Source organism: Thunnus maccoyii, chromosome 19 (genome assembly GCF_910596095.1).
Source record: "Thunnus maccoyii chromosome 19, fThuMac1.1, whole genome shotgun sequence".
NCBI lineage: Eukaryota > Metazoa > Chordata > Actinopteri > Scombriformes > Scombridae > Thunnus > Thunnus maccoyii.
Genome location: NC_056551.1, coordinates 20862739 through 21006917, shown reverse-complemented (window position 1 = coordinate 21006917; position 144179 = coordinate 20862739). Strand labels below are relative to the sequence as shown.

Here is a 144179-nt window from a genome sequence, read left to right as displayed (position 1 = left end):
CTTAAAATTTCCTCTGACTGAAAAATGACAACAGCAACAATATTCAGCAAGAGTGACAGTTCATCTGGCCTCCAACCTGGGTGTTACTACTGACAGCAATTTGAAATTATGCTGTACTGTGGTACTTGAAGTTATTAAAGGTCCTCATTTGCTTTTATGACGTATGCAGCAATGTTCACTGTGAATGTTTATTTTTGTTGGATCCTGTTGTAAACAGCAACACAGACTGCTCTCTGATTGGATGCAACAATAACTAAAATGGTTGAGATAAGGCCAAAATAAGGATGTGGGTGTTTTTTTAGTTGGTAGGAGGCAGAGAGATGACATGAGATAACTGGACTCTTGGAGGGAATAACAAATTAATGGATACATTTTAGAGACAAACTGAGAGAGACAACCCATGCCAACAGAAACAGTTAAGTATGGAAATAAACACATGGGCTGCCATTCTTGTGTCATAAGAAAAAAAAAGAGTGGATATGGATCAAGATCTGGCAACAGATGTAAATATGGGATGCACAATACAAGAGCAAAGAAAACATACAGTTTTAGGGAGGTAGGCTCCATAAAAGAGTTTTATATTTCAATAACTAGTAAGTCATTAATTAATCTGTCTAAGAATATCGTCACCCTGTAAAATACTTTTTACATGATCATCTGATCCTCTTGCTACTTTTGGGAAATGGGTCCCTAGTCTGTGTCTCTAAGGGGAAAAAAAAGACATTCAGTAGAATGGTACTAAAGGTCATACAGAACAAAAAAACCCAGATTCAACACATTGACATTTTATAGATTAAGAAATGGTTCTGTAAATCTTTAAATCTTTTGATCATTTGTATTATGCTGGTGACTTTCTAGCACTGCACCACAGAGAGCATCCTAACATACTGCATCTCAGTGTGGTATCTCAGCTGCACAGCAGCTGATAGGAAAGCTCTTCAGCAGATCGTCTCTAGCGCACAGAAGATCATTGGGATACGGCTCCCAGCCCTGGAGGACATCTACAGCTCACGCTGCCTCAGAAAAGCCACAAGCATCTGTAAGGACTCCACACACCCATGCCATCGTCTGTTTGAACTTCTTCCATCTGGCAGACGTTATAAGGCCTTCTACACCCGCACCTCCAGACTGAAAAACTGCTTTTTCCCCAGAGCTATAACTGCTCTGAATCAGTCCGCTAAATACCCCCCATAATCTGTCTCAATGCCCCCATAATAGTCTGGCATAACTGACTTCACATACACACATACTGCACTGACACTGTTTATACTGTTTATACTGTGCATATTGTTAAGACTGTTTGTTCATTAAGTGCTATTTACATTGCACATTTAAGTTGTTGTAGTACTTACTACTGCCGCTCACTGGTCATACTATTCACTACACTTTATTGCCACTTTATTGCTATTTTGTTGTCGATACCAAAGTCACAAACTTAATCTCATTGTACTTAATCTCATTGTACTTGTACAGTGACAATAGAGATATTCTATTCTATTCTATTCTATTATATTCTATTATACAGGAGCATAATAAGTAAGTACAAACTATGTGTCATCAAGCAGATTTATCAGGCACTTGTGTTAGACACTTTTAAGACGGTGGTAGAAGAAAATGACTAAAACATATTAGCCTCATACATCTTTTTATGAATGGCATTAAGCCTATTTTTATGATCTTTTAATGTTGCTCCTTCCTGGAAATCAATAGTCCTTTTATGATTCATGTCAGGTCATATCAAAGAGCTGTATGGTCTGCACAGAAAGTCAATGTGTCTTGCATGGCTGGCTTTGTAGCAACGCTCCTGAATGTGAATATACTTAAATCAAAGGTTATAAACATGCATCACCACATGGCTCCTTATCTCTCAACAGGGAATAGCTTAAGCCTCAGATGAAACATTGCTCTTATGCATCGGGATCTGGGAGCAGCATGATGTAAGTCCACAGTCACAGTCCTTTCGGACTCTATGTCACTCATCTTGTTTTTATAGCAGAATTTGGTAGTTTAAAGAACTTGGTGCTATTTCTTATTCAGCTGTCTCAGAAATATGCCACTGGCAATGTTTTCAAAAAGTAATAAAGTTCCTTATCATACTCTTGTACCAATCTGTGTACCACTCATATTTAGTTGATGCAACCACCTCGTCTGACCTGCATATTTTTTACTTTAAGTGTTTTGAATTCTGTAACTACAACATTAAATCATACTGTTGCTTCAGTCCTAGAGTCCCAAGGCATATCATAATCAAGAGACTGAAAGACACAGAGGAGAGAGAGAGGGAGCACAGGATTCTACTGTTAAACTATAATATTCAATGACCCAATAATACTTCATGGCATAGGGGTGGGTGCCCTTTCCAGGTAGAATCGTCCTGAAGAAGGACGCAGAACGATTGGTCCTGGGATATTGTGTATATTGGTGATGTCATATGAGAATTAACAGTTACTTAATTAGACCTTTTTTCACCAGTATTCTCAGTCACGCAAACACCTGAGGGAGATAAACTGAGGAAGATTAAAAAAAAACAAACTTGTCCAACTGCTTTTGCAACATTCTGACCTGCACAGCAATTTATGTCATAAGTTCCTTGTTAGTCTGCTTTAAACTGGCTATAATGCATAACATTAGATACAAGCTATATTGGAGAGTGTGAGGTTGTCAGTCTTGTCCTGACTGTTGGCATATAGCACCACTCCCTCTGCTATGACATTTTACTGTAGAATACATGAGTATGTTGTAAAAGCATTAAAGCCATTGGCCAGGAGAGTTCATAATTTTCTTTATAATATTCTATACCGCCGTTTTAAAGGGGCACTCCACTGATTTTACACATAAAAGTCAGTTTACTCATCATGGTTAGTCCTATTATGAAATTCGTTGAGGTTGCCCTCATTTACAATGACATCAAGTCAACAATAGCACAATAAATAATAATGAGATAGTAAAACATACTCACACAATACATAAATAGTTGGTAAAACACAGGCTATTAAAGCAATTAAAACAATTACAATTTGAAATACAGTGATTCCGGATCATGGTTTTAAATTGCCCAGTAGAGACAAGTGTATCGAGCCTCAGGGTGTGCTGAATGTGTTTGATAAGGACCAAGGTTCCAGTTCAGTAACGATGTAATGTAGGGTGGTAGTTTCCCTAGAGGAGCCTTGATAATTATCACCTGTAATAAATATAAGGGCTGAGTGGTATACAGAGTCTAGGGGCTTAAGTGTGGAGGCAGAGGCATGCCTGTAGATCGAGAAAAGAAGCTGACTTTTAACCGCAGTTTACCAACAAGGTTGTGCTTGTAGCCAAATGCCAAGGTATTTATATTCTCTATCAATATTATATCCATTTATAGTGGATATATGCAAGTGATTATGAACAATATCTCTGTCTCTAGAAAACACCATGAATTTTGTTTTACTTGCATTAAGAACTAGTGGCTTCTCAGTGGCTAATTTTACAGAGTCAGCAATACAATACAATATGGTATTACCTATGTAAATGAACATGACAACCATGAAGGGAAGACGCAATACTGTTGATATAAATCAAAAACAGAGGGCCTAAAACTGATCCCTGAGGAACACCTTTTACATTCATACATTTGTATCAAAGCCAGTACTGTATAGTCTTTGCAGAAGGAGAGAATGATTAACTATGTCACAAGCTTTTGACATATCAACAAAAAGAGCAGCACAATGTTTCTTTATATCCAGGGTAGATACTATAGCATTTATAAGTAGTGTGGTGGCTGTAATAGTGCTATGCTTTGCTCTGAAGCCAGATTGGTGTGGGCTTAATACATATGTATTGAGAGGAACGCTTTAAGTTGACTATTTACCAATGATTCCAGGATCTTTGCCATGCAGGATAGCTTAGAGATTGGTCGATAATTATTGAGGTTGCTTCTGTCTCCACCCTTATGTAAGGGAATGATATGCTGATTTCCAGGCACTAGGAACTCTGGCTGTTGAAATAGAAAGATTAAAAATATTTTATTATTATTTGATCAGTAATGATTGGAGAAGCTAGTCTCAGGAAGAAAGCTTCCTATTTATCCTCTCCTGTTGATCTGTGGAAGAGAAAGGCTGAATGGTGAACTTTGAAAGTGTGACTCATATCAAGCAAAAAATCATTTTCTACAAGGGACCCTAAATGTGCACTGTCAGACAGATGACCGGTGTTGACAAAGTGTCGGTTAAAAGGAAAGGAAAACAGTTTTTGTTTTCTTTGAATTTACTGCTTTCAAATTTACCAAGGTTAGAATATGAATTAGTAATCGGGTCCAGATAATATCTGGCTTTTGCCAAAATTTCTCACAGATGTGGTACACCTGTTTCTGATTCTTCTGAAAGCAGGCCAATGGGATGCTCACCTGTTCGTCTAGTAAGGGTCCAAGCTGCATTTCTTTCTAAAAACAAGGCAGATAATTCTGCTGAGAATCATGGACTAGATCTGTCCTTTGTCCTCAATAATTTAAAAGGTGAATGCTTGTCAACAATACAGTGGAAAGTTTTGATGAAGAAGTTTAGAACTGGTTCTATATCAGGCATTTCATTTGTATAATGAATATCACTGTATTAAGATCATCTAATAAAGCATGTTCATCCAGGTGTTTTAAGTTGCTTTTGACAACCATGCGAGGGCTGGTTCCGTTTTTCAGATGAATGTCTCGTGTACACATTATTGGACAGTGATCGCTAATCCCAAGGTCAAATACACCACTACTTGCAATTTTATCACTCCTGTTCATTAAAATTTGGTCAATTAAAATGGACTATTCAGGAAAGTTAAGATTAGGTCTAGTGGGCTCAGCAATAAGCTGAGAGAGCCCAAGATCCCCACATATAACTTTAAAGTATTCTGAGGCAGGAGATTGCCAAGAAATATATTAAAATTACCTAAGATAATCAGCTCAGAATTAACATATTGGAAAATGATAGCAGCTAGTTCATCAAAGAAGCTGCAATCAGCAGAGGGGGGCCTATAAACACCAACAAGAATGAGAGAATTATTAGAAGCAATGTTGATTTTCAAATCAATACATTCAAAACTTTTAGGCAAACTGACAGAGTGCAAGATGGAGACTGAAAAAATAGATTTGATGAGGACAGCCACACCACCTCCTCTACCCACCCTGTCAATTCTAAATAACTTATAGTTATTAAACGCTACCTCTGCATCATTAATACTTTTCTTTAGCAAGGATTCAGTAAGAACAAGGATATCTGGCTCAGTCTGAGATATTAAAATGCTTATGTGGTCCATCCACTGTGGAGGAGGCCGGGACTCCGCAGCCAAGTTGTGGAGATCCAGGATGTCATATTTGTTCTCCAGCTGGATGTTGTACTGAGGGGGTGCATGAGAGGAGCGCTTCCCTCTCTTACTGCAGGCACCGACCAGTGACCAGGGCTCCTGATTGGATGGAGTGGAGCTGACCAGGGCTTTATGTCTAGCCCTGAGCTGTGTCCAGGAGTCATCTGAGATGGTGACCGGAGGAGCAGCAGCACACAGGCTCTGGAGAGGCAGCTCCATCGACTTCAGTAGCAGGACAATGAGTAGTGACATCAGGCATTCAGTTTGTGCTGGACCGAATGTGTTGGTGTCTATGAACTTCTCAGCTTCATGGACCTGGTAGAGTGTGGAGATTCTTCCTTCCAGCTCTACAATCTTCTCAGCCAGACAAGCACAGCTGACTCAGCCAGATGGGGAGTTAAGTGGTACCATGCATAGTAGATGGGGTGGCTGAGGAGCAGAAATAAAAAGGAGGCCAGTACAGTGCTAAAAGTGTAAAAAAAAAGTTTAAGAGACAATCGACTAGCATCTGCTGACAGGAAGGCATTTACACACAGGGGCCCCAATTTAGAGCCCATAGTGTTGATATGGTTTTAGCAATGGTGACAGGTGAACCATAGAGAGAACAGTAAGCACTGAAACTTACCGACACAGGTCCAAAAAATGGACCCTGCTGCAGTGATTAGGCTTCAGTTCACCGTCTATAGCTCGTCTTGACACCTGGTGACTGCAGTCTCTGTTGCTGAGTTAGCTCCCAGTGCAAAAAAGAAAATAACCTTCTGAGAAAATAACCTGGGTGATTTCATCAGAGTTGGACTTGAGACTTCAAAATTTTTCAGTATTTTCAGTATTTTTGGAGCTTGACTCATACTAGGGACTAAGAATAAAGATATCTTGGCCTCTTCTGCTTTGTTGATCTTGACCATTCTTTTTTTAATCTCTCGCCCAAAAGTATTCAAACATTATAAAAGTGTAATGCAAAATCACTGGACTAACCCTTTAAATATCTTTCTTCCAAGATAGGGGCCACAGAAGTGATTTTATTTCTGATGAATGACATTGAGAAATAACTTAGAAATGTTTATTGAGATTTCTCAAATTCATCAAGGAGTCACAATTATACCGTAGTTAAAATCACTGTCAGCATGTACTGATTTCCATCAGTACATGCTTGTAAAACCCTTTCAATGCTGCAACAAAATAAAGCACCAGGGGACAACATTTCCAATCCTGCTGTCCTTCTCCTTTTTGTACATCCACCAATGATATAAAGGAAGCACCGTTGCAGGAAGCAAATACAATGGAGGCAGTTGACTGCAGGTTTTTAATTAGATTCCATTAGTTAAGTAATTGCATCAGGAATGCTCATAATGAACTCTAATTACTTGTGGAGGTCTAAATGAGAAAATCAGTGGCGGGCAGTGGTGGGTAAGGGAGAGTTCAGGCATGCCACAGGTGACTCTCCTTGGGGAAATTCACGTGACAAATGACTCAATGTTCATGTTCACTTATCCGTACTCAAAAAGAAAGAAGGTTCTGCACAACCACTGTCTGATGCCACACAGTATTGTTCTATTATTTTCCACATTTTATTGTTTTTTTTGTATTAGGTAATGGTAGCTCATTGCATTCTACTGTTTGCTCCCTCCATATATTGTCAATCATTTTATTCCTACACTCTGCTTCTATGTCTTTCTGTCTCTCTGCCTATAACCTGAGGCTAAATTCCCTGCAGTGTTCCCAGGTTGGCCAGCTCTTTCCATCTCCTCAGGCTCTGTGTCTTTGTGTACTTTCAGCCTTGTTATGCTGTCAGAACAGGAGATTAGTCATTCAATCAGGCTGAAGAGGAGTCGTTCTGCAGATAAGGCCCGTGCTGAAGGAGCTCCTTCTCCACGCTTCTCCATATGTCGCCCAAGATTGCCTCCCTGCTTATCGACGAGGGACATTTGCATCTTTCCCACTATTTCTTTCCCTTTCTCTCTATCTCTTTGCACCCTCCCTCAAACTCACCATATCTCTTGGTTCCTCTCTGAACTATCAGAATTACATACTTATTTTCCTCCTCTCTCCAACTGCTTCTCATTCTGCTCTCATACAGCTATCTCCAACAAATGCCCTGTCAAATTTTGCTTTTATCTAGCATTAGGGTTTGAAGATATAAATGAATGTTCTCTTCTCTTTATTTGCTCCCAGTACAGTCAATTCTATCTGTTTTATATTCAGACATTCAAAAGACACAAGACTGAAAGTGTTGAGCCTACAGCCATGCTTGCCCCCCCTCTGTGTATTATGGGCAGCCATTTTTCCCTAAATGACTGCTCAGCATGCCTCGGTTATGCATTAGAGAGAAGACTGACAGATGCAAGTGACAGAAAATATATCTGCACCTTGCATGGAAACAAACATTTTAAACAGCAGAAAATAGGAGGACATTTAAAGGTATTGCTGCAAAGGCATTCTTATCTTTTATGTAAGTAATGGCTCTGTGTGCATATGTAGTGTCTGCATGCATGTATGTCCAGTCAGCTTATCCTTTGCAACAGAAAAGGTGGACTAACTCTGCATTAACTAATGTAAGTTTAAAGTAACATCTACTGACAAGCCAATATCAAACCACCGTGACTGATGTAGAAGCATTCAAACAATCGCATCCAATTTTTTTAGATTTTTGTTATCATCCATCTACAGCATGACGGCATGATCATTTTCACCAGCCTGGGTGAAGCAACTAGCTCATTTTGTTTGCTAATGAAAATAAAATCGGTGGCTCCAGTCACAGGAACATAAATTAGATTTTTTTTATTGGTGATCATAAATACTGGTTGATAGCAGACGTGTCTCTATCAACCCACACCGAATGAAGCCATCTTGCAAATGAAAGGCAGCGGAAGCCACAGCCAACAGTTCTGTCTGTTCTGTTCATCTAATGCTCACCCACTCAGGGATATTCATTAAGCTTACGTTTTGGAAAAGCAAACCTAACCTATAAATATAAAACAGTGACATGAAATATATGCTTTTTAGGGGCTATATTTATTCTTAAACCCATTCACAGTGGCCTGTGCATATATGTATCATGTGCGGTGCACATCACAACAGGCTGGACTTGGATTAGTATGGATGTCAGGGCAAGCAAATGACCCCTAAAATAGCCCTAAAATTCACACTCCAGGGACTGATCAACATCACATATGTGAACCTAATCCCTCTCCCTTCTTCTGTTCCACCTCCTCTTTCTTCTCCTCCTCCTATTCCTCTTAGACCTACTCCCTACCTTCTAGCCCTCTCTCTCTCCCTCCTGGGCTATGTGGCATGAAATATGATGCAGTGTGCAGAGAAAGGCCCAAACAGTGCAATTTATCAGAGTTAGAGACATACAGGAGTAAAGCATGGGGAGTACAGCCCAAACAGCCTCCTGAAAGGGCTTGACTACTGTAGGTAATCAGTGGTGGCACCATGCATATAATTTTTGTTCGTTATACTGCATCTCAAAATGACTCCTCCATTAGAGAAATGTGCAGGGGTGCACAGGTACAATAAAGAACTACGGACACATGCCTACATAAATCTAAGCTCTACCTTTTTCTTTTGTATTTACAATTCACTCTCTTTGCCTGCCTTTCTCTCTCAAACTCACTTCCCCTTTCTCTCTTCCTCTCCCTGTATTTGTTTGTTTACTTTCCTTGGCCTGGCCTCTCTGTCTCCAGAACCCTCTCTGTTTTCCCTTCTGAGTCGCTCTGTCCCTCTAATCTTTATTTCCCTAACATCCTTTGTCTGTGCTGCCGGTCCAGACACTAGTCTGCCTGACCAAAACGCAAATAGCCAAAGGACCAACTGGCTTACTGAAGCCCCAGTGTGCTATATTGCTCACATATCAAATGTGTCCACATACTCCCCACTCTCACCTACATAAGCACCTAGCAAGTGTGACAGCTAGACCATTGGGCTGTTTGCTCTTTTTCAGCCTCTTAGTACAACCTCTCTGTGCCTTGTATAAAATATACTATATGGAGTATTTGGCTGCATTTGCCCAGTGTGCAAGGAAGCTGAGAGCATTTGAATAGCTAAGTCATAAAGGGGTGAAGATTGGTGAAATAGAAAAATGCCACAATGAAGTATAACAGGACTAAGCTAGTGGTTCTGTGAGTCTGTACAGGCACAGTGGTGCTTTGAGCTAAGTGCCAACATCAGCATGCTAACAAGCTCACAGTGACAATGCTAACACGTTGCTGTTTAGCTGGTAATGTTTGCCATGGTTACCATCTTAGTTTAGCGTGTTAGTGATTTGCTAATTAACACTAAACACTGAGTACAGCAGAGGCTGATGGGGGTGTCATTAGTTTTGCAGGTATTTAGTCATAAAACAACGCAGGCCTATTGGACAAATTTAGGACTGAAGTTTCTCAAAATTCATTCAGAGGGGGACATGAATGTCTGTTCCAAATTTCATAGCAATCCATCCAATACTTGCCTCAACATTTCACTAAATACAAAAATTTCAACCTCATGGTGGCACTGGAGGTAAAGTCAGGTGATCACTAAAGTCGTTGTTTAAAGTGTATATATATATTTTACATTCATTAATGTGATGTGACTCATTATATCATATGCACAATATGCACAGGTTTTACTTGGATACTCAAGTAAAATGGCTTTGAACATAAAATCTATTTAGGTATGTCATGTCTGTTGTTCATTCTGGAAGCCACATGAGTGTAATTTCATGTGAATGTGATGCATCTACTCTCTCACTGATGTTGTCTGGTGCAATGGAAAAATTCCACTGCATGACCAGATCTTTCTACAGCTTGAAGTAAAAGGACATTCCATTCTTCTTCTAGCCTGCAACATGCTGTTTTCATTGTCAGGTACTCCATACATACACACACATGTGCCTATGCTGTTACCACAGCAACAATTGCAGATGATGCCTGGACACACAATTCAGCTTGATTGCTTGGAAATTACACTGTGGACAGTCAGTCCTAAAGGTCAAATTTGAGAAACAAATTGGATTTGCCAGGAGCAAATAGACATAGTAATTTGTCTAATATTCATGTACAAAGAAATGGGGTGCCAAGTCAGTTACTGTAAACAGTTTATGTCAAATAGAGCAATTACATCTCCTAGATCTCAAAATTACATTTGAGATCTAATTGTTCTATGGTGTCAGCTTTAGCATGCTATATATAATGTAACTGTTAGCATGTGGGTTTTTGTAAACAATACAGGAAGATCTCATAGTCTTCACCCTACAACATCAACTTCCACATATACATATAATACTAGTCAAAACATTGGACACACAGTGTGTCCAAACATTTGACTGGTACTGTACTTCCATACCTAATCACACGTTTGACACTATTAATAGTTTAGAACTGTATCTGCACCAAATGCTAATCCACATCAGGAAACAAGGACATGCAGCCTGGTTGTAATAAAGACACATTAGTAGGCAAAAGGAGCTGGTCACCCATTTAGTTTAATCGTATCTCCATGTTAATTGTGTTGTATTTACCACAATGTCTCACTTATGTCTAACAGGTCCTACGGGCGCCCTTGTTGCAATCATTGCTGACAGTATTATGTTCAAGAAAGTGTCAATTGTCCACGCATTTTGTGCAAGAGGACAGTGGGAAACAGTGCATGTGTGAACTCTATTCAAACATATTCATCCATCAAAGTCATTTGGGGAGGAAAGGCACAAACACCTAAAGGGCACTTCTGTATGGATTTTGTGCTGTTGTGGAAGGAAACTGGCTAATGAATCTCAATGACTTGCAATTACAGCTGCTGTAGTTACATGCCAGGATCTGCTGAGCATGTCGAGGAGAGAGGCAAGCTGCTGTTACGGCAGTGGGACTCCTTCCCCAGGTGCTGTGCTGCGCTGTGTGGAGAGGCTGTTATTGATTCAGCTGGAACCAGATTCTTTATTAAAATCTGCATCTCAAATCTCTGGTTTAAGGATCCTAGAGGTGTCTGTAGAAAACGATGTGAAAATTTAAACAGCTGTGTCTGTCCAAAGTGTCTGCCCTTACACTCTGACTACAACATGTATTATTTATTCATGCATACTCCACCACAGCCGTCCTGTTGACCTTTAAACTATCCCCTTGATCATTTCATGTGTATATACTCAACTGACATTGAAAATATGATTCAGCCTCACACAATATAGTTGACCTCATATAGCACTTACCTTAGTCATATACCGCAAACAGAAACAAATGTGGCATGTTGCATTTATTCACTTCATACCTCATTTTGTTGTGCTGTAAGAGCACACACATGTTCCTATGTGTAATGGTGCAACTGCAACGTGATTTAAACATCTTTGAACATTCACACATTTGTGCATACACATGCAGAGGACTCAAACACATACTGTCAATCGGACAAAGTTTAAATAAGGTTTTGAATTTATGTCATACTGTAACTGCAGTGAACAGCACATGAGCTAACTACTTGGTATGTCAACGCTACAGCTAACACATGGTCATACATCAAAGATAGTCATCCTACTCCAACATAATATTTTTTGCTCATTAATGTCCATCATGTATAAAGAAGCCAAACCCAGACTGTATCAGTAATGAGGCCAAAAACTGTCATTTGACAAAGAATGTGAGTGAACTGACATTCTCTTGCAAAAATCATTTTATTAATATACAGTATATGTACCTATGATATGGCAGACACAGTAAACTGGTCTGCTACAAGTTGAATGTGAGAGAAGCCAATTTGTCTTTGATAATAAAACAGATGCAAATCTGGAAAAAAAAACCCTGTGAGCTAAACTGAGGGCCAAAACAGAATGCTTCAACAATATTACAGTATAAGTGAAATGAGGTTTTGAATGCTTTTTCATGCTTTTAATGGACTTGATTGATCGCATAATGAGCTCCATTGATTTATTTTAATTTCAGCTGCCTTTGTTTAATTTTTCTTTGTCCTGTTGTTTGGTCTTGTGGGTTTTGTTGACTACATCATTTGTGTCCACACAATAAATCTGTTTGATTATATTAAACAGTCTCTCCTGGAGATTTCACATTCAATAACACGATTTATGAAAGCTACTGAAATTAAATCCCTGAATACGGGTGGAAAAAAGGCACATGCATGCATCTGATACATCTACATTTTTCTAAATAACAGAAGATGTCGCTTTATCATAAAACTAAAGTCACCGTAATATCATTCCAATTAATTCTGAATAGGCTGTTTCGTCGTGGAGGATACTGCACTATTTCTTACTTGCCATGAAAGGCATTATGAATATTTATTATCATAGTGTGACACTTGTTCAAATGGCTGTATTCTTTTAAAATCCCAACATATCAACAAAGGGCGTTAAAATTATGTTACTGATAGCCTATTGGTCAAGATACATGCCACATAACCACAACATCCATGGTTTGATTCTGGCTACAGACTTTGTTGCATGTCATACCCCTCTCCCTACCCATCATTTTTGCCTCTCTGTACTTTCATCTATCAACTAAAGGCAAAACAAATCTTTAAAATGGTGTGAAAGGTGAAAACTATATTGTATGTATAAAGCTACAGTAGTAGTGTGTGTTTATTTTCCAGAGGAAATGCACTTGGCTGTCAGTGAGTCAATACAGACTAAGGCAGCCAAGGATAATGTGGGCACCTGAAATATCTACATGGTTAATCATGATTCTGAACACACACAGAGTGACTTGGCTGTGACAAATGGTTTAGCTTCTATGTTGGAGGTTGGGGGGGACCTGTTTTTGATGCATACTATGTGTTATTTATCATATATTCCTTGTTGATAAGCTGTATTCCTGCAATCAGGGAGCATCCACGACACACTGCCAAATCAAATTTTGCTATCTGTATCATATATCATCAGGGTTGCTGACAGTCACAGTGAATTAGTTCTGATAGGACATTCTGGGCACAGCACATGCCATTATCCTCTAAATGCTTCCTCCTTTTCTATCATATGTCTTTCTTTCCTTTGTGACACTGAAACCGAATCTAATGTCTCCATCTTTTCAGCCATCATACAATTCTAACTTTGAGATATCCTTCAAGGAAGACAGGTATCAATGTAGTGCACTCTCAGGTGTTTTCAGAATGCAAACAAACCCACACTGAGCTTGTCAACTGTGAGTTAGTTGAAGTTGCTTGTATTGAAGTGTAGTTGTTGCTGAATTGTAACATTTGTGTTTCAGACAGACATGGGCTTCCTTGCTTTCCAGTGTTTTGCATTCACATGTGGAATATACGATTATCAACAGTATGTTTCAAAATGGGTCTAAGGCATCTTTAGTCTCAACGCAGAACAAACCAGTACAGACAGAAGAAAACAATGAAATGGCACTTCGTCTTGCCTCTATTTACTCCTTAAATAGTGACCTTTTTAAACACAATCAGGATGCACAACATAAAAAATTTAATAGCAAATGTTGGTGGAAAAATGACATTTCTGTCAGAGCTAGTTTGAGTTAGCCAGGCTTAGAGGCTGGAGAGATTGGAGCATAGAAATAGAAATAGACATAGTGTAGAGCTAGAAAGGGTTTAGTTCTATGGAAAAACAGAGAAAGTCAGTGAAATGACTGAAAAAGGTCAGAAGGAGAAGCAGGGGGAACAAGAACAAGCATGAATAAGAGAGAGAAAAAAAACAAGAAAGAAAAAAGATTCACCAGAATCTGCACTGGCCCAGCAGCAGCTGTCACTAGACTTGAGCCACTCCCCACAGCGCCACAACTGAGCCCAATGAGGAATAATGAGCTTTAGAAATCCACAAAGGTCACTCACTGCAAAGATCTCCCCCCTCACTCCAGCCCAATCAGAAATGCCACCACCAGAGCTCAAAAAGAAATTTCTATAGTTAGGAGATGAGTGTTAAAAAAAAGAGAAGAAAAAGCCCTAAAGAAGGAGAAAAGCAGAGCCAAGCACTCTAAAGAAGATCTTCACCTTTATCTGACAACGTGAGAGCAGAGGAGCAGTAGGGGGCTACAGCAGGAGATGAGAGGAGAGAATTGAAGTGGGAAGGAAGAAAGGAAGGAAAGGAAAACATTAAATGATGACACAAGGAGATTGTGTACTAAAAGGAAGGCAGAGATCGTTGAACGGAGACAGTAGACTTGCTGGTAGGGCAGAGATAGAGATGATAGGATTGGAATCACTTGAGGAAAAGGAGGACAAGAGTGAAAATATGCTATAAAGCCTTAGTGTGCGAAAGAGAGCAATATCAGTGAGGATGCACAGATTTTATTTAATCCTGGGTAAGTGTCCTGTCCTTCCACCGCTTTACCCCCTAATACTCAGGGATATAGAAACGAAAAAAGAGGGAGGAATGAATATAATATTTTTATCCTGCAATATATCTTCCGGGAACATATGGCAGTTAATTGTCTCACTTGAACTTTACAACGGTTGAACTATTCAACACTATGATGACGCACTACATTTTACAGCGCCAATACACAATTAATGTACAGCACTGTTTCTGCCCAACTGTGAGCATCTGAGTGAACCACATTCCAATTGCAGCTAATGCAGTGGCTATTCTGTATTTAAATGCGGACCATGTGGAAAACTGCACACATTCTCACGTTGTGCATACTTAGGCAAACTTAAAGGGGGCATATCATGCTTTCTGGGATTTCCTGTTATTTTTATATTATGTTGGATATCTTTGTTAAACATGGTCAAAGTTCCAAAACTTGGGGTAAAATGCAAAAATGCTCCCTGCAAGTCAAAAGCCAGAGCTTCTGGCTGTCCTGAACACTTGGTTTGCAATGTTACCCCTCCTTCCTCCTAATGATGATGTCAGATTGTTAGCACGTGCCCACAAATGGCTGTCCGTTGATAGCCTTTGTTGCTAGGGTTGCTGCTAAAAATGTTCCATAGGTTGTTTGAGTTGTCCACTCTCATATTTCAGATTCAAGTCTTATTAACGGAGCAATAATTTCCAAAATGACCACCAACACACTTATTAGATGGCCCAAAATCATTGAAAAGAGTTATTGACTTAGTATTTTCAGAGAGAAGTTGAGGCTTTTTGAATGGAGTCAACTGGAGCCAGGGATTATTTAGAGCCAGCACTAGCAGCTGTCGGTGGCATTGTACTTTAAGGTACTTCTGCATTGACTTTAGCCTTAAAAGTATAATATAACTTTAGTATAGTATAGTATATATAACTTTTCTGCATTAAAATGTCTAAAAGCGATATATTATTGTTATATATTTTGTTGAGTTGTGTATTTACCTTATCACAATTGTTTCTAATAATGTTCAAACTCAGAGAAATCTGTCATTTTAATCAAGGTAACGGTCCGTTTCATTTGATCGCCTGTCAACGGCATCATTTCCCCTTTGCACATGCGTCAGTGTTGTGGTTGTCCGCCAGAGGCAGAAAAACATTTTGTCCAGTTTGAGCCACATTTTTACAATACACTTTTTAGATCTTGGTCATTTGAAACTATTTCTTTTAACTGGATGAAGGATTTTAGTAATCAGACATCTGGATCTTAAGTTATCAGAGAAAAAAGCTGAGCAAATGTTAGCAGCAGCTTGGCTCACAGCCCCTCCAGACATGCTGTGTCCACTGAACAATGTGGGAGAAACACTGATTTTTAACGTGAAACTGCTTTATTCAGTGTTTTTACTGGTTTTAATCACCGTGTTTGCATGTTCTGGAGAGGAGGAGACCTCTGCGGATAATTCGGCTCCCAGTAAAAACCTTTGAACAATGAAAACTGAGAGAATCCTAACCAGGAGAAGCTGACTGCAATGATGGAAATCGTGGTTGCTTAACAATGAAGACAACTCTCATGATCCCACGCTACTTCATGACATCATCAAACTCTTACTTCTATTATTGTTTTGACTGAGAGATCCCTAGTGGCAGAAAATTACATATTGTGCGTTTAAGCTGTGGTAGTTGCTGTGTGGTAGAGCACCTCCCATTACAGTGGCTAAACAGTAAAATGTCACCTGGTGCATGACTGTGCAAATTCTCACCTGACATTTATTCAGACACAGATTTTGGGAGAAATCTGACATTTCCAGTACAGCCGCCATGTTTATTTAGATAGAAACTGGAAGCAAAAACCAGTGACAGTCCAGTGAAAGGTGCATTTGTCCAATCAAGTGTAGGAAGGGTTCGTGTTGATGACTAAGTGAAGGAGAGAAATGTTATCTCTCGTATTATACTGCCTCCTTGAGATGTTTGTCTCAAACCAAACCCTGTGAGAGAAGCAAAAACTGTGGATTGTTTTTACAGATTACCGCTATGTTCGAACTCAACTGGCCTCTTCATATTACCAACTATTTTGCACCACAAAATGCAAATACTGTGGAAACTGTTTATAGTGATCATGTCCGTCTGGGTCAAATTGATCACTATAAGTGAATGATTATTATAACTGTTTTCTTTTTTTTTTTCGTAATTTCTCATGTAGGTTACCATCTAATTGACATTTGTATATTTATTACATAAATATAAAGTAATGAAATGGGCAAATTTGCTATTTACTGAATTTTATTGACTGTTTCAAAATACAGAACAGATGTTTAAATACTTGTTTCGCTGCTGCATCTCGTTAGCTTGTTTTTCGCAGTTTGGCAAGTTTCAAGGACACTACATTTTTCATTGAGAGAAAATGACCTTCTTTTTCCCGTCATGATTTCAATGTGCACACAGCACCAGCCTCCCAGCCCGAAGCAGATGGGTTGTGCATTTAGGCTGTGGGGATGGGGGCCGCAGGTGTGCCGCAGCGAGAAATTTGAACCAGAATCAACTTTTGGAGAAATGCAACCTGTAACGCTGTACAACCTTGCCATGAGGGAAGACAAAAACATTGCTAGGAAGAGGGGAGGACATTCCTCTTAGATTGATAACATTAAAAGTAAACTTAAGCTTTGCTGTCGGCTTCCCGACTCAGTTTAAAAAAGACGAGACATAGAGAGCGAGAGAGAAGCAGTGGGCGAGTGAGCTAGGGAGTGGATGAGGAGAGCGAGCAGTGGTAGCGAGAAAGCCATCGAATGAGAGGAATAAAACGTTATTTTCTGATTGTTTCACGGCGGTTACAAATAAACATGTCCACAACCGCACCCTGCACCTCCACACAACCCTGCAGAGGTGCGCCGCAATGCCTGATAATGGTGCCGCAGCCACTAAATACACATCATATGCTTATTATGGAAGTAAGGTAAAAAAGAAAATGGAATTAACATAGTTTAAAAAAAACTTCCATATATTTTCATGTATGAAAAGAATATTTATTTGAACAGCATTTGTATAGGAAGCTTTTTGATCCATATAAGTGGTTGATCACTGTAACCCTGATCACCATTTGCGGTTTCCACTGTAGTTTATACTGTGATCATAAGCGTTGTTTGAGCAAAATAGATAGATGGTAAAGTTAAAATTTTAGAGAGAAAGTAACACTTCATACAGTATTTTACACTGAATACAAAGCAATTTGCCTGAATTTACCATGATTCTTTGATTAAAGGCAAGGCATATGTAATCTAATGTATGCATCTTGTTCTGCTCTTATAAAGAAACAGTCAATAAACAGGCAACAATTCCAAGTGCCAAGGGACAAAACATGTTTCTACTGAACACACTGCTGGATATTACTATGTACAATAGAAGTAGGATGAAGGAAAGACGTGCGCTGTTCATACTTGACGTCAGGTATGACATGAGTATTGGGTAAGTGTAAGTCACTCATCCTGTTTGCTTTGGCCATTTAACTGGCTGTACTGAATAAATGCTTTACTCTTGAACTCTGATTCAAATTGCTCCGAGTGCCTTTGTTCCTCTGCCTCCTTCTGAGGGTGTTGAACCTGGTTGTCAGTTGACTCATCGTGTACATAGAGTGAGTAGTGGTTAGTCTGACGATTTCAATCCCACTTCTGTGTTGGCAGGCTTAAAGGTGAGGGCTGTCTAAGCAGATATTTCAATGCCAAAGCAAACAATTCAGAGAATGTTTTGACAAACACCCTGTGCAGACTCCCGATCGTATATCACATCATCAACATTATGTTATAACCGGTGGCAACAGGCCAAAAGTCAGCCGGTCAGAGGATATTTGTCACCATGGATGACAAGAGGTTCATCTTGGAAGTGGAAAGTCACAATATTTTATGACACCATTGCTGCCATGACTGCCCCGGTCCCTGGCTTCCAGGTCCCAGGTCTCTTCTCCCTGGTGTTGCTAGAGCAAAACACTCCGCTTCTGAAATGCTCCTGGTGGCATATGATACTGTGCGGAGGATGGAACAAAACTGTAATACAGCCAGAACGCAACGCAGCTGTGCATGATGGAATCAAGACTTAAGCAGTATGCTATTTTGATGTTCGCGGTTACTGGTATCACAATACCGTTTCCTAACGGTTAGTATTACCATTTCAAATTTTAATTATCATTAAAACCATGTTTGATTACCACGCTGTAAAAAACTCACAATAAACACTATCCAGCATCAACCAAAGTTAGCAACAGTCTCCCAGATGCAAGTGTGCAGACGCAGCATGCAGTGTGGGTTTGTTTTGCATCAATGAAAACATGGCGGAAAGTAGTGACAGCGTTCCGAAGATGTTTCGAGCCTTCTCAGAAATGTCAATTCATGCTTTCCGCTTTCCATATCCGCGGACAGCTGTGGTCTTGTGGACATACATACTTTTTTCAGAGGTCCATGTACACAGACACATTCCACACGTGCGCACTAGTAAACAGGGTTGCAGTGTGATAACCCTCCAGAGTTGCAAAATCCACTCTGTGTATTACAAACTGCTGTGCGGTGTTTTTCTGATCAGCCTTTAAATGCAATAATCTGTTACTCCAACCAGATTTACTGGATCGTATTTCATTTAAACAACTCGCCCACACCAACCCTCCCTTGTACTGTTTTACACAGGGCTGTTTTCAGTCTGAATGCAGCTGAGGAGTTCCTGGTTGTTGCTGAACAACAACAAAAAGTTGAAAAAAGAATAGCGACAGCTTAATTATAACAGGAATACTGTACATACATACAGTAGATGAGACAGGCATTTCTGTTTGCTGCAGTGCAAAGTGCAATTACCTCTCTTGGACGCATGGTGCCATCTTTAATGTTAATGCACATTTGATATGGTTTTCATATGTTTACATAAGGTATTGACTCTGTTATTATTTTAATGTTTATGCAAACAAAAAGTGCTGCTAATTTTATTTTTGGTTTCAATATAAAACTTGAAATTATTTCAATGTGCGTATCAGCACACATTTTAACAATACTGCAATAACACTGATAACTGCAATAATTTTGGTCACTATAATCATGATATGAGTGTTTCATACTGTTTCATCTCCATTCACTACAGAATTATGTTTACATATAGGAGCATTATGAATAATATTATGCAGTATAATATCTCCTGAAAAAAGCAGTCTTTGTGTATTTAAGATAATATTCAAGCAGATTCAGTCAAAGTAGATAGTCTGAGTCTAGTCTGCTTCTATTTTGCCAGGTTCATGCTCAGCTACTGAAGGACTAAGGAGCCGGGACTGTCTGGTATAGGTAAAAATGGCGACCATGGTGGAGCTGAGTGGTGCTGAATAACAATTGACGATTGATGACTCATCCCTCTCAGATGGCCGACTGTGAGCTCCTCCCAAAGATAAGTAAAACGGTTGCTCTACTGCAGTGGGGCCAGTGAAAATTGCTCTTTTCATCATACAAATGCCATGGCTGCTGCCTCTAACTCCAAAGGTATACTCTTATGAGGAGATGATGGGGTCAGTGAAATATAGGCACTCCTCTTGCTTCTCCTAAGTAAAGACAACAGATAGGTGGGCGGGAGGTAGCTTCCACATGGAGAAAACAAAAGGTAGTAGAACAGGAGGCATTACTATCTGGAGGAGGGTGTTTCTGATGTAATTCATGTCCATGTCTTGTAACAGCAGATATTTGCACTGTAGAGTGTAGAAGTGTCTCACAAGTAAGCTGAGTGAGAAGGTAAGACAACTGGCACACCCACCATTCATGTACAATACCAGGGTCCCCCCATGGTGTAGGGTCTTAAGTTTTTTAGACCATGGAACTCCTTCATAAGAAATATTTTGTTACGAAACCCATCCTTACTGTTGAGCACCTAAAAAAAAACACATGCAAGCCACAAAGCGTGTTGTATGTATGACAACTGGAAACTGTGAGTTGTCATAAGCTGAGGTGTTACTGTATATTTTTTTTAATATAGTTATTTTAATATTTTGACATGTTCTGTTTTAATATGTTTGAAAACATAAAACATTTATGTAACAATTTATATGACTGTAACCTCAATTTAACATGGTGAAATAATATCAAAAATGCACAATAAATGTAGAAGGGCATGAAATTTGTGTCAACCTTGGCCTGTCATCAAGGCACCTTAGGGTGCCATGGCACCCATTTTAGGAACCACTGCTCTAAGGCACAGAGCCGCAGTGTACCCAGCGCAAGTCCTGTCAGGATTTCTGTTACATGTCATTCCCTATCTCTCTCCCACAATTTTCTAGAAAAACATCAGAGTTCCCACAAACAATATGGTATAACGCCACCTGATAAGGCGTTGAGTGAATTGTCTGTCTGCTGAAATTAAAGACTCTTAATTGCATATAATTCATGACCACACCAACACCAACCCCAACATGTGTGGTTTAAATTTTTTTACCACATTGATTGACACTTACTTGAATACCCTGTGCAAGACCCTTGTGTAAAAAACAATCAGAAAATCAGTCTTAGTTTTGTCAAGGAAACATTGGGAATGTGCTTATCAGGGTCAGGGTTCTCAGTTTGTAATTTTCTGATGGGTATAATACACACGCAAAATACATAATTTACATAAGAGGTTAAGTCCTGAATAAAAGAAAAGGTGAAGGTATACAACCTGATTAGTTAGAATGAGACTGATGAAGTGAAGGAATAGAGAGTATAGAGGGGTGGAATAATAATGAGTTAGATGGCCAAGTATGAGGATGCACACTGATATATGCTGAGGCATGTACTGTCCTCCGGTTGGGTTCAAGATGACTTTTTCAAATGGTACACTGCAGCATCCCTAATGATTCAAACTACAGAAGTGCTTAGATCATCACAAGTGTGCCTTTACACAACACACTCATCCAAAGTTTGCACCAGCTAAAAACCCACAACACCCACAGACACCCACAGACTACATGACTCGACACAATAGTGACATACAGGTTTAAAAAAGATCCCCACTTTTGAGCTTGTCTTTGAAATGTCAGTATATGAGATGAATGATCTCACAACAAAAATTTAAAATATTAGTTTTATTTTTAACAAGTGCATCTTAAACTATTTTATATGTGCTAGACCTCAGGTCTCTCTAGACACACAGGCAGAAACAAGACAGTAGTGAGTCTAGCGTGTGTAGTTGCACCCATTTTTTTTGTACCAGACACTATTTCTTACTAGTTAAACCAAAGAAATTATTGGGTTAGAGATAAATTATCAACTCTTCCTATTAATTATGGAATTCAAATATGTAAGTAAGAGCATACTTACAGATTGGTGAAAAAATAAAGAAAGAACAACCAGAAAGCATCTTAGTAAGAACGAGCCACAAGAGCAACTTTAATATAAAAGTCTGGAACTCTGATGGTATGTTCAGACAGAATGTGAAGCAAATTTTAGAGGTGGTGCAATTGAATATTAAGTCAATGAAGTGAGTAGACACAAGCCTGCATGGGGTGGTGCAAATTGACGTGAAGGAGCGAGTTAAAAATGTTTCAACTTGAGTGAAAAATTCATGTGGATCACTGGGCTTTATGAATCTGCTTCATAAACGTACAGAGATGAGAGGGAAGAGAGGCGAGAGACTGGAGGGAAATAACAGAGAGAAACTGAATAAAACGGTTCAGCGGTCAAACTCACGCAATTGACACGAGACGAAAATTCTCTTCACGTTCTGTCTGAACACACGGTAAAAGGTGGGATGAACATTATCCTAAATCATATTCCTTAATTTGGTGTATGTATGACTGTGATGGAAAGTGCTGTTTAACGTGTTTTGCCAAAATCTCCCACTGAAGCTGTTAAACCAGCTAATTTGTTCTGGTTGGTTTGGAAATCAGCTGAGATAGATTCATTTATTTCGAAACTGTGCTCCTTAAGCTTGTCTGGGATGCTGGATAAAGTTAAGGTCACCTCTGATAAGCAGCTCAGAGATGCATACGTTGGCCATAAAGTTCTAATCTCCTCAAGAGAATCGCTAATTGCAGAGTTGGACAGGTTAATACCAATAGCTGTGATGTAAGCATTCCCCATAGCACATATGCCCAGAGCATATAGTCACATTCATTAGGCTCTGAAAAAGAGTTAAGTGGATATGCGGTACAGCAGTTCTTTACATAAATCGATACACCACTCCTTTACCTTTCCTAGCACATATAAACAAGGTCCAGCGATAGTTTTGTCTTCAATGCAAACATGGACATTGAGCCAGGTTTCAGTGAGTATAAAAATACCTTGAGCAGTTTCACTTTAACACACGTACAAAGTCATTTTTAAATAAAAAAAAAACTACATACATTTCAAGATTCATGTTCAAACCCTTGGAGTCCCTTACTGGTAATATTTCTTTTCTTTCAGTATTGTCAACATCACCACAGAGTGCACAGAAAAGTCATGTCACCAAAGAGATGACTGACTATAAAAGAACTGGAATAACATTTCTGCCAATGATTTCTGAGTTCCCAGGGCCAAACAAAAACACATAGCGAGCACCGCATAAATCAATTTTCACTGTAATTGTGCCATTATTCTACGGTGCCATCAAAATTACTTTGGGGATGATGTAATGACTTTTATATTTTACATGTAGAGGCTTCAGCTATTACAATCCTTATTTCTGTCTGTTGGCAAGGGATGATGGTTCTTTTTGAGCAAGACTTTTCAATTTATGAAAAGGTAGAAATATATATTCAGATATATTGAAGTTAATGTTAGGAGCTGTGCTGTTATTATAATGTAAATCTAGTTTGATTAAATGGAAAGTGAGCAAACATCACAAACATATGCAAACACACAATCACACATCAAGTACCTGTACATTCCCATAAATACACGTTAGTTCAACTGCAGAACGATAGATCAGAGCAGACACGTGTAGTGTGATTACATCAGCATACAGGAACACCTGCAGTGCATGCATTATCACCTTGGAGCCACCACAACACTTCCAAAATACACTGTATTTATAACACAACACAGACCCAATGCATACACACCCACATTCTCTCACTAAGCAGGGAGGGAACGAAGAGAGGCTGGAGATGCGCCCAGACCAAACCCTGTCACATCAACCATGCAGAACAAAATTTCAGAAGTAAGGAGCGAGAAAAATAGGATAAAAAGGGGACAAAAAGGAGGAAAATTAGTGGGTGGACGGCACAGCTCTTGGCCTCTGGAGTGATCACAGCCACCACACCGAGATAAGCCTCGGAGAGGTCAATAAGGAAAACCATTAGCTGACAAAATAGCCACCACTATAATGTCATTACAAACTACGCCTATACAGTAGGAATCAGAGTGTGCATATCAACACTTAAAAAGGAATAACAACACCCTGCATGTTAAATCGAATGCTTCCCAGTGATAATCCCTTACTTCTTGCTTTGAAATGATCATTAAATTGCACCACTCAGATGTAAATGAGACATTTCGGTCATTCCAGTGCTTTAATTTATGCTTCTAAGCTCTAATCCTCTATACAGGCTCAGAGCTAGGGCACTGTCACTTACAGGAAGGTTAGCCATTTGGATAAGGCCAGAATCTGGCAAAATTATCCCTCCTCTCTCTCAATTTCTGTGTCTTTTAATCTCTGACTTGCCATAATAAAAGACGCTGAGATGCCCATAACACTGAAAAACAACGCTGGGCTGGATATAAGCCTCGTGAGATCTTCACATTAGTCAGAGTTCCTCCATGTCCTTGTTTACACATACACATTCCTCACTTCAGTGATAACCCTGATTTAGGATTAATGTTATAATTTGCACCTATTGTTCACACTCCCCCCGCTTCTTCTGTTCCATCCATATGTCCTGTCCCCTTGTGTTGCAGTTTTCTCTCTAGCCTCTAGCCTCTCAGCATCCCCACCTCCTCCCTCCTTTTCTCCCTCCACTGACTTTTAAATGAGCAGAGCACCCAATGGATATATCACTAACTCCATTAAGCAGACACTGTTAGCCTTAAGGTGCAGCCTGGTGTGTGAGTATGCCTTGTGTGTTTGTGTGCACACATGTGCGTCCATGCATGCTTGCGTATCCTGTGTGGATGTACTGTATGTGCGTGTGGTGAGAGCAGGGGAGAGATGGAGAAAAAACAAAAAGGATGGAGGTAAAGACTGCATGTGTGGGCGGGCTACAGTCACGTACAACTGAGGTCAAATTTGCAAAGATTGAACATAAGCACCCACATTCCCCTTTCTCATTCATCTAAGGTGGAATAGCCATTAAATTAATGACCTGCTCTTCCCACCTACATGTGTGTATGAGCGTGTGTGTAAATAATGCATCTGGGTAGGAGCACAAACAAAGCTCAAAAAAATCATGTAAATTATCACATGACAGATGAGCAGGGATAAAAGAACAACATACAGAGGTTAACCCACTTGAAAAAAAATAGCCATAATGTGCAACATATGATTAATAGAACAGCTCAAAACAGCCCTAGGTCTAGCTTTTAAGCACGAATGAATCATGTTTATCCGTCACAATAGACATTACCCATTAGTTATGGGTGCAGGACTGGACAATAATCAGTTTCATGTGTTTTTGCTCTGTCTCCCGAGAATTCCTAGTATATATTGCCTTTATCTGAGGAAGCTTTGACAATATGAAAGTGCAGCTGCAAGGTGAAAAGTCCCACTATTCCCTCCTCCATGTGTCACAAATCAATATTAGTGCTGCCACTTTTCATATCAATGGTGGAGTTTGATTTGACTCTGGATAGGAAGGGTGTGTTGTGGAAGTGCTATATTATTTAGATGTATAGAAATCATTTGGTTCACCCACAACCTTGTTGACTTTGCTGTGTCTAGGATGTGGAGCAGAGGGATGGGGTGATAGACTTTGGGTAGTATTCATCATTATTATTATTATTATTTGATTATTATTATAATCATTGTCAGGGATTGGTAGGAGGTGTGCTTTGTTTATGGTATTGTGTACATTTCAACCAATTTGGGAAAAAGGGACTAACTGTTAACTTTATTAACGTTGTTTGTTCTAGTTCCAGAGTTTGTAGTGGATGCGCTTCTTTAAGAGGGAAGGTGTGATGACCCTCTCTGGACAAACTCCTTGGCCTCTCCCTGCAGGAGCCTGGTGGGCGGACTTGGGTCGTCAGGGAGATTCAGCTCACCTGGGCTGACTGGCTTCTACTGTATATAAGCTGGTGGCTGTTAGTCAGTTGCCTCTCTCTCACAGGCTTCCACCCTGCTTGGTTTTGTTGTGTTTAGTTGGTTTAGTTTAATTTATCTTTAACTTATGTACAATAAATCTGTTTTTCAGTTGCAACTCATGTGTGGTCTCCTCTCCTGTGTCCACACTTGAGCCTACGTCCTCTCTTTTTGTCTCTCCTCCATTGTGGGCCACTTCCAGGTTGACAAGAAGTAAAGTGGTAGTGAAGGAGGGGAGGGAATGAAGAATAAATGATTACTTATAAAAGTTGTTTGTCTCCATCTTCTTTTCCAAAGCTGTAGGGCCCCACAGTCAGTCACGCAAGTGGGAGGGCAGAACATTGGTTCCACTTACAAACCAACTCAAGCACAAAGCAGCTATGTCCAATTATGGGAGGCGCAAATTAAAAGTGCAAATTGCAGTGTAAAAATCTCAGAGTCAAATTTAAATGTAAAACTTGAAGCCAGGCTGCGTGGAGCATTCTAATGAAGCCATTGAGGGGGATTAATATGCTGGGTAATTGCTGGATCTCTTCTTTCTCTCTAAAGCCATGTTTTAATCATCAGTCAACTAATTACTAAACCCAGGGATGTTCCAAATAAAAAAAAAAACTGTTGGTTTCAAGAAGATGTGTGGACAGAGAGATAAGAAAATACAGCTTTCCCTGCTGTCCATTTAAAAATGTGTGTTTTGATATTACAATAACAGAAGGAATCTCTGAAGGATGCAGGAGCAGGGGCGAAGCTGCAAATTCTGGACCCCTGACAACAGCTTAACAACAACTCAGACACAATAAATATCTACAATCCCTGGTTTGTTACAGGACCTCTGTCCAGCTCTGGGCCCCCTAAATCATTGAAAAGATTTCTCCCCTCTGGCACCCCTGTGCAAGAGTGTCATATCGTACCATGTTTGCAGGTCTCATGAAACTTTGAAACAGTTTTGGAGAACAGATTCTAAATCGATCTGTTTATTCTGTTCAGTGTTCCCAATGCTGCAATGGTAAATTCATTTCATATCAGCCTCAGTGGAAGACAAATCACCCTGAAAGGACAATGCTATGTGAAATAACACTATATAGTGCAACAAAGTGGGGTGAGTTGCTTTGGGCAGTGAGAGATTCAAGAAGTAAATCTTTTCTTCTGTTTTGACAATACATTTCCAATATTTGGAAGGCCACAAAAACCCTCCTGTTAAATCATATTTGCAGTGTTGAGAAAAGATACAAAACTGTGTGCATCAAAACTTTGATAAATTAGTTAAATATGAGTCCCAATAAGCACTATGGTAACATCAAGTGCCAACAACCAAGCTTAAAATTCTGTCTGCTGCTCCACTAATGGAGGGTTTAGAGTTAGAGGTTTAGCTTTATAAAGCTCATTAAATGCATTCAGTCATAAGCAAGCATGCTTAGGTCAAAAAAGACAGGCTTTGAAATTTGCAGACTTAATAAATATATAGGACCTGTGTATTTAGAATGAAAGATAATTGTGGATATTTCGTATTGAGTGTCATGGTTTCGTGTAAGGATGCAATGATAATAGATTTTGATGGTATGATTATAGCCTGAGGAAAAATTATAGTTTCACAAATATTATGCATTAATTTATTTTACAATAATACAGATGGATAAAATCACATGAGCATGTTTTGTGTAGCATAAGACAAGGATTCTGCAATAGTGGGTTGAACTGCAGCAGTACCAGAGGTTGTCTTAGGCTAAAAATGAATAAGAAAAATGAGTCTAAATAATCCATGCCAAGATGAACTTCAACTGGACATTGCAGTAATGACTTCAGTTGATTTCTAAAATATAGTATTTCTAATTATTATTATAAATATACGATTAGGATGAATTTAATTGATCCCCCAGAGGAAAATATTACTGATGTAGGTAATAAACTGAAGTGTTTTTATCATCAACTGTCATCCATGCCTATTTTTTAAATTCATCTTTAATAATCTATTTTAATAATTAATCTAATCTTACATGTAGCCTTAGAAAGTTCTGTCTCTTATTGTTTTGTTGCACTTTTAGTAAAAATGAAAGAAAGAACATCTGAGAACATCTCGTATGCAGGTGTTATTAATCAGTGAAATGCAATTAATTAGATCCCATGGTATAGTGGTGGAAATCTACAAGATCCTCATGTTAAGTTTGTCTTTTGCACCTGGCATATTTACCTACCATACCAGTGTTTACTAAACACAGATGGGAGGAAGAACAGGATGTAAATGGTCGCATTGAAGCCCTTGAGACGATGACATGCTGTTTTGGTGAGCCTGAATTTATAAACAACACAATGCTCCTTTTCCGGCTTTGTTGCCATCGATTTACGTTGCACCGAAAGCTCAGCTCTTACAGCTACTCTGTTAATTGTAAGTGACAGTTTTATATTTAATTCCCTACCAACTCAATGTTTCATTAAGTAACTTGCCACTAAAGTAATGTTTTTTTTTAACTTAGTAATCACTTAGTGTATTATCTTCACTTCAGTATGTATTGGTGGTGATCTCAAAGATGTTGTATTAAGTACGAGGTGTTGGATCCTTTAGCAGTGACTTTTCTTGGGTAAGTTTTACAAATTGGAGATCTGTCTTTTTGAACAACCCCCTGGCCATTCTTCATGTATCCAAAATACTCCCACACTGACAATTTAAGGCATTGAATACTTCTTGTCTCCTTTAGCTCTCGTAACAGCATGTGCACCGGGTATATTTTGATTCCGCCTGCAGTTTTTTTTAACACAGTTCTCTGTTTTTGTTTAATTTTCCTCACAGTACAGCTGTTTTTCATAGAAAAATAATGTACCAATGTCCCTTTTTTGAGAGTGAGAACAGAAACACTTGGTGTTAGTAAAATCTGTTAATCGCTGCATCCCCTAGTTTCATCTATTATCCTTTAACACTACTCTCAAGCATAACCTCTGGTGTCAGCTCAGAACCTGCTACTCCTCACCTTCCCACCAACTGTGTCCTCACCTCCGCCCATTAGCTGTGTTGAGCAAGTTACTTTAAAAATGTAATCAATTACACATTACATGCCTTTTAACAACTCCAAATCCACATCACATATTCTGTATTATTTAGAAAAATAAATAAATAAATAAATATATAAAAAAAGAAAACAAGACATTGTGGTTTAACAAGCAGTCAGCCTAAATTTGGGAGGTATTTACATGTCCATCAACAAGTAGCTTAACATTAGCCCAGAAGTGCAGTCCTGAGTGAAGCTTCAGGGTTCACACACCCTCCAACTCTGAACAAAACAAGATGATTACTGGATGTAGGCTAAAGCTGAATTTACACGTAAACGTCACTGTGAACCTACACAGAGAAGGGTGTTATGGATATCCATAGGTCGCAGAGGAACGGACGTGCACACCTTCCAAATCTCAACAACATGTAGTGTTGATCTGTGCGTCCAGCAACTTGATTGTTGAATTCAGTTGCACTAAGGTGGGTCTGAAACAGAAACTAAAACAAATGTAAATGTCCTACATTTAAGTATAAAAGACAAAAAATGGCCACATGAACATCTCTGAGAGACACCAATGGTCATTTGCCTATGTGCAGCCTGAAGAACCATATTTCAACCTTTATCAGGGGCTAACATTAGAAAGCTAGCAAAGAAGACAATATGTAACAGCTTTGGTTACAAAGAGGCACATCTCTCGTTACCAGGACAACGTGATTCTCAAATCGTCAAAGTAATGGACATTACTGGGATTTGTAACTGTAATGTAATGACTGAATTTCAAAGTGTGATCCATTCCAGAAAAGAAATAAATAATCACATTAATATAACCCATTCCTTAGTTATGCATTTCTGCCCAACATTGACCATTAGTCATCAGCATACAGACTGTACACTCCCCAGCCACAATTCACTACCTTGCTTCAGTGCTCAAGCTGTCCTTGGTCCTCTTTTGCCTACATTTGCTTATGACTCATCATCTGTTTTTTGGTACCTGCGTGCATGTCCCGGTGTATGGTTTTGTGTGCCTGATCCCTCTGCCTGCTAGTTCGATCTTTGACCTCATGAGCCGGCATGCGGGTCAAACTTAAGCAATTTTCTTTAACCTTGACCCTTTGTCTCTTTCTGGTTTGTGCTATAATAGCTGTGTGAAATATTGTCATGTAAATCACTACTGAGCTTTAAGCACCACCACTCCATAAGCTGATCCAAGGGCTGATCATCTCTGCACACCCAGAGGATCATCACCATCTTCACCAGTCAAATCCAAATAGCAAATAAAACATAATTTCAATACTATAACACTTACACTCCAGTTACATTTCTTTAAATAGCGATGACTGAACTGTTATCAAGTTATAGTTTTAATGGTCCATTTTTAGCATTTCTTATCATTGCCCACACTTGTTTACTTGGCTTGCAGCTGGTCGTCTTTCACAGTCACATAAAATTGGAAGAAGCAGAGCTTCTCTTTGTGATGGCTTGAAAGCATTCCTGTGTTTAACCCACTGGAACACCCACATAGAAAAATCTGTTTTATGTATGAAATCAAATGTAAGTGAACTAGATATTTTTTGATTATTTGGCTGAAAGTGAATATGACAGATGATTACTTTGCATGGACTGCCAGCATTTTTATTCTCTGTACTCTTGGTAACAGACATCCATTATTTGCAATTCCAAAACAACATCAGTCTCATAATTAATGTCCATTCATCCATTAGTTATAGCTTTAGTGGTTAACTTAACGGTGCCTCACTAACTTCTACATAACTGGTTGGTTTGGGTAAATGGTAAATGGACTGCACTTATATAGCACCTTTCTAATCTTCCGACCACTCAAAGTGCTTTACAATACATGCCAACATTCACTCATTCACACACACATTCATACACTGATGGCAGAGGCTGCCATGCAAGGTGCCAACCTGCTCATCAGGATTTAATCTAATGTTCATTCAGACACACACTCACACACCGCTGTTGCAGCCATCAGGAGTAATTCGGGGTTTAGTATCTTGCCCAAGGACACTCGGACATGCAGGCTGGAGGAGCCGGGGATTGAACCGCTAATCTTCCGATTAGTGGACGACCACCTCTACCTCCTGAGCCACAGCCGCCCAATATAGGTTTCTTTTCTGCTAATGATGTAACGCTTTGATGAATGATCTTAAGTTATTAGGTTAAGGTTATTGGTCATTTTCAAATCTTTGAAACAAAACTTGATTGGCTCATACACGAGGTAATTTATACATCAGTAATACATCATACTCCATGTTTAGGAGTAGTCACCTCCTGTCAGGCCTGTCAGACAGCCGATAGTGCAGTACTGTATATTAATTATATATAAGGCTGTGACAATGGATAATCAAGTCCTAATCTGGCTGTGACACCAGTAATATTAACTGGCAAGCCCCTCCCTTTGCAATGGATTCAATCAAAGACACATTCTCTTGTATGCCATCATATCTTTATAATTCAACACCATTAGCGGCAGCATTAACTAAACAATCAGCATTTTTTGATAGCCTACTGCTCAATACCTAATCTAAAGCAATTTATTTGCATGCTTTTTTTGCTAAATATTTAACTCTATTTTTGGTATTTTTAAAGTATATGTTAGCATTAAAAACTAAGACTTGTAATACCCTCTCTTGCACATGTGGAAATATCAGCTTTATCTGTGTGCGTATTATTCAAGGTTTCTTCAGTAGAGGCACAAAACTTAAGTTTTCCTCCTCACATCTCCTGTGGTAGTAATTTCTTATGAAAAATATTCCATTAGCTCATGTTGACTATTTTTACTTTATATATCCTGCTTTATTAAGCTTAAGAGAAAGCTAAACACCTCTAAATTTACTCTAGTGCATACAATGCTGGCTAAAGTTGAGTTTGGAGGGCTGCAGAAAGATGTTGAAGATCCACAGAGTGATGAATTCACCAGATTATTGACAGCAATTCTAATTTTTTTTTTCATGTAAAACAATCATTTCACTAAACGTTGGATGCTAGATAATTTTATTATTTTCATGATAAATAAAAAAGCGTGTTGTCAAACAAAAATAACATTGTCCGTGCACTGTTTAGTGTATTTTCACTGTCATGTATTGTATGTAATTTATGTGTATAACCATATTTACAGTGTCAACATGGAAGCACACATATGCATACAAATGACACCGTTAGGAGTCAATTTCTAACACTGCAGACAAGTGTTAAGAAAAGCTAACACTTATTGTCAAGGAGCATTAAATTCCCTTTACATAGAGTGACTCCATTAAAGTTTTAAAATACCAACACCTCAAAAGAGTTATATTAACACTCCCTGGTGGGAGACACTTTTCAACTTAACACTACTGTTAATTTGTGCCAGAAGGCTGAATGGTTCTCCCAATGACAAGCAAATTGATGTTGGTGTGTAAAAGTTTCCCTTGAGCAATGAATTTGTGAACATAGTAAATCATTAAGGCCCAAACTTAAAATATCCAGAATTATCCTTTAATATCTATGTTTTACCTTCCATAATCCACACATAAACCAAAAGACTTTCACCTGTATTTTACCTGTATGTGTGTAACAATGTTTTGACCAAAACATCATACAGTATAAACAGAGTTGTTATACATAAATGGAATACGGTTTTGTCAAGGTAGAGAGGACTTTCATAAAGGTGTGTGATGCTGGAAGATTTTTGTGACGACGTAGCGGTTGTGCAGCGCTCATTAGTTTGTCAGATAACGTGTTCCCTGCGGGGATATGGCAGCCGCCTCCTGCATTGCTAAGTGAAGCGCTGACAGCTGTGACATCAAATCACTGTTTGAAAGCGTAACTCATCGCTACGACATTGTGTCATCATAAAAAGGAGGCCATACCTGCTACTCTCAGTGCAACATGCTTCACATCATGACAGCCAGCTGCACCATTCTGCAGTATGAAAGGGGTAGGTGGCAGGTGGAGGCTAAAGGATTCATGGCATTGAGAAAGGTATGAAGCGCAGGGAATTGGAGTAGAGAATGTGGGAGGGCAGAGTGGAGCTTGAAGCGGTACATGAAGCTGGGGAATGGAAAGGAAAACAAAGGGCATGAAATAACACAGGCACAAAGGGGAGGACAAAAACAGAAGGGGTTAAAGCAGAGAAAACAGATGGATGAGAAGAAATCTGTGTGAAGTTTTAACAGACTGACAATAACCTCTTTTAAAACAAACTGCATTTGAAATTAATATTCTGTCCATATTCGCTTTCAGTTGCAAAAAGACCGATCACTGGCTTAGGCAGGGATTCAACAGGAACTGGCTGTGCTCTGGTCAGATCACCAAACCAGCCAGATGGCTGCAAAAACATTATGTTTCCTCAAAAGATAGGTTCACAGTTTTTTGAGTCTGTCTTAAAATAACAGCAGGTGCTCATATGAACATTGAAAGAGGTTTTACTCTCTGCAATCAAAGTTTATCTAAAGCTAATATAAAGCTTATGTCATTTATATTAGTCACATCAAGTGGTTATCTTCCAAAGTTACAGTCTCTTTAGTTAAAAATTCCCTCTTTGTGTTTCCTCTGTGTTCCCCATTTGAGCTTTGGTGAAACCATAGTAACAAAAAAGGGAATTTTGCACTATAAAGATAGATATTGAGATATTGAATTGATCTGACTAATTTGGACTACTGAAGCTTAATATAAGCTTCAGATAAACTTGTAAATACATTTTTGCACAGAAGGAGGATTTTGTCCCCCATTACTTATATTGAAAATGCATTATAAAGGAATCTCTTTAGGACCAGTATAAACAGGAGGAATGATACAGCAAGAAAAACCTGTTTCAATGTGCATGTGGGCACCTGAATATTGTTTTAAGACAGACTTGAAAAAATTGTGAACTTAAAATACCCTTAACAGTGGTGTAGCAGTGTTGTGACTGTAAAGTTAGTTGATGCTGTGATGTTTACCTTCTCTCAAACCTTCTGTGTGAGTCAAACTATGTGTTTGCGAGATGTTCGTGTATGTGCATTTATGTGCTACAGCTTGTATTTGACATACAGCTATAAAAGAGAACCAGTCTGAATGAAGTCAGCAGAGTGATTTTGACAAGCTGAGTGTGTGGTCTATCTTCTTTCCTGCGTCACAGGAAAGTGTGCAGCTGACTTGTCTGAATAGTTACAAAACAGTTGGGGGTCTCAGGCAATAGTATACTCTTGGGTGCTTTGCAGACATTCCTCTTAGTTTCAGAAGACCCCATGCTGAGCTCATTCAGTCAACTCAAATACTGGCCACAATTTTAAAGTCAAGGATACGAGTCCTTCTATTGACTGAATTTTTTTTTGACAGACTTTGATCCTGCAGCTTGCTGGACATGTCACAGACAAAGTCCAAAACATTTTTCTCCGCAGATTAATTTGCAGCATCATTCGGATTCATCTGCTGCCCTCAAGAAAAATGGCACAGCAGGGTTTTGCTATATATTATATATATAATTATTTTCCACACATCTCCCTTTGTTAGAAATGTGTCTTTGGTTGGTGCATACAAGGCTCTATTTGTAAATTGCTGAACAAAATGTGTTGTTGATCCATATAACAGTTGTATTCTCACATACTGCGCATGGTATATAGGTGGTGTGATAATGCGCCTGCTTGATGAATAAAAGTCTGTTTGCAGAGGTATTACATTCTCTCATCATAATGGCTGATCCACATACATCCAAACAGAACTGAAGCCAGGCACGCTCTTATCCAAAGCCAGCAAAGGATTTCACTACAAATTGATGTGGTCCCTTTTACAATGTCCCTGCGTGAGTACTGATAGAGCCTCAATAAATCATGGCAATCACAAGGAGATATGGGAAAGACTTTGCAGTAAATCCCACTGGGATCATAAATCTAAATACGTCTGTCCATACTACCTGTTTCTCTTTGTTTCACGCTATCTGTCTTATGATAGTTCTCTTTTGCTGTTTTTCCTTTTCTCCGACTCCGTCTTGATTTCAAACACTTCAATTGATCCTAACCTTATTTTAATTGTACCAGGGCTGATTTGCACTGTCACTTTCAATGTTCCCTTTTTTTTATGGATGACTGTGCCAAAATTCAAATGGAAATCAGCAACAGTAAAATCATTCATAGAAAGAGGATTAGAGTGAACAGCATTACACATCACTGGTTGTGGCTCTCCACAACCACTTGTTGGACTTGTCACTCCAATTCCACAATCCCATATTGCTGGGTGGACTTCCAAATTGTCACAAACTGACGATTTGTCTGTGTGACCAACAACTGATAAGAGCGTTTGGTTAGACAAACTAGCAACCAGTCTTAAATGAGGAGACGTGTAGAGTTGGTGTGATTGTGGGCAGTTCACATACAAGCCACATTAAGGTAACTTTGGAGGGTTGTACTGCAAGACTGCATCAGCTGGCATCAAAAACACAAGTGACTTTCAGGCTCAGCTTCTTGGACTCCAGTGTCAAACTGTCAGACTCAGCTTTCGTCAGTCTAAACTGTTGTTTAGCATGTCTTGAAAGTAAGCATGTCCACTGATACAGGAAGGTACAAGAATGGAAATATGTGTCTTCTAAGTAGAGAATATTCCTGGCATTATATCAATCCTAAAATCCTAAAAACCTCCATATTTATCTTATACTGGCTCTTTATGCAGCCCCTCAGTTCAGGCTGTCTGAAACAGACCATTTCACCTCCTGTAGTCAGTTTCACATCTTTTTTTCATTCTTTAACCAAAATATAAACCTCCCAAATACATCTGTACATGTTCAAGCCTGAATCCAATCCGAAATAGACATCACCAACAGCCTGTGGAACAACCTTAGCAACAAGGCTACGGAACAGCTGTTTGTGAGCATTTGTGAATGATCTGACATCAGTTTGATGGGTAAGCAGAGCTAACTGCGACGAAACGAAGCGTTGAGAGCAGGCTGAAGCCTTGGCTTTAGTCTTAAAGGCAGATTCTTTACATACGTTCACCTCAGGTTTTGGAACTTTGACCATGTTTAACATAGACATCTGACTTATTAACAGAATATAAATGTCAGAAAATCACAAAAAACATGACATGTCCCCTTGAATACAATAATCAAGAATGTAGTGGAGGGTATCCAAAGTCACCCACATCTTTATTAACTGAATAGAGAATGCACACCCCTTTTCACCTAATATGAGCTATCAATTCATTACTTAATAACTGCTAACAATCTAACAGAAGGGGCCATTTTTTTCTGAAAGACGTAAGAATATGTGAGGTTATTGTTTATTCTGTGATGACCTACAATTATTGTCATAGTTCCCCCACCTTTTAATTCATTGCTAAATGTGCACACACTGATGGATGGATTACATAATGACCCAGAGCTGTCAGTAACCATAAATTACTGCAATATGCAAACCAGTTCTTACTTATCATGATGGCTGGGCCTTGAGCGCATCTTGTTGCAAAAGCAGTGCAGCGCTTTCACTCCTCTATTTTTATAAATAAATTGTCCCTTTAGGTCACAGAACTCCCCTGAGTGACATGTCTGTCTCTTTATGGAGATGACCCATGCCTGCTGAAATATTCCAGACAGTTTTAGCGCCTCTAGTCTTCCATTACAAATCACTACAGTCAGCATTTACCAGAACGTCCTGCTGTGGGGCCAACTGCCAAGTACATTTTTCACCATATCGATGATATTGTGTGTTCCCATAAGTGGTGAATGCAGGTGTTTTGGTTCTCACAGCCTCAGTGCCTGGGGGTGTAACAACCTCACTGCTGCATCATCTAAAGATGTTACAGAATGTGTTTTTCCTGTCAAATGAGATTGTTTTACTATGCTCTACTTTACATCTGAAGCTAATAATGATGCGCTACTTGTGCTGACCAGCAGGTGGAGAAGTTTTCATGGACTCTTCCACCCTTCAGCCCCCGTCCCTGTCCCTCCTCTGTCTGTCTCAAGCTACCCCTGATGAGAGGAGTTCCTGCACAAACTTCATTCCTCTCCACAGAGGGAGAAGACATGTTGGAGACTTAACAGAGGCAGGACAGAGAGAGAGAGAGAGAGTAGAGAAACAAAATTCTCAGACTGGACTTTTTTCTGTTGTTGGATTATTTCTCTTCAGGGTCTTCATGTATTTTCATCTTTGCATCAAAATATATGGGTGTGAAAGTTTATATGTAAAGTGTAAATGTGATTGCAGTTGCTTGTAGAAATGGATACATCTTTTGCAGTGAGCTCTCATCTCCTGGCCCTTCTACTCTCTCTTCATCTACACTTCCACCTTCTTGTTTGGGCCGCAATGGATTCCTGCTATGACGAAGAGGGCACCATAAGCCGTTGCATGCCCAAGTTTGAGAATATTGCCTTCAATCGAACTGTGGAAGTATCAAATGTGTGTGGTTCCCCACCTGAGGACTACTGCATGCAGACGGGCTCGACACGCTCATGCCACTACTGTGACGCATCAAACCCAGAACTGAGCCACAATGCCAGCCTCCTGACAGACTTCAACAGGAATGAAGAGCCCACGTGGTGGCAGAGCCAGTCCATGTACTATGGTATCCAGCACCCCAATTCTGTCAACCTCACCCTTCACCTGGGTAAGAGCACAGCAGCACAACTTTAGTTCAGTCTGACCTCCAGAAGCCTTGAGTCTGACTTTCTGCAACTTGCAATGTTGTTTGTGGCTGAATGAGCTAGGTCAAGTATGTTCTCAGGGTTCACCTGTGGTTTCTGCTCCTACTATGTTCTATGTTGTCTTTATTGTGTATTTTCATTTTCAAGTGCTTGTAAGCTTTTCAAGTGCACACTGTGTCCAGGAACAGAAAAGATTCTGAAGACTTTAATACAAAACAGCTGTGTGTAACAACACACGATTTGTATTATGCAGTTGCGGCTCTGAGCTGTCTTCATAAAAAAGACTTTGACCCAGACATAGCTTAGACTTAGAGTATTTGTGAGCGCATAGCCGCAAGGGCATGTCTAAGAATTTTGGGGGATTTAAAGTGGATGAGGAGGACACACAGTTGCATCTGACATGCCTAGATAGCAAGTGAGTGATGGCCCAGTGTTGGCTCATGTTTACTTTGATTCAGCCCACATACCGCCACAGAATATTGGTGATGAACCCTTTCGAATCTGGCCGCCAGCATACAGTCACAACTCCTGCTGGTGAGACGATATTTCAGCTAAGATATGGGCCAGAACAAGACTAGAACACTGCCACAACACATTGTACATAAAACTATGTTTCAAGCATGATTCGGTCCAGATCATGGCTACAGCTCAACCTTTATGTTACCCTTTTTACCGTGAAAGCCCTGCTCAAACAATTCAACATTAATCTTCTGTGTTCTCATTTCAGCAACCGTCACAATACACTCCAATAGGTACTACTACAATAAATATACAATTGACTTTTAATGAAACAGAAGCTGTTTCATATTTTAGAAGAATTCCAGGTAATAAGCAGTTGATAACCTGCAGAAAAGTTTGGCAGAGACAGGCCTATGATAAGGAAACAAGGACCAATTGAACCAATTAACCAGACCAAATATATAAAATGTATTTGGAATTCAAAAGATACACTTACTTTTCAGGGAGGTAAATTTCATTAACCCCTCACCCCCAGCCAGAGTCAATTTTTGGATAGCCAGGGACTTGGTCAGCAGGTCTACTGTCACTTGAAATTATGCTAATTGTCCCTTTACTTTGGTTAAAGTTTTCATAGAACTTGGGAGAGAAGTTCCTCATAAATGCACTCTACTGAACTACTGAATGCCTAAAGAACAAAAGAACTCCAAAGAACTCTAGAACTCTTTGGTTGGATCAGTTCCACCCAGGAACACCCAGTATAGTTCAAATTGGACACCATTTCTTTAGGTCAATCATATTAGGGTAGAGGTTAAGGAAAGACTCGAGCTGTTAAAAGACCAGGCAAGGTGAGAGACCTGGCTTTAGGCATTTTGTCAAAGATGAATGAGAAAAGCATCAGCTAAGAGAATCAGACTTCACTTGATATGTGTTGAGAATTCGACAGGTCGTAACGGTTCAAAGCAATGCACCACCCTTATACACTGCGCTGCGTCTGTGTCAAGTTTTTAGGAGTGCCTCCATCATGCGCTCTTTTCCTTTGAAAAATTGCATTGCTCTCACTTTTTTGTGCACTGGGGGTACATATTTACATGTGAAGACATTTCTCATTTCACAAAATTTTATGAGGCCAGCTTGAGCCATTAGCATCATTATCCCATTACCATGCTGCAGAAAACTGCAGAAATAAGTAACAGACCACATTTGTCACCTAAACTGAATTAAACGGTGGCGATTAATGTTACAAAGCATTAATACAAATCTTTCTATGAAATTACCTTTCCCTCCTCCATTTATTTTCTGAACTGTGTGTGTGTGTTTGTAACAACATATACAGGAATTTGGAGGCCACTGAAAGAATGTTGCTGTGGGTCTCCCATTATTATTGAACAAAATGTTATTATTTTATACATATATAGTTAAGTACATTACATATAATAAAGTCAATTTATTCTCACTTTGAATACAGATATTGAAAACAGCATTTCACATAGTACACTTTGCAAATAACAAACAGCATAATGTCCAAATACCAAATATAGTATCAAATCAAGAGAAATCAGCAGTAACATTTCTGTTTTGTGCCATAGGCATGTTGTAAACAAGCCAGCAAACCCACAACAAATGCACATACTGTACACAACCAAGCCCTACACCTTTATTTAATCTTTTAAAAAAGCTTTCTTGTGTCAGAGTTATATGAAAAGATCATCAGCACTCTCATGTCTGTCTGCCAGAAGATGGATACCTTAGCTTAGAAGAAAGATGTTGGGTTATGTACGGGATTATTTCTTGGCCTGGTGCACTTACTTCCTAGAGTCTTGGCATCGCTGTGAGGGTGCCAGGCAACTAGCAGAGACTGAAGGAAGTCACTGCACCCAGCCAAGAAATAGTCTGGCACATGAAACCAGGTCGGTTTTCCAGTCTTGTTCTCTTCCAGTGGCTCCAGCTTAGTATTTAACAGACAGATAGGGGAGTGGTCTAAATCTTCTCATCTAATTCTCAATGACAAAGCAAATAAGAGGATTTCCCCAAATGTCAAACTATTTCCTGAAGTCTTGAATAATAAATTGAACCATCAAAATTCTGGGTGGAAATGTTAGATTTGAAAGGTTGATTTGTGACATCAATACAATTCAATACAAGCTAAAATGGTTTTAATCTTTGTGTGGTTATGATGATATTAGAGACAGGGTTATAGTTAAGGAGAACCTTTGGCCTGCACTACTAGCTAGCAAATAGTTGCCTATTTACACATCCAGCAGGTACGGAGCAACATTAGTTGCTTACCCTTGTTTTTTAGGGCTTTTTTGTTGAAAACAGCAGCTGCGGTCATAAACAATGCTATGATAGCTGTGAGTGAACCAAATAGTGCACTTGCAGGCCAGAGAACAAAAAACAATGAGCTCACCTTAAATATATCCTCTGTGTATATGTGTGTATAGGTGTGTGTGTGTGTGTGTGTGTGTGTGTGTGTGTGTGTGTGTGTGTGTGTGTGTGTTGACTTCCAGCAATCTATCAGGGAAGGCAGCTCCTGTTCAAAACTAGACATTTTCTTGACAGGTCAGGTCTCTTCACCCTTCCTCTGTAGGTGGAGAGTGGGCACTCCCTGTCAAAACGCTCTGCTTCAAAGGAACAAGAGAGAAGGACAAAATGATGACAGAAGTTGAAAATGTCAGAGCTTTGACCATAGAGGAACTGTTATATCACGTTCTCAGAAAGCAAGAAGTGCCTCTGTCAAACAGAGAATATTGATTTCCAATGGCAAATAGATGTTTGGCTATGTTTTGAGGATTTGTTGTCTATAATCTTGGGCTAGTTCTTTTCCTGGAGAAAGGTGCCAGTGTGGCTGCTGCTGCTGCTGCTGCAGAGGTATGTTCGGTGCTGTCTGGAGAGTTTGTTATTCTTCAAACATTCCCAACACCCACAAGTCTGTCTCCCTTAGACTAAATTGACCTTTGCTCCCTCTGTACTACCTCCCAAACACGTGTTTTTCTATGCCTTTGGATCCACCTTGGCTCAGCATTCTTGAAAGTGGGATGATTATATTTTCATAACACAGAATTTTATGTAACTGAATATCCTTACATTTTGTGTGTGTGGCATCACTTTGGTACAAATGAAAGCTCTGTGATCCATCTGGGGTGCTGGTGGGGGGTGCCTTCGACGTTACTATTTGCCTCTCCAAACAAAACAAGCTCTCTCTGAAGGGAATACAGGGAAATGCTGGGATGATAAACACAGCAGCAGGATGGAGGGACACATATTGCAGCCAGGTCAGAGTGGGTCTGTGGAAGAGTAGAAAGAAAGGGGGGAGTCGGGCTGCTTCAAGGGGAGTAAACAAAACATAATGAGGAAGAAGGGAGGGGGAAAGAAAATGCCGGGTGGTTTGCTGGTAAGGAATTGGGGTCAGGTTTTTCCCACAAAGACTTGGTGAGAAGCACACACATTCGAACAGCACACATTGATGTCTGCAGCTGGTTCTCGTTCAGCGCTGTCAAAGAAAACCAACATCCTGTCTCAGATGTAAAACAATGATAAAAGTCTGCCACAGTTAGCATGACACTCTCACAGCTAGATAATAGGCTTGCATATGAAACACAATTCTCCGTAAGAGACTAATCTATTCTATTTCATTCCCAAACTTCGAGACACAGCACGACAACAAGATAAATCCACTCATCCGTGTATTTGCTGATCACAAAAATCTGAGTTCGGAGTAAACAGATTGTAAATATTGAGTCTACAGTACATCTGGTGAGTTTAGTCTCAGCCTGTCTCAGTCTGGGCAGATGAGAGCAGCTGTGTTAAGTTGACATGGATGACTCTGAACAGGTCAGACAGCACGCAGCTCCCAGCCCAAGTAGTCTGTGTCCAAACAGTCTTTTTATGACTACACAACATAAGCTTTGGTTTGATTTGTGATGGCACAAGATGCTGGATCAGAAAAAAACGCCTACAACCCTGTAAAGACGTACTTGTCTTAATTTTCAGTGTTCAAAGACCTGCCACTTGGTGAACAAAGAGAAATTTTAGCTTCAAACGGAGCTGTCCAAACTGTGAAAATAAACGTATGAATTCTATCTGCGGGCATATTTTCTCTATAGGTATTTTTTGTTATGTCATGTTAAATCATCTCTGTTGTGCCTATATAAATGCTAATGAATACATTAAGTATGCACTCCTGAAAGAGGATGAATCACGAATCATTAAACATTATGCATAAAAACATACAAATATCCTTTGTAATTAGTCTGCATTTCATCGAGGGGGGGGATATCCAACAAATGTTTCATCCTCTGCCACTTTTATGTTTTTTGCCTCTGTCCCAGCAGGGCTGAGCTCACCTCATGGAGGGAGTAAATGAAAGCTAAATGATCTTAGGGTTCCTGAAGGAAAGATACCATTAGAGATTGCTGCAGAGACAAGAGACAGTAATGCCTAGCTCTGACTTGGCAGAGAAAAGCAACAGATGTCATTATGGCCGTACCAGTGGATGGCATCCCTCTATGAATGTGCAGAGCGGCTGAGACTTGGTATCTAATGATGTAGAAAAAAAAATCCCCATGAGAGCAATGAAGAAGCCTGTTAAGAAAGCTTATACATGTTACTTATATGGTCTCAATATGACTTCCATTTGTATCTGTGCAGTTAATCCCCCCTTCAAGTTGCACAATATTTGGCAGATTCTAAATGTGTATGAATACTTAGGAAGTATGGCTCTACAAGTGTCCTTCATATGGCTTCAAGATCATTGTTTGAAGTGTCCACAGTGAGTAAACAATGGAAGGAAATGGCACCACTCAGTCAAAAAGAAGCATGGATACTTTGTTTGCATTGAGATCAGGGTAGAAGATGTCAACTCTCCTACAAAACCAAATAAGGACAACAGCTATGTCACTAATCAATGTACATTGAGAACCATCTGAAAAAGCTTAATAATTTTGCAGGCATAAATATTCAAAAAAAAGAGTATGCAACATGCCAAAATGCATTCTTTCCTAAGCCTCCTTCTCATTTAATTAAACATGTACCTACGAGACTCTTCCCTACTTATTATGCGCCTTCAAAAATTACTTTACAGACATTTCTTCAGTAGCAGCAAGCAACACCAATTACAACTTAGTCAGATCTGCTAAATCCCCCCAACACCAACTCAAATGAAAATCTGGGTGCATCTTCTCATTTGCTGCAGGTCTCCGAGTTGTAGAGACTGTGCTCTGAAACCCATTTTCCTTTTTCACAGATTGAAGTTGAATAGCTGTTTTTGGGGGAATACAAATCTATGAAAAATCCTCTCTCTCTCTGTTTCACTCCTATTTCCCCCCAAATGGCCGATGTACCACTGAAAACTCACCTCTGATGTGCTGCTCAATCAATGACATGTTTAATTCTATGCCATACTCAGCTCCTTGTGACACTCATTAGTGTTTTGCTTGTTGGATCAATCACTTTTCTATTGATCAGATTGGGTGTTTACACTACAAGTGTTGCATCAGACTGTATTCTAATCAGCAATACAGGCCCTTTTCCCCTCTGAGTTTGCACTCATTGCCCTATTCTATCCTACAGTTAATGTAAGAAATAAGACTTTTTTTTTTTGGTCTTTTTCCCTTTGACCTATGTTTCACTTCTGGGGCCCATTATGATCCGGATAATGAGAAAATAATCCTGGGTATTCTTCTACACTACTCCTGCAGGGATGACATTCATTTACCCTGCACAGAGGCACGGGAAATTAAGCCTATCCCCCATTGTTTTCCTTCTTTCTATAATGCAATTATGCTAGTTTTTTTTCTTTGCTCCTGGGCCCTTAACTATCACCCCACAGTATTTGTCTCTTATAACCAGCCCTGATCTAACTGTTGTAACGACAATGGATCTAGTTCTAACAGTAATTCTTTCAGTGATTCTATTCAAAGCTAATCATATCTGTTTTCCACAGGGAAGGCCTTTGAGATAACCTACATACGATTGAAATTCTACACCAGTCGGCCGGAGAGCTTCGCCGTCTACAAACGTACAGAGGAGGATGGGCCCTGGTTGCCGTACCAGTATTACAGCGCCTCTTGTGGGAAGACCTATGGGAAGGATGCAAAGGGTTACCTTCGCCCAGGAGATGATGAGAGAACTGCTTTATGTACAGATGAGTTCAGTGATATCTCCCCCCTCAGTGGGGGAAACGTGGCTTTTTCCACCCTGGAGGGACGTCCCAGTGCATACAACTTTGACCAAAGCCTGGTGTTGCAGGTGAGGCCTCATTTTTTTTATGTATTGAGGGTATGAGGGAGGACCGAAAAAAAAATTCCCAGCACTTCCCCCATTCCTTAACACATTTCCTGCAGTCATCTTTTGTCACTGTGTCCAGAGCCTCCTGTGATTCCTCCTGGATTTCTTCCATGGTGGCAAAACTTCTCCCTTTGAGTCCAAATGATAGTTTTGAGCTGTAGGCATACGCTACCTAGCGGCAAATCCGAAAACCACACCATAATCCCATGCTATTGATGGTTTCTGGGCCCCCCCTCACATTTCATGGTTGACATATTGGCTCTACTTTCATCTGTTACCACTCACTTTACAGAAAAATATAACTTACTGGAAAGCTTTAACACTTAATTCTAATCATACAGATTTTAGCTGTGGCAAAGTAAATATTAATTTTAAAAAACAAATAAATACAAAAATAAATAGAAGAGACTAATGTTTTATGTAGATCAAACATGAAAAACAACTGATTACTTAATTAAATTTCAAAACCTTGATGACAATCCATTATGGATGTTCAGATCCTGCTGGTGTTGACCTTTCCAAGATTTTCTTCTAGGAAATTAATGTCTTAATTTGAGAATGGGAACAGATTTCTTCAAGAAATGCTTTATTACAGCCCTCCAGACACAAGGGCTCAAATACATAGATAGCAAATTGTAACAGAGCTGTATAACTTGAGATTATTACTGCATGTGATGCTCCCGGCCTCCAAGCGGGGAGCATCCCTCCAGCATAGACTGGATCATCAAAATCTCTCCACTCTCCAACACTTTTACACTAACAAACATACCTTAGTTGCACACATATACATGCATGCCTTCAAGCTTTTGCAAAGCAGCTGAAGGGAATCTAATGTTATGTTTAGCTCTGATTAACATTGATGAAGCCTTGAGAGGGCTGTGCTGAATTAATGGCAGCCTCTTGAGAGAGAGTCTGGGAGGGGTGGGCACAGTAAAGTGTGGCTAAAATGAGTAAATAAAGCACTTAATGCTGCCACTCCTTTTCCTTTGACATGAGTATGTATGCGTGCATCTGTCTATGCGTGTGCTCTGCATTGCTACTTAAGTGAAAAAGTTTCTCGGGTTATTAATTACTTAGGATCTTAACTGTCATGTTTGTGTATATCAGAGGCTAAATCTGCCTTGAGGTGAAAGTCAGTACTGTATGCAACAGTATTCCCAGGTCTCAGCATTGCTTAACGTCTAATGGACCAAAATATAGAGGTAAACTTGCCACAGCAAATTAAGTAAACTAGCTAATTAGAGCAGAGATCAGGAGAATATATCATGATGCTCCATACAGTATAACACACATGTACATATGTCTGGTTAGAAATAGTAGTATATCAGTATATTTTCTATTTTCAATGCAAACTGGTATTGGGAGAAACATTTGGTAAATGAAAATTGGTAAATATAACCAGCTATCAACTTCTCAGTCACATCCAGAAATCTGCACAGAAATTTCAGTGATTCTGAAAATCCAAGGGCTCATCAGTCACCCGTCTCCTAGAAATTATGTTTATATACTAATTTATTTTGCCAAATATATTTTGAAGAAAGCATGATTGCTACCTGGATTACTTTCAGTTTTTTCAAGTGAAGGAAGTTTTACCTTCTTTTGTGCCACAACAAAAGCACTTTGGTTAAAGCTGCATTAAATCATTTTCTTGGCCACTTGGCGGCAGCGGAAACAAGTTGTGGACACAACACTGACATATCAAGTCGCTAACTGTGTCTGTTTGCTGTTTGGTGCTGAGCAGGTAGTGTAAAGTGGATTTTTGGAGCTTTTTTCTCTAAAAACAGCTGCCTGCTGCAGCTGAAAACAACAGAGAGCGCTGAGAGTGAACCAAAACAGTAAAGTTGCAGCTGGACAGCTTAACATTGAGCTGAAACTCCCCATAAAGCTTCATAAAAGCCGAGGGGGGCTGTAGAGTTTGTTGATAATACTCTGTAGATTCATCACTACAAGCAATGCCTCTGACAGAACACATTGTAAACCATACTCTTTCCTTAACTTTAATCAAGCACTTTGATTAGCTAAACATTATCATAAACCATAAATCATGCTTTAGTAGCTATGAGCAAATATTATAATATAAGAACAGATATTTGTAGGAAAAAATAATGAATAACGTTGTCAGTAACATTTCTCTCAGAGAGTATTTGCTGTATTTGTATTTGTAATTTGTCCTTCAGAAGGGAACATGCTGTTGCCATGTTGCTGTCATTCAAAGCTGAGAAATCAGCAATAATACAGTGAAGCTCACTGACTGAAGAAGATGGTGGCAGAAGTGGCATGATGAATAAACCTCATTCAAAATCTAATTAATTGTTTCTTATAAAAGCCCCACAGCTACTTCTATAATGTGACTGACAGGATGTGCTTCTTTCTGCTGTCCCTTACACTTTCTGCATGTTGCTATTTTTATTCCCTGTCTCTACAACAACCAAAATAACAACAACAACAACAACAAATTCCTGATATATAGTGATATGCAGTGGAAACATTTTCAATAATAACCCTCAATTAAGTCCACAGTCACGGCTCCCCACCTGCTATGTGCAAAATGCTCCTCAGGACAATGATAATGATAATGTGTTCTTCTGTCTGACCTTTCTCCTAAAATGTAGTGTGGAAATAAGTCTGGCAATGCAACACTACCACATCTGTAAAGGAAGCTGTCCTCCTCCACATCATTAAATAAGAAATATCTTTTGGAATATATGTGGAAGATATGCAGTGTAACCCTGCATAACCATAACCCACACCCACATCTATGAAGAAAGCTATCTTCCAAAACCTAATAAAGTAAGAATGAGGGAGTTTTTGGAGAATATGTGTTGTTCACAGTTGACTGTATGTGACTGTTATAAATGGATTTAAAGATGGTTTAGCTATAACCAAATCCCAATATCTCTCCCCAGCTCTCTTTGTGTTTTGAAACTCAACTGTGCACTATGTTGTGTTTCAAATCTCTGAATGCAACATTCAATGGAAAACTGAGGCATACTGGAGTATATTCACTTTGTGAATAAAGCTGTTTTGTAGAGGTTATATATAAAATAAAATTGCAGCATGATGAATAAAAGTTACTTTAAACTTCAAATAATGACATTTGTAATTTGAGGAGAATTCATGGTGACAGCAGCATTGTTTTATTTGCACTTCTAAACATCCCTAAGATGAATGATTTTAGAAAGAAAACGTGTGGTGCGGCTGAGAGGCCCTTAGGGCTACATATGGTATCTCTGCCTGCACACATACCCTAACCCCACCCACCCCCCCCTCACCCTAACACACACATGCTTTCTGCGCCGGATGCTGTCTCCTCGTAAAACCTCCTCTCTCATCAACTACAGCACTTTGAATGGGTGACATCTTTGCAACCTCCTGCAGAGTAGAAAGAGGCAGCCTTCCTCAAGAGTGATCCCATTTTAAAAGGGGAGAAGATGGAGGACAGACAGCAGTGGTGAAGCCACATCGGCTCTCTAGCATTTGCTAAGCTGCACTGAGCAGCAGGATAAAGACATTTTCTCCTCATCTCTGCTATTTGAGGTCCCCATGCGTCTACAGCAAGTGAAAATAGAAATGAAATGCACTATTGGATTATCTTTAGCGTTGCTATGGGCTGGGCACATTGTGTGGCAGGCTACTGTCAGAAAGACGACACACAGCCGCATGAAAGAGGAATTTGCATGCAGGACTGGATTTGGCTCCTGAGATTCTACTCCATCCGTCTTGCTAGGACAACAAAGAAAGGAGAGTGAATGAAAAAAAACATATTTCTGTGGCTTAGCAATAGCCACTTAACCTACTCTAAAGTCAAAAAGACCAGAAGTTTCCAAGTGATCTTCTCTCTCCACCCCATTATTCCCTGTTCCATCCTTATTCTTCCTGTTCAGTATGCATTACTTTGCTTAACCTCCTGTGCTGTTAGCTCTACATTTTTTGCATGAGAGCAGTTATGAAGTGCTTACAAGAAAAGGTAGCTGCAGCCTAGTTTCCAAGTTCAGAGATTATTAAACTGTCCTTTTCTGATTAATCCCTTCACAGTAGCCTTCTACCACTGTGCTATTTCGGCCTCTCTTTCTATCTGTTATATAATTCTGGACTCTGGCAAGCTGGGACAATAACAAGCTGGAGTCTAGGTTTGTAGGACATAGAGGATCTCCTAAAATTTTGAGAAGTGAGCATTAGGTGTTCAGTTGAAAATACATGTTCCATGCATGAACAGAGAGAGAAATACTTTTTCTCACCATGAAAGGATTATGTGGGATTAAGGAATTAAGAGACTAAGGATTATGTGAAGAGGACATGGCTGGAAACAGGTAGTCTGAGAGCGAAGTAGCAAGGAAGGACATTGTGGTCAGGCATTTATTCTTGCCTCTCGGGTTCAGTTACAAGTCTTTGAAGAAAAAGAAAAGAAAGTTTCTGTTGTCCATAACAGAAAACTTGCCCAAACCATAACCAAACAGTTGCCTAACCTTAAACTTAAAAGCTGTTTCCCTGGCGTACACTCAGATGTTTTCACCATATCACAAATTGGACAAAAAAAGAATTTGTGCTACTCTCACATAATTCAGAGGAAGCGGAAGGTAATTCTCTTGTGTCCAAAACACACTGAATTCATCCCATTATATTCTGTAAACTGGAAGGTGTAAAGCAAATTCAATCTGAGCATGAGGATGTATCACTTTTTGAGGAGTGATGTTCATTAAGAGTTATCACACCTGTGATAACAAGTGTAACATGAAGTAATGTGGAAAAAAAGCAGCTTGTTGTGTGAATGTGCTTTTAATATTTTACACGTGAGAGACCTTGTAGACCTGCTCTTTGGAAATCTATATTTACATATATTTTGATAACAAGAGTTTAGCAGGTATAATATCACCATATTAATTTAGCATGTATGCATGCTAACATTTGCTAATTAGCACTAATCACAAAAGTAGCGCTGAGGCTGAAAAGAATGTCATTATTTTTTGTATGTATGTCATATGCTGTAAATTGAAATTTGGATCAATCAGATCACCAAAGTTATTACAATTCATTCCCAGTGGGATATAAATGTTTGTACTAAATTTCATGCCAATCCATCCACAAAAGTCAACCTCATGCTGGTGCAAGAGAAAAAGTCAGGGGATCACCATAGTCATTAGGATTCATTGTCTGGTGTCCTATTCTATCCAGTAGATGTGGAGATATTTATCTGGATAAATGAAAACTTTTACACTGATGGACACTGAAAGTTAGTGGAATCCATCCGGTAGGTATTGTGAATGTCTGTATAATATTTCATGGCAATCCGTTCAATAGTTGTTGAGATCAAAATCACAAAAGTCAACCTCATGCTGGTGCTAAAGGAGAGATATTTTTCTGAATAAGTGAAAACATTGACCTGCTGGTGGTGGGAGATGAAAAGTCAGCTGAATTCATCCTCTGGGGACATGAACATTTCATGGCAATCCATCCAATAGTTGTTGCAATATTTCAGTCTGGACCAAAGTATTGGAATTACCCACAGACGACAAGAGACACAAATAAAAACATTTCAAGTATTTTTGTGTTCCAATTTTAATCACACAAAAAAGTGTTTCCCTTGTAGGCACATTTCATGACAACTGAATGATTTCCATAATATTTCAACAGAAATAAAAAGCACTTGATAGACTTCAATGACTATAGATTAGTTCTTAGTGGATCTAAAAGTACTTCCCTAATAGAAACACACCACAGCTCCTCTTCCTGTTCTGGCTTCTGGAGGGCAATACTGATCCAATAAAACCCTTATGATTCAGTCTATTGAACTGGTTTTTGTTCTTTTACACTTCAGAGGACTCATCCAAAAAGTCTTTAGACTGTTTGTTTATCTGGGAGAGTTTGATTCCCAGGTGCGCCCATAGCTCCAGCATGTCCCTGTCTCTCCTGGTCCAGGTCAGCAGCATTACACAGCTTTCACACTCTAAACGAGGAACATCAACAGCCGCTTTTGATTTCGGATTCTGTCCCTCAGTCAACATCTCTGTGATCGTTCCTGCTGCTCCATGTATGTGGAACCACTGTGACCAGCTGGATGGAAAAATCAATCAATTAATGCATTAGTCAGTGTGTGGGAACAGCTCAACAGTATTCAGTCTGTGAATAAATGACAAGGTTTGCATGCATATGTCTGTCAGTGCAAGCTAATTCTGTTCCATGTATTAATTTTTAGAGAGACTATTCTCACTAACCAGTCATTGAAATATGATGTTTGTATTGTATATATTAAGTATTGAATACTTTATTTTCAGTGTAATTATAATCACTATCAAAACTATCAGATTCCATATATTCACATGATACTGCACAAAAAGGCCATAAAATAATAATTATTATGAACATCAGGATAATGATATTACTGGTAAATGACATGCACTGATTTAAAAAAAACCTGGGTCCCCTTCATACGTCAACTGAATTAGATTTAATCATTATTTAACTAATGATAAATGTTGATATTAGTGTTAATTATTATTGACTTAATGACTGATGTTATGAGAATTTAGGTTAGCAATGCAAAAGTACATTTCTCTCAATACATCATTTATTCACTAAGCAGTTTGTTACATAATGTAACGCTTCAGTGAAAAAAAATAATCACGTCTTTATTTGTACTGTTTAATGAGTCTCTGTCTCTGCAGGTGTGCAGCTTTCATTTCAACAACTTAAGCCTTTGATTGCTCTTGTTGATTGTAATTACTATACGAAAATACACAAGCCAAGTCTTTCTCTCTTTACTGGTTAGTCCATACATGGAAACTCTATTTTCTTACTCGTCAAAGGTTGGAAAACAACTTAAATACCATTTCATAACAACAGCGAATATTGTAATTTCTCATTAACCTATTGAACCTTCAGATGTTTTTATTTTCATGGGGAGGCCATGCAGTGACATAAGCCCTTTAGGGTGAGTGGACGATCATTGCGGAGGCCCTTAGTTACATTAAAATGTGAATACTAATGGTGTTGCTGGCTGTATTTCAGTATGCTTTGGATGCCATCGACCTGCTGATTATAAAGCTGTGGGGGATCAATAAGAGGCAAGAATACATAGATTGGGTGGCAAATCTCTCAACAACCCTGCCAAGCACTCTCTCTCCTCCAGTCCACCTCTCCCTCTCTGCCTTCCTCTTAAACAACAAGATGAGACGACCCATAATTGACTGTGATCTGTCCTCCCATTAGAAGAAAAGGGGGGGATTTCTTTCATTAAATTTCTCATTCCCCCTCTATTTTAAGGGTGATGGGACAGATGGATGTAGTGAGAAAAGAAAAGAAAAACACATCAGCCACCCTCTTTGGTGTAAAAACAAAGCCGACAAAATGCGACAGAGTATTCTTTTCCGCACTGTGAATCATCACAATAAAGATGGTGGAACATGCTCTTCTTTAATGGTGACATACTGTTTCCCGCTTGAGCTACAAATACTAGAAAAACAAGAGGAAAATAGGCAACTCAATACAAAGGGGTGGGGTTGAGAGCAGCACTCAAAAATATCATTCCCACAACAGCACTATTTATTGAGTATAAGATGAAGGGCATTAAAGGAGGGAGGAGAGGGGAGTACATGCAGGGATATAAAAGGTATTTGTTTTAAACAATAAATACAACCCTTTACACAAATCCAAAACACTTATTTTCTTCTGTAGTGCAAATAGATGAGTTTACTGTGTTTCACCTGGATATTCCACTCAGTATTTATACTGCTTTTGAAGGATATCTCAGTACAAACAAACAATAAGACAATTAAAACATATCCAACAGTTGTTAGAGTTTGTTGGTTAGGTTAACTGGTGTTCAGATTTTAGTTTATATTTAAAAGCTTGTACTTTGTTCCCAAATAATTCTGCAGGCTGCTCTGGAAAGCAGCAATTCTGCAGGGCTTTTCTGGAGATGTGGGTCCCACCTCTCTTATTGCACCCAAACCTGATTGATGACCTTGGTCTTTGTGCAGCTTCCACTGTACGCAAGGATCCAATGTCACACTTAAGTATGTGAAAGAGAGGACTGCTCCCAGATATAAACTCCATCACTAATTGTCAAGGAGTTTCTGGTTCTTGTATTTTTTTGAGAAAAGCCCAAAGAGTATGAATTTTGAAACAGTTAAACTTTAAACCACAAGGCTGCTCTTTCCACATCCTCTGTGGTGGATCTCTGTATTTTCGCTGAGTAGTAAAGAGCTGTATCATCTGCATATACATGATTCTGCACTTTGGAAGGTCATCTATATTTATGCAAAACAGTAAAAGTCCAAGTACACTTCCCTGTGGCATGCCGTAACTCCATGAGACTGGACAGGACAACTTACTGACGCCTTCCTTGTAGAAAGGATTCAAACCATTTCATTGAGTAGAAGTCAAGCAAGATTTTGTGATAAACAGTATCAAAAGTCAAGGAATAAGCATCAACCACTTTAGCATCAAATGTCTTTATGTGAAATGTAGTTTTTAAATACCAGATGAGTCTAGCAACCTTGCTAAATAGCACATCGGCAGCGATCACGCTCCCCTAAGAAGTCTTTCATCTTTCTATGCCTCCTCATTAAATCAAACCTTGTCTGTGTGAATATGATTATGTTGCCATATGGGATATTAGCTGACTGGGAGGTTTTTGAATAGCTAATATGGGATGAGGGTAATAACTTGCGGGTAAGTGTCACATTTTTAGCACCTTTTATGAGTCGTTTCCTCTTTCAGTGAGACACATGTGAAGACCTCACATTGTCACTGTTATGAGTCGACCTTTTCTCGTGTCTTACAGACGTAAAAGAGCTGGAGAGCACTCTGTAATACCCTGCAGTTAGTTGACTCGGATTGAATGCTTTCATTTCTCAGAATACAAACCCCGAGGAGCTCTTGCTCAAGCGGAACAGAGGCAGACAGAATTTCAGTGTTGTGATTGTAATCAGTGATTAGCTTCTATGAAAACACATCCTATGAAACAAGCCTCAATCTCTGATTTTGTGAATGACATTCAGGCAGAATGTGCTTTTCATAAAGTTGATGTAATCAGAATAAATGCCCCGAGCACTTACTGCCCAGTTTTTTCCCAGAGCTGTTTGTAACAATATTGCATTTCTATAGAAATGAGCAGTGAACCAGCTAATGTGGTAGAATCAAATCCTAGAGGTACAAAAGGGGCCATAGTCTGCCATATTTTGTCAATCTGTGTTATTAGACCACAAGAACTTAAAGCAGTGAATGCTTCCAAGACCATATAAAATGGATGTATTTTATATTTAACATTAGTTGTAATTAATAAGTCTTGATGTGTTGTTCTATATATGATACATTAGGTCAGGACAGTGCAATGGGACTATATGTAAAAGGCACTTTTCTGATGTGTCATGTCTCAGTGAACAGAATTTTTTATTCCTAGAAATCACATTTATCAATTGGCTTTTAATGCACGGGGATAAAGATAGGGCATTTGTGTCAGAGGTTAAAACCACACTTTTTACATACAGATTGTCAACAGAGCATAAAATGATCCCTGTTCCCCTCAATGGCATGTCGGTGTGTCATTTCCTCTATGGCTCATACAGTTACATGCATATTTCATGAGGCTTAAAACAGGAATTGCATTCTGCCTGTTTTATTAGCATTTTAATCCCTTTGCAGATTTGCCGCTTGTGCCTCAGTCTGAGGAGCGCTTAGTTTCAATATAGAGACTTCACACGCTTCATCTGCTGCTTTTAAAATATATCTTCCTGTCATTTTGAGAGGTTGAAGTAAAACTACATTGAAAAAAAGACGACTTGTGATACTTTAATGCACAGATGTTTTTGTCTCGTCTAACTGTCATCTGCATAAATATCATGTTCCGTGTTATATTGATGATCTAATGTGTTGAGTTTTCACTGCCATATGAATTATTTGGAATAAACAACTCACCTTATAACATGGCATTTAGATGTTTTCTCTAAAGTAATGGCTTACTTCAAAGGGGGCTCTGTTGTCAAGTTTGTAAAGCTGTCTTTTTTCAATAATCACGCATAAGATGAAAGCTGCTGTATGAATTCAAATTTAATTTGTTCAGTCATCCATTAAAACGGTTTGTCGTCTCCCCTGCCACCAGTCCATCCTCTCTCTCTCTCTTTCTCTCTCTCTCTTTCTCTCTCTCTCTTTCTCTCTCTCTAGAAAGCTGTGTGGCAAATTGGAGCTCCAGCATTGAATGACATTGAGTAAAAGGGGAAAAAATACATATTGAGGGCACAGTGAACTCAAGCAATTAAATTAAAAAGTTATTAACTTTGGAATGAGGGACACTGCTCTCTTTCCTGTCACTGCCTGCAGCCAGAGGCTCCAGAGTTCAAGGGAACACACTGGAACGGAAAGAGGAGAGAGGAGAAGGGAAGGAGAGAAAAGAAGAGGTGGAGACAGACAGGGGGAAAGAGACTAGAGAGATTTTAGAGGTGAGGGTAAAGGCTATAAGCTCCTAAGCAGAGATGTCCTCTGATGTTTGATATCATCAAAAAACTTTGCTGTGGGTGGCCTAATACATGTCTGCATGTACTCTACATGTGTCTATGCATGTGTGTACCTCCTCATTGAATCATTGGACCGTTACTGTCTTAAGCACAGAACTGGCTCACTGCCACTCACCACACCTTGGCCTATCCCTAAGTCAGCATCACTGTAGCGTTGTGAGCCCAAATTCCAAGGGAGTGAGAATCAAAGTTAATTAAGCTTTTGCTGCAGTTTGCACAAATAATAAGTAATGGGCTGACTACTAATTAACCCTAAGAAACTGCTTCCTTTCAGTGCAGTAAGTGATATTTGGAAGTATGTCTGCTTTTTCTTACACAATTAGCATTGTTCTATCAAGCATAACTAATAACTCTTCCATATGATAATGGTCTCATACTCTGTGATAAATGATACAAATTTTGAAACGCTAACAATGCATTTATTTTTTTTTATCATTTACTGCCAGTTAATTAGTGTGATTTTCACGGTAAGTTTCTTACAGTGTATGTGTGTGTTTAAGCATGAGAGCTGAGTGTTGGAAACGATGGCAATGTAGTACCAATGTCCAGCATGGCCCTCATTAGAAGAGGCAGGAGTCTTGTGCATTTTAACATTAATGATCATCAGTTTGTCCTAAGCATTTATTTAAGAATTTAATGAAAGGGCAGGTCATGTACGTTATGGCCCTTTTGTGTTATTTATTGAATATACTGAATTTTAGTTGAGATTTAATCACATAGAAAAAAAGAAAATGTCTGTAATAAGTTACCCATTGAAAGAGGTAGCATCCATAAAACAACAACAACAAAAGAATAATATGTAGTGATTTAATACATATGAACTGCTAGTTTATTGACACCAGCCACTCTGTGTTCAACAATTTGCTTACTACATTTTCGTTGCTACATGAATCTCATCAGAATTAAGAAGGCACTCTTGTGAATTTTGTTCATTACGTGATTCTACATTATTGAAAAATCTACCTATTATTTTGTACTCATAATGTTTTGCATAGTTTTTGGCCACATCAACAACTACCGGATGGACTGCAATAACATTTTGTACAAACATTCATTGTCCCCAAAGGATGAATTCTACTGACTTTGGTGGTCTGTTGACTTTTCATTTAGCGCCATCATCAGGTGAAAATTTCAATTTGTCCAGTATGACGAAATACCTTAAAAACTAAAGACATCACATCCCAGCTATATGTCTGAGTTTCGTACTAATTAGCTAATATTAGCATTCTAACACACTAAACTAAGATGATAACCATGATAAACATTATTGAACAAAGTAACACCTGCACACTTACTCCATTAGTTAAACTTTAGAATATAGTTTATTAACATAAAAAATAGAATAACATAGTGTAAACATTTACCTGTGCAAACATGGTTTGGTTTGGAATATATTTTGTGATAAAAGGATATATCGAATAACATCTTAATGTAAACATTTAACTTTGCAAACATGCTTTATCTGCTGTAACAAAACAATACAAGTTAGCTTGCCTTGCAACTTATTAAAATAATGTGAATAAAACTAAAAGCAGTAATTACTATCACATCAAATTCCTTTGGCAGGGAAGCAAAGTGGATCACAAAGGCCATGGCACATTCATACACTCAACTGTTAAATAAATTTAAAATTAATTATGTACTGGTTTTACATCTCTCAAATGTTTTAGAGGTAGAAATCTGAGTAGAAATCAAACTTGTAATCTAGTCATTATGCTACATCTTATATATATACACATTATATATTCTGCTGTAATCTCTTCATTTATCTTACTGACTACATTATTTTCTGTGCATAGTTCACATATTAGATATTAGACATTCACTAATTTTCTTTATGAAATGACACTAGTGTTAATGGGTAACTAGCCTTTCGTTGCTACTGTTTACTGGCTTTGAGCTTAGCCTAGCTTAGCAGTTATCTTTGTGCATTCGCAGTCCAAGCAGCCTTGTTAAAACAATGGCGTGTGATGACCGTGCCGCAGTTGCAGACAGGATGTCTCTACTAGGGAAATGTGTCCATAACATAGAGCACGTTTTTTTGGTGTTAGACATGATGGGCACTCCAGCACTAGAGTAGCCTTGTTGGCTGCAGTAGGAAATGGCCATGTACTTTGACATGCAGGCCAAAAACTGCAGACTGACTGGCTGTTGTTGCATGTATTTCTGATATGTGAGTAAAAAATGTAAAAAAAAAAAAGTTTATCATCGTCATTTTATGGCGATCCTGTATCGAGACTGTTTTATTGCCCTGTCCTAACTCCAAGCCACACAATTTAACCAGGACAATGTTTCGATCCTACTCGGATCTTTATCAGGTCAGAACTTGTTCATTGATGCTACTTAATAATAGCCTTGATTCTATGTGATGTGCGTATATTTACTCTCCTAGCAGGTAAACATTACCTGCTATACAGTTACTATAAGGTTAAACACCAGTCCACCACACTGTCCTCTACCTCTTTACTTTCCTCAGTGCTGCTTTTGTATCAGACTGCTATCTCTTTTCATTGTTGTGGACTATATGTTTACTTGTTGAGCATCACTTTCTGTGCACTGGGCATGTATTTTCATTATGGGGGCCTTAACCACTGGGCTTGTTTCATAATATTGTAAGAGATAACCAGACACTAGACAAACAGGCATAAAATAGTAAATCAGGCATAACAAACATGTACAGCATGCATGACAAGATAGATAAGCAATCTGAGAAAAGATGGATATGGAAACATTTTGTAAGCATTAACCAAGGATGAATCACCTTATATCATCTATTTGTGCACGCTCTTGCTTTGTTCTGACCAGTCTGTATCAGAAAGTTAAAGCACAGTTTCCTTTATCTCCTTCCTCTCCATTTCCTCAACCTCACTGCCCCTCATTTTGCCTTAATTTGTTACCTTGCAGCAATATTTCCCATCTCAAACTCCACAGGTCCTCTTATAAACAACGGATGAAAATCATGGCATGTACTGGTAGTGTAAGACAAAATGAAGAATGAGCATCTATTTTCCCTTGCAACTGCAGTGCATCAGGGTCATTTAGTGTCATCCAAACCCCATTAGCCGGTAGAGCCATGTCAAGCTGGGGCAAAGTCGATAAGCAAGGGCCGGAACAAAAGCACAGCAGTCAACTGCACTCAATTCTGCAACACTGTAGTTAGGGTTACTACAAAATAGCAGCTCTATAGTCCTCAATAGGCTGCTAAGGCATAGAACTGTCTGGAAATCCTGAAGTGCACTCCAGCTAGGAGAGTGCGGAGATAAGGCTGTCAGAGAGAGAGAAAGGAAAATAAAGAGGGCAGCTATAAGGTAAAGTAAGAGGGCATTTCAGGTAAGAATACTTGAAGCAGGATGAGTAATGACTGCAGAACAGTCAGAATCTTGCTGGAAAGAAGCCACCAGTTGGCCTAATTAAATTTAAAAAAATATTGTAAAACTTGTTAATTAGATATTCCTATACAGTCACTGATTGTACATTGCTGAGTACATAGAACTCCTCCCTGGATAGTCTTTTTATTAGGGTTTACTGACAAAGTTGACCCACAGGTGGCACTGAAATCCAGTCATGCTAACACCATCCATGCAAGGGTTAAACCAATCAGGAACACATGTGTAGCATATTCACACCAGATGTTCCAATAAGGGGCTATGACCTCTTGATGCCCCACCAGTATGTCTCTTAGAACTGCAGGCATGGACCACGCAGGTGGTCTGAATCCCAAGATCCTCTCCTTTGAAAAAGGAGGATGGCGGTCATGCTCACAGAAACAAGAAAGCCCATAAGAAAAAAGTTCTTTTAAAGATAACTTAGTTCTAAACTTTTACTGCAGTGCTCAAGCTATTTGAGGCTGAGAGAAATCACATTAGGTATCTGTGAAGAGAGCCTCAGAGGGCTCAATGGTGTCACCTTTTTAATATTTCTTGCTACCAATGAATTAAGCAATTTTCTTCACATGCTTAACAAAGAGTAACTGTATTGTATTATATGGTAACTGTTATGGAGCTAAAGAATGAAAATGTTATTTGTTCAATGTTCATTAGGTACTATACAGATTCTGGTATAGTGTATACTTTAACTTAAAGGGACTATACCAGTTGTTGCCATACGTTTTCATCTATAATGAGAGGCATTGTTGCCATTCAACTTGAGGGGCATGTGCCCCTTCAAATATTTGAAATTGGATGGCTTTAGAAATTTAGGCTACTTGGTTCTTTCCAGCTAGAAAACACTATTTAGTAGCAGCAAAGCTGGTAGAGCTGTGGCATGGATGTATAATAAGAGTTCTTACAATACAACCATTGGCTATGGATGTCGTGTAATAGATGCAAAATGAGGTTGTATTGAGCACAGTGTGAGGTATGAATAACCAATCTAAGCTCCCGCTATAATCGTGAATGAATTTGTAAATTACTTAGAGCTTCCAAATTTTCCTAATTAAAGAATTAATGTGATTTTACACCTGAGTTTAAAGCTTTTTGCTCACATTTTCTTGTTTAATATTACTATTAAATGCAATAATATGGGTATAAGTGTCAATCAGTTATATTTCTAGATAGTTACTGATAGGGGGTGGTAAACAATGGGTTAATGTAATCATTTTCACATTAATATAATTACTGGTAACAATTTGGTTTGGTGTGAACATTAACACTTTCATTGTGAAACTGGGTCCCTGCTATAATTTCTGTATGTATTCTTTTTTAGACTGACTTCACAAATTACAGAGAGCTTCATTGTTTTCTGTTCCTTTCTCTACAGCTAAAACTTCCTTGAGATTGATAATCCATTAAAGTTGAATCTTTACATGTTATCATTGCATGATAAAGCAGTTACAGTGTGAACAGGGACTGAAATGTTTCCTCATTGTTGTTATTAGCTATGCTCCGACACGAGGTTTGAGTCAGGGACCTTTTTTTGATGATAGAAATAACTAAATCCATGGCTCTTTCTCTTAATATTCATGTTTGCTTATTTGCCAATGAGCAAAGCAATAAGAAAGCAAAGCAAAAAAGCAGCCAACGCTTACATTTTGAACGTTGGAGCTTTAATGTGTTATTTTGTTTTCATAATGGTCCCTGCTTTCAACTCCAATTCCACATTAAAAATATAAACCAGACGAATCGTTCACTGTGATGGATTGTCTGTCACAAGGAAGTTTCATATCTGTGTGAATTGAATTTTCACTGCACAGTGACCTGAAACAATGACTGCCTGGGATTTAGGAATTGTTCTTAAAAAATATCTCAGTAATAATGTATAAGCCTTTTGAGGTGGTTATATGTATCTCAGTACATATATTGAAATACTGTATGTAAGTAAATCTTTGAGGTCTACTTGTACTCTACTTATTTACGTATTTCCCATTTTATGCCACTTTATACCTTTACTCTACTACATTTTAGAGAGAAATGTTGTACTTATTACCCCACTACATTTATGGTTACTTAACAAATTAAAAATATGCATACAAAGCATATGATGAGCTTCTAAAACAATCCATTGTTATTAAATAAACGACCCAGCAGTGTATGCATCAATAATAATAACTGAATAATATATAACAGTGTAACACTCTTAGGTACCATTTTCTGCATTGAGCACTTTTACACTTGATAGTTGAAGTACATTTTGCTAATAATACTCACTTTTACTTAAGTTTTACTTATCATTTTCAGTACGAGACCTTTACTTGTTAGAGTATTTTTACATTGGGGTATTGCTGCTTTTAGTTAAGTAAAAAAACCTCAGTACTTCCTGCACCACTGGTAACTTTACAGGGCAAATAGGCAAAACCATGTGTGGCCTTATCTTATATGTGCTATGATGGGGTTAAGCACAACAAAGACAAACTGCAGCGTGTGCAAAAACCATGAATGAACGAACTCATCACATATGTTTTTAGTCTGAGGCCCTTTGGCTCCCATCTCCGTCTCTCCCATTGCCACACTTCAAAGACACCTCTGGGGAGAAGCTTCAAAATGTACGGCATTACAGGCTTTTTTCAGGACTGCCACAGAGTCCCAAACCAGCCAAGAAACAGACAGAAAGTTTCTCTCCAGCTATTTGTTTTAAAGTTGGTACTGTTCACGGGTAAGAGATTCCTCATGTCATTTGTTCTCCTTTTACCTGGCCTCCCTTTTATCTTCCACCCCAGGATTGCACATCCCGTTTGCTTTTCCTCTGTTTGTGTTATCCCTCTTCTCTTTCTTCTCCCACTCTTGCTTCATCCAGTCTTTACCTTTGCGGTGGGCTCAAACAGAGGAGCTTAAATCATATCAGGGTTGGGAGCTTTGCCAAGTGCCATCCATTATACTGAAGTAGTGCTGCAGTGTTGCCTCTTTTCTCATGTTTTTTTCATATTTCAGCTTTTGTCTCCATTAATCCCCTTCTTTCTTCACCCACCTTTCTGACATTAACTCAATTTCCTACACCATACTCATTATCTCCCCATTACATCTGCTCTCTCCCCAGCTGTTACATCAGGGTCTGAGAGTGGGACAAAAAAACGGCCCTGGACTTTTTTTACACAGACTGGCCAGGTCGAGGGGTGGGGGGAGTGCTGCTGCCAGGTCGACGGTGTATCTCTCTTGCTCTTGTTTTTGTATAACTGGCAGCTCAAGTGGCACGCTTGCTCTTGTTTTTGTATAATGGGCTGCTCAAGCGGCCCACAAAGCAACTAGCCCACCGGGATTTCTCCCGTTGCTTCCAATGGCCGGGCCAACTCTGCATTACACCATCATGCCAGTCTCCAAACCCTGCATTTCAACTTCTTTTCTCTTTGCTCTGTCAACTTTTGCTGTCTAACATATCCTCACTCTACTTGCCTCTCTTAACTAAAGCCTAGTTTTTCTCCTTTTTACTTCCTGTCTGTTTCCTTGTTCTGCCAAGAACAGCAGCAGCCAACACGCTGCCCCCCTCCGGTTCCCATTCATTCCACTTTTTAAAGTGGGCGACATCAAAAGGAGTTTTATAACATCGCTTTCACCCTGTTGATCCTCTCTTCTTCCCTACTTTTTTTTTCCTTTTCCAGGAATGGGTGACAGCTACCGACCTGCTCATCTCTTTGGACAGGCTGAACACCTTTGGAGACGAGTTCTTCAAGGACGCTAAAGTGTTGCGCTCGTACTTCTATGCCATCTCTGATTTCTCTGTGGGTGGCAGGTAAGTGAAACCTGAAAATGTGCCCTCTAGGACAATGTCACCCTGCATAGCAGACATTATTTCTGATTACTTCAAAGTTTAACCTTGAGCTTTGTCCCTGTAGTTGAGCCAAAAAACTTTATCATGCTCTTTTTTTGCTCAAATCATTTTGAATTTCCAGCTTTAACAGTTTCAAACATATTGCAAAATCATACCTGTCTTCAACAAAATCCATTCATATATAGGCATTACCAAATAAACTGCCAAGAGGAGGTACAGTAGGGATGGATGGTTGGGCATGAAGCATAGATTTTAACACCAGAGTCAAGGGTTCATGGGGTTAGGGTTAAGGAAAGGTTAAGGAAAGATCATGGATTTGATGAAATATTAATCAGTGCAGTGAGTCTAATCTGGTGCTTCAAGTCAGCATTGACATTTTCCGTGTTTAACCAATACCACAATCTTTTCTGAGTAGATTCAGTATGAACACTTTGTATTTGCAATGAACAGTTTACAGACACATTCAAAATAAAATATCCTTCTTATGTTGCCTTTCCTCCAAAATGTATTTAGTGGCCCAAATTAGTTGTATATGAACATAAATTTTAGGAAGTATGGTGCTATAACACATACTATACTGTATGTGTACAAAGCAAGACAAGGAATCAATACCTTATCCTGGACAGCTGTTTGCAAAACTGATTAAAAAAACACCTTGCTGTTGCCATCTGATGAGAATAAACCCATATAATCCTCCATCTTCCTTCCAGTTCTTTTGGTTTATTACTCACAGTAATGAGAAAGGACATGGCGCCAAGGACCAGGCTGCACCTTGGCACTGCAGATAGAAATGGACGATTAAGTAGTTGGGATGAAGCCTTCAGAAAGAATATAAACTTGATCTGACACCTGTCATAAACACTTAGGATCACTGCAGCAGCATGACAAATTACCCACCAATGCCACAACACCTGGGGGAGAGACCCACATGACAACATGTTAGCCTTGCTACCAGTGCTTTCTGTACAACTACACATGCCTTTACACCTCAGTGCAACACCTCACCAAGTTGGCCAGTACAGATGTTGTAAGGATGGCGTCATTGAATACAAAATATCAATGCAACCACAATACAAGGTGAACTGCTACAAAAATAAACATGCTATGATCCACAAATGTGACTTTTTCTGTCATATCTTTTTTATTTCTCTTTTTTGATTTTATGCTGATATATGTGCAAATAAAAAAGTAGACTTAAAGTAAACTATAATATGAAAAATGCTGGTTATGTATCTTGTCATACTAATACAACATGAGGGCTCTCAACATATTGCACATCACTTTTTGAACTGCACATGCTGTATGCAGCCTGTAAAGTCTAGGTCATGTCCCTCATACAGTAACATATTCAGTTAGAATTATCACTCAGAAGCTCAAGTCTGCCTTAACATAGAGATCTGATATGTGGACTGGAGGCACTTTAGAGTTACTAAGTTGTTGTTGTCGCAGTAACAACAGAAATAACTGGGTCTGAGCCTCAGGCAAGTATACGTCTGGATCCGGGACAGCTGGCTAAATTTGACAGAGCCTGCCACTCAGCGACAAGTCCCTGTCCCCTATCACAGCCACTTGACAGAACCCAGCAACACTGCTAGGAAATAATACACACGGTAAGGCGTAGCTGCCACCTGCGGTGTTTGCATGTTTCAGAGGAAATTATAGGATTTCCATGTGCAGTGGGAAAGGAAATCAGCATTTATTAACTATCTTGTTGTGAAAATGGACTTGATAAATCACATTTATCTCACGATTATTGACTTATCTACTTTTTTTGCTGAAAGTTATAAAACATACACTAACCTGAAGATGGTGTGTACACAAAAAGATGTTTGTAAGTAAATATAGACATACATGTAGATAAACATTCAATACAGATACTAATACTCATAGAGAAATTTGCTTGTTTCCGAGGAGAAGGGTGAGTGTCTTAGCAATGAGTGCACAGTTGAATCATCTCAGGCCACATTTATGCCCGTGAAAGAAAATAGGAAGTGACAACTCCTTATGGTGGAAATATCTTCTCACTTTCCCTTCTCCTCTGCGTTCTACTCTATTCACTGTGTGCATGAACTTGTCTATACTTGAAACAGGGGAGGCAAGATGGCCGTGTAGAGGTTGGACACATTCAAACCAGCTCCCATATAAAGTCTTTTCTTTTACTCCTACTCCGTGCAACTTAAGTACAACTCAAGTATTTTTTGCCTATTAGTATAAACCAACACTGCTAAACTGGAAATGCCTCCGAAAAAAAAGATGAAGCAGTGACAAAGGAAGATAAAAGCAGAAAGCCACCTGCATCACCTATGGCTAGCACTAACTTGCTTGAGGCTAACATTGACGTTCCACTGACATGGTTTCATGAAGAAATGGAATAAAGGGTTCAACAAAATCCAGCCTTGTTGGGTCAAAAGTTGAACACTTTAGCTGACATGGCGGAAAAACGTATCAGTGACAACCGTTCGCTGGGGCAATGCGCTAAAGAGATTGAGGACAAAACAAGGTCAACCAGACAGAGAGCCTCAACTTCTTACACCAAGACTGTGGTGACTATAAAAAAAGACAGAGGAAGAAATCAGTGGTCTGAAAGAAAAGCTTGACGATTTAGAGAACAGAGCGAGGAGGCAGAACCTAAGGCTGGTTGGCTTCCCAGAAGGTGTGGAGGGAAAAAATGCCATTGCCTTCCTACAATAATGGCTTCCAAAAATACTAGGCCTGGAGACTGTGGACTCAATTGAGACTGAGCAGGCTCACCGTACACTCCAACGTCACACTGATGGAGGCCGCCTCCCTCGGGCTCTAGTGATCTGTCTGCTTCGCTTTATAGACGTGACGAAAATTCTCAACATGGCACGGAAGAAAAGATTGCTAACTCCAATATTATGATCTTTTGAGATATGTCCACGGCTCTCTGCAAGAAAGGTCTTCACGCCGCTGAAGAAGAAGCTGCATGACAAGAACATTTCCTTTAGGCTACTTCATCCTACAGATTTGGTCCTGGACTTCCTGGAATACAGATGTACCTGCTTAACACTTAGCACAGGTTAGCTCAGGGCACATTATGATGTAGGCTGGCATCTGTAATCTAAGGGTAGAGTTTGGGGGGTTTTTTTGAGTTACCTGTCTTACCAATTACAATTTTTTTTCTTTTTCTTTCCCTTTTTTCCCCCTCCTTACTCCCCTAACTGAAGTCTAATTAGGCTATAACACATTTTATATTTTAATTAGTTTCATCTATTGTTCCATATGTTATCTGTAATATGGTTAGTGATAACTGGTCTCATATGATTAAAATCTCAAAATATGTCAAGCTTTATTCAAAGGACCTTGAACAATCGTTTTAAGATTTCAGATTTAAGTTTATAAAATCAGATTTTTCCTCCCCTTGATTCTTCAGGGAAGTTTCAGAAGTGTTTCATAATGGAGTTGTTCCTAACTTATATATTCTGAGGTTTAGGTAGTTTGGTTTCACCCTACTCCTGTCTACTCATGATGTTGGGAAGAAACATAGGCAAGTTTCCTTTTTCATGGGGTGGGTGGGTTTTGAGGGGTAGAGGGTGAGTAGTAGATAGGACATTTATTATACTTAACTGACTAATACTCTTTCATTTTTTACCTTCATTTATGTCTTTTCATTCCTCCTTCTCATTCATGTTATTACATCAACCATCAAGGTAGGCCGAACCCATGTTTTCATTTACTACACTATGACTTTTTTTGCTCTGATCTACTAACTGGAACACAAACGGATTTAACCAGCTGGCCAAGCGCTGTAAAGTTCTCTTCTTCCTTAGAAGGCGTAAAATTTATGTGGTTTATTTTATCTCATTTAACTGATACAGAACATTACAATCGCAAATTCAAATATTCTATTCCTTAATTTACCTTCCTTGCAAGGGGGTGGTTATTTTGATAGGGAAAGGGATTCCCTTCCAAGCAGAACAAGCTGAGAAGGATAGAGGGGGCAGATATCTTTTAGTCAGGGGGTACATTGGAGACCAACTGGTCACTATGCTTAACATCTATGGACCAAACCAAGAAGACCCTAACCTCAGCTGCTAAGGCCCTCAATTTACTCGATGTATGGCAGGAGGGACATAAGTCTCAATTAGACAATGTAAGGAGATTCCTCAACATAATGCACTGTGCTAAATCCATGGAGGATCTGGTCATAGCTATCTCACTAGATGGACTAGAGGCTTCTGACCGCATAGAGTGGCATTTTCTCTTTACGGTTCTACACAGAACTTCGACCCAAATATACCAAGGATGATCCATATACTGTATCTTAATCCTACTTCCAGAATACAGACAAATACTGATATTTCACCACCCCTCCCCCTATCCCTTACTTTTTGCATTGGCAAATGAATCCCTAGCCATTGCAGTAAGGTCACATAATCCTATCTCTGGGGTCAAAGTGGGGGGTGAGAACCATGCCATCTCTTTGTATGCAGATGACATAATTTTGTTTCTTACCAATTTAGACTCATCCATGCCTGCCCTCACGGACCTCTTGTCAAAGTATGATGTGATTTCTGGATATAAGGTTAATGTACAAAAAGTGTGGCCCTAAATTCTCTAGCTGAAAATATTTTAAGGAACAATTGGCTCTTTCGGTGGAACACTCAACTTATAAGATAGTTGGGTTTTAAGATTTCAATCAACTAGACAAAACTTTTTCACTAAATCATGACTCACTGCTTTAAAAGACGGAGAAGGACCTGGGTAGATGGATGCAGTTGCCATTTTCTTTTTCTGGGTGAGTGAACTATATTAAGATGAACATGGTACCTACATTTCTTTACTTGTTTCAAACCCTCTTCATATTTATACATAAGAATATCGTCAATAAACTACAAAGGATGAATTCTACATTCATCTAGAGGAGGAAGGTTCCTTGAATTAAAATCAAAACCCTTTAAAATACCCCCCGGTGTGGAGGATCAAAGCACCCTGATTTTCAGTTGTATCACTGGATTGCATAGTCCAGGGCAATATGGTTCTGGCAGACAGAGCTAGTTAACTCCCTTGCTTGGAAACAAATACAGCAGTGCCACACATCAGCTGTGCTGCTGGCTGGCATTCCTTTAATCCAGTCATACCATACTCTGAAGAATGGCACTGGTATTCCATTTATTAAACACACATTCAGAACATGGTTTGCCATTCAGACACATCTTAATAATGTTATTGCAGTTCACAGTAATACTCCCTTCCACACCAACCCTGCTTTACTAAATGTACTCAGAGAGGGCATTACCAATAACCAATGTGGCACAATCAGGGAATTAAGAAATTTGGGGACCTTTACGAGAATAACATACCTATGTCCTTTGAACAGTTATATAGAGCCTTCCATGTCCCAACTACTAATTTCTTCAAATATTTAAGGGTCAGACACCTCATAAGTACAATTCAAGGAGGAAACTCTAGTCCCCTAAAGCCCCTCCCAATTGACAAATTTCTAAAAACACCCCAGAGGCATTTTGTCCTTAACATATAACAGCCTTCCCAGAGACTAAACCAATAAACACTAGAACCAAATGGGAGCAAGACCAGAACGGTACTTTTGAAGACAGTTAATGAGAATCACTATGTGAGGAGGCACTAACTCTCTCATATAAAAGCTGCCAGAAGCTTTTGCTGTTCCACATAATCCACAGAACCTATTTTACACCAGAAAGACTCCATAGGTAAAATGAATTCAAAACAGAGACAGGTAACGTTATTCACATGTTCTAGAAATGTAATACATTAAAACATTATTGGGGTTCAATATTAGAGATTCTTGAAGAGATTACTGGCTTTGAGATCCCCTGTTCACCGAAACTAGCCTTACTAGGCGACATATCTGATATCCCTCTTGCCAAAAGAAATAAGGTGCTGTTTACCAAACTGGCCATGATTTCTGGTAATAAATGTATTGCTTTGTTATGGAAAAGTGCAGATCCTCCCCCTGTCTCCATGTGGCTTAAAGAAATTTCCTCATACATGGCATGAGAAAAAAATATGTTCAATCTCAAAAGAAAACCACATCTCTTTGATAAATGCTGATCTGGTTTTAGGAGCTACATGGGAAATATTTCTGTCTGTTGTGGGTTGACAATGAGATGTAGAGATGTGTGGTTGAATTTCTATGTACTAATTTGTGTAAATTTTGTGTTAATTTCACTAAATGCCCCTGAACCCCCTTCTTTTCTTCCCCTCAGATAAAATGGCTTTTATTACGGCCCTTGTCTGGTGGTGGGGGTGAGGGGACTGGTCTTGTGAAATCACTTTATTTTATTTTTTTTTATCTTTGATATTTCAATTCTGTGTTTTCTCCTGTAGACAGCTCTGTTTGAGAAAAACTCAATAAATAAATAGTTAAAACAAAAAAAAAACATGTCTACACTTGAGTCAACGAGGAGAAACAGAGAGAGAATGTGTGTGTATAGGAAAAGTTGTATTTGCATCCTCTACATAACCATCTGTCTATGTTTCCCTCAGATGCAAGTGTAACGGTCATGCCAGCGAGTGTGTTGAGGGGGAACATGGCGGCCTGGTCTGTGCCTGCCAACATCACACAGTTGGAGTTGACTGCCAGAAATGTCACCCCTTTTACCAGGACAGACCCTGGGCCAGGGCCACTGGGGACTCCGCCAACGAGTGTTTGAGTGAGTAGCCTGTTTCTGTTACAAGCTGACTGGGTGCAGCCTACTGAAAAAATCCACAGGGCAGTGTGGAATTCAAGTGACAAGCTCAAGCTGACCAAGGTCCCATAAAATCCATCAGTATACCACCTGACGAAAAATCTCCAGTACTGTATATTTTAAAGTTTTGATTTCCTTATGTACAGCTCCTCCATTTTCTGCATGAGCAAGTAGATATTAAAAGGGACTACAGTCTGACAATCAGTATGGCAAATGTTGATAGAAATTGAACTTCATTGATTCTCATTAAGTCGTAAATTGAATGGTATTTTATTATGTCGAACTCAGCAACAGCATTTAACTAGTCTGCCATCACACTGTTTAGTTCTTACTTTATGAGCAAAACAAAAGCTAATGAAATTAATTTTGTGGCTGCATTACAGCACATAATAATTTAAGAATGTCTGCATTGTTAAGTCCATAAATATGCTCACAAGTATTGCTAACAGCCTCTTGGAAGTTTTGTGTATATATTTTAATCAGCTGTGGATATTTGTAGGAGTGAATGTTGTTTGTATGCACATACTGTATGTTTGCAGGCATCCCCACTTTAGTGCTTCAGTACGTATGAATTAGCATGAGTATTATCAGGTTCGGTTCATCAGACTGTGCGCTTTTACTGAATGCTGTCAAGGATGAATTGTAATTGGCTGAGGGATAAAAACCATAAAGGAGAGTGGCTCACAAATTGTTTTTGTTTTTTGCTGAATTCTATTAAGCAGCAAGCTTGTTTTAATTACTCTTACTCTGCGTTCCAAGCAGATGGTGTCTTAAATAGAGTACTGCACCCAACTTAATCAATGCAGTATATTAATAAATAAACACATGCTATAAAAAAGAGACACAGAATATGGAGGCATAAAAATGAATGCTCACTGTAATTATACATCTCTATCTAGCACAAAAATGATTTTGCCTCAGTTTGCCCCACCAACCTTTTCTATTTCTGTCAGGCACCGGAACTGCCACTGTAATATCCTTTCTATGTTTGGGCAAAACATTTTGACAAAGGACATTTATCAGGTTTAATCTGCATCAAGGCAATGAAGTACAAAAAATACACTACCCTTGTAAACAATAAATGTGTAGAACTTATAAACAGTAGAAATGAAATTGTTTTTAGGTTTTAAAACCAAAAAAGATCATAATTTATGTTTTTTTACACTTTATAAACATTTATGTCACGCTGTCGTTGTGTCAATACAATGGTTAGAAAGTTGTTGAACACAGGGGTAAAATCTCAAAGAGAACTGACATTATTTATGTACTGTATAGACACTATGATAAATATATTAACAAAACCTAAAAGAATACAGTACTGACTTTTTAAACACAGTATCACGTGAACCACAAAAGAAACAAATATAAGGATGATACATTTACCATAGAAAGTGTAATCTTATAGATCTTATAGAAGCTGTTATACGATGTTTATCTTTAGGTTGCAAAAATATGTTTTGAAGTATTAAGACACTGCTTTATAGAATTATTTAGAAAATGTTTTTTTAATGGTAATTTTCTGTTGGGCAAAATTAGTCTTTCCGATTTTGTCCACACCTTTAAAATAATGCATTTCACTCTGGTATTATTCATAAAAACTGCATACAGTGTACATATTTTGTTATTTTGTCTGGTGTTATTTGCCGGGATGGTGCTGCCCCTCTATTTGCTAGCAATGGGTGAGATGTCTTCAAACTAACAACATTTGAAACATTTGTGGGTTTTAGTGGGATGAGACCTGTCTTTATACCTGAAATCAACATTTAGTGGTGTGAGACTGCTTTGGCTGCATGTAATTTTATACTACACTGAAATAAGGTATAAAAGATAAGGTGCATTTTCAGAACACACAAAGTAGGCCTAATCAAATAGAAGGAATATGATCTTTGATTTTGCAGGAACTGAGATAAAAAGTGCAGTGCAGTCAGTGACGTTTGCTGTCTACATATCCTGTAGTGTATCCAACTGCCATTGTGCAGCACCTAATTTGCACATGGCATATTATGAGTGTTTTGTTGAGAGTAATACTTGCTATAGTATAAGCTAATCATCCTAGTTTTTTTTATTTTTGCAAAATAGTGACCTTTTCTGTCATCCTCTGGTCTTTATGCATCATACAACATTATGCTACCAATTTGGCTTCACCCTAGGGCAAAACTTATTTTTCCAATTAAAAGATAGGTTCACAACTTTTCAATTCTGTCTTAAACAAGAGTCAGGTGCCCTGTAAACATTCCTCCTGTTCATACTGGCCATTAGAAGATCTATCTATCTATCTATCTATATATCTATCTATCTATCTATCTATCTACCTACCTACCTACATACCTACCTACCTACCCATCCAGGGAGGGGATCTTCTAATGGTCAGTATGAACAGGAGGAAGCGAGCAAAACCAGTTTCATTGTTTATTTTGGCTCCTGACTATTGTTTTAAATTTAAAAATTGTGAACCAAACCTTAAAAATATTTTTTTTCACCTCTCAGCCCTTTTAGTTATCTCTGTAAGATCAAAAGGTGTGAGACTAGCATTTGTGTTACAGGTATCTGGCCTGTTGCTTCTATTGTAGCACAACCTTTTCTGATTTTGTAAAATCTCCATTAAAATACATTGAAAGGACTTGGTCTGAGCTGTGCAAAAACACTATTAACACAACTTTGAGGGAAAGACATGTGGAACTGCAATATAACTAGTATCATGTCATTTTCATAATGGACACAGTCAGAATTCTGGACCTTGAAAGGTTTGCATCTTGGCTTGCAATTTGCTAATGAAAACCTGAGATCTAACTTGGACATGACTTGCACGAGTTAAAAAGCATCTGTGAAGAGTGATAGGAGTGTTGCGGAGAGTGGTTCTTTAGGGTTTATAGATGCCCTGTGTTACTCACTTAGTCCTGTCTGATAGCACTTTGCTTCTCTACTCTGTGCATATGTCAATGTTTTCAATTAAGCATTCTCCCCATTTGCCTTCTCCCTTGTCCCTTTCTTCCACTTTCCCCATCTCCTGACAATAAAGAGGCTGCTGAAAAACCTTTGGCTGCGGCTTGGGCTACTGTACTTGCTATATATAGAGTATGGTCAGGCTTTATTTCTGGTCATTGATTGCCACTGGCCTATTGGTAACATAATCCTAAGAAAAACATGTATTGTAAAATACCTTCAGCATACAAGAAAATCTGTTTCACAATTATCTGTCATGAACATGCATACTCTTAGATATTTATTGTGTTTTTCTGTCTTATTGTATTCTTTTGTCACTTCAAACGTTAAATTACATGGTAACTGCATTGATTTGCATGAAGCTATATTTTTTTTAACATCTTCTCATATTGTGGATAGAAATTTTTTCTTCACAAACCAGTACACAGAGATAATCAAAACTGTAATCAATGTATTAAAACATGTAATCTAAGACTTATAATAGAGTCCTTCAAAACCTTTTCTGTTTACTCAAACATGGTGCAGCAACAACAATTGACAATACAACAACAACAGAGCCCAAAAGAGATATGATTATGTACATGGTGCATTCATGCAATTTAGAGGCAGCATTGTTCAGAAACACTTTTCAACATCGACTCCAGTTATTGTGGAACAAAAAAAAAGACATTTTGAAAGGTGACGGTAAGGCAAAACACGTGCAGTGCAATTATGTAGGCTATTTACAATAACAGCTATTATTGCTGTTAAATGGTGACAATTTCCAACAGATCTGCCACAAGTATCAAGTGTCTCAAGCAATTTTTAGCTAGTAATCTTTTACAAGGGAGAATAAACAATACCAGACTTATGACATTTTGAGAACTAAAACATTTAACAATAATTAAGATAAAACCTGAACTTTGCAAAATAAACACAAAGTGACATAAAGTTAATAGACTACTTATTTTCCGCACTACTGTTTTTTGCCCTTTTAACTATGTAAATCCTCTTTATCCTTTTCTTTTGTAACTGCATGCAGTAAATCACACTGTGCAGATCACTACTTAAATGTGTAGTTTTCTCTCCATTTCAATAATAAGCATGCAGCCTCATACATATCATATGTGGTCATCGTGGAAAATCCAATTGCATTACAACATTTATAAAATGTGTATTTATCTCAGACAATCCAGTATGTGTTTCTATATTTGTAAATGTAGGCAAATTATGATAATCACAGAATCAAATTTCTCAAAGGTGAGATAAGATAGTAGTGTAAGATGAACGGCAGTCTACGTCAACTAAAATGCCTGAACAAGCACATTAATTCAAATATGTTACTGAAAGTAACCCCACTGGTGACCCTTGATGGATTGTCAGAATAATGTTTTGGTCAATTAGGCAAATTAGTGTAATCCTCCCACATGCAATAACACAATATGAACCTGCTTTGATCAAACATACAGTATGGTTCCATCATATTTTTTTAATAAATGCCCTTTGACAGCAACGTTTTCAACCATTTTCTGCCATTAATATGTTTTACTGTAATAGCATGAGAGACTGTGTTATTGAATCTTAGACAGGTTGATTAATAACAAAACAAGATATGCTTCTATCTTAATAGCATTGCCTACTTGATATCCTGGCCATTAGAAAACAGCTGCATGGCAACTCCAATTATAATCAATATAAGATATTTAGTAGGCATACTTGGCAGACTGCTTCATATTCTTCATATTCATATCCATTAACATTCCAGTGTGCTAGAGTAATAGACTCCTGAACATGATGGGCCAGAGAAACAGTTCATCTTCTGTAATCCGAAGTACAGCACGGATGATCCTCATCCTGTTTCACAATGCGCCCATTCCTTGTTACAACAAAGTCTTTCCCTTACCAGGATCTCCCTTAGGATAGTACGAAAATTTAAATCCTATAGTCTCTCCACTTCTGATTTCGCAGAGCAAATTTACACTTGCCATGCTTTAGTTTTTGCTTCCTTCTTAATAATGCAACTTTATCTCAGACTGAAGGCAGATGGATCTTGGTCGGGCCTGGTCCACCACCTCTTGCTTTCAGCCTTTCCTGTGACCAGGCTGGGCACGGGGTCACACCACAGCCCCTCCGAAAACAGCCTGGACACTCTGTTCTCCAACTGCTCTCCTTCCTCAAAAGAAAGACCAAAAACCAATATGTTGATTTCTGTATTGAAGTCTGTTGTAGTTGTTTTCCTGATTTTTTGTTCCATCTGCTCAATATTCCAATTTCAATGTGCAAACTATTCTGCATTTTCTTGTTATTTTTCTCAAATTCTCTTTTGCAAATTTTATCATCTTCCAATCTTTTTATCAAGCATCTTTTCCAGGTTATCATTCACTCCAGCAATGAACTCATTTTTCTTACCAGTAATTCTTAAGTGATGACCTGATTTTCTCATTTGATTCTGTGTTTTTGTCAGCATTGCTTCGTAGATTCTTCCCACTTTTCTCACTCATTGTTGGATTGTAATTGCACATTCTCCAACAAATGAGTAGTGCAGAGTAAAATTGCCCTTCCTGGCACTTATTAAACTCAATATAAATTCTTTATCAAGGATTTTGTTGGAAAAAAAAACCTTCGAAAACACACAACTCCACATGCAACATGTTATTGTGTGTAGTAGCAGGTGGTAAATGGCGGCTTTATGGGGCCTTTTTTTATGTGTGTTTCAGTATTAAATTGATCGTGTTTGAGTGTTTTTCTGAGTAGTTTTACTATCAGTCTAGGTACTCTTGCTGTTTGCTTTGTGATTAGCCTTATGTGGAGAAATATGCGAAGGGTTGTGCAAGAGTTGGTGTTTGTGTGTATCGGGGGTGCAATGGGATGTCATTCTCATCAAGATTATCCCCCTCTGAGACTGAAATCATTTACAGCTCAAGCAGGTTGCTTCAGGTCTTCATGATTTTCGTTGTTTGTTTGATGTTGTCATCAGCTTAGCCCCGGGCTGTTCCAGTGGGTCAACACTTTAGATCCGTTCTTGCCGCTGATTTAAGGTTGAAGGCTGTGGTTGTAGCTGGGAGACTGTGATCATTTTCTTAAATATCAACAGTACAGTTCATAATAGATGTATCACATACTTATCATAAGCCTGCTGGTAGTGCCCCTACTGTGAAATATGACAGATATAGAAGTACATTTAAACCAAAAATCTGTTTGATCTCCTTTTGTATCTTTATTTTGCCTGTGTTCTTTTTGTATGCTTTGTGAACTCGTATTCTCGTAATTTAGGGCAATAAAAAATATACGATCTACCACCAAACCCCAAATGCTTCTGCACAAAACAGACATTTTATTATATAGATGGTTTTCTCGATTACAAATAGTCAAGCAGCAGGTGGTTAGAAAATGAATTGCCATTGTCACTGTCAGTATAACTTAAATGGCCTATATGGAAAATACATTTTTTCATATTTAGAAATAGAGCAACTTGCTGGAAACTGGTAAATTGACTTTTTAGAGGTGAATTTGTATGTTGCGCTTATGTGGGGGAGGTATCATGAAGAAAAAAATAATAGTAACAATTTTTGGCTGAGTGACACTTACATTCAGACTCCCTCTCACTCTCATGCCACCCAAACAAATCACAAAATAAGAGGATGCCACAGTGAACAATATACGGTAGCTGTATCGGTTAACTAGGCTTCCAGGAAAATGTCTGAACAGCAGGCTTTTTCTTCCACATATGAGCTCCTGAGATTGGTACATTATTACAGAGAGTGTAAAAGCCACAATTTGTGCAGCTTTAGTGGGCGGAGGTGCACACACAGACTTCTTTTAGCTTCTTTCACTCTGCTCTACAAAGTCTGTAATGCATTAGATTAATAAAGCTTACCAGTTATGTTTACATGACACTGAATAATCAGGGTTTGGGAGAAACATCCAACATCAGTAGTGATGTTTATTTGTTGCACACATCTGTTTGTATGTAGGATTCTTTTGAGTTTATTAAATATATGCTGTGCCATTGCACAGCAGCAGGAACAAGATATTAACATCTCCAATTTTTACGCACATAGCACAGCAGTGGTAACTCTTAACAGTAAATTACATTCTGTACTTTTCAACACATCAGACAGAAAAGCTGTAACACAGAGATTCTTACCTTATAAACCATGAGTCCTGAGCTCCATCATTTATGTAACAAAACAAAAAAAAACAATTGTTGAATGTGCATCTCGCAATGACATCGCTTGAACAGTCCTCTTTTTTTGATGCACAAAGAGTTTTAATGTTTGATGGAATTAAATAATTTGACATTGCTTCCCCTTCAGTCCCATCCACATCCAAACCATATCCAGTACAGCAAGTAGTATACAGTATGAATGACACTATGCTACCACACTGCATTTCCACCTAGACCTAAGAATATATGAATCTGATTGCTTTCCACCCAGAATGCAAATTAGCACCTGTCAACATCCTTCCACTTCATTTCCTGCTGAGTCCTTTCTGCCTCAACTCCCAAATGGCCGAGTCCTCATGATCCGCATTACAATTGCTTCTCATGTTGTGCTTTCTGTGTAAACTCAGTTATCTGCTGGCCACAAGAAATCAAGGCAGACAGTACGCTGTGTAGGGTTAGAGTTGTATTTATTGAGTATAATCAATGAAATGTGTAAATGGACTGCATTTTATGGTGCTTTTCTACCATAGCAGACAAAGGGCTTTACAATTTGCCTCTATTTACCAAAGATACCATGAATCCTCTGATTAATGGACCATCCACTGTACATCTTATGCCTCAGCTGTCCTGTTATATTTATTTATGTGAACATTTAATATACATTTTTAGTAGATGAGGCTGCTAACTGTGATTTCAAACATTTACTATAAACTAACAGCTGTAACTGCAGGGAACTGTGTTTGGTAGAGGATGAAAACAATTTTTCTAGGTCACTCGTAACATATGATTTAATCACTTAAATTGCACATTGAAAAACTCATACTGGACTTTAGTGAAATCTGATATTTTATCATTAATTGGGTTGTCAGTCTTAGAAAGTTTTACATAATATCCAAACACAACAAACTATGTCACTCCAGGTTCAGTAGCAGTGAAACTTATGCATCTAAGTTGAAACATCATCCACAGATCTTCGATTGTTCATGTAATTATATCCCCAAAAACATGCCCAACATGCCCCTTAAAGGAACAGTTTGATAATGAGTTCCTGCTTTCAGTTTTAAGCTAAGTTAAGCTAACTGTCTCCTGGCTCTAGCTTCATACTTAGCAGACAGATATGTGAGTGGTATCAATCATCTTAAGTCTTGTCTTAAGTCTTGACAAGAAAGCAGGTTGGTGTATTTCCCAAAATGATACTAAATGTTTCAATGCAAAAACACAAGAAAAGATTAAATATTAGCAATTACATAAAATGACATGGCCCTTATAACAGCTGCACATTCCTTTGACATGAGTGAAAGGAGATCATAAAATTATGTGCAGACCAATCCTCTGGTGATGTAGTAGACAATGCTGATAGACTACCGGGCTGATCTTGTTGGCAGATGCTGCTTTTTTACACAACCTCTTATCAAAAAAACACATCTTAACTCAAGCACAAAGGCAACAGGCTGAATATTGTGTGTATTAGGAAGAGGTCTGATTTGTCTGTTGTACCACACTAAAGATTGCAGATATATATGCAGCATGGCCTCTTATCATTGCTGGTGTCCCACTCTCCTGGCTAGTCCGACATCTCATTTGTCCAGCAAATTAGATGTAAAAATGAGAAATTACTGTCCCTGCAGGGATTGTTGTCTCTCTTTGTAATGGGTTTCACAACAGTACAGTACAAGAAATGATTCTTATAAAGGGCAGAGGACACTAAGATGGTGGATTGTATCACCTCTCATGCAGGTGAGGTGAGGTGGCAACCTCCTTTAGCCTTCAGAAAACTAGCTAGTTCACTATATACTGTATATTTGTCTAATTCAATGCAGAAACATTGTAGTTTCTGGTTTACACTTTTTTTTCTAACCTGTTTCATTGACCTCTAAACCTTCAGCAACTAAATGAATATTCATTATTTGGCTTTCACTTTTTTTCTAATCATAATTTCATTTTACATAAACTGGGTTCTGTATTTGTTTGTTTTCACTAATTTACATGTTATATTCTTTGCATTCGTGACATTGTGTCATCTAGTAGGTAGTTCAGGCAATATTTGCATCACAGTAGGTTATTTCTGCTGGGTGGTTTCTTTGATCAAACATCTTATATCACTCAGATTGATGCTGACAAGACTCAAATGCCACCAGTTTTGTACAGGACTGCTATACCACACTGCAATAAGAGTTTATTTGGGGCTGTGTGCTCTTAAAAGCACTGCTGATAAAGATGAACATGGCTTTCACTATGTGTCCAGGCTAATCTCTATGACCCAAAGAGCAATATGAGGGCAACGTTCACGCCTATATGGGCATGATATGCAAATTAAAGAGTTCTTAGAAGCCTTCAGCTGGACTCTGAAGTGCTGCAGGAACAGCCTCTCAAGAGAGGTTAGTGCCACTGACTCATAGTCATAGTGAAGGCACTGGGCCATCCCTTTTTCTGCACAGGGACACTGCAGGAAGTTTATCCGTAGTGGAGACATCCACTTACTGTAGAGTTGTACATATGCTGTCAAGAAGGGGGATTTTGCAACTTGCAGATACTTTCATTATAACTGTCTCCATTATTTTGATAAAAAATGTATTCTTTGCAATTGAGAATTATAGTATTTATAGCTGAGAAGGCTGTCGGTCACCACAAAGGTTTATATACTAACACTTATTTCTATTGTAATCCTGTAGATTTCCTCAATAAAGGTCATCCAAAAATGTATGAGGCGTAGTGTTTGAGGAGGTGGCTCCATCAATCAGAGGACAGGAGTCCTTTGTGCACTATTTTGTTCCTACTGAGTCTGGAGTTATGTCTGCCTCCTTACTTGTATGGAGTCTCCACAGTGGCTGTGATGCACAGGCTGTGTGGTCCCAAGACAGGATTGAGGAAAGCAGCATGTAGAAGAGGTGGATGTGGGTGGGCAGATCTAAATGTGGTCAAGATGGTCAAACACTGGCTGTGTAGAAGTCTTTGTGTAAAACCTGTTGAAAAGCAGCTTTAACTGATTTGCCCTTTCTTAGTTCCCATCTGCCATACTATGTGTGTGTGTATGTGTGTGTGTATGTGTGTGTGTGTGTGTGTGTGTGTGTGTGTGTGTGTGTGTGCGCGCGCGCACAGTCTTCATCCCACATATACCACCTCCAAACTGCTATACTTATTGTCCTCTTCTTTACCTCAATGGAAAACACACTGCAGCAGTTTTGATCAAATGCTGTTACTGTACATTACAACAGAAATAATATACATAGAATGGTTTAAATACAGCTGCGAATTATAACAATAATAATATACCTATTATTCAGTGCAGATAACCAAACCAAAGAACTAAATAAAACAATAAATACAAAAGCTTGATAAAAAATCAGGTACTGAAACATGAGCAGCAAATAATTAAAACATGAGCAAATACACTTTTGAACTTGCTGAGAGGGATGAGAAGCCAGATGTTCAGTTTGCCCTTAAGCTCATTTACGATGATGGACTATAATTAAACAAACTAATTTTCCTCACTTCAGTTCACACATGAAGTAACTTTCGACATAACCCATTGATAGACCTGAAGTTATGCGAACTAAACTTTTGAGACAATTTTCAGCTTTTCTGAAGATAGGCTTGGACAATAAAACATTCTCACAGTATAACAGTAGACATCAAGGATTACTTAGGAGACGTCAGAGTCAACACGGATTTGAGGACAGAGGCTCAGGCTGTTGTTGACAGTACTGCCACCTGGCTATCAGCTAGCCTGACCAGCAGTGGCAGCACCACTAGCTGGCATGATAAAGATAAAGTGGATGGGAGCTGACAAGTAGAGCTGGCTGGTCGTATTTGTGCTCTAGTTGCCCACCAGTGCCAATCAGAAGTGAGTCATGCTGCAGCAACTTTCTTTGTGGAGTGTCAGTTTTTGTCAGATTCTGTTGCCCCACAGGCAGAGGGATTGCAGATGTGATGACAAGGGACTCAGCATTTGTCAAAAGATACATGTTGTTTTCAAAAGACTGCTCCTAGTAGTGCAAAGGCTACTTGTTCCTGCAGTACATATTCATCCATCAAAGCTACAATTTCAGGGAAGATGTTTAAAGGCGCAGTAATCAATATTTTTTGAATGAACAATATGTCCAAATACTGTGTGTAATATTAAAGGAGTGGCTTGGAGTGACATTTTCTTTACTCGGCACAGCTCCATTAAAGGTTCGTTTAAACAGTTACAAAACATCTACATCCACAGTTCTCCTCTTCTTTATGTAACAAATGTAAAAGAATAGAGAGCGAGACATTGTGGTTTATCAAGCAGCCAACTAACCGTTTGTAGGTTCAATATTTACCAAACTTCAACAGGTTAAAGGCAGAAATCACAAAACACTTTGCTGATTCTAATCACTTCGTTCAGTTCACTTGAAAGATTCATAGTCAGTGACTGTGTAGTTCATTCCCTTTTTTCCTAAGCTAAACAGCTGCATCACAGCTCAAATGTACTACAGTATGTACAGTACAGTAAGTGAACACATCATTGTTCATATGGCCCAACATCCAGCGCTTTTGCTAGTCAAGTCACGTTCAGTTCAGTACAAAACTAGCCCGTATAAGTACTGCACATAATAGCTTAGCAGCCTATTATTTACACAGAGTAATTAGATTATGATTGTTTCTGTAGCTTTGACGGTCTTTTAATATGCTTTATGCTTTATGAATCATAGCAGCTCCACTGCTAAAAGCTACTGATTTGTTCAGTGACAATGGTGATTCAGTATAGTCAGTTCAGTTTGAAGATCCATTGATAAAGATTAATTCGTACACACACACCATCATAACAGCTTAGAGACTTCAGTGACAACACACAGCCCTTCAAAAGTCCTGTCCTCAATGTGAGGTTGCAGAGTTTACACTCCTTCCAACTCTGAACAAAATCCAGATGATCCCATGTAGGCTCACCAGCAGCCAAGAAGACACAACATGTAAATACGACAACTTTGGAGTTACTGGGAGGTACATATGTTGTTCCTGAGAGGTATTTCTCATTTTTGTTAGAGGCTTGCCTCCTCACCTCACCTCCAGTCCCTGCATCAAGCTAACACTTCCTGGACCAGTCTGTCCACTGAACAGAGACAAAATTTATATCAACCCTCCATCCAGCTCCTAAGACACTAAAACAGTAAATAGATGACAATGTTGAAGTAATTCACATATAAACAGAGCATGACTGTAATTAACAACTGTAATATAAACTGATTTTTAAACTGTAATCCCTTATATTACTACTTCCTGAAAATAGCATTACTGTAACGTGTTACTAAGTAAGATGTCACTGCTCACAAGAAAGATAGAAGTTAGTGATTAGCTGGTGAACATAGTGGAGCATGTAGCCGCTAAAGAGCCAGATATTAGCCTCAGATGTTGGTGGAAGCCAAAACACAGCCAGAAGAAGAGTGAATATTGAACTTCCATTTATCAAGTGGCCAGAAAAACAACTCAAAATAAATGCTGATGGTGCTCTGTGTTTGTTGGATGTGTAATGAGTAACATATTTGCCATAACAGCTTTATGAGGTGATAATAAGTCAGTGTTGTGTTTATAGCGAAGAGGCCAAAAATCAATTAACACAGGTTTAACCACTAATGATGCTGTAATTATGATCAGCTTGTTACTGGTCAAAATTAATATGTTAGAATCCTCTCATATTGAGAGGAGTCTAACATTTTAGATATGAGAGGAGTCAATAATTAGACTCCTCTTATATTGAGAGGAGTCTAATTATACAGGATTCGGGGTTTTCTAAAACTTCAGTGAATTCTTATTTACTCATAATAATTCCATAAATGCAACATTAGTTAGAGCAAAATGAAACATAGATTTTAAAGCAACTTGTGATCATTTTTTATTTTTGAAATGAGGTGAGCACTACTTAGACTCCTTATTACCAGGGAGGGATAATCATATGGCTATTGCCAGCACAACAGAGAGCTTGATTCATAATAAAATGGGCAATTTCCCCTAAATCCCCCCTCAGGGTAACTGGTAAACTAAGGAGGGATTTGATGTGAGGGGTATGAGAGCTGTGATGGTGTGTTATCAGCTGAGTAATTTGCTCTTGTATAAACATGAATTACTGTTATCTAAGTGCCCCCTGACAGCCGATTGGCTCCTCATTAGGCCTGTGTGAAATGAGATTAGCAACGAGCCTCTAAATTATGATCCAATCCCAGAACACATAATCTCTCACACATATAACCTCCCTCTGTCTCTTCCCTCTGTCTATTTCTGTCTTCTCTCTTTTTTACCTTGTTGCCTTTTCTGCCTCTCTCGTCCCCCGTGGCTGCTCTTCCCTCATTCTTCACATACTCTCCTTACTTGACCTCTTGCTCTTCTTCCTTCTTCCTTCCTTTCCCTCGCTCGCAGAGTGTAACTGCAGTGGGAGATCAAACGAGTGCGTGTTCGACATGGAGCAGTACCGGAGCACTGGCAGTGGGGGGCGCTGTGTGAGCTGCAGGGACAATACTGATGGGCCCCATTGTGAGCGATGCAAAGAGAACCACTACAGGAGGTCTCCTGAAGAGCCTTGCCTGCCCTGCAACTGCAATATCAATGGTAAACTCCAGATACAAAACCCTTAATTGTTTTGATAATAACTTAAGAATCCTAATTATAATCCATGCCAAGTGCTTTGCTCATTTCTTTTGTTTCCTCTGGCATGAGAGCACTGAATCATTGTTAAACTGGAATGCTGTATTGGCACAATGAGGTACCATAAGCAAGATTTGGCTACAGATGAAAAGGATTTATAGGATTAATTGTTGCAAATTTTATGGCCAAATGTTTTTAAATCATTAATAACACCACATTAATATTTACTAATTCATCTACTACTCAACTGCCAAACCTTGCCTTAGAGAAGAATCTTTTCCGATTCATAATTTATACAATCTTGTTCATCTCATGTCTTGCACATCTCATCACATTTATTCTTCGCCTTATTTTCCCAAATGACCATTAAAGAAATCCATTACTTTTTCTCAGTAAATTTACCCAGTTGAACAGTATCAATGAAGAGAAGGGCAATGAGTATCAGTGCTCATTGAATGCAGTCTCATTTTAGGGACATAAATGTTTGGGCTCCTGATTATACCATCATCAAGGTAAAGAGAGAGAACCAGAGAGAGAGAAATGAACAAATACATCAGCTATCTTTTCCTGTACATTTCCTAAATGGTGTAAGGTGATTGCGCAGAGCTGTTGGAGTCCATTATATTGATCAAAGGTTATAGCAGATTCCATCAGGCTTCTTCTTTTTTTTTTCTCATGTCCACAATGCCGCAGCTGGTCTTTTTTCTCCATTAACTAAATATAAAGTATGTCAGCTGCAGTGTGGTTGGAAGTTTATATCCTTCTCTTCTAAGCTCATCTCAGGGGGTTTATGAACAGGAATTCAATAAGAGGTGTTCCGTTATCCCCGTCATAACATATTATTAATGGTATATTGATCTATTTCATGTAATTTTTCAATAACTTTATGGATTCTGAGATTCTGAGTTTTCTTGACAATACTCTTCCCTCTTTCCTTATTATGCTTCTCTCTGTGTACCTTTTACATTCTCTTTTCTTTTTCTTCTCGCACTATCCATCTGCTGTCCCTCCCAGGTTCAGTGAGTCTACAGTGCGATGAAGAAGGAAGGTGTGCTTGTCGAGCCAGTGTGACAGGGGAGAAGTGCGACACATGTCGGACTGGCTTTCATTCACTTGGCCCTGGTGGCTGCAGGTGAGCAACGGGCATAGTCATAAACACAGATGCCTGAACATTTTGACACACAAAACACACAGAAAGAAAGAAAATGTGGAAAAGATATTTCAAATGGAGCTAAAGTGGTGGTAAAAACAAGAGAAAAGGGGTTTGGGTTTCCTAACCTAGAGAAATAAACAGATAAAGGATGATACTAGGCCACCTAAAACAGACACAGGCTTTGTTTAATGAGTCTTACCTGTTTCGCAGTTATACCATCCAACCTCCCTAAGTGAGAATTCATCAAACTACAAAGCAGCCATAAACAAGATGGTTCTCATTTCTCTATATGACACCACTGTGAATTAGTGACCTTCTTATCAGCAAGTACCAGAATGTGCCAAATAGCAGTATCAAACTGCTAACAACGGTTCTAACAAGCAAGGCAATACAGAGCTCTGAAATAGACCTCATGAAACATGAACTAGGGGAAAAATCAACCTTTCAGTTTAATCAACATTTCAACAAACATTTCAATCAAAGTCAGAACAGGGCATCAAAAAAATATAAGTCACTCATTTCTGCCTCTTTTGGTCATTATACATATATGTTTTCTTAATTGTTGTCTTCACTGAGAAGACAGTAAGATGGTGTTGATGTTTATCACAATCAGATCAATCAACATGGTTCCATACTGCAAAGAAAATCATTTGTATTTCATGAAGCAAATTTCACATTACAGTATTCTGGTTAGCTGTCAGTTACACAAATTTACATGGATAACATTTTATTTCGAATGCAATCAACAGGTGAATTACAACCCAATCTAACGTAATTATGTATAGTGAATCTTCTCTAATCAATGTGTTACATAAACATCGAATCAAATTAGATGTAATGTGAGAGGGATTGCTCGTAGCTACGAATTCAGAGAGAATTATCACCCGACTCTGCAGTTCCTCTCATCTCTATGGAACATTTTAGCACATTTTAGCTCATCGTTGTGGTTTTACGGCCCACAACTTTGCTGTTTTAGTTCACGCTCACCACTCTCAGTGTCATTTTTAGCTGCAGCAGACAGGTGTTTTCAGCTGTTTCCAGCTGCCTGCTGCTGGCGTCAAGGCCAAAATTGTTTGCAACACAAACTGTTTTCGCTTCAGACCACATTTTTCTATACTTCATACAGTTTTGCCTAAACTTTAAGCATATTTGCTTAATAGTTTGATTTAACATTTAACGTCATCCTCCTATGAATGATTAAGTGCATTAAAAAAACTGTTCCCTCATCTGAAACAGAGCTGCTGCAGTTTATGTTCAGATAATTACAATTCCTGCAAACTATTACCATGAATTCCCTCCTGCTGCACATGGTCAGTGTTTCGGTTGGTCAGCCAGCCATCCTGACCAACAGGAGAGAAAGACCTGGTGTTTGAAGATCCCTTAGAACCAAGCCATGGACCATACAGCCTCCTCCATCTGTTACCATAGTGACCAGATCCAGCCTCCCTCCCTTCAGAAACTTCAGAGATCAGTTTTAGCTGTAGCCAACCCCAAGGAGAAAATTAGCCTCAATAACTTTCCTCCAACGATAGATGAATGTATGTTCTACATTAAGAAAGATTAGTGTAGTTATATTTTGTCCGGCGTAGCATTGCCCCGTGTTAATTTGGATTCATTGACCCAAACCTCCATAATCTGTATTTATTGTCACCTACTATTTATTAGCAGGCTATTTATAGATTGTTAATAATTCAATTTATTCATGGTTTACTAATTCCAGTGTTTCACTTCATTAATGGCATTGTATTATTTAGTGTACAGTTTATCAATGCTCCCATTTATCTAAAGAGATGTTCGGTTTTCTTTCTTGCAGAGATAAAATACTTAGTAATTGGGAAAAAGATCAAAATCTTCAGATTAATGACTAATTACAATTGTTTTTTTTATTAATTGAGGTGGTGCCCTGAACAAGTACAAAGTTAACACACTGATTGAAATATTGCTTTTTCCATATTTGCACTTAGCTCCTGTAAGCTACAAGAATCAGTGCAGCAGCTCAAATTGATTTTAAGATAGCCAGAGATGCTTTCATTCCTAAGATGTGAGACTGATTTACCTGAGGTTTTTCACAGTCACAGACTCAGTCTGGTTATTTGTCTGCGTCCTTTGTTGTAGCGTGAAGATGCACTGACCCGCTGCATACATTTTGATGATGAAAAGCACATTCCAACTTCCTGTGACCTGAGAGCTCTCTTCTAAGTATATGTGCATATGAGTCTGCATGTAAATGTATATGAGGGTGTATATGTGTGTGTGTGTGTGTGTGTGTTGTAGTATTTATATTCATAAGAAGTCTATCCTAGCTCTCCCTGACCCCCTCTACCTGCAGAAGGAATGCTAAATTGTGATGGTGTTGAATGGCATATCAATGACTTTTTGGTGTTAATATTATTTCTACCACCACTTCTGTGGATCCTATGACAACAGATACTGGAATAACAGAGAAATAGGCATTCAGTCTTAGCTTTGATAAACAATGTAGATGAATGTTTATTATTGTTACTTTAAAGCTGCTGTAATCATTACTTTTGTAGGAACCATGGATCAAATGACTACATGTAATATGAACAGAGTCACTCATGGTGACAAACCCACAGAGACTTATCATCCAACTCTGCAGATCCCATCAGCTCTATAGGCATTTAAGCATCTTTCTTCTATTTCTTAAATTTTATTTTATGGCCCACAACTTAACTGTCATAATGAATCAATCACTCAAACTTTATTTGTATATCGCATTTCATGGAAAATTGTAATACGAGGTGCTTAACAATACAATGAAAATACAACAATACAATGAAAATTCAACAAAACTGTGAAAATAAACGGTAATATAAGGAAATGATAATACAGGAAATAATGGTAGAACAGAGAGACCAGTATAATACAGTAGACGAGGGTAGATTAAAATTGAATGGATTAAGAGAATGTTAAGCTAAAAAGATATGTCTTAAGATTTCTGTTAAAGGTGTTAACAGATTGAGATGCCCTCAGCTCCTCTGGCAGGCTGTTCCAGAGGCAGCATTAAATGTTCTTTGTCCTCACCCAGGGAACAACTAAAAGGCCAGCACCAGAGGACCTGAGTGATTTAGAGGCAGCATAAATTAAAAGCATGTCTGACAACTATTCAGGCGCTAGTCCATTAAGTGATTTGAACACCAATAAAAGGATCTTAAAGTCAATTCTAAAACTGACAGGCAGCCGGTGAAAGAACTTTAGGACAGGTGAGAGGTGTGCTCTCCTTCTGGTGGTTCATGGTCAGTACATATGCTACTGCATTCTGAATGATCTGTAGCTGATTTATAGCTTTCTTATGTAGGCCGGAAAGGAGAGCATTGCCGTAATCAAGCCTGCTAGTGAAAAAAAAGCATACATAAGTCTCTCAGCATCTGCCTTATTCTTTAAGTATCTGAGAGACACAGTTGCACTTCAGCAATATTTCGATGGGAGATTCAAAATTCAAATCAGGGTCTAGAAGCACAAAAGATTATTTGCCAGGGGCTTGACGTTTTGTGCCAGGGATATTAAGTTAGTGCACAGTATCTCTCTCAGGACCTTTGTTCTAATAATTAAAACCTCAGTCTTATCTTTGTGCAATTGCAAGAAATTATGACATCCACAAGTTGATATGGTCAATGCATTGCACCAGTTTATCAATAGGGCTGATGTCAATGAGTGATAAAGAGATGTACAGTTGTGTATCATTGGCATAGCTATGAAAATTAATCTTGTGTTTTCTGATGATATTTCCCAGTGGCAGCATATAGGGACTGAAGAACACAGGTCCCAGAATGGAGCCCTGAAGCACCCCACATGTTATGCTAGTATTAGCCAAGGAGTGGTCACAAAAGGAGACAAAATAGTCTCTGCCGCACAGAAAAGTCCTAAACCAGTCTAAAACTGAGCCAGAGAGGCCAACACACTTCTGTAGTCTGTTAATAAGGATGTCTTGATCGACTGTATCAAAAGCAGCTCTTTTGAGTTTCTTGTCATTCATGTTTATTCTCAGGCTATTTACAGCTTTAACTAGTGTTGTCTCGGTGCTATGGTGAGGATGAAAGTCAGACTGAAACTTCTCAAATATGCAGTTAAAATTTAGATAATCATTTATCTGTTTAAAGACTAATTTCTCAAGAATTTCACTTAAAAAAGAAAATTTTGACATTTGGCCTGAAATTGTTTAGTGCTAAAGGATCCAGGTTACTTTTCATTAGGAGAGGTTTCACAATAGCAGTTTTCAGTACCAGGGGGAAAATACCAGTCAGCAGTGAGTGATTTACAATCGCTAGCAGTTCATCCTCTAGAGTCTAGACAACTAAACAGAGTCTTTAAAAAGATGGTCAAGGGATAGGGTCAAGTGAGCAGGTGGAGGGTTTTAGTTGCATTATTTAGTTCCTGAGCATTTCCTTATCAACATTAGCAAAATCATTCATAGCTTAGGCAGAGAGAAGGTGTCCAAAGACAGGGGCTCACACACATTCTGTATAACATGGTTTAGATACAACTTGATTTTTGTTATCTTGTTTCTGAAAAATGCTGCAAACCCTCCACATTTTGATGTTGAGGTGATGAAAGAGTGGCTTTTTTGAGCTGGATTCATGAGGCTGTCAATAATTTAGAAAAAAAATTCTGGGATTATTATGATTTTTGGAAGCTTGTCTTGCATTTCTAATTACTTTGTTGAAGATAGTGAGGTGTTCTTTTAAAATGTCATAATGGACTTACAGCTTAGTTTTTCTCCATTGACATTTAGCTTTCTACAGTTTTTCTTTAAGTTAATAATATCCCCAGTTCTCTATGGTGGTTTCTGTTTAGATTTAATCTTCTTAAGTTTGGCTGGTGCTTTGGCTTCGATGGTAGTCTTCAGTTTATTATAAAAATTGTTGACTAAATCATCCCAAGAGGAAGGGAGGATCTGTGGGGGTATGTTATTAATATTATTTATGAAATTTTCAGCAATTTCAGAGGTAAGATGACGTTTCCTAACAACCCGCTTAGCAACAAAGCTAGGCGATGATAACAATGCAGAGAAAAAAAATGCATTAGTGGTTTGAGATTGCCAAGTCAATTACAGTTGATGTATCAATCCTTAGACCATGAGTAATAATTAGATCCAACGTGTGACCATGGTTGTGAATCGGTGTTGAATAAAATCCATAAAGCTCAATGCATTTTAGAAGCAGCTTTAGAGTCGGCTGCATTGTCCACATGTATATTAATATCACCTTATTGTTACTTATCATAATTGGTACTGACAATAGACAACATTTCGGTGAAGTCATCTAAAAAGATAGGACACTGTTTGGGGGGTCTATATATTATTATAACAAACACAGGGGGTTGGGATTCTAAAAGTATAGCATGATTTTCAAAGGAACAAAATCACCCGTAGGGATATTTCTACAGTTTAGGGCATCAGCAAATGTAACGGCAGTCCCACTGCCTTTTTTACCATGCTCAAGAATGCTCAAAACCATAGCATGGAGAGGACATATCAATAAGAACATCAGGCCTGTTGCTATTTAACCAGGTTTCTGTTTAAAACAATGGTTTTAAGTTTATCTTCAGATATTAGTTCATTAATAACAAATGTCTTATTTCTTAGTGATCAAACATTGAGAAGTGCCATATCCATTTTTTTCCATTCAGTTTTTCTTAGTGCAGAACATGGAACATCATATGGGATGGAGATCAGAGTACTTGCAGATACACCACAAGTAGTACAGTTTATGGATGGTTAGTGGATCTCATATGTTGCCTGTTGCAAATGTTAACTGGGATGCAATTAGACTGAAAACAGTGCTTAGGGAGTATTTGTTTTGTTGTCCCTTGTAGTGGCCATGACAGACTGTAGTAACCACACAAGGTAACTGATTTAATTGACTTTGTTCTATTGACATGGGTGATGTGATTACCTTGTGGGAGCATGGACTTTCTCAGTCAACTATGACAGTGTGTAGGATGGCAGAGTCCATGTTTGCAGAGAGAAAGTGTGCACCAGTGCAGTTGGGATGAAGTCCATCTCTCTTATAGTATTCACTATGGTTCCACAAGAGGTTGAAATTGTCAATGAGGTGGATTCCAAGGATTGTGCACTCTCCCTTGAGCCAGTTGTAGAGAGAGAGAAGCCTGGTGAAGAGGCTGCAGCTAAGTCCAAGAGTTGGAATTGGACCAGAAATCAGGATCCTTTTACCTGTGGACAGGAGTGTAGCCAGATGTTTGAAATCCTCCTGAAATCCTCCTCAAACTGCTGTTTCCTAGTGTCATTTGACCCAACATGCACAATGATCCTGGTGCACTCCGGTTGTTGTGTCTGCCTCTGTGGCAGAGGGAGTAGAACAGTGCAGGTTCTTTGGTTTAGCCCCCAGGCTGGGCCAAGGATCTCTCAGGGGGACTGGTGGAGCTTTCACTATTTCTCGCTTTCCGATGGTGGTAGTGCCAAGCCAGGGGAGTGTGATGTAGTTTTGAGCCAGCTTGGATGTTGCTAAGTCAACCATTGAGTCAATGTGCTGCTCATCTTCCTTTATCTGGTGCAGGGTTGAAATTTGCCCCTCCAGCTCAGCGATTCTCTGACTAAGGCTGAAGAGGTGAGTGGAGGCATGATGTTGGAGAAAGAGATGAACACAATAAGTAGTAACAATGTTAACAATGTTATGGTGCAGAGTAGGGTTGTTAGCGGGCCAGCAGGCTAGGAGACTAACATTAGCTGTTTGGCTAGCAAACCGGTGGACTGGTATGGCCAGTAGGCTAGTTGGCTAGACCATTCTCAACAACACACACAGCACAGTCACAGCACTTTCATCACTCTGATAAACCCACTGTATGCTACCTTCCCAGCACCAAACAACAGGCTCTCAAAGTTATCAACAAGCTGCTGAATCTAGTGGAGCATAAGCAGCTGATGGACTCAATGGTGAGTTTTACTAAGTAGTTGGTAGAGACCAAACTAAAGCTTAAAGGAATATTAGACTTACATGTGTCAGGTGGCCAAAAACACAACTCCATAAATGTTAATGTTGCTCCATATCTGCCCGATGTGTAAATAGGCAACTGTTTGCTAACATGTTCACTATATCAACTTAAAAGGTGATAACGTGTCAGTGTTGCATTTACAGCTTTTGTCTGCTGCCCCGAAGTGGACAAAAAAAATCACTTAATCACTTATATGTAACCTTTGTAAGTCATCTCCTTTTCTGAATATCTGTCAATTAATATGTGGCAATAATACATTTACAAACCAAAAATGTACATAAAAAAATGTAATATTAGAGATAACTGGATTATTCTCACACATATAGCCAAAATTCTATCAGCACATACACATACATGAACACACACACACTGCTTTCTCTCATTCATGCAGCAAAATCAGGCTGTTGAGTTGAGGTGTGAATTACTCAGACCACTGGAGCAGAAACAAGTAGTAGTTGCCTTGGGATAATTGAATTATTGGTAATAGCACCTCATTAAAAAAATAGATTCTGTGTTACAGTTTCAAACAAAAGTAATCAATCAATGACGGTGATCAAACAAATTTTGACATGATCCAAGTCACTGCTGACCCATACACCTACTCACTTGCTTTTATCAAGGTTGTTTACACCGACTTTTAAATTTTTATGACGGATTGTGCACTAAATCAAGCATCTTAGAGTTGATGATTTGCATAAACCCTTGTTGTACTTTTTGAATGAGTGAAGTGATGACAAAAACCCATTGACCCAGGTTCAAGCCCCAGATTAAGTATCCGTGTTGCTGAAGTGTCCTTGAGCACGACACCCCACTGATTCAAGAGTTGCTGTACTGTAGCTGACCATCTGTGATCCTTGGGGCCGGTGGGGGTGGGTGGGAGGGGGAGGTATCTTTATGGAGATCAGTGAAGCTAAACAACCTTTGTCTTCTTTCTCAGCTACACGCTTTCTCCCACATAAACATGTTAGCTGAGTGCAGCGGATTTAAACCTTTTATCTTCATCTCGCTTGTTGCCTGTAGGACATGCGAGTGTAATCCCAGCGGGAGTGTGGACGACTGCTCTCCTCTGGATGGACGCTGTCACTGTAAGCCAAATGTGGAGGGACAGAGCTGTGGCAGGTGAGGCTTGTTGCTTACGTCACGCATGTACGCACATGACCTGTGGTTACCAAGGCAACTGTTTTTGTAGTCTCTGGCACAATAGAACAACCAAAGCCATTACTGACAGTTCATCACTTCATGCACAGAATATAGTATGTTGGCAAGGTCTGCTCTTTATTCATTTTAAGTCTTATGTTTTAGAATAAAACATTTACATCACCACTCCTAGATTCAACAGCACTGTAAAATATTCAGACAGGTCAGCACATCCTACAATTGTGGCAGAATACTAAAAAACGAGTTATTTAAAAAAAAAAAACGCTATAAGTTTTGGGACTATCCATCATTTTGACGACCAGGACAGTGAACATGACTGTTACAATATGCCAATAACCAAGTCTCTGCTTCTCCCTGTCTGTTGCTATCTTGTTCCTCTGGGATACAGGATCAAACAGATAAACTCACTGTGACATTAGCAAAACACACAGCCCCAGGTCTGAAACTATTGAATTATTCTGTGCTCCCTGTTTGTTGACTTTTTTGCTGATTTCACAGCTCGTTGAGCAGGCCCCTCTCCTGTGTAATGTGACTAGTGTAGTGGCTGATTTTTAGCGGTGTTCCTGTCCCACCCATATGCCAGCTACTGTCTGTAGGTCAGAGCTCAGGGTCCTTGAAGCTGAGCATCATTTGGTCACTTCTACCTTAGCTCTGCAGTCTGCAGCATTCAGCACCCCTGAGTGTTGCACTGAGAACAACTTAAAGAGATTAGTAAGGATAACACTGCAGCAAGGATGTGGTAAATAGCTGCAATGAGGTATGTGTGCTGGATCTGCATGTTGATAACTTTTTATGCTTGTTTGTGTGTGTGTGTGTGTGTATCCACAGATGCAAGCCAGGCTTTTTCAACTTACAACAAGTAAACCCAGCAGGCTGCCAACCATGTTTCTGCTTTGGCCACTCTCTGGCCTGCTCCTCGTCCAATCACTATGCCGCTGTCAACATCACTTCTAATTTCATTGAAGGTATTGTTTCAGGCTCATCAGCCATCAGTGAGGTTCCCTTATTCTTGTGGGATCTGATTCATCGAGCTAAAATGAACAAGGTCAACAACTTTGTTTGCTTTTTCACCTTCTTGCTGAGTTGAAAAGATTGATATCATTTTCTGGTCTAAATATGTTAAATATGACGCTAAAGCCAGCAGGTTATCAGCCTAGCGTAGCATTAAGACTGGAAGCAGGTGGAAACAGCTAGCCTGGTTCAGTCCAACTGTAAAACAGCTTACCAGAACCTCTAAAGCTCACAAATTAACATATTTCATAGCTTGTACAAAACCTGGTCTTTTCTTTGGACAGAGCCAGGCAAGGTGCTTCCAGTCTTTATGCTAAGCTAGCTTCATGTTCACTGATATGGAAGTCATACTGATTTTCTCATCTAACTCTCAGAAAGAGAACATACATTCAAAAATGTGGAACTATTGTACTCCTTTAATTACCATGTGTATTAGTTTATTTGTGAGTGTGTGCAGACCTGCACATGATATTTGTTAGTATATTTCTTTTTATATGTTAACTTCATCAGGTATGTTGTTTTTATTCACATTTTAGGGCACATTTTTAACATGTGGCCAAGGACAACTGATGAAAATTAGCCTCCTATGTTAACATTTGCTGCTCTTTTTCTGTTGACAAGCATTGATACTTGTCCCCTGGTCTTTGGGAATATTGAACAGTGTCATCAAGGTCTAGTCTGATTGGTTCAGTCTGAGAGTAGATTAACTCTCAATCATGCAGATCACAACCACCTGAACAATAAATGTGTTTGTGTCTGTATATTGCTTGTTTTGCTTTGTAATGCTTATTTAGCAATGCCTGATGAAGATCTCTGTTATATTAAAACGTTGCTCTATTAAAATAAATTAGCTGGGAGCTTTCAGTGCAGTGTGTGGATCTTTTGTCTTGACTTTTATCCTGAGCATTGTTCTTGACAAATGAATAAATCATACAAAAAAATCAATCACAGATAAAGTAAAACCAGTAAAAGAATAATCTGGACACATTCTCTGTGAACTCAAAAAGTTTAAACTCTTTGTAAGCTCTTGTACTCACCATATTTATCCTGATCTGCTATGATACAGAGGAGAATAGCTGCGACAAGTGTTTTGAAATGTCTTCTTTTACCTGCAGATCAGGATGGCTGGGTGGGAGAGTTCTCTTCTGGGCAGGAGTACCCCCTGCTGTGGAAGGAAGGAGAAGTCTACCTGCTGCCTCTCTCAGAGGAAGATATCGGATTCTACAAAGCCCCTGGTGAGTCAGAAAGGAAAATAATAGAGATTTCAGATCATCAATGAGGACAAATCGTTACCCCAATTTGGGTCGATGGCTTACAGTCCCCAAGAAGATGTTTTAGTATTGTTGACAGTTATGTTATTAGATAATAAACCCTCAGTTCTTACTGTTATTGTAAATATGTGTTAGTAGAGCATCTGTAATACCCATAGCTTGTTCTTGTTGTTCCTTAGTGAGATTAATCAGGGTCTTTGGCAGCGGGTCATACGGCGGATATTCTGACACCATTTCCTCCAATCCCTTATCAGAGCCATTAGAAGATAGGGGAATAAGCTGGCCCAGCTACAGGACTTAGGGCCCATTTCTATCAGCCGCCCCAGCAGCAAAGGCCTGATGGAATTGGATGTCTTGGCCATGCTGGAGAAGGAACAAAGTGAAAATTGGCTTGGTTTCTTTTTGTCTCCACTAAGTCGGTTCTAGGCATCAACTCATAGCCCCTCCAGCCACCATGCAGTCCGCAGCCAGAAGCAAAACAGGAGCAATCCCATTAACTCGGCATCCTGGAGGTTTAATTCCCAAAATGTGTGATCACAGAGAACGTCTCCATTTGGAGGCATCTTTTTTTAGAAAGATGAAATGCTTGCAGCTGAAAGAGGATGTGACAAAGCCTGGTGGTCAGGCATAATTTGTAGAACGTCACAATGAATGCGTCGATAAGTCGTGGATGTGCAAGTTTGACTGTTTGTGTCTGTGTGTGTATACACATGACATGAGCATAAGTCCATAATGAGTGTTTGCATGCTCTACAGTACAATATATATATATAGCATATGTCTATGTGTGTAATTATAAATGTACATAGTTAATCATGTTTTTTAAAGTTGCCTTCTTCTTCCCACTATCTATAGTGACGTCTCTATAGGCCACCACATACAGATTAGTGGCTCAAGTGGCCGAGAGCAGCTTTGTGACAGCCTGCTTATCTACTTTGCACAGTGCTTGTTCATGTTGTTTCCTCTATATAATAAATGCACAAAACTATTGCCTTGCCATCCCCATTAATGATCTAATTTTCTCTTGCCTTTTTTCGTAGTGGTGCATGTGTACAGTTACTTTAAAGATTAGACCAGAGCGGCATCGGCTTTGGAAGCAGACTCAGCTCTGGAATTCTCTCTCTCACGCCACCGTCTCTCCTCTTTTTACTTTTAATTTGTATTTGGTGCTGAAATCCCTCCAGTGTGTTCTACACCAAAGTAAGAGATAATTCTGACTGACAACTGAACGCCGAACATCATACAATTTCTGTGATTTTCATGTCACCGCAGTTTGTCTTGAGCTTTGCCTGTCACATAAGGGACAGGATTCAATCATCGGCTTTTTTAAAAAATTGAATTGGTAGAGAGAGGAGTGTTCAGGGATCTGCGTGCTTCACCCAGCTCCAGAAATATAAACCGATGCAGGACAAGAGGACAAGATGTCACACAAGTTCTTTCAATAGTGTCTGACAAGGAGTTGTTGAACCAGACAGGGAGAGCTGCAGATAGCATGAAAGAAAAAGAGAGAGACAGAATTTCAGTTGAGCTTCCTGAATTCCCCTTGACAACGTAATGGTCAGGCCTTCACTCTTTCCCCCCTTTTCAACTCTCAGTCATTCGACACCTCTATTATTGAATGACCGACCCAGTCATAACATCAGAATTGTTCCTTCCTTTTCACTACACGAAAAATGTTTCATTCCTGTAAACATCTAAAATTGCCCTCTCCCCTATTTTCCCCCCATTACTGGTGTGTCAAGTGTCCAAGTAATATACATGTTGGTATGTGTGAATGTGTATGCGTGTGTGCGCTTGGGGACACGGTCATCTCTCTGAAGCATGTGCGTTGCCACTTGTCCTCCTCCTGATCCTGGACATCTGCTTGACAGTTGACACAGGCGGAGTTCAAGTCCCCGTGGTGACTCAACATACTGAAGACTTGAGCGCAGCTGCCAGGATCTATCATAGACAAACATGAAGTACTTCCTTAAACAGTTGCTTTGACCTGCCTCCAAGAGCCGTGGACACCACTTGAATCTGCTGGACAGTAACTGTGGCTCTCTCGGCTGAGCAGCGTTTCATGCTGAAGGGGGCATCATCGAACATAAGCCCTTACAGCCATCTGTTTGAGAAGCTTGCAGTGTTGATAGTTTTCATATGTGCAGTACAGGCCAACCTGCTAAGCCTGAAGCAGCAGGGAAAGTCAAAGAAAGGTGTATAGAAAGGAGGAAAGAAGGAAATAAAGATAGAGTTTCGATGAAAACCCCTCTAGTAGAAGGCAAGGAAGCAGCGTATGGCTGCTCTTGTGTTCAGTTGAGGAGTGAAAGAGAGACTAAGAGGAGTAAAGATACACAAGAGCAGCTTCAGGCTACCTGTCACTCTGATTCAAGAGCCTCAAACAACATGAGCGCTACCTGCACCACTGCGTGCAATGAAGTCAGGTGGCCTTAACAAAACAGAAAGGAGATGTAGCAAAGGGTAAAGAGAAAATTGAGTGGAGAGATAGAAAGATGGATGAAGAAAGCTTGGAGAGAATATAAACAGGAAATTAAGAGTACAGAGAAAGATAAGCAGATGAAAGGTGAAGGAGCGTTTAAGTGCAGCTCGAGTGGGAGAGTAAAGGGTTCATAATACTTCGAATGAACTTGGTTGTACATGTGTTGTCTAACCACATGTAAAAGCAGCAGCGGTTATACCAACTCCGAATGGCAATGCTCAAAGGGCTGGCAAAAAGCCTACTGTTGTAGCCTTATCCTAACCTCCCTGATTTCTCTCCAAGAGCTCTGTGTTTTTTATGTGTGTTGTTTCAGCGCTATGATTCATATAAATGGGGAGATATGGACGCTCACTCATTCATTCATGGTGTTACACTTGTATGTAAATTCCTAGTAGATTGCCTTCCATGGTTATAAAATATTTCCTTTTAATATTCTAAACCCTTGTGCAGTGTTTTGGTGTCTGATAAGCTGTATGCGTCACTCAAATTTGACTTTTTAAACTTATTCACATGTACCTGTAGCAATACGCCCACACCAAGCCCCTTGTGTTTTTTAAAAAAAAAATTATACAATAATAATTTTGGTCTTAACACCTGCTAATAAAAGACTTCGTCATTGACATTTGACCTCTTAGACGGCTTATGTGTGGGTTGGACATGAACCCTCAGAGCTGAGGCAGTCCTCTGAGCTGATCTTTACTCAAAGGCGACCCCGGGTTCACTCAGCTCCACACTCGACTTTGTCTCTTGGTACTTCCCTGAAGCATACCAGATAGATTTGAGTCTTGAAATAACGCATTTTTGTTTCTATTATATCAAGATTATTATCTAAGACAAATCATCACTATCAGTTTTGTGGGTGTTCTGTGAGGTTGTCCGCATATGTGGTGAATACTTTTTTAACTCTGCCTTTGAATATATGACTAAAACTTTCTTCCTTTCATGTATTCAGGCTTCTGTTCACGTATATTGCACCTGCAGGCGGTGAAGTTTAGTGTTAATCTCGGTGTCCTGACAGTATCGGACTGTTTGAAAGTTTAAAGTTTGTCCATCTAGCCTTTGCCGTCGAACTATCTGCATGCCGGTCGATGCGAGAGCCTCAGTGGGACTTGTGTTTGTGCGAGGCGGCAGTGATTTAATTGAAATGGAGTTGATTTAATTTTGTTGGAGCAAAGTCTAAACCCCCTGATTGATCGTGAGCTCCTCCACCATTCCCCAAACATTATTTGGGCATGTATCACTTGTGATGGCGGCTTTATGTGTTCCTGGCAGAGTGTCAACGGCGGTACAGTCAGTGGACTTCAGATCATTCTGACAGTCTCATAGAAACAAAATAGCAATACAGTGGCACAGACTGAAGCTTTGGTTTCTTTTTTTTTTTTGTTAATGTTGGTTTTTTGATTCAAATAAATAAATGAATCTGTATTATTGATATTAATATTTGATATTATTTTCTATTAATTATTTAGTTTCTCAATTACCGTACAATGATATCAACTAGAGAAAAACAACAAATCCTCATATTGGACAAGCTCAAATCAGAGTGTTTGGCAATTGCTCCTAAAGGAATGGTTTGACATTTTGGGAAATGTTGAGACAAAAACCCACGTGTGAAACCGCAGACTTTTGAGGTTTTTAGGGGGAGTTATATGCTAAAACTAGTTGTTGAAGACTATCAGGAGTCTCCACAGGTTGTCTGTGCTCCACAAAACCAAAATTGTTATTTTTACAGTTGAGGTTTTTCTAAGGATTAACTAAACAAGACATATCATATTAATTAATGAGGTTTACAGGTGCTTTTGACAGAGCCAGGCAAGTTGTTTCCAGTCTAAACTAATCTAACTGTCTCGTCTTGAGAGTGATATCAATCTCCTTTTCTAACTCTCAGCAAGAATGCAAATAAGTCTGTTCCCACACATGTTAAACTATTCCTTTAGTAAATGACTTGATGAGTTATTAAAATTGTTGGTTTAGGTGCTACACTGAATGCTACAAAAAAAACATGCAAATCTCAGCATTGTGTGAAGAGATACATTCTCAAATAATCTGTGCAGCTTGCATGCTGTGGTATTTAGAGATGGTTAAACTTTTTCATTTTCTGCTATTTGTCATCAGAGATAAAATAATGAATATAAACCATGGTAATACACGGACAGTAGATCACACTTACACTTTTTTTTTTCATGGTGATTCATTACTTTAGAGAGGGGCCCACCGCTGGGGCCATCCCTTGATGGTCTATTAGGGTTCTGAGTAATTATGCTTTGGAACCTCTGTCCTTATAGACGGGGGAAGAACACCCAAGAATTACACTGATGCAGATCAGACCCCAGCAGACTAATGATCAGCAAGCTACATCTGAAACAAAACCACTGACAACCATAAGGGAGCACTTTAGGGGAGAATATTAGCTTAGTCACACAGTAGTATTACTGGGCTCATTACCCACCGTTATGCAAGGAATGTGCAGTATGTATTTCCTATTAATCATTTCAAAAGTAATATCTGTTGACTTTTATTTTCTGTGAACATGAGTTTCTTATATTACTCATTATTACAGTGCGTCACTCCTCGAACATAGGTAATTGCCTTTTCTCTCTCCCCCCAAAATAGTGGCTCTGCTGAGGCTGTTCTCATTTACAAACTTAATGCGACAGTGATGATTTGCTGCCAGATGCTATTCTGTTGAGTGGTGCTTGAGTGGTGTATGTCTTAAAAGACTGATTGGGATCAAATTTTATAAAAGGGCAAACATTCAGTAGCGAATAAAAGAGGGTGATGATCAATAATGTTGTAGTTTTACAGAAATTATTTCCTCAAAGGTATGAAGCTCAGAAACTTACAAAAGTCAGGTAAAGGTATCAGACAAAAATGTAACTGAATATATGAATAAATAATACAGTAATAAAAAATCAATGAAATAAGAAATATAAAGATTTAAACATTTCCTTCACATTCAACCAGTTGATGTATTTTATTATATCATTTATGTCATTTTATTTTTCATCTCATTAGTTTTCCTATTTTTTCTTCTATTTATTCCCTTTTTTCCCCAATCAACATCTACCATTTTCCTCAATGCATTTCTCGATCACACTGAGTACCAGCCTTACCAGACATTATATCAACTTTTTTTTTAACAATTGCTAAAGAATTTCAGTCAGCAAGCTAACACTAATAATCTTTTCTACCTAAGAAATAGTGCCTATGCATCTGTAGACAACATGTCGCCATAAGTAAGAAAAAGACTGTTCTCCCAAGAAAAACAACACAATAGGTCATAATGTCAGTCACCCAAAAATGACCTACAGTATTGTTATGTTTGAGTGACAGATGCCATCTAGCAGCCATAGTAATTATGACCCCGAGCAGCAGTTCAGATGACGTCTATATATGTCGACAAATTTCCACATTGAGAGGACGAGGGGTGGATGGAGGCATGAACCCAACAGTGGACTTTGCCACATGAGACTGCTGCTGTTCATTTCCTGTTTCCAACCACGAGTGTTACATTTCCAACTGCGAGCTGGGACAGTTTTTTAAAAAACGTAACTACGATCATCCCCTAACCTTAACCCTGTGGCTGTTATTGTATCCATGGCTACAAAGGTCACCTAACTTTAAAAGGTGCTATATAAATAAAGTTATTATTATTAACCCACATCACATGTTTCTGTAACCTTAACAAAGTGATCTTTCTCTAAACCTAACCAGACCTTAACCACAGCGTTATCACATCATATAACATATTTTTTTAACAATGATTTGTAACAGTTTTAGAAAGCACAGACAAATGATGCTTTACTGCCGATCACTGCTGATACAGATTAAAAAATGCTCCACTCATTCTGGAGTGCACATGGTCAAACGTTTTCTGTTCTTAATATTGGACATTTTTGTGTGTGTGTGTGTGAAATGCAGACATTGTTAAGCTCCAGTCACCACATCCTGTTGAGACGTTTATGTGTCTGGTTCTAAATTTACACTGGTATGAGGGTGGCTTGTCGGACTCAAGAGTGAATATCGATCGCCTTTTTTTTTTTTCATTTAGACCTCTCACCCTTTGCATATTGCTTGTTTTTCCACTGGTTGAGATGTTTAGATGTGAGAGGGCTCATTGAAGGCATTCCTGCCTAATTAGTTTTTTTCTGGACTGGATAATTCTTTTCTTTCCGGACTGGCTCATTTTTGTTTTATTCCTTGTCATCAATATGTATTGATTCTGAAACTACACTGAGATTTGTGACAGCTCATTTCACTTGAGAAACTGTTTTGTCTTCACTGGCGATGATTGGTGGTTGTTAAGCCGCTCCCCTTGCTCCTGATTGGCTGTAATTATCTATTCCAAAGTCACATTGACATGAATGATGCCTTATTGGGCTTAGAACAGAAAGTGTTATTGATTAGTCATGTAATTGAAGCCTTTCCTCTTTTATCACTGTCTGTTTTTTTTCCATTTCCTACAAGTACTGATCCCACAGTTGAATGCTAAAAATAAATAACACAGCGCTACATTTCATTCTTGTATTCTCACACTAAAATTGAAATGGTTTAAAAGCTAACAATTATGATTGAAGCAGGATGTGTTTCATGTAAACACTGTAAAAAGCTGCAACAGATATATGAAGCAAATTAAGTGATTGGTAAAGCACATAGCATTATATATTGGACCATAGAATGTATTTAATGATGAATGATGAAAATATGATGAAATATATGAAAACATTGTTTTTACTTTAAAAGAAAAGAGTAAGAACTAATTCCTTTAACACATCACTTTGTAATAAATTACCAATAGCAGCCAAAAAACTCAACTCAGGGCGTCAAAAAGTTGGGCATTACACAAGTGCTGCGGGTCAAATAAAGACATTAATAATCTGGCCGAGGATGTCACAGCGAGAGTGGGCTGTAGAGGTACAAAAGGGCACGGCAGTGATGATAAAAAGGGGGTTGTTGGATGAGCAGATATTAGACGAACAGACAGCTGAATTGCTCTGAATGACGCCAGAGGTCCCTCGCAAGCAAAATCACCCACTCAAGTCCTTTGCCCTCCCAACCCCCAGAAGAGCTCAAGATGTACTTCACACACGATTACGCTCAAAAACAAGGTGGCAACCAAGCGTGCAACCTGTCAGTTTTACCCACTCACTCATCCGGAGCTGGTAGAGAATGGCAGTAAAGGTTTTTTTTTTTTTAATGAAAATTGAACTTTTAGAGAATAACGAATGCAAGACTTTCTGCAATAATATTTCCGTATTAAGAAAAGACGTCTGCCTATCTATATATATATATATATATATATATAAAAAATATACAACTTGTGTATGTTTTTCCGTTAGCAAGTTTTGGAGGTTGGAAGCGGATTGAGGGGATGTCTAGTGGTGGCTAGGCTCTTTGAAGTCCTGTTAATGTGCTGTAATGAGTCAGAGATGAGAGGGTGGGTAATTACACATAGACTCCTGTAGTGCTCCATGTGGGCTCAAAAAGCCTGTACCCCTCTGCCCTCACGTATACACACACAGAAAGAGGGAGGAACAGGCAGAATATTTTTAAATGTACACAAAAACCACACTACAACACACTTGCACACACACACACACAATTCTATATCTGTATTTTTTACACTGATGGCAGTCAGCTGAGAGTTCAATAATAAAGCTGACTCCGCTCACCTCTCTAACATCCAACCTTTGGCCCTCCACTAGAGAAATTCCTGGGTCACCAAGTCTACAGCTACGGCCAGCTCCTCTCCATCACCTTCACCTCCGAGACCCCCGAGCTGCTCCCCGACCACGTCACTCTGTTCCTCCAAGGCTCTGGAATCACCGTGTCTGCCGACCTTTCACCCCAACCGGTGCTTGACCGTGACCCAGGCCCCACACCGAGGAAATCCTGGATTGTCAGGTACAAGGATGCAGGCATGGGGCTGTCAGTTTGTGAGTCTCTGCATGTGTGCATTTTTTTTCTTTTTTTTTGCTACTGTTGAACTTGAGTCTCTCTGGAAAAAAAGCAAAGCGTTTGCCTGAATATGTACATTAGAATGGATGTTGAGTTGTTAGCTTTTCTCTGCGTCTACACATCTCCCTGTTGCCTGACTTGTTCCTTGTTAGTCCGTAGAGTACAGACTATCCAGGACACCCATGTACTGATTACAGCTCACCCACGTTGACTGCGCTGTCACGGCCCCAGCAGAATGTCGGGATATGAATGTAGTGATGAGCCAGCTCCCCCATGCGCTGGCTGTCATGTAAATCTGGCAGGTACAGAAGCAGCAGCAATACATTTCCATTTTTACAATTTATACATTTAGCAGATGGTCTCACCCAAAGTGAAATGTGTGTAGCGGTGGAATAAGTCACCAAAAGTACAAGAAAGTGATACTAACAGGGAGCAAAAGTCAAACTTACTCTCAACTGACAAAATTTGTATTACCCTGAAATGATAATGGAATAGAGAGGAACAAGTACCAAACAACAGTAACAAACAATAGTAACAGTAACAAATAAAAAATACATTCTTGTAATGAAAGACATTGGACCAATAACATAGGAAAAAGGAGTGTAGGTTTGTAGGAGTGTGAATGTAGACTGAAAGATGACCAGGTCATAGCAGGGAAAGGAGAGCTAAATGGATTATAGCGACAGCATGCAGAGCAATAGATGGAGTGCACAGTAGGGTGGGCACATGGCCTGGAGGTACATGAGTGGACAGCAGTCCCCGTGCAGCATTATATGGAAATACCAGGGCTTCAAATTGGATACGAGCAGCTGCAGACAGCCAGTAGATGACATTATTGATCTCCATGAGGCAAACTAGGCCATTGAAGGAGAATATAGTAGAAAATAACATTATACCAAAAATAATATATAAAGGAGCATTGATTTAAACAAATATATTGTTTTCATATGAACAGATGATGCATTCTCCTTGCACAAATTAATATGAAAATAAAGCAATTTCATAAAGATGTATGGGTAACACTTTAACTTCCCTATTTATTTATACAGTAAGTAGTATATAAACATTTAAGAAATGGTTTATAGCACACTATAATGTAGTTATAGGCCTTAATGATGTTTATTACTCCTGTGGGCACCCGTAAGTGTGTGCTAGTGTATAAACAGATAATGGATGACAGTATAGTAAAACACAGTTGCAATAATGTAAAATACTGTATGTCTACATAGGAGAACTACATTATTGTGTATTATAAACCATTAATAAATGCTTATATAGTGCATATAAATGCTAAACAAAAAGTAAAAGTCTATAACAAATCTAAATATTATTTAGACTTTGTCGGTATGGGGGATTTTTATTATAATCCAAGAGCAACAGAACTTCTCCAAATACCGCAGCAATCAGAGGTGGGATATTATGATAAAGAACAGAGCTGCAATCAAAATCAAGCTGCGACACAGTTCCCGCTACACAGAGCTGATGGTGTTTACATCATTCATAGCTGGCAGTCTGCTGTTTTTGTTTTCTTGGTGTCTACTGTTAGATTATATTAAGGGTGCATGTGCCAGTTGTAATTTTTTGTTTGTGTTGTAAACAGTTGATTAGCATCTCTATTTGGAAAGTGAGACTAAAGCACTGATTGAGTTGTCTTGTGCCAGCCTGGGCTTTTTTTTTTTTTTTTTTTGACAGCGTCATGCTCCATGACCATGAGTTTATTTGTGTTACTGTCAAGTGTAACATATTGAGCCATCTGAAATCAAGTTGTTTTTCTTTTTTTGTTTGTTTGTTTCCTTGTTTTATATATATATGTATATATATTGCTGAAACCCAAGATGCAGTTAAGTTAAAGGACAGGTTCACAATTTTCATGCCTGTCTTAAAATAATACTAACACGCCCCATAGAAGAGATCTCTGATTCTGATGTACGAGATGGGACATTAAATCCAGTCCTTGTTCTGTGTAAAAATGGGTACTTACATTAAGCCGAAGCTAAGGTATGAGGCTTCAGCAGTCTGAATTAGACAAATCAAGTGGATATCTTCCAGAGTTACACTCTGTTTAGTGATAAATTCCCTCTTTTTGTTTCCTCAGAAAAATGATCTCTTTCTGAGCCATGCACACTGGAGCGATAGTAACACAAGGAAATTATAACTTTTGAAGATACCCACTTGATTTATCATATTCAGACTGACAATTACAACTTGTTCAATATACATATAGGTATGTGACTATTGTATTAAGACAAACTTAAATAACAGTGAACCTAGCCTTTAAGTCAGTGTGATCCTGAGCTATTGCCTCAAAATCAGCTTTTCCACCAAACTATTCATACTGTAGTGTCTGCCTGCCAAGTACACCATAAAGACAACCTGTGCTAGAACATATAGTTCCTTCCTATAGGAAATGATCTATTCTCATCTCTTATGATCCTCTGTGCTGTCAAACCTGTCAAATTTCTTGTTGACATCGATCCTCAGCTATTTATGCCACCGCCACTTTCTCTGTTTGAAAACCTCTCGGCTCTTTCTTCATTAGACTTCATTAGACTTCATTAGACTACATTAGACTTCCGGTGGTTCTCCTTGCACCACTCTGCACTCTACCAAGACTCCTGCGAGCCTTTTCCTCCTTACCCTTCACAGTGAAGTGGTCATTCTGAAGATGGGAATGACTGGAGGAGGCAGCCTGAGGCTGAAGAGGTGAACCCTAGTGGGATAGTCTGTGGGGAAGCGGCAGTGTAATCAGTCACATTGTTGTGGAGAGATCTCATTAGGCCTGGGCAACCTGGGGAGTGGGTACAGCTGGCCTGGTCTCCATGTTGAACCTGTTCAAAAACAGGCTTAAGTCATTCACTCTATTTTTGTGCTCTTCTCCCACTTGGCCTGATGTCTTGTAGCCAGTAATCCTTCTCATCCCACTCAGCACCTCCTTCACACTGTTTTCTTGCAATTTGTCTTCAATCCTGCCCCTGTGTTTCTATCTTTAATTCTCCTCCTCAGCACCCACAGACCAACTTCACTTCCTCCCTGTAGCAAGCCCTGGAAGCCCTCTTCTTCCTTAAGAAGGGATTTAATTTTCTTTGTTTTCCATGGTTTGTTTTTCTAAGTGAACCACAGGAAACAGCAAACTATTTAATGGATTTGAAGGGTCTGCATGAAAATTGACGTTATGCAGCCGGGGGGCCCTGCATTGTCCTCTCCCTGTGCTCCACAGAGAATGTTCCGGTCCATTAGCTCAAAACAGTCCTGTAGAGCCTCCACATACTTGAGGGATCACACCCTTACAGTCTCAGTAACAATGGGCAACTGGCTGTCGGCTGCTGCTGAAAGGCATCTGAAAAAACAGCGATAGGTTTAATTTTTAAGACGTTGAAGGAAAGGTATGTTACAGCATTCTGAGAAAGTTGTACTTTGCTAGGAGAGAAGATGTACTAGTTCAGATGGGAGATTATTAAAGCATGAGCAAAGAGCTAGTTAGTCTCCTTGGTGAGGAAAGGTCTGACTTGATGGATGTCGGAAAAGTGCAAACCTGCAAGATCGAGTTATGGTTGCAGTGAAGGTCTCACTCAGAAGTTGGTTGTCCAGAATCACAATAAAATTGTTAGCAGATTGGGCAGGAGTCTGTTGTCGGAGATGATGAAAATCAGAATTTGACAGGACAAGTCAGTCTTGTTGAAATTGGTTTCAGTGGTGTGGATAAAAGTAGAGGTGCGCTCTTCAACTGGAGCATCAGGTGATGGGAAAGAGAGGCAAGATGGATTACTAGCAAGATGATGGTTAAGCCTGTCTTTGTATCAGTGTAGAATATCTCACTCACTGACTCTGCATATAAAGTTGCTTTATTACATATTTATGCAGGCATATGCTGCATGTTAACTCTCTGTATCCTGTCTAGTTTGTATATTTTTTCCCCCAAAAGAAGAAATATCAAAACCATCTGAAATGTTGTAATAAAACAGTGATAACTCAAATTCAGGCAGGTGGTTTTAGGGGAAGTTAGGAGCTTCTTCTTGCAGGGCAACAGCTGGGCGTAGTCTAGGCGTAGAAGTCTTGTCATCACAGTGAGGTTGCCAGGTTTGGTACCATCCGGTCTGTACAGAGAACAAATCAAAACCTACGCTCATCAACGGTCATCTGGCAACACATGCTGCACAGAAGTACAGGGCAGATGGGTAAACAAAGAAGCATCTCCAATACATAACTCCCACTAAAATCGCAAATTATAGTGTTGTAGGTTTAGTTATTTGAAAGCTGCCCAGCTACCCATCCTGAGCTGACAAAGTTTTCAAAGGCTGTCAGAGGAATTTGGACGACGTTCTTTGAATATCTCACAGTATATTTTGCGCTGGTCAGCTGTTTGACTGACCATTCAGGCAGGACTCTTGAACTCATAATCTGGAAATATTAAGCATTCCACATCTTATTTCTATTTCCACTAAGGAAGGTCATCAGTCACTGGCATCATTTGAACTGGACCAGGGAAAAGGATGCTACAGTGTGAAAATAATGGAAGCCAGGTTTAAATTCACTGTTTGTTGTTGCAGCAACCTTGATGGTTGTTAACCACAGAGCAGGAAGTTATATATATATATATATACTATACACTATTTGCACTTTGTTGACCATTCGAGGCCTACTTCCTGCTGATAAATGATTGATAATTGAATGATTCTTGATTTTACAAGTTGATGAGGAGCTGTTGGATGCGTCGCAAGTTTGGTTCCTCGTGTTTATAAGAGACAGAGGCTCAGTTTCAGCCTGGCTTTCAAGTCCAGGAGAGCACACCTTCATTGTCTGCTCCATCAGACTTCATTGGCTGCTCCGTCAGGGACACAGCTTGTGTCTTTCTACCCTCTCCACAGCTCTCTCTGGTGACTGCGCACCAGTAATGAGTTTCCCCCAGCACCAAGAGCTCTGGCTAAAAGAACTCTTTGGTTCCCTCTCTGAAATGCATTGGAGCTTGGGGGACAGAGATTGTCATTAAGTGCTCCTCTCTGGAGAAGTTCTCCACAGATCTCATTATACTTCTCAGGTACATGCACAGATGCACCTCACTGCATGCCCTGCATCATTCCTCCATACTCTCCCTGTCTCTTCTTTCTGTCTCTCTGTGTCACACTCACACATGCAAACATGTTGAGAATTTGTGCAAGTTTCAGCTTGCACACAAACACAGTGATTCATGTAGCCATCTGGCAGTGTGATTTGTAACAATCAGACCCAACGTATGCATAGAAAATAATCATCATTTGCTAAATGGGAATGTAGTATGTCCAAACATGTCAGAGGCATAAATAAACATGAGTAGAAATGTGCACTCTCTACATCTCTCTTGACTGATAGCATCTGCATTCATAACTGGATAAATATTGTATGTTAACCTGTTAAGTGGCTGTGTGTTTCCACCCAGTGCAAAGACCATTTCAAAATCTGATGAAATTTTATGGAAGCACAGGGATTCGAGCAGACGGGTTTGATGAGAGGAGGAGGTGAATGGATTATATAAGGTAGCAACCACTCCTCTCTGTGATCTTCCCTCTGTTCACTTTCTGTTCACTTGAAACCAATAGGCAGGGAGCTTTATTGGCTCACTTGTAGCAGCACTGTACAGTATGTGTACGTCTGAAGCATGTATATATTCATACCATAAGGAATTCCCTCAGATGCCCAGCCAATGCTTTTTATAATCGACTGATAAACGTGCCAGAAGTAAGTCAATATTCGAACCACCAAAAGAAGTGTTTCAGGAAACTGCTTATATAAATGCAGGTAGGAGCCAATTTGCAGCAGAGAAACTACTAGCAGAGTGCTAGTAGTACGCCATGTGGTCCATCTGGCACTGAGCTCATTTCTGTCGTGTTTTGAAAATACTCTGACTTTGATCATAGATCAGGGCCAGCTAAATCTATTGAACAGAAAGCAGACTTTGCTGCCAAAATAGTTTTTTTTTTTGCTATACGTGTCTGAGCAAATCAACGAGTAATGTGGAATAACTCTGTGCGTGGGTAAACCTATGATTTATTTATGATTTATTCATGGGCAATCTGATTAAAATGTTTTCTTTTTCAGAGGCAGATTGGCACACCAGAATATGCTATTAGAATATGCTAACACATACATGTTTTAATTGTGTAACTAATCTTTATTTATAACCATTACATGCTTACTTATCCACGCAATACTCTATCATTTGTCTCCTTCTCCTTCTCCCTACCTCACCTCACACACCGTTAGTCTTGTTCTCTCGCTCACCTTGTATCTCTATCTCTATGCTCTCTCTAAGGGTGTGTGTCTGTGTGTGTGTGTGTGTCTGTGTGTGTGTGTGTGTCCAGCGTTCTTTTGGGCTTTTCTCTCCCGATGATCTCCTCTCATCCTCAGTGGAGCAGGCTTAATTACAGTGTGGCTCTCTGCGCTCTGCTTGGTGCTGATTAAAAGGGACACTGACGCTCCATAGGGAAAGCATGACTGGGAGTTTGTTCACTTTCATGCACACTCTGCTTATCGCTGTATGTCCAGCTCCATTACCATGGCTTTGAGGCCCAGTTTGTAATTGCCTCTCTTTATTACTGTGGCTACATGTCAGGCCAGGGAACAAGGACCTGCCGCATCAATAGAAAGTCTGTGTGGCAAGCCTGGAATGCGCGCACACACACACACACACACAAATATACGCATAGACATTTGCTCAGTTGTAAATGTGAATGCTAAGACAGAGGACATGCAAAATGAAGCCTTTTGAAACTGAGTCGGTATCATGCTGAGATCAGTTGACATAATAAAATAGACCCTCAAACTCTTACACACGAAAGGCTTGACTTAGTCTGATACTGTCAACAAACTAGAGGTTTTGTACTTTATTTTTTTGAAGATTCTTGCCCATAATGACAAATTCATACATAATAATTATAAATATAACCTTCTAAAAAGATGCCCTTCATAAAAGGGGTTTATGTGTTATGGAAAATACCTTTATTAATACTTAAACAAGAGTCTACAGCCAAGCTACCAGCTCTATGAGGCTTTACATATAGACATAGCATTGCTTTGGGCTAAATGCTAACATAAACAAAACATGCTCACAATGTCAGTGCTAACATGTTGATGTTTGGCAGGTATAATCTTTACCATGGCTATGTCCAAAATCACTCCCTAGTGCACTGTACTGTACTAATTTATTTTCTATATAGGGCCCTCAAAAATTCCACAATGGAATAAAAAAGTAGACTGATGGGAATGTCATTAGTTTTTCAGATATTTGGTATCAAACAATAGTACTGGACTCATTTTAACCTGATGATGCTGTTAGATAAAGTCAGATAACAACTTTGTGCTAATCCATCTGTTGGATGTTGAGATATTTAATTGGATAAGTGAAAATTTTGACCTTCTAGGGACACTAGAGGAATAGTCACAAGGTCATCTAAGTCATTAGGATTCATCCTCTGAATATCATGAATATGTGTACAAAATTCGATGACAACCCATCAAATAGCTTAGTAAGTCCCTGGTTATTTATTGTTAATTCATCAGGAAAATCCTAATGGACCATTTAACTCTAACCATCTGGAAAAGGCTGCAGAGCACCTGGGAGAAAATCCATTTATTAACACCTTATTGACTTTTGTAACTGCAGATTTGAATGCTTATTAAAAAGTCAGAGACACTTGAGTACATATTAATGGTTTGTGTTTTCTACAAATGTCTATGAATATTATGTATTCCTTCATGTTGCCGCTTGTCGCCTTTGGGACCTTTACAAGAAAGCAGGGGACGTTTTTGTAACACAACATCACCCATGTTGAGCTGACACAGCACCTGTCTTCGTGATGGAAAGAGTGCACGGTACCTGAAGTAAAACAGGCAGATGTCAACTGTGCAGTCTTTGCAGATCGTCCTTCAACAGATGGAAAAACACAATGACCAAGACCCTGAATATGTGCTGAAGTCAGCGCATCTACATTTTTTCTTTGCACTGCATGTGTGTTCTGGTAGTGCTGCAGATTGCTTTAAATGTCAAGCACATATTTGGCAGGGCATTTGTTATCCTCTTAGTTATGAAGATTAATTAATACGCTTTTACAACCACTCGGTTCGGGTTTTTGTAGCTCTAAAATGTGATTAAAAACATATTTGGTGTTTAATCATAGTTTGCTAGGACTGAATGCATCACACAAACAAAATGTGTTTTTTTTTTGTCTTTTGTTTTCGCAGGCTTCATGAAAATGAGATGAGCTTTAAACCTCAACTGTCTGCCTTTGAGTTCCAACGTCTCCTTTACAACCTGACAGCTATCAAAATCAGCAATGCTGGAGGACAGAACTGTAAGTGTGTGTATGTGTACAGAAACATTGCTATTCTCTATATGCTCTACTTTGTTTTTTTCTTTCATTTATACTTTAGATTGCATTGCACTGAAAAACAAACATACCTAATGTACCGTAATATTACTGACTTTTGCACAGTGCGGTGTGACATACCTTATGAAAATGGTTATGTATGCCGGGAGTGCATTTATGCATTCCAGTGCAAAATAAATATTATGTAATATTGTTTCTAAATGCACTGCAATTTACAACTGATACCAGCGAAATGTCATGTGAAAGATTCCAAAACTTCCACATTTTTGTTAATGAAAAATACATTTTCATCACACAGCGGTATAAATTGTTAAATCTGCACCAAAGATAGTTGCTAAAACCATGTCAGTGTTAGTATTCAGGGAGTAGTTCAACTGTTCCAAATCTGGCTCAGCGAAAAACGGGACAGTTATTCCCAGATGTTGATAACTAGTTCTTCAAATCCTCCTTTTATTTGTATCATGTCTTTCCTCTCTCTCTATCTAATAGTCTGTATTGTAAAGTGCAGGCAGGATCTGAGAGGCATTACGGCAGATTAGAGCACCAAGAAGACAGAACAGCTGGCCAAAATCACCAAGCTCCCTCACACTTACTTACACCATTTTAATTAGTTGCTCAGTGCAGGCATTGTGACACACACTCTTGTGTGGTTCCACATGCACTTGGGCATGCAAAAAGACTGGCACAGAAGTTTGTGCACACAGAAACAGAAGCGCAGTCATGCATATTCCATCAAACTGTTTCCTGTAGCCATCCACCCACATGAATGTGCAAACAAAGTCAAGCACACAGTTTGCACTGCATCTATTACACATCACGGGGGGAGAAACTCTGTTAATGATTTGTGTTAGGTCTCAAACTCATTCTCAAACAGCATTAGAAGTGCCTTATTGCTGCAGGCTGCGCGGCAAACTTTAATATCAAAATCCCATAAAGCTTCCCTCTCATCTTTCTCCTCTCCCCCTCTCATTCTCCTTTACTCTTTAAATTTCTCTCTGCACCAGAGAGAGTCTCTTATAACAGAACTGTACTATTTTAATGACAGTATTGTCTTTAGACTATAAAGGTACGCTTTGACAGCAGCCACAGTAAAGGCCTTTCATTTTCTCTCCCAGAAAAATTGAGTTTTGAACAGAGAGCATAGCTATATTGGAAGTTTATGAGAAATCAATGGTCTAATGGCTTAATGTACAGATACCTAAAGTGGTCTAAATTGTCACAGTCCTCGGGGCTGCAGTAAGCTATTCAAGGGAATTAAAATTTCAACTGTTCTGACAGTCTTCTTGGAAAAAAAGATTGATGGAGAGAGCTTGCAAAGCATGACTTGAAATGGAATGTTTTTAATTAATTGAAATATAAGGTTCGATGTTTGAAAACTGTTTTAATTGCACATTTTCCCCCATTGAATGAGCCAGTATAATTCAGGAGGTAGAAGGGAGTAAAGGGTAGAGGCTAAGGCGAGTAATGGAGGAGGAGGACAGGCATGCCTGCTGATTATCCCTCAGAGGTGCAAATGTACTGGGTTTCAACACCGCTGAAGGAATGGTTGGATCATAACTTGTTAGAAGTCAGGGTCCATCCTCTCTTCTGGTTCTCCCACTTTCTCACCCCTCACTGTTTCTTCCACTCAGATTTCCCTCATTATGCAGCTGCTCATTCACACTTGGTTTATTTCTGATCTGACAAAGCTACATGCTCATACGTGTACAGCATCTATATATCTGTCTATCTATCTGTCTATCTATCTATTTGAACCATGTGTCTTCAGTGAGAGCAGACACAGTAATGGAGCAGGAACAAAAGTAATTTTGTGTTCAGTGGCTGTGGATTTGAGACTAAAGGGTGAAAGGGATTTGGTTCAGGATGGCCTGCTTCCATCACTATTCATGAGAGGAGAGAGGGATCCTGAAACCCCACAGGAACTGCACGTCTGACATACCTCCACCAAGTCTCCTGTCTCCTTTTCTTCTCGTCTTGCTCTGCTGCAGTGATTTATTCATTTGCTATATCAAAGATTCCCTGGGTGACGAGTGTACGTACGTGTGTGGGCGCATGTGTGCACACGTGCGTGTGCAAGTGAGCATTAAGTGTGGCATTTACGAGCGCGTGGGTGGATGAATCTGTTATTGCGTGTGTGCATGTTTATGTGTGTGCGTGTGTGTGTCAGTCTGTTAACTGTAAACACAGGCCAGAACCTGTAATGAGACAGGGAGGGAGGGACAGCACTGCAACAAATGCTAATAACCAACTTCTTAACGAGATACAGAGCACCACGCACATACACACACACACACACACACACACTAACACATACATATACCTTATTCCAGAGAAAAGCATGTGTCCCAAACACTTTAATATGCCTCTAAGGCAACAATTATCACTTTACTACTAACCTTTGTAAGCATCACTTTTATGACAAAGCACTGTTATCGTCTTTTCTCTTCCTTTCCCTCTAGATACATCGCAGCTCGCAGGAGTAACTCTGACCTCAGCTTTCATCTCCTCTGAACCAGCAAGTCCTCCTGCCCCATGGGTGGAATCTTGTTCCTGTCCCCCGGGTTTTGCTGGCCAGTTTTGTGAGCGCTGTGCCCAGGGATTCACCAGGGAAATCCCTGGTGGAGGGCCTCTCTCAACATGTGTGCCATGCAATTGCCACCAGCATGGAACCTGTCATCCGGAGACAGGTAATACATGAGATGTATTCCCTGCATTTACATAACTGTGTTCAAATGATAAAATGTCAGGAAGGCGTGATGATTTCAGTGCCGCTTCACTGACAGTGAAGACAGAGACTCCTGCTGAAGTAGAAAAGTCTAAAAGGCCTGAAAAAGGTGAATTCATAAATCATGTGCAGAACGTTTATACTTAAAGGGGAACGCCAAGAGTTTTCAATTTACTAGTCACAGGGAGTAGTGCAGAGCTTGTCAAAACAGCTGTATAAAGCTTTATGTGGCTTTGGAGGAGCTTTGTCAAGTTTGAGAAGATAACTTAAGTATCTCAGTTTATGCTTGGAGACTACAAATAACAGAAACTGGGGGCTTGGAGTTTGAAAGAGGTGGGGGGATTGTCTGAAACCGCATTCATGTCATATCGGTGTAATTGTAATCACCAGTTTCAAACTTGTAATTACAAGCAAGAAACTTAGATATATCCAAATTGGCACAAATTGGCGACCGAAGCGCCTGAAAACCAAACAAACATAGATGCCTCGTATCAGCCAGTCTGTTGTTAAAGATAATTACACTAAAATTAAATGGATATTGTGGACAGTATTTCTAACCTTAGAATTTGTGACTAACTCTGTGATCATACAACCATGTTGAGCCGTCCAATGACATGACTGCTCACAATTCATAAGCAGAAGACTCTTTTGCATTTCTGCCATCCATTCTATATATCATGTGAACACTGCATAATGGAAGATTGCTAACAAGTTGCATTATGAGAAGTGTATGGGATTCAGCATTTTTAGAGATTGACCCATATTAGGGACTAAAAGTCAGAAAATCTCTGCCTTAGCTGCATCAGCTGTGACATTTAATTTATTATCTGTCTCTTGCAAGTGCCCCGACTTTATGCAAGTACAAAAATACATCACTATAGTATTTTTAAGTAAACCAGAATGATCATGTTTCATTTACTTTACTGCATTATGTAAGAGTCTTAGGGCGTTTTCAAATTTATGGTTTGTTTGTTCTGGTCCACAGTGGACTAGTTGGTAAACTTGGTGCATTTTTCCCTGGGTTCGGTTTCTTTTCTCACAGAGAAAAACTCAAGTGAACCAAAGTGCATCGCTACAAGCCACTGGAGAATATTCACTTTGCTTATTGGCCAGATGTGTCTGGGGCAGGAGCGAGAACATAAACACAGGAAGAAGGTCCTGAAGAAGGTCCTCTGGCCAAAACCAGCATTTTTTCGGACCTCGATTCACCCTCCGGCTAGCTGCTGGCAACTGTTGATTTTGCTCATTTACATCCCAGTATGCAAAGCACACCTGGCCTAACAGCTGGGTCAGATCGAGGTCGGATGACTACGACAAAAAAACAATCCTCAACGGGTCTTGTTTTGGTCTGCCCCTGAGTATGATTGCTGTGTTCAGACCTGCCCAAACACATCCTACTAAGGGGGAAAACGAAAGAGTCTCATTCAATTGGACTAAACAGCACAGGTTTGAAAATGCCCTTAGGTTACTACAGTTTGTAAAAAAGAACAGTTTCACCATACTTATAAGACTCAAGTTGTTGTTCTGGCTATGGCAAAACTCTTTGCTCATTGTTAAACAGAACAGTATAGTTCTCCTATAGAATATAAAACTGATCCAAGTTGATAGTTAGGCAATGAAGCCATTCCTCTGAACCAGCCAGTGTTACATGAGATGAGGGATCATCAGAGGTTGTTGAGACAATATTTTCTGTCACTGTGCCTCTGAGAGAGCAGAGGGAACAGAAAGAGATGCAGGCTGTTCGACTGAAGCATTTGTCTATCTTTCTAGAACTGACATTCAGTCATCATTGCTTCAAGGGAATATAACTCAGCCATCCCTCAGGAGGATTGGCAAGCTATCAGTCAAACTGAGAACTGGATGGCTGTATTAATACAGCAATATCCTCATTTCACACAACTAATCTTTATAATACTAACTAAACTGGAAGTGTGTGTTTAATGCACCGGACTTTATTATGGGAGGTAATAACAGCAGCTACAATACTTTTTCAGATTCATATCCTAAACTCAACGTCCCATAAATGACAGGAGTAAAACAGCAGCTGTTGGGTGGGTAAACAAGTCAACCTCTATGCAGTTATTTATTTATGCGTGTGAGTGATTGTGTACTATATGCACTCTTTCTTTTTCTCCCAGAGTCTTCTCACTCTCGCAGCTTTAAACAACTCACTCCGTCTCATCCAAAAGCAGACAACTATCCCATCCAAGGTTCCACCCTCCATCTTTTATCTTTTCTCAATCTCCTCAATCTCTCTCTCTCTCTCTTCCTCTTCTCTCTCTATCGCTCCCTCCTACCCTCAGACTTAAAGTCTCAGAGATCTGACCTAGTTAGGAGATGCCTGAAGCTTTGGCTGTGAGTGTCTGTTATGTTTGTGGCTGTGTGTGTGTTTATATGACTGTGTGTGTGTCTGAGGTCCGGAAGCAAGTCTGGTATCACTGCCTGCCTGCCTCCCCCCTAATTAGACTTGTTAACTGCCTCTTGGCTAATGATGTCTAATTTGCTTGCAGATTTCCTGTGTCTCTTATGTCTCTTCTCAATCTGGATGTCTCTCTCTCTCTCTCTTTCACACACACACTTGTTCTCTCTGCTCCCTCTATCTGCCTCCTCTTGTTCCCCTGACTCCCTAGTCAGCCTCTTGCTGTCTTCTGCTTCCTTCTTCCTGTTAGCTAGGATTGCACCTGCTCTCTCCAGTCACCTTGACTTTGTTTTTAGCGTCCTCAACTCCCCGTACAGTATATCTTCCTGTCTTTCATATATATATATATATATATATATATATATATATATATATATATATATGTATATATATATTTCATTTGTGTTAATATCACCCTGTTCTTTCATGCGGAGTGTCATTTGTAAGTATTGTTATGTAGAACAGGATTCGGTGCCAACAATAGCTTCAACTTAAATCTGAGAGCAGATGTGAGAGGAAAAAGTGGTGAGAACCTGAATAAAAACTGAAAAGTGAGTTGATTTTGCTTGTTTCTTATAAAGATTTAAAGTGTCAGTGGGTAGAGAAAAGATTTCTGTGCAGTCCAAACACGAATGTGCTTGTGTTCTGAGTTGTTGGAAGGAAAACCCCATTAATTATTAATGAACCTGTTTGACACTGTTTAACATCAAAGTGGGTTTGGTTTACACTCAGAAGGTTGAACTTTGCACCATTTAGCACCATTTAGTTAACCCCTAAGTCCCCACAGACTTTGTAGATTTATAGCCATGTTAGTGGTGTGGCTCTACGTCTCTTGGTTGGTTTGTCCACGTTGGACCAGACTGACATATCTCAACAACTATTGGATGGATTGCTATTAAATTTTGTGCAGACATTCATGGTCCTCAGAGGATTCCTGATGACTCCCTCACTTCTCTTTTAGCGCCACCAGCAGGTCAAAGTCTTCATTTATTTTGTGAACTATTTCAACATCTACTTGATGAGTTGGCACAAATGTTTGTACAGACGTTCATGGTTCCCAGGTGATCTCCTGACTTTTCCTCTAGTGGTGCTATGAGGTACACATTTGTGGTTTTAAGTGAAATATCTCAACAACTATGGGATGGATTGCCATAAAATTTGGAACACAAATTCATTAATCCCTCCTGGATGAATTTTAATGACTTTGTTGATCCTTTGACTTTTCGTCCAGTGACTTTTCATTCAATATTTACCCACAATTTTGGTTTATGATTAAATACTTTCAAAATTGAACATGATTAATTAGCACTGAACTTTGTGTACTTTGTGTTTAATGCTAATTAGCAATTGTTAGCATGCTTAGATGCTAAACTAAGATGGTAGTCATGGTAAAGATTACTCCTGCTTAGTATCGACATGTAAGCATTGTCACAGTGGCCATGTTAGCATAGCTTTAGATAGTCTTATTTATTATGCACATGCACACACGCACATGCACACACATATTCTTTTTGAGATTTTTAAAAATATTTACACAAGTGACATGCAAATGATGAAAGAGTGTTAAATATGGAATAAGATGTGTCCTCTGAGTCATGGATCAAGAATCCCTGGTGTGCTGTGTCCTTTGGCATAAAGCTCTTGGGTTAAATAGCATTAGCAGAATATTAGGAAAGGATGCTAGTTGAAATAAGCTTTTCTATTTCAAATGGATGATGATGGCTCATCATCTTCTTCTGAAGGCCTTCTGGCTTGTCTTTAATAAAAAAAAAAACGAAGCAAACAAACAGCAGAAGCTCTCCATAAATCTATAAGTTCAGGTCAAGGGGAACTATCAAAGTAAGTCGATTAGAGACACCCTGTTCATCATTTGTCACCAGGAGGGCAGACCAACCTGCTGTTTCTCCTATCAGAATCTTAATTGCTGTATAATTACCTAACGACTTGTATCATCATGCAGGGTGTGCCCACAGACAGAACTGGGATAGAGTTTATTCACTGGCTGCCGAGGGAAGCTGCAGCCAATGGTGCTTCATAATCATGATTTATTAACACTCTCTGAGTCGTGTCGGTTCTGTTTGCTGTAGCGCAACACAACAGATTGGAAATGTTAATATTTGCGGTGGAACGAGCAAATTGCAATTTCTGTCGAGCCCTGGTGCTGGGGGGGCTGATGATGTCAAACATATGTCCTTCAGATTTAAAAAACAATGTGTGTGTGCATGAGTTTCCACAGTTTTTGACATACTTCCATTTCACCGGACTGGACATGCTTCTATACAGTTTGTACACACACATCTCTGTATGCATACACTCCATCTGTTAATTGCGTACACACCATCCATAAAATTGGGTAGAGGCCATAATTTATTAGCTTAAGTGAGGGTGTTGAGGAAAGAGAGAGATGGTTGTAATGGAGACGCTCAATTTTCTCTGCAGCCCACACTGTAGAGGAGTGCTCATTAATCATCTAAACAAAGGAAACACATGATGCTCTCAACACTGTAGTCTGTGCTGAATATGGAGTGTTGGGGTGCTGTATTAGTGCTCCTCTATTTGCCCCAGTCCCTAATAGTCCTGTGTTAGTCTTTCATGGTGGACCACATACCTACAGTACATCTTCAGAGAACAGTGCCATCTGAGGGAGGTTGTCTGTGTCTGAACAACTACACACAGGGAATACTACTCAACCTGTGAAAATAGTTTTATAATGACATATGTGACTATAGAGGGGGTTTTTGAAATGTGAGGAAATAACCCAAGTGACAGTGTTAGGCTTGGGGACTTCAGATATTTTGCAGAGAACCTGAGTTACATTCTGGAGGCATGAATTTGAAAGACATGGGATTTTTACCAGGCAGGGAGGGGTCTAGCGAAAAAGATATCTCCTTGCATTATGGGAAGTGTAGGATCTACACTAACTTAAAGTCAGGATATCTTGGCCTCTGCTGATTTGATTTGGACCATATCTTTTTAGTCATGTAGGAGTGTGGCCTTAAGGATGGCAATTTCAGTCTACACGTCAACCACTTTAGTCCAGACTCATATATCCCAACAACTATTGGATGGATTGCCATGACATTTTCGACAGGTTTTCCCTAAGGATGAGTCTTACTGACTTTGGCGCTCCTCTGACTTTTTCTCTAGTGCCACCATGACATTGACATGTGGTTTTGTGTAAAATATCTTCACAACTATAGGATGGACTGCCATGAAATGTCATGCCTGTCTCAGGATGAATTGTAACAACTTTTGTCATCCCCTAACTTTTCATCTAGGACCATCATCAAGTCGAAATTTTTCTTTGTCCAATACAGCTTCAGCTGTGCTTTGTGTTTAGTGCTAAATAGCAAATGTTTGCATGCTAACATGCTAAACTAAGATGGTGAACATGACAACATACATGCCAACATCAGCATGTTAGCACTGTCATTGTGAGCATGTCAGCATGCTGATGTTAGCATTTAGCTCAGAGCAAAGCTGTGCCTTACAGTGTGAGTCTTGTATAATCCATCTCTTGCATGTCCTCCAACTTTATGGAAGAGCAACACATTTGCAGGAGTGTCCCTTTAACTGTTTAAGATCTCAAATATTCCTTTTTTAAAAAATCATATCTGTCTAATCTAATATCTAATTCCGTCTATTTATATTTTTTTTTATCACTAAGCCACAACAATGCTAACACTTTCTTTGTGTTTTCTCTGTAAAATAGAGTGCATTGTTGTTTTCAAGAGGTGTTCTTTTTTTATCGTCTTATCGGCTGTTTTTAGGCAGGGGAAACTTCCTCATTTTCATACATTTTGGCAATGCACCAGGTTGGTTGTGCTAAGTTTTCCTTGTCTGAACTAATTTCATCAAGGGAAAGGTTGAAACCTTTTCAAATCAGTAATCTCTGACAGTGTGACTGGAAAGCAAGGCAGGCAGACAGAGTGTGCACATTGTTTATTTTTCTGTTTATTTTTGTGTAAAATAAATGTGCTGGTAGTGAGGAGATAAGTAAAGCGTGCTGAATAGGATCAGCAGGAGAAATTACATGGTAAGATTTATTCTAACTGACTACATCTGTCTTTTTTGCTCTTTCTCACTTCCTTTTCCCTCACTGTCTCTCCTCATATCCCATCATGCTGATACAGGCCAGGCATCTCAGGGCTTAGCCTGCAACAAATACAGCCCACCAGAGAGATTAGGGGGTTGAATAAGCCAGCACTGGAGCCAGCTTCGCTCTCTATCAGTTTGTCTGCCTCAACTTTCTCCCATAGATTTTTCTAACTAATGACCTTAGAGAGCTGAAGATGGCATTTAAACAGGCATTTGAGAAATGTACGCCCTGGCTTGCTCTGTCTCATTCTAAGGTGGACTTTTGTTGGTAAACACTGACTCACAATATCCTCCATTTTAAACCAGCATTCTAATGAGTGTGAGCAGCATGTTTGGTCATTTCTTCATCTGCACCCTAATTGATGCAATGGGACAGGTACTCTGGGTGATGGCCTTTATTAGGCCAACTTCAGTGTGTTTCGCTGCAGGAGCCCCTGGTGGTCCATTCCCCTTCACAGACCAAGACCGAAAAAAAAAGCTTCTCTTTCCCATCCTCCTTCACCAGACTGCAGTGGGTGTGACATTTAGCTATGCAAAACCACTGTGCATTATTCAAAAATTTGGCCCCGCACAAATGTCAAAGTGAGACATAAGCATATGCTGTTATGAAACAGAACAAGGAACAGAAAGACCTTATTTATTCTGGGGTTGGTGGAGAAGATGATGCATCCAGGTACTTGTGGCCAGCAGAGTGTGGCTAACTATGACTGGCCTTCTTCATAGGCACAAGACTGTAGCTAGACTGTAGAGATTATAGTAAAATAAGTGGTGAAAACCTATTAACTTGAAATCTATGCACTGGGCAAATAATCCTATTTCAGTCTGTCTGTGGATGCACTGCACAGATCTATAGACACAAATAGATCACTTCAAATTTTAAAGGTGCAGTGTGTAGAATTTACTGGCATCGAGTGGAACGGACTTGGCCGAAATGGAATATAATATTTTTAAGTATTAATTAGTTTTAATTAGTGTATAATCCCATGAATAAGATAAGAATCATTGTGTTTTCATTATCTTAGAATGAGCCCTTTATATCTATATAGGGAGCAGGTCTTCTTCCATAGAGCCTGCCATGTTGCACCACCATGTTTCTACAGTAGCCCAGAACAGGCAAACCAGACACTGGCTCTAGAGAGGACCTTTTGCATTTTTCGCAAGTTTCGCAGTCACCGTAGATTCTCCTACTTTCTTGGAAGGGGAGGGGTATTCAATTGGTTGCAATCTGCAATCCTACACACTGCACCTTTGCTTTCAAGTGCATCACATTACATAAACGTACACATTAATCCTAATTAATATGTGTTTTTTTCAGTATTAATATGTCATTGATAAGGATAAAAGAAAATTCATCAAATGACTCCCTCTGTTTGGTTAACTGAAGCAGAAAGCACCAATTTTGCCTTTGATTGTCTGTCTGTGAACCTGAAAATTATCTAATTAAAGTGCACCTGCTATTGTGTTTTGTGTGATGATAAAATTTTATTATGTAGCAATATGCTTATTGCCGATGACAATGGGGAAAGGGCAGTGAGACAGATGATCCCAATTAAGACACTTCACTCTACATCTGTATCTTTATTGACAGGCTCAACTCACATTCTTTTGACCACTTACAGTAGTATGGACACTGATTTTTTTTAAAAATTAAACAATACTAAAAGTCTAAAGTCATGCTAGCAGGTCTGTGAGGTTGCACGTAGGCACAGAAGTTTATGTTGAATGCTAACATCAGCTAACTTGCTTGCAATTACAATATTAACATGCTGACATTTGGTCAAGTATAATGTTTACCATTTTCAGCATCTTAGTTTAGTGCGCATAGCACAAGTCATGCTTTTTGTGATTTAGCATAATAACATTTACTAATTAGCACTAAACACAATGTACAGCTGAGGCTGATGAGAATGTCTTTATATTTGCAGGTATTTGGTCATATACTAAAGTATTGGACAAACTGAAATGAAACCTGATGATGGCACTAAATGAAAAGTGAAGGGGTCACCAAAGTTATTGCAGTTCATCCTGAGGGGGGCATGATGAATGTCTGAACCACATTTTATGGCAATCCATCCAATAGTTGTTGAGATATTTCTCCAAAAAACAAAAATATCAACTTCATGGTAGCACTAGAGGTAAAGGCAGGAGATCAGCAGTCAGTAAGATCCATCATCTGGGAATCATAAATAGGCACCATCGTTCATGCCAATCCATCAAGTATATGTTGATATATTTCACAGGATAAGGGAACTTTGACCTGCTGGTGGCGATAGAAGAAGAGTCAGTGGATCATCAAAGACATAAGGATTCATTCTCTGGGAACCCTGAATGTCAGAAAAAACGCAATTCATCTAAAACTGTTGATATTTCAATCTATAGTTGAGATATTTTGACCTACCAACATTGCCATCTTAGGAGCTGTTCCGCTAGAATGAGTAAAAAGACAGAAAAGAAATATCTTCATCTCTGCCTTATGCCATGTCACAAATGGAATTTAGTCACCCTTGTTAAATGAATTAAGTAAATGCACAAGATATTTAATTATAATCAATCTAGGATAATTATTTAGCAACTTGCTGTGTCTACTGAGCAAATAGAATTGATCAGAGTAAAATACACAGTACATGGTTTATCCAACTCCTCTAAAACAAAAGAGACCCAGACTACAGCAACATGAGCTACAGCCACTGAGAGTTCCCATCCCTGCTACCTTAAGGCCTTGGCCATAACAATTTGGCTGCCAGCCTCTCTACACAAAACAGGAATTGATGTTTTGTGTATAGAGTTATTTTCCTCAGTTGCAGTATGACAAAGCATATTTCCTCAATTATCCGTATTGCACACATTATGTATGGGGGTGGACAGAATATAAAGCCCCTCCTCTATTCCTTCAACATCCTGCCTCTTTCCTGTGCAGCAGTCCACTCATTCAGACCCCAATGACAAACCACATCTGCAGCAGGCGCTGGCAGCATATCTGTGTTAAATTAGAGAGCAACATTGCCATCAAACAGTCTTGCAGCAGATTTACCCCAACTTCTACCCCTGAGGCCTTAGAGCTGACAAAATTTTCTCTCTTTCTGTTTTGTTTCCTTCTCTCCTTCATTAAAACTGAGTGTTCACATGCATTAGTAACAAGATTTCCTTGGCCTAAAGCTTTTTAATGTTCCATTGGGCTAAAGAGACAAGCCTTCTGGAAAATACAGAGGTCTTGAAAAGCTCATATTCATGACATGTGTTTATATAATGCAGAAAAGAAACAGAAAGAAGCAATCTTATGTTTTAGTCCGTAATTATTTTGCTACAGTTTTTACATTTGTAAGGTATTTGTCACTGTGGAGCAAAGAAAAACCTGAACTCACACAGCCACATGTTGCTTTGAACTCATGTTTCACTTGTATTTCTGGGCTCTCACGTCATTAAAGACCGCACACATTGCCCTTCTCTTTCAGAAAGACCTCCCAAGATGGTGCAGAAAGACATGCGATGATCTTAAGAAACTCAATTTGGTCAATAAATAAATATAGAGATTTAGGGGGGTGAGAATGTATTAACAGGAGACTTGCTTTGATCTTCTCCTGCACAACAGTATACTCATTTAAAATCCATTTCTTCTAAGATTTTCTTTGCCACTTTTTTTTTTAATCTAATTCTGGTGTTGAATCTATTACAAGCTACTGCAAACAAAGATAACCGCTATCTCTGGAAGAGCTACTCATCGCACTTTGAGGTGAACACTGAATGACGCACAAGTATAAACACACTGAATAGGAGAAATGTGGAAAAAAGGTAGGTGGCAAAGCTGCCAGTCTTTCATTGGTTCTGCAGTGGAAGTCCGTGCCACTGTGAATATCATACAGTGATGTATTCTAATGTATTCCTATCCTCCACAAGTGGCTTTCTTAATGAAGTGCATTAGTCCTGGATGTGTGCGTATTTCTGTAGAGAGGGAGTACAATGAGGAGCAGAGTGGAAGGATGAGGTACAGGTAGAATGAGCGCTGGTACAAAGGAGCTCTCTTGAAAAAAAAAAAAAAAAAAGATCCAGACTGCTTGTTTCCCATACAGAAATATTGCTTTGCCATCAGAGAACAGACAAGCAGAGTTCAGGCAGAGAGCGGAGCACTGAAGTGTAGTGCTCCATAGCTAAAAGGGGAGGAATACAAGAGGACGAAAGCAGAATGGTGGGATTGTGAGGATTTGTCAAAGGATTCGAAGTATGCAGCTCCACAAGGAGCCTTACGGATATCTGAAGGCTGAATGAACACTCATTGATTCATTGATCAAAATTATTCTGCAAGGATGTTATGAAGTAATGATGATTAGCGCAATGATTAAGAATACCATGTGAAAAGCGATCCCGCCGTTCATCGACAGTTTGAGTTTGTGATGCGTGCCGTTAGCTTTTTCCGAGGAGCCGACGGAATGATAATAGCGTAGAGGAGGCCCTCAGCGGCTCCTCTGCCTCATATCACGCTCAGTCATCTTCACACTCAGTAAAGTCAGCACATTTCTGCTGCCATTAAATTTACAATGGCTCATTGGGGATTGACACTGCACACCATCAATGTCATTGTAATGACTTGTGAAATTCAAGAAAGATTCACTTCTTTATGCTAGGAACAATCATTATTACTAAATACTTTGTTTAAATGACTGGCATTACATGCTTGGAAGTCATGTATTATTCACCTCACCACACCGAAGAACTAATGATTTTTACCCAGAAGTCTACACTTCATCAGGCAAAGGGATAATTGTTCCCCCTAATGGATATGTGATCAATTTAGACTTGCAGCCGTTATTCTATCTCATATACTTGACAGGTCTGAAGTTAACAGGGCTTTATTTAGTGATGGGAGACATTGGTTGCAGTGACCCCATATCTAGAGGCAAGAATTTCTTTACTCCAATATTCAGTGGTGTGAGCTGATTTAAAAATGCACAACGAAGAGCTTCTCACTGAATCACACCGTAGGCTATGAGGGAGTGATGGGAAATTTTAATGAGGACTCTGTAAAATCGCATGCCCGCAGATTATTTGCTATGCATCAAGATCTTATTGGTGTTCTCTAGAAAATCAGCGCAATTATTGTTGTCAACGCCATGCCTGAGTCATTTGAAAAACTTTGAAATTTTAAAAATGATTCAAATTATTGTAGGGTCCTGTGATATCCAGACGCTCAGTGCATATTAAGAGCAAAACATCATGCACTGCAGCAGGAATGCTAAATATCTCCTTGCAGTTGCGCACAGCAACACAGAAGCAGCTATTATTTTGTTACAGTGTAAAAGGCATAAATGTTGATTCAAAGATGAATGTCTGCTCAGTGTGATTTTATGATGAATTGAAGTATGTAAGTATTCTAGCCGTTGCTTTTTTTTTTCCTTTGCAGTTTTCCAGCAGTGTTAACACTTATTACTTTGTGTTCTTTTGTAAGCTTTATTCAGGGTCACATTGTATTATGTAAAAAATTTCACTTTTTCATCTCAGAAGTTGCTGTTGCACAAACTTGTCAAGCACAGAGGAGGTTTTAAGGGTGTATCATCTCAATCTGACATTAGAGTCACTGCAGGTCACTGAACTGCAGCAGGGGACAGGGTTTTTAAACAGTTTTCCAGTCATACATCCACTTAGACACTTTCAGTTTCCTCACTACTCATATATTTTCCCTGATTATCATGTTATGTCATTCAGCATTGCTATAGTTTGCTGGATTTTAAATGTGGCTCAATGAGGAATGAAAATAAACTGAGTAAAATTCATCAGGGATTTGGTTACGTGGTTGCCGTATACGTGTATATCAACACATGTTGTACATGAACAAATCCTTTTAAGTGATTTAAAGCTGTGAGTTGTTTTTCTAAGGCTTTTGAAACAACAGTTTGTTTTTAGGACTTCATAGAAATGGTAATCTCTCCCACTTGGTGGGGGAATTGCTTTACTTCTTGAAGGTCTTTCGGACTGCATTTGGCTCCTGTATTTCCCAAAGCAATTATAGTCGGGGTGAATTTAGTCGTATTCTGCTCTCCACAGTGGGCTGTGGGGAATGTTTTCTTATTTGTATGGAGTGGCTGCAGTTATGGTCAGAGACACAGCACACTCTGCTGGTGATGTGGGAAACATCACCCTCTCTATTTGTGTTGAGCCCAAAGTGTGAAAAAAAAACAACTCTGATTGTTTCAGGTGTGTGTGAGTGTTCAGACTTCACCGTCGGGATGACCTGTGAACACTGTCTGGATGGTTACTATGGCAACGCTTTGATTGGCACGCCTGGTGATTGTCAACCTTGCCCTTGCCCGGGCCGTACCAGCTGTATCCGAATTGCAGAGTCAGGACAGGTGATCTGTACCAACTGCCCTACAGGACAGACAGGTGAGACGATGTTAAATAATTTTTATGGCACCACACAGTATAAAAGGACTTTGTGTCAAAAACAAAATGATAAGAACAATTCCACAAGACAGCTTGATACTGAAAAGATATACCACCTGCGATTAATACACACTTGATATATATTTTCTCTGTATTTTAATTATAATAGACTCTGGGGTGACATGTGGATGACCTCTGACATCGTTCTTGCCCAGTCATCCATCTAATTCCTGCACATCTCTTTCATCTTCCCCCCCTTTGTAGGGATGCGCTGTCAGATGTGTGAAGACGGTTACTATGGTGACCCACTGGGAAAATCTGGGGCAGTACAGCCGTGTGTGAGATGCGACTGTAATGGCAACGTGGACTTTAACGCAGTGGGAATATGTGACCACATCACAGGGCGATGTATGAAATGCCTGGGACACACAGAGGGTGACCACTGTGAGCGGTGCCAGCGAGGTTTCTACGGCGATGCCCTGAACCAGACCACTAGCCAGAAGTGCAAACGTGAGTAACTCATGAGGGGCTGGGATGGAGCATTGGTCAATTAATTTCTTATTATGTTCATATTTTATTGAGAGATATATTTTATTTCTGAAAGACACATGCAAAGCTGACAATGGTAAAGGGGACATATCATGCTTTTTGTGATTTTCTGTTATTTTTATACTGTTATGATGTTAGATGTCTATGTTAAACATGGTCAAAGGTCCAAAACAAAACTGCGCTGCAGTATTGGGCTGCCGGAAGCTGGTCAATCAGAACAGAGTGGGCTTAAAGAGCCTTAAAGAGACAGGAGTTAAAACAACCTGTTTCAGACAGAGGCTGAACTGAGGGGCTGCATAAAGAGCCAGTATAAGATAAATAAGGAGTTTTTTGAACTGTAAATCCATCAAAGATATTCCAGTAGAGCCCCAGAATAAAAATATAGATGTTGAAATGTTAATGATTCGTCACTTCAAGAATTCTTGAATTGAGTTATCACTCAAGATGTGCATGACAGAGTCCCTGTTAGGATTCAGATTGTTCTGTTTACCACAGAGTAATATTTTCAAAGATATTTGGGGTGAATACCATTAAGGTCTACACAGCCTTTGGTTCAGATTTTAAAGGAACCCAGAAAATAGTGAATTCAAAAGGACTTGATTAATCAGTTCAGGAGATCAAATATGTCAGGTGTAGAACTCTTGAGTCATGAAAGGCCAAAGCTGAAAATGGGGCGAACAAATGGCTGAGAAATAGCTCAGAAGGATACCCAAAAAAAGAAAAAGAGAGTCATCAGGTTGAGAGATTTTGAAAAGGTATAAGTGAATGAAACAGTCAAATAAAGCTACAAAGGCAGACAGTGACCCGAAGTGTAATAGCTGTGATGTCTTCATTCTCTGATTTTCTTGTAATACTTCACTTCTATCTGTGAGCCCAGATAGAAGTGAAGTATTACAAGAAATGAACACATCACTGATATTACTCTTTGGGTCACTGTCTGCTTTTGTAGCTTTATTTGACTGAGTTGAACTTCTGTACAGAACAATGTCAGGGAGAGATCCATGAGCCTCCCCGGAGCTGTCCTCCCTTTACCCTCCAAACACTCAGGGATCAAATCAAGAAAAACACCTTCATAGCCTACTGCTGTGCTACATGTACAAAATTAAAGTTAATAATGAAATAATTTTCTTTGTCTTCTCAAGCGTGCGGCTGCAATCCTGCTGGAACCTCTGGGCATGTAGATGAATGCCACCCTCAGACAGGAAGTTGCCGATGCCTCAGTCATGTGACCGGGCGGGATTGCAGTTATTGTGAAGTTGGCTTCTTCAACCTCCAACCCGGTGTAGGGTGTGAGAGGTAAAGGGATCCCCTGCACGGTTCAGTGGATTTGTTTCATTAGATATAACAGCAGAGCTTACAAGCTAAACCTGTTATTAAGACATTATTTTCCTTCCTCCTTTAGGTGCAAGTGTAATCCAATTGGCTCATCGTCCATCGCGTGTCATCCAATCACAGGGCAGTGTGTGTGTCGTGCAGGAGTAGAGGGGAGACTGTGTGAGTCTTGCCGTGTGGGCTTCTTTGGATTCTCCTCACGAGGTTGCAGAGGTACAAGACTGACTTCTTCAGGCATCACAACTGCACTATAAACCATCCTCTAATCCTCCAATACAGATCACACATGAAGGCATTTCTAACTGTTTAAATGTTTATCTCTGCTCCTCCGCTGTTCTCCCATCTCCTTGTGGTCCTGTCCTGCTATCCTTTGTTCTCTCCCAGCCTGTAACTGTGACCCTATGGGCTCCATTTCCATGCAGTGTCACAGGAACGGTACCTGCCACTGTCGTCAGGGCTTTGTGGGTTACAAGTGTGACAAATGTGAGTTGAACTATTTCCACAACAGAGTCACACACCAGTGTGAGGAATGCCCGGTTTGCTATGGCCTTGTCAAGAAGCAGGTGAGTTTATGGTTGTTTATGATTGTTTATGTGTGTTTGTGTGGGAACTGTAATACATGGGCACCAAAATCAAATTGAACACATATCAGCTTTAAAGGGGACATATCATGCACATTTCCAGGTCAATATTTATATTCTGGGGCTCTACTGAAAAATCTTTTCATGATTTACACTTCAAAAGACTCCTTATTTGTCTTATACTGGCCCTTTATGAAGCCCCTCAGTTCAGCCTCAGTCTGAAACAGGCCATTTTAGCTACTGTCTCTTTTATGACCCCTTCCCAATGAGCCCACTCTGTTTTCATTTGGTTGCTGCCAGAGGCTGCATCCAGAGACTACTTAAACAAACAATAGTAGTACATTTTCACTTCTTCAGCTTCCCAAATACATCTGTACATATCTGAAATATGCGAATGGACAACATGAACAACCCATGGAACAAACTTAGCAACAAAGGCCACAGAACTGAAGGCCATTTGTACGCAAACAATCTGATGTCAGTTCAATGAGGAAGTAGAGGTAATTTTGAAAACGTTCAGAGCAGGTTGGATCCCTGGTTTTTGACTTTCATGGAGCATTTTTACATATGTTCACTTCAAGTTTTGGAACTTTGACTACGTTTGAAATAGACATCCAACATTATAACAGAATATAAATGAAAGAACATGTTATGTCCCCTTTAAACCTCCAATAACTGATTTTTGGGACATCAGAAACAAGCTGTGAGCACAACACTGACATATTATTACCTTTTAAGTTGATATAAGCGAACATGTTAGCAAACTCCTGAGAGAAATATTTGCCTCTTTAGTGGCTAAATGCTCCCTTTATGTTCACCAACTGGTTGCTTACTTTGTGTGTGTGCCATTTGGTGCTGAGCAGGTAGCGTACAGTGAAATTAACATATGATTAGATTGATTGATTGGTGAGAATCAGTCAACCAGAAGTCATGTAGTTTTCCATACAACATGTAATCAAGTAAATGAGCTCTTCCTAGATCATCTTAATTAAACACAGCAGGTCATAGTAGAGTGGTATGCAGTCTAGCATACCACTGTGCAGGTACTTTTTTGTCATTTGTGCAGATTATTGCATGTGCCTGCACTTTCTGATGATCATCCAATGTCTTAAAATAGCTTGTTTTGCCCCTCCAACAATTCAGAACCCAAAGAATTTAGTAACTAATGTTTTAGATCAGTTTACACCAATCTAAAATAGAGAAAAGATGCAGTTATCTCACATTTGAGGAGGTGGAACCGGTGAATGTTAATCAACTAACTGATTAATTAGTTACAGCACTGATGTTTTTACTTGTAAAATCTCGATATGCAAAGGCACAAGTGACTATAGCTGTCAGATAAATGTAGTGTGAAAGTACTGTAATTCCCTCTGAAATGTAATGGAGGGGGCAAGTGCATCATTTTACAAAATACTATATTCAGGTAAAGGTAAGTATCTCAAAATTGTGGAGCACACTACTTGAGTAAATGTACTGAATTTCATCTTTATCAATTTTTTTCTATGTTCATTTTCACGTTTATAAATGTATGTGTTGCTGCACATAATTATATGAATGTTTTGCATGCTTACATTAAGTATAGATTGTGTCTTGGCTCTTGCTATTGTGAAGTGAAAATTGTTCTTGAAATAGCATAGTCCCCCAGCACACCCTGCCTTTGTAGAAGCTCATGACAAACATATGGCACCTTTGTATTAGTAGATTGCAAGTAAACTGTGGATGTGCAGTGAAACAGAAAGAGACATTTGCCCTAATGATCTCCTGTGCAGCTTCTTTCTGTCCCTTTAGATTTGTTGCAACCCACGTCTGTATGCTAAGGTGCTCCGTCCGTGGATTTGCCTTCTGAGACCAATCCAATACCACCGACATGTTCTGTCTTTTCTGTGTACATATTCTTGTTCTGGCTAAAGTGGCTGTGTGTTCTCCCTGGACCGCCTTGTACCTGTGTGAATGCATGCTGTGATTTCCACAGTGTTAGCAATTCAGTGAACATCCCAAGCCTTGTCTGCTCTGAACACCAGCAATTACTCTCACTGTCCTCATTCTCCCCTAGCTCTCCCTTTCTGCCTCTCCCACTCTCTATCTTTCTGCTCACATTTTCCTCTGGCTCACACACAGGAAGGAAAAAGACTAACAAGCACAAAGAGAGGAAGGTTGAAAAAGACAGCGATGTGTGATCAATGATCAAGGGGGATATTTAAAGGAAACTGGAAAACAGTGACATAAAGAATGGGATAAAATAATGAAGAATATATATATGGTACTTGTTCAAAGGCGAGCATGAATCATCTCAGAGAAGCACAATATTTATTTTTTTTTATAAAGTTGCATGTAGTGAAAATGACTGGACTGAAAATGTGAGCTCATTAACACCATGGATGCTAACTAATATGATCAGCAATCACTGGTATTTCTGCTAACAAAGAACACACCTGATAATGTTCTACATGTGCATCACGTGCAGCATACCTCCTGGTTTGGAAAAGAGGTGTGACCACAGTGAGATTACAGGCTCTTCTCATAAGTCTGGACCATTTAACTGCCAGGGTCAACAAATTGAAGCCACTGAATGACAGCACCGTCATTACATTTTCAGACCTGGACTTCCATTCTCTAAGATGTCTAATCTAGTTATCAACTGAAATGCTTTCTTCGTCCGCATGCTTTGAAGAGAACAGCGCGAGTAGATGCGGATATGAAAACTGTATTCTATCCTTATCTCGTGGTTGATATTCATTTATTCATTGCTTTTGTTGAAATATGATATATAATAGAATGAAGTTATGGTGTACCAAGAATCAGAGTACTATCACAATCCCTGTTTCTGAATAAATAAATACAGATCTAGATGGATGGATATTTTATTGTGGTATTTGTAGTTGCAGCCCTTTTTTTTTCTTTTGGTCTTCTAAAATCTGTATTCTCATTGACACCGTGAGTTATAAATCTCCGTGCTATTACAGGCAGAAAAGCTGAGGACTCGTCTGCAGGATTTGGAGAAGCTCCTGGCTCTCTTTGATTGCAGAGGTAGATTTGGGAAGCAGCACCACCTGCTGAAGTATCACATGGGCAGGCTTTACAGGCATGAGCACCAGGGGGAGGATACTCTACCCAATGCTCTGGAGGATTTTCTGGCCTTCCAAGGTAACATCAGCCAGAAGCCGAGATAATTCCACTTGGTCTGTCACTCCTTTTAATGTTTCCTATGTGGCCATAACACCTCGAAAGACATCTGGCAGCCTTTGCTTTGTGAAATGTGACGCTGACTTGTGCACCGTTGTAGCTATTGTGTCCTGTTTTGGCTGTAAGATGATTACATGCCATATCAGTACATACAAGACACACAAGGCAAGCATGGCTAAGAAATTTGACATGTAACCGCCCCCAGCGTTAAGCAAATGGGCTGTTGCTCTGTCTGTGTCTCCTCAGTGTGACGCTGTTGCAGATAGAGCAAAACAAAGCGATTAAATCAGGAAGCAGGCAACATTACAAACCTCTCCCAATTACTTTAACACAATGCTGATATATCCTCATTATCTTTGGAGGGGAAAAGGGTTACAGGCTCAGCTGCACAGGCCAAATGGAGACAAATCATAACAATATAGAACAAGGCGCTGTGTGACCAACTTAATACCTATTTATATGACAGGCAGTGCATCTCTAATCCCTGGTTTATTATGATTATAGTTGCAATCACGATAAAAATCCCCCTCCCAACACCCACATACTTATACACACATACACACACACACACTTACCAGCCATGCTCTTTAAGACACTGGGTGGCCCAATAATGATTTAATGAGTACGTGGGAGCGACAGGCTCAGTGTGTGGGAACACAGAGGCAACACAGCACACACTGGGACACACACACACTTGTTGTCACTCATTTTATAAGACACGGAGACGAGCAAAATGTCACCAAATGAAGCAACAAACATCCAGACGAATTGTACTAATTGTATTTGGCTCCAGACTGGCTATGACACCAGTTATACTAGAAAACAGTGCAGAATGCAAAGAGCGACTGTGACAAATGCGTTAACACCTGGACAGAATTCTATTTGTTTATGTTATGTATCTGACGACAAACAGATCAGGCAGGACGAGAGTCTGAATCCACACACAGTAAATAAGAGAGTACAAAAGTACAGCTTTCTACCCACAAAGAGTCGGAGAAATAACATTCTTGGCAAAATAATCCGTGAAGGACTTAATATGGTTTTATTTGCTTTATGTTCTTTGTTCTTTCAGAAGCACGGGAGGCCTTCATAAAACAATTTTCCTTGCTGGAAGCTTCTACAGGCACACTCTTAGCCCAGCTTGATGGCATTACATCTACTTTGAACTGCAGCATCAGCATGAGAGAGGAAGAGGGTAAGGAGAGGAGGAAGGATGAGGGGAGCGGCGATGTTTGTCAAACCTTCACACAGACTGTGTCCGTGATCAGAGCATCTCAGACGCAGCTAAAGCAAGCAACACTGGACCTGGACAACATGGTAGGCAAATCAAACGTACCATATCCCCAAAGTTCTGTTAATTGTCCACATAGGTTACATGTGTTTTAGGCATAAAATGCCCTGGATGGCGAAATTGCTATCATTCACCCGTTCCTCAAGCATGCTGATATTGTATGTAACACGATTGATTTTCTTGTCCTTATTATGGGATGCTGCAGTTTACTACTCTTGGTGGAGCTCCTCTGTATAGATCCACAAAGATCCCCCAAAGCAAAACAATATTTCTTACCCCAACTCCCCTCCACCCTCCTCATTCTGACTGGCAAGTGGCTAAAATTAACAACTTGTTCTTCACCCACCGGAAGGCTTTTCACTGTCTCTCCACGATGCTCACAGGAATCTATTATGGATACCGCTGCCACATTATTCAGGTTTGAGGAGATGAGAAAGCTTGTTTTGCCAATATATAGCTTTCTATTTCTGATTATGTGTGTGTGTGTGTGCGTGTGTGTGTGTGTGTGTGTGTGAACAGACATAGTGCACTGCACCTCCGTAGCCCTTATCACTTGGGTAAGCCTGAAGCAGCAGCAATTTAATTCCATATTAATAAGCAGAGCAGCCCCCCAAAATGAAGAAAAAAACGCTAGTGTGTCAATTGTTGATTCTGTTTTCCCATTTTTATTTGCATTTCCTCAAATTAAATGTCACTCGGGGAAGGATTCTGCATTCAACTGTATACACATTACATTTATCAGGACTAAACTTCAGGGGGTTTATTTTGGGGGGTGATTTTTTTTTCCCATATGTTCCTGTTTTGAATCTCTCTGAATACATATATTTAAATGTAGAGATTCGTTAGACGAGTTTCATTATTTGCAAAATTTCATGCACAGCCCAGATCACAATTCTGTGGCAGACCCATGCCTGCTTTTTCTGGACCGCTCCCAGATTTTTAAATCAGCTTTCACACTGATCCAAATTTCTTCGAGCAAACAGCCCTGGATCCAAAAAAAAAAACTCTCGAATCAGCTGTCGTGTGGAAATCCGTTATTCATTAGATGGAGACTTCAGTTCATGTGATTCAATTAAACATGTCAAAACAGTTTCAAGTCTCTTCAAGGCCAGAGCCATAGTTTTTTTCCTGTTCTTAGAAATTCTCAGCATGTTGCTTTCCTCTCTCTATTTTTTTCATAGAACATTCCTTTTGAGGCGGCCTCAGGACCTAACAAATGGAACATCATGGTCAATGACTCACAGGTGCTAAAGAAAAGGTAAGTCAGGTCAGTGGACTTTTAGTGGCCAATTATGAGCAAAGACTGCAGTAGTAATCGCTGGAATTTCATCTCTCCTGGCTTCCTTCTTTTAGCTTGTCACTTACATTGTGGTTAGGCCACTGTGAATCGATGCCCTCGGCTGCTCAGTGTATGCAGCACTATTACAGAAAGTAGTTATAGAAATCTGGACTGGAGAGCCAGTGAGGGGAAGTCATCGATGCTGAAATCCATTTCGTCTCACCTCAGGCAGTTGTAATGGTCTGTTATTCTATGTTACTCACTTTCTCCATTTTCTCCTCCTTTCACTTTGTCTTCCTTTTGCCCTCCCTCTTAGTCACACAGAAACGGCAGACAACATTGAGGCCATAGCCAGCAGGGCGGTAAGAGCCTCGGAGCAGACCTTCAGTTTCCTGATGGATCTACTGCAGGACAACTCCACAGAGGAGTACATCAGGAAACTAACGGAGCAGTGAGCACACAAAAAAACCAACCCAAACACACGCCCACGCAGACAAGCACAAACAAAAAGAATGCCTCCCATTCGCATAAAGCATCCTTTATTGCAAAATCCCAACAAGCTGCATGACTCCCTGGATTATTGGGCTCTCTCAGTATATTTCTAACAAAGCACACCTATCCCTGTATTACAGCTCAAGGTCCTCTTCTTCACAGCGGCCTTTTAAAGCACACTAGAGTTTAGGAGTAAGACATTTAGCCACAGGGGGACGGCTTCTCTCCGCTGTAAGCCTATTGCTTTCTTGGATTTGCCGCACGCTCGCTGCATCTCCTAGCGTGTGATTGCTCTGAGGATTATCCTGAATTCTAGACAGAATGATGCAAAAAGCCCTCCGGTGGCCATGATGAGAGCAAGAAGCGAGGAACTCAAAATTGATTACCCTCTTCTAACAGTAGTCAGCTTGGTTCAGGAGAGTTCTGTTAATCTTTTGAGCACTGTTGTACGACAATGTCTGAGCATATATATGTGTGTGTGTGTGTGTGTCACTTTATAGGATGTGAACTGAGCAGTTTATGCACAGATGGACGACATAAAATTGCATTTCCCCATACATATTTCCCAATGTGTTGGTACTTAAGGAGATCACATGCATTTTATGGGCAGCTATCCAGTGACGAGAATGACAAAAGTATTCAACCAGTCACTAACAATAGGCGTGTGTTACTAGGTCCCATTTAAGACCAGTTTCTTTAACAGTATTTGAGACTCTTCACTGTAATTTGTTTGTTCTTCAACTTCTCGTGCAAATAGTGACTAGAGAAATGGCCCAATTGCTTATTTATTACCACATTCAGTAGAAGCAAAAGCAGAACGTTCCCTATCCTTTTAGTTGCCTTTAGTTAAAAGAATAGTTTGAGAAATGTGCTTTCTTGAGTTAGATGAAACAATTGATACTACTCACATATGAAACTACAGCCAGCAGGTGGTTAGCTTAGTTTAAAGATCCTCTCCAGACATTTTTTTAAGACATATAAAAATACTTTGCTTGGAATTACAATATGTTTTCCTCACAATGAAATCTACTCTTTCTCCCTCCCTGAAAAATCCTGAATCTATGAATATTTTTGGTTTTCAAACTGTTGGATAGAAGATGTCTGCTACTTCACTGAAAAGTCCATTCTCAGTGTATGTGCACTAGAGGCTTTAAGTTACTATATTGCACATGTTGTGTATGTTGCAGACTGGACCACGACTAGTTGTGATTTCACAAATTTTACTCATAAATACACGCCTTGAAATGAAATTAAAGGTGAGAAACTTTCCCCCTTCAGCAGATGAATGTGTTAAAAAAAAGCCTTTTGCTGTCAAACTCTGCACATACATCATTCCGCACAGTGAAGCTCAAACATTTAAGTGAAAAGACAGAACACGTTTTTGAGTGAAGGGGGACTTTAATATAATAACTATAATGACGATGGAAGAAGCTAGCCTGGCTCTGTCCAAAGGTAAAAAATATCTACCAACACCTCTAGAGCTCACTATTTTCAAAAAAATAGTTACATGCTGTAACTATTTCTTCCCTACTTACAGCCTTTCTGCTAAGCTAACCGTCTGCTGGCTCAAGCTTCATATGTAGCGTATGGAGATAAGAGTGGTATCCATCTTTTCATCTAACTCTTTGAAAAAAAAAGTGAATTATCACACAAAACGATTCCTTTAACCAGGCTTTTACCATATGGGTTGTTTTAAAAAGCTCTTACAAACAACCTATTTGTCATTTAAGTGTGCGACTTTGTTACAATAGCCATGTTTAGAGCATAGAAAATACTTCAAAGCACAATATTACACCAGTAGTCTACCAAACATTTTAAATTAATTATTGTGAACATGAATAGTTTTTAGCGACCCAAGAGAACCGTATGTGCTCATTGTGAACACAAGATGTGTGTGTGTGGGGGGGGGGGGGGCGGGAGTGACACATACTGTGATTTCTCTGTATCAGCTTTGTTGAGGCACAACAGATTGAATATCATTACAGCAGTGGAGGTGATAAAAATGGCACTCCACTGTGCCTAACACCTTTCATGAATTCATCATACTTTCTTTGCACAATGTCGCCTTCTCTTTACTCCTCTTTACTCACTCGACAAGCCCCGCTGTCTTATTCCCATATTTATATTGATTTCATTTTGACACAGCATGATGCTTTGTCTCACCTAAGACATGAAATAGAACGTGCTGAATGATGCGAAATATACGTGGCCTAATAAGTCTGCAGCATATGTATCTGATTTCACCTATCTTACAGCTAATCGATCAAATGAACAAAAGACCTCCTGATAGTAATAGAGACATAGTATTACGTTATATTTTACGAGATTCTCCCTGCTGTCTTTCTCCACCTCTTTCGTCTCAGAATAACACGAATGCAGCAGCAGAAGGAGAACCTGACTGTGCAGGTGAATGATACCATTGCCAAACAGCTGGCACTGGAGGAGGAAGCTGCTGGTTTCAAGCTCGCCCTGGGTAACATCACATCATCTTTACATCAACTGGCTCTGACAGATGCCAGCCCATCACCAGAGCCTGACCAAACACAGCTCAACCAAACACATCCAGCCAACCGTGCAACAGAGGTCAGTTTGGACAGCACCTGCAGGGTACAAATGGAATTCAAACCATGATTATGTTACATTATAGACCAATGAGTGAGTAATTTTGTCTACTTTGAGCGAACATGATAGCTGCACATTTTATATAAGTAACAATTCCGGCTCATTTCACAAGGCTCATATAGACATACAAGTATCTGTCATGTTTAAAGGGTGGGCAGTTAACTCCACTTCCTTTTTTTCTTGATTTAACATTTGGCAAGCAGAGAGGGACACTGAGTAGGCACAGGAGAAAAGATTCTGGCAGGATCTGCTGCTCATGGGGGTACATGTTGTTCCAGAGGAGGGTGATTAACCACTGCAGCATAGGCTACAGTATCTGAGCAGACAAAACACTATAAAATGACATAAAAACAGGCTAATGTGCCCTCCATAAATAGCAAAATAAAGACTGAACCTTTTTGCAAAATGGGTTTTTTTTAACATTATAATTTTGTTTCCCTGCTTCCTGTTTAGTGGGGCGAGGACCTGCTAAAAAAGAAAGAAGAGCTGGACCAGCACATTCAGACCAAAGACAATCTCATCGGCAAGATCAGAGATGAGATGGAGCCTCTTATACAGACTATTAATAAGAACCTGGAGACTGTGAATAACATCACTGAGGTGACTACTTACACTGCATTGAAAACAAAGAACTTCTTCTGTATCATGCTCTACAAATAAATAATAATAATCATAAACAAATAAAACAGACATATAGAAACAGGCAGCATGGTGGTGCAGTGGTTAGCACTGTCATCTCACAGTAAGAGGGTTCTGGGTTGGACCTCACTGGCCAGCTGTGTGGAGTTTGCATGTTCTTCCCATGCCTGCTTGGGTTCTCTACAGGTACTCTGGCTTCCTCTCACAGAACAAAAATATGCAGGCAAGGTAATTGGTGGCTCTAAATTGCCCGTAGGTGTGAATGTGAGCGTGAATAGTTGTCTGTCTCTATACTGTTTGTTAGTCCTGTGATTGACTGGCGACTGTCTAGGTTGCACCCCGCCTCTCGCCCAATGTCAGCTGAGATTGGCTCCAGCTCCCCTGCGACCCTCTAGAGGATAAATGGTAAAGGAAATGGACGAAAAGAAATAAAAATCAGACACGTAAAAGGTTCCCTTCCTTAAACACAGCTCAAGTTTCTTATAATCCAGGAAAAATATTGTAGCCCTTATCACCTAAATCACATAGCAAACACAGTCTTTTCTCTTCAGGGAAACCAGTGAACCTGCATGTTTCTATAGCCACAGGTAATGTACCTGAACGGCACTGTGCACACAGAGATCTTTGACTTTTTAGGATTAATTCTGCTTCATGTAAGACTCCACACTGTTAATGTTTTTCATCAGACAAAATATTCTTATTTAGGTTTATACCAAACATCAACAGACCATCTTTCCTTGTATCAGGAACACTTTGCACTGGACATCTTGAATATTACTAGGGCTGCAAATAAAAAATACTTTCACTATTGATTAAACTGACGATTATTTTCATGATTAATAGTTTTGTCTGTCAGAACATAGTGAAAAATGCTCCTTATAACATTCAAATATCTTGTTTTATCCAAACAACATTCCAAAATCCAAAGATTAGTTTATGTATGCCACAAGAAAAGCTTCAAATCCTCACATTTGAGAAGCTGCAACCAGCAAATGTTTGGCATTTTCCTAAAAAAAATGACTAAACTGCTTATTCAATAATCAAAATAGTTGCCGATTAATGTTTTTGTCGATCAACTAATCAATTAATCGACTAATTGTTCTAAATATTGCACTGTAATCTATTTTTTAAAATAAAAAGAACATCAATCATACAAAACAAGGATTTGACCTCATTAATCCAGAGGCAAAATGTCCCAATTAAAAATCTCTCTACTGAGCTGCTGTTGAGGCATATTTTCAAGTCTACAATTACTACAGTATGTAGTTTTATGTCCAGATATGTTGAGTGTTTATTGGTTTGACCATATGCTGTCATCCTTGCAGTTTACACCACCTGTGTATACCTGTTGTTGCACACTTTTAATACACGTTTTTCTCTCTCAAGCTGCATGCTCACACTCAAGAGACCAAGGCCATGGCTGTGTCGGCCGTGGTGTCAGGGAAAGAGGTGGAATCAGAGGCCATCAGCCTGCACAGACAACTAGAACGTGAGTCTCTATCTATCTATCTGTCTTCTTTCTCTTCTCACACTCACTCTCTGTCTAGCATCGTTATTTTTGTTCAATATCCGACTGAATTATTCTCCTCAAATTGAAATGTCAAGTACTGAGAATGAAAACAAACATAAAAGCTACAGACTCAAGTATTACTATAATAAATATGTCATTGTGATTGTAATGTTTTGACTCACTTGTCATGTATTGGATGCAGCGGCAGCTTACGTGCAAAATGCAGAAAGCTTTGAGAATTTTGATAGCATCGACTTCTTGAATGAAAATGTCGGCTGTTTATGATTCATGAAGAAAATCTTAAGTGATTTTGTCTCCTCTGACTTTTCATTGATATAGTAAAGTAAGAAGGAATAAGCAGAATAAATTCCTTGTGAAATTCAGCCAGTAAACAATGACTCATTTGAATCAAACTTTTTAGAAATTGAAACAGCCTTGAAGCCATCTTAATCCTACAATCTACTTTGTTACCAATCTCCACTCAGACATGGTAAGGGAGTGGCCCCGTCTGCAGAACCAGACCAAGGCTGCAATGAAGAAGGAGAGACCCCTTAGGGAAAAGGCTCTAGCTGATGTGAAGAAAAAGGTCTCACAAATTGACGAGATGCTAAAACCAGCTCTGGAGAACTCCAGCCTCTCCAGCAATATCTCGAAGAAGGCAGAACACACTGCAAATGCTGTGGAAAAGGTACAGTGTGTGTGTGAATTGTTGGTTGGTCCACCATTTTGGTCCAAACTGAAAAATCTCAGAAGCTATAAGATGGATCGCCATGGCAATTTGTATAGACACGATCCCCAGAGGATGAATTCTTTTGCCTTTGGTGATCCCTTGACTTTTCTTCTGGTGCCACAATGAGGTTTTTTTGTGAAACGTCTCAAAAACTATTGGATGGATATCCATGAAATTTAGTACAGGTATCTATGGTGCCCAAAAGATGAATCCCAATGACTTTAATGACTTTTCATGGTGTGCCACCATGAGGTTTACATTTCTGGTTTGGGGTTTCACATAAAATTTGGATGAATTGTAATAGCTCTGGTCATAGGTAAAGGATATCCAACCAACGATATGTGATATATCTAATTCTCTATCATATAGCAATAGTCCATGAAAGAATGCACTGTTTGTTTTGTCATTTCATTCTTGTAATGCGGAAACTTGCAGGCACAACGTTTTATCTCATGTACTTCTCCAGCATGAAGTCACTCTAAATGGAAAGCTTGCCACAGCCTAACACGTGTAAATTGTCACACAAGTAGCCTGCGGGATGCAGATCCCTCTGCAGTCAGCCATAATAGCCGTTCCAGGTGGCTACTTTCTGTGTTTACTTTCGTTCTGACTCAGACACAAACTATTGAAATGATTCATGTGAAAATCATGTTTATTTGGAAAACTGTAGGAGGCTCAGCAACTTGCCCTGATATACATTGTTTCATTGTTTTGAGCGAGTTCTTGTTTCCCAGAATCTCCATAATGGAGCTGGCGGTTGCAAAGTTAGCATGACCCATACGCTGTAGAGCCACAGTGGCCACATTTATGGAAAATACACCAGGTTGAAACAAACTGAAATTATCCTTTAGTAGTATCCTTATAGTATCCCAGTGAACAGCATATCTTTGGCTTTTCTCAATTCTGTTTTCTTCTTTCGTTTGTGTGCAGGAATCAAAGGCCATTCTGACCAAGGCCAAGCATAGCAAGACTGCATCTGCTCACCTTAGCTCCCATATAGACTCTGCTCTCCACCAGCTGGCTGAGCAGGAGACGCTAACCAGCAGAGCAAACACCCACATCACCACAGAGGTACTTAACACAGCCATATACATGTTTGAACAGCAGAATCTATTCATATTGATCTGTGCTTCCTCTGTGCAACTTGAAAGATTGTTTCTAGACTATGTCTTTTTATTCTCAGCCTGAGGTGTCCCTGACCAGCGTAAAGGAAAACATGGAGGCAGCTAAGCGCCAGTTGGAGGACTATTCTATGAGACTAACCGAGCTAATCAACAAGATCGGTAAGTCACTGTCCTATAGATGATTTTCACCGTGGCTACTTTTTAGTCTCCTATGTCTATGAAAGTCATAAATCTTCATTACAGCTTAAATGTCAGATCACGAAGGAGCTCTGTGCTTTTAATGCCTCATTTAACATGGAAATATTTCCCAGATTTTTACCCCCACAGTAAAGCGAGACTAACTGCTGTTCACGGGGCCCAGTAAGATTTTCTTGTGGGTAAATTTAAATGGATTAAACGAGTCCAGCTCTGTATTTTCTGACCTATTCATTTAAACCCACAACTATTTCCTGTATAATGTATTGTACAATTTAACGAATTAACTACTGTAGAACAGCGGGGATCTGGCAGTTTGTGGTCAATATGTTATCATGCTTGAGAGGATAATCACCAAATCACTGTAATTAGGTCATCATGCAGGCTGATCCAACGTTCGAACTACTGATGTGTGACTGCCGTTTACGAACCATGATCTGAAAAACACAAACTTTTAAAGCTCCTGTCTGTGCTCTCTTCTTTCTCCATCTGTCCTCCCTTTTGCATGCCGGGACCAGATGGGAACGTGCCTCTGGAGCGCTTTGACCGGATCTTGAACGAGACAGCGCGCCGTCTGAGCATGCTCCGCGGGAGTGTGGAGAGCCCGGCACTGGGCTCCAAAATCCAGAAGCTGGATTCGGCTGCTAAGGAGCAACAGAGCCAGCTGTCCCTCATCGAACAGGACTTAAAGGAGATCAGGGAGGAGAGAGACAGCCTCAGGGACATTGCTTTAAACCTGCCTCAGTCCTGCCCTGAGGCCACAGGGACAGGCAGGGGCTAGATGACTGGGATTAAGTCATTGATAAAACAGCTGAACATCAGAAAAGTCTGGGAGGATTTTGTTAATAAAAGGGGTGGCTGTGGTCATTTTTTTACTTCTACTTCAAAAAAGTCTGTGATATTCTTTCATATTCTTCCCTCTTTCTTACTTTTGCCTCAAGGTACAATTTATTTTACCACCACAGTATTATACTGACACACACACATCTCCACCAAAAGCCACAGACTTCTTCTTCTGTCTCCCGTGATTTACACCCAGTATTCCTCCCACTTCTTTGTGATTTTTCTCTATCATTTTTCCCCACCTCTCTCTTTTTTTACCCAACAACATCCAACCTTTAATTTCACTATGAATAATAACCAGCCAAACTGCTGGAGTGCACTGTCAAGTTTAAAATAATGCTGATTTTCCTTTGTGGGGGTAAAAGGTGTGTCTGAGTGCTCCTCCAGACTGACACATTCATTTACACTTGAGCTCCTTTTCATCAGCCCGGCTTAATTAACAATTAGTCTTTTTGGCCTCAGTGGGGTTCAGGTCAGGCTTCAACAGCACACAACCTTTGTTTGGGATTCTTAGAGTGCCTACCTCTCTGTTTCTGTTGCTTCTCCATTTGTCCTTTCTCTCATCACTATCAAATAATCAAACATCCGCTGTCTTAGCGTCAGGGTTTGTCACACTGTCTGGTTCCTGGTACCAAAATGTAAAAACTCTTTGTATTGGAAATATTGTATTGACAAGACATATTAAGTGATGTTATTATTATGTAAGAGACACATTTTTTTTTTTTTTTCATGAACTTTGAATAGCCAATCAGAGATCAGGCTTTAACAAGTGGTCTCATCCATGTCCCAGTTACACATTATATGCTACTTCTAACCATGTTTTGAGCATAAAAGGCCTTCACGTTAAAGTCACTACACAATAAAATATACAGTACTTGAAAGGGCCAGCATGCATACTAAAATGTCTCCAATTTTTAGTGGATTCTATTGTACAGTGTGCACAGTGGAAATGGAGGAGCTACTCACATGTGATTTTTTTTTTTTTTTTTTTACAATGGTGCACATTGCATAGTGCAACAGTTCAGAAAACAATAAATTAAGTATTCCTTTGAAAACATACTTGGTGTGTTAGTTTTTCAAAATTGAATTTGGCAGTGTTTCACAGGAGCATCAGAGTTTGAAACGTTTTGCCAACACTTTTGCCACCAGCACCTCCACTACTAATTAATTCATTACATTTAATTTGTTTAATCCATACAAAAAAAAGCATCAAGTTGTGGTTTTACCAGGACTGTTGTTGCGGACTATTTTTTGGATGGGTACAGTGACCGCCAGAGTCTTGACAAGACTTCAGTTTTTATACAAATTAGGCAACTGAGACACAGTATAACGTTTTCATTAGCGAGCTTTAGTAGTTTTTTTATCCTTGACAGAGCCAGAGCAGGTTGTTTCCCACTGCTCATACAGTCTTTGTACTAAGCTACTCAGCTGCCACCTGTAGTTTCAGATTTAACAGACAAATATGAGAGTGGCATCGATCTTCAACAAGAAAGCAAATAAACATATTTCCCAAAATGTCAGAAAAAGTATTCCTTTAATTCCAACATGTACTTTGATCATTGTGAAGTCAGAATGTTCTTTTTGTATTGTGCTCTCTTTGTTGCTTAGCCAGATATCAGTCCATCCATCGATTGTAGCCTTGAGCCTTACACCAA

General features: G+C 39.4%; 1 protein-coding gene and 1 long non-coding RNA gene across 3 annotated transcripts; one reads left to right on the top strand and one right to left on the bottom strand.

Moving 5' to 3' along the window:
• Positions 1-35792: 35792 nt before the first annotated feature.
• Positions 35793-143862, top strand: lamc3 (laminin, gamma 3). The gene is made up of 28 exons (XM_042395502.1): positions 35793-37299; positions 43737-44041; positions 61622-61752; positions 68281-68447; positions 81952-82140; positions 83191-83308; positions 91322-91420; positions 92288-92424; positions 93586-93705; positions 101925-102123; positions 110392-110501; positions 112997-113224; positions 125966-126154; positions 126419-126664; positions 127846-127999; positions 128106-128248; positions 128420-128598; positions 131580-131760; positions 132872-133116; positions 134272-134348; positions 134686-134820; positions 137225-137444; positions 137937-138083; positions 139509-139611; positions 140118-140320; positions 141293-141433; positions 141546-141645; positions 142200-143862. Exons 1-28 carry the CDS (start codon positions 36912-36914, stop codon positions 142460-142462), a joined length of 4917 nt encoding a protein of 1638 aa, XP_042251436.1. The 5' UTR covers positions 35793-36911; the 3' UTR covers positions 142463-143862.
• Positions 37209-38442, bottom strand: LOC121885766. 2 transcript variants are annotated; one of them, XR_006092611.1, is made up of 3 exons: positions 38292-38442; positions 37804-37867; positions 37209-37295 (listed from the first exon to the last, which is right to left on the bottom strand). It is a non-coding gene; the product is annotated as an uncharacterized LOC121885766 (long non-coding RNA). The 2 variants fall into 2 exon arrangements; XR_006092610.1 differs by having other exon boundaries at positions 37804-37864.
• Positions 143863-144179: the final 317 nt, after the last annotated feature.

Coding starts and splice junctions, on each gene's coding strand:
- lamc3 (XM_042395502.1), top strand. CDS start 36,912: ATGGATACATCTTTTGCAGTGAGCTCTCATCTCCTGGCCCTTCTACTC. Junction 102,124..110,391: donor AGGAAATCCTGGATTGTCAG/GTACAAGGATGC, acceptor TTGTTTTCGCAG/GCTTCATGAAAATGAGATGA. Junction 134,821..137,224: donor ATCAGGAAACTAACGGAGCA/GTGAGCACACAA, acceptor CTTTCGTCTCAG/AATAACACGAATGCAGCAGC.